This window comes from Chiloscyllium punctatum, chromosome 37 (assembly GCF_047496795.1).
Source record: "Chiloscyllium punctatum isolate Juve2018m chromosome 37, sChiPun1.3, whole genome shotgun sequence".
Classification (NCBI taxonomy): domain Eukaryota; kingdom Metazoa; phylum Chordata; class Chondrichthyes; order Orectolobiformes; family Hemiscylliidae; genus Chiloscyllium; species Chiloscyllium punctatum.
In genome coordinates, this window is record NC_092775.1 from 59542135 (window position 1) to 59677282 (window position 135148).

The 135148-nt window shown below is 41.9% G+C and overlaps 5 protein-coding genes across 8 annotated transcripts; 4 read left to right on the forward strand and 1 right to left on the reverse strand.

The window, feature by feature from the left end:
* Window positions 1-5539: 5539 nt before the first annotated feature.
* pdrg1 (p53 and DNA-damage regulated 1) lies at window positions 5540-27333 on the reverse strand. The gene is made up of 5 exons (XM_072556908.1): window positions 27209-27333; window positions 12730-12805; window positions 9126-9200; window positions 7545-7625; window positions 5540-5985 (listed from the first exon to the last, which is right to left on the reverse strand). Exons 1-5 carry the CDS (start codon window positions 27290-27292, stop codon window positions 5903-5905), a joined length of 399 nt encoding a protein of 132 aa, XP_072413009.1. The 5' UTR covers window positions 27293-27333; the 3' UTR covers window positions 5540-5902.
* Window positions 27334-29710: 2377 nt separating this feature from the next.
* Window positions 29711-41384, forward strand: LOC140463148 (tubulin beta chain-like). Its single transcript, XM_072556909.1, has 4 exons — window positions 29711-30024; window positions 31662-31770; window positions 33643-33753; window positions 39424-41384. Exons 1-4 carry the CDS (start codon window positions 29968-29970, stop codon window positions 40485-40487), a joined length of 1341 nt encoding a protein of 446 aa, XP_072413010.1. The 5' UTR covers window positions 29711-29967; the 3' UTR covers window positions 40488-41384.
* A 9619-nt stretch (window positions 41385-51003) lies between these two features.
* On the forward strand, window positions 51004-60358 carry LOC140463236 (acyl-coenzyme A diphosphatase NUDT19-like). Its single transcript, XM_072557019.1, has 3 exons — window positions 51004-51023; window positions 56003-56107; window positions 59160-60358. The coding sequence occupies exon 3, from the start codon at window positions 59165-59167 to the stop codon at window positions 60356-60358; it is 1194 nt and encodes a 397-aa protein (XP_072413120.1). The 5' UTR covers window positions 51004-51023; window positions 56003-56107; window positions 59160-59164.
* A 20943-nt stretch (window positions 60359-81301) lies between these two features.
* LOC140463150 (acyl-coenzyme A diphosphatase NUDT19-like) lies at window positions 81302-91252 on the forward strand. The gene is made up of 2 exons (XM_072556915.1): window positions 81302-81471; window positions 86535-91252. Exon 2 carries the CDS (start codon window positions 86540-86542, stop codon window positions 87725-87727), a length of 1188 nt encoding a protein of 395 aa, XP_072413016.1. The 5' UTR covers window positions 81302-81471; window positions 86535-86539; the 3' UTR covers window positions 87728-91252.
* Window positions 91253-95651: 4399 nt separating this feature from the next.
* On the forward strand, window positions 95652-125362 carry cstf1 (cleavage stimulation factor, 3' pre-RNA, subunit 1). Of its 4 annotated transcripts, XM_072556912.1 has the most exons (7): window positions 95652-95953; window positions 105190-105303; window positions 106110-106309; window positions 110507-110802; window positions 111350-111547; window positions 114644-115034; window positions 124375-125362. In XM_072556912.1, exons 3-7 carry the CDS (start codon window positions 106141-106143, stop codon window positions 124632-124634), a joined length of 1314 nt encoding a protein of 437 aa, XP_072413013.1. In that variant the 5' UTR covers window positions 95652-95953; window positions 105190-105303; window positions 106110-106140; the 3' UTR covers window positions 124635-125362. The 4 variants fall into 4 exon arrangements, with proteins under 4 accessions (XP_072413013.1, XP_072413014.1, XP_072413011.1 ...); XM_072556913.1 differs by lacking the exon at window positions 105190-105303 and having other exon boundaries at window positions 95652-95957; XM_072556910.1 differs by lacking the exon at window positions 105190-105303 and having other exon boundaries at window positions 95654-95953.
* Window positions 125363-135148: the final 9786 nt, after the last annotated feature.

Consider the following 135148-nt stretch of genomic DNA (forward strand, 5'->3'; position numbering starts at 1 on the left):
AGATGGCAGTATTGTTCTACTAATAATTGTTTTAGACAAACTGGATTTACATTCACCAGAGTTTACAAGAGTGAGATACAATCTCATTGAAACTTGTAAAATAATTTAAAGGATAGACAGTGTAGAAAAAATGTTCTCTCTGGTTGGAGAATCAAAACCAAGGGGAAAAAAATTAGAAAATAACAGATTTCCATTTAGGACAAAGTTAAGCAGAATTATTTTACTCAAGAGTGTTGTGAATCTTTGGAAACTATTTCCTGTTCTGGAGGGTCAGTAGTTAGGTATGTTTAGAGGTAGATAGATTTCAGGGTGCCAATGATGTAAAGGATTATGGGACAGTATGGGGAAGAGGCACTAAAGTTTTCAATCAGCACTGATTATATTAAATTGTGCAGCAGACTTGAAGAAAGGTTGAATGGCCTACTTCTGTTCTTATGAACCTATGGTGAGTGTTGGTGGATCTGCACTCAACAGGCTAACAGGGGTGTGTCCATCATGACTTGTGCCTTGTAGAGTGTAGTTAAAAATCATCTAACACCAGGTTATAGTCCAACAGGTTTATTTGGAAGCACTAGCTTTCGGAGCACTGCTCCATCATCAGATAGCTGTGGAACAGGATCATAAGATACAGAATTTATAGCAAAAGATTGCAATGTCATACAGCTGAAATGATATATTGAACAAACCTAGGTTGCTGTTAAGTCTTTCATCTTTTGGAACGGTTTGCAGGTTTCGATTCATTAATATTCAAATCGCAGAATTTCTTTTAAGTCACATTCTCGAAAAAACATAAGGTTTTATTAAAAAAAGTGACATCTCTGCTCAGACAATATGTTAAAGGTGTAAGGTTAGAGTCTGTCTGTATCTCAATCTCAAGTCAGACTGGTTCTATTTCCAAAATAGGAATTCATAAAATATTATGTGGATTGACTGCAGATTGTGTGCTTTTAAGCAGAATAAAACGTATCTGCAAATTCAAATTCACCCTATTGTATTATGTGTGTGTGCGTGCATGAGAGTGTGAGTGAGTGCATGTGAGAGAGTGTATGTTTGCATATGCATGCTTGCTAAAGTTTGTTGTGAGTGTGATGGAGTATAAGCCTGTGAGAGGGTGTGTGTGGGTGAGTGTGTGGTGTGTGTATGTGTGTGTGTATGAGAGTGGGTCTGCATGAGTGTGAGTATATGTGCTTGTCTGAGAGAAAGTATAGTGTAGTGGGGTCACCTGTAGTGTGACATGAACTCAAGGTCCCAGTTGAGGCCATCCTCATGAGTTCCAAACTTGGCTCTCAGCCTCTGCTCAGCCACTCTGTTGTTGCATATCCTGAAGTCCGCCTTGGAGAATGAACACGCGAAGATCCGAGGATGAAGGTCCCTGACCACTAAAGTGTTCCACTAACTTGTAGATTGTAGACAGACTTGGAATCATAGACTGATACAGCATGGAGACAGACCCTTCGGTCCAACTCATCCATGCTGACCAGATATCCTAAATTAATCTAGTCCCATTTACCAGCATTTGGCCCATATCCCTCTGAACCCTTCCTATTCATCTGTACCCATCTGGATGCCTTTTAAATGTTGTGCTTGTACCAGCTTCCACTGGCAACTCATTCCATACATTGGGGATTAGGAGGTAAATTATTCACTTCAGATTTCCAGAATCTAATTTGTTCTTGGAGCCATAGCATTTATGTAGCTAGTCCAGATCAGTTTCTGTATTTCTTTCAATTTTAAAACGCTCTAGAAAAATGCATTGAGAAATCATATTATATAAAAGCTGCTCTGTTTTATATAATCATATTATATAAAAGCAATCAGAGGTACTCATTGCGTGACATGTGTGTTGAAAGTGTTATTGCCAGACATCAAACAAAACTTATGTGTCATCCAGGTCTTGCTGCCTAAGGGCACACATTGCATCATTGTCTGAGGAGTTGTGAATGGGACTAAGTGCTAGAAATGTTCAGTCTTTGAATATTTTTGAGGTAAAAGTTATCGGATTTCTGATTACCAAATGCAGTAAGGAGTTATGGGGCTAAGTTTTCAATCAGCCATGATTGTATCAAGTGATGGAGAGGATTTAATGGGCTGAATAGCTCTACTCCTGTTCTTTTGTATGTTGAAGTTAATCAGATTTTAAGACAGAAAATAACAAGCTAATTGTACAGTAAAAACATACAACCACTACAAGAAAAGGACTGATCATTGACTTCAGAAAGAAAGTAGAACATGACCCCATCTACATCAAAGGAGCAAAGGTTGAGAGCGTCAAGTTCCTAGTAGTGATGATAATAGACAAACTGTCCTGGACTTCCCATGTAGGTGCAACAGTCAAGAAGGACAACAACCCTTTTCTTCCTCAGGCGGCTCAGGAAATTTGGCATGTTTATAAGGACCCTCACCAACCTTTACAGATGCACCACAAAAAGCATACAAGCCAGGTGCTTAAAGGCCTGGGCAACTGCTCTGCCCAGGATCATATGAAATTACCCAAGGTTGTGTGCACAGCCCAGACCATCACGGAAGCCAACCTCCCATCCTTGGACTCCATTTAGACATTTTGTTGCTGCTAAAAGGCTGCCAACATCATTAAAGACCCATCCCAACCTCTTCCATCAGGCAGAAGGTACAGAAGCTTGAACACACGAACAGGTTCAAGAGCAGCTTTTTTCTTGCTGTTATTAGACCGATGAATAGATTCTCAAACTTCAAATATTATTGATTGTTAACATTTATCTTGCCTCTTGCATTTCCTGTGCAATGTAACCTGTATGCCTCACTCTGTATCCAAGGCTTTTCCTACCCAATGATCTGTATGTCCTTGCTTACTATGATCTGTCTATATTGCTGAGAAACAAAGCTTTTCACTGTACTTAGGTACACGTGACAATAAATCAAATAAACAATAGTACTGGTCTAAATGGGTATGTACAAACAACTCTTCCTCTTTTTTTGAAATGTTGTCCAAACATTGCAAATTATCCAATTACAATAGCATGATGTTAGGTTCTTTTCATGAGGTTTCACACGAGAGACAATTCGCACACACCAACTTCTGCAAACAGTTAAAGTTTATTAAAGCCTGTACAGGCTAGGTGACTCGCTTTGACTCTCCTTGTAGGCATGTGAAGTCAGGTCAAAAGAGGCCCTGAACAAAGAAAACACATCACCTTCATACGGGTCAGTTGGTAATGCTCACAGATACTCTAGCCACCCCCCACCCCCCAACCAACCCATGCCCCCATAATTACGTTATCCCATTTACAATAATAGGATGAGGTCATCCCAGAGATAATAGCTAACGTAGATGCCCTAATCCTGGTAAATCATTATGCAAATAATTTCCTGACTCAGTGATTCCCCCAGATAATGCAGATGTGACATACCTAACTTCGGGGGATGGCTATGAAAGTATTTCTGAATGGAAGGGTCTGAGTGATAGTTTAATTTGAGAATATTAGGGGAGTAGTAGCAAATGACTGTCTAAATGGTGTGGGAGTCATCCACATTCCTGCATGAATGTTGTCCCATCCACTTCCAGGAAGTTCAGCTAGTGCAGTTTAACCCTTTAATATTAATGTCCAGAGAGATAGTCCAACTTAATCTTTTAACATTACAATGAGTGAACCCTCAGAAAATTTTCTCACTACTTCACGTGAGTCTCCCAAAGTCTCTTGCCTTATAAGTTGTCATGCTTCTATGATCTTTCAGTAATTTATTTATGAAACACTCTTATAAAACATTATAAAACTTTATAAAACTCTTATGAAACCTTTGTTAAAAAGCTTCACTTTTATAATGAGCTGTTATAATAACCATTATTAAGCAATGAATAATTCATGAACATTAAATTTCACTCTACTTTCACACACTAATGTAATTTCAGCAGCACCTTAATGAGATAACATAAGAAGTCCATAGCTTTGTAGTCTGTTTTTTTAATATCTACCATTCATATTTCCATACTTGCCAAGACCTAGTCTGACCACAGCCCCTTTCTGGTCTAGATGCAACTGTCATCACTTAGGAATTATAATTTCATTAGCTTTATTTCTAGAGAAACAAAACTTTAAGCAGTTTCCAGCAAAACAAATTTTGAAACAATCTTATTCCTTTATTCAAATGGAATAAAAACATGTGCACACACACACACACAAACCCAAACACTAGGCATCATGCTAAATTTTTAACAGAGTGCGGTCAGGGATCTTTGCTTTTGTTGTATCCAGTACACTCAGTTGTTTTTTTGATATAGTCAATCTCATTGGCTGAAGGCTGGTATCGATGTAGCTTGTGATCTCAAGAGGAGGCTAAAGTAGATTATCGATGTCATTTCTGGCTGAAGATCACGGTGAATGCTTTCGCCTTTTAATTTAAATTAATGGTGGGCCCTACAATCATTGAAAATGGGGGTACTCATGGAGATTCCTTTGTTCCCCCACCATTGATAACTGGATGTGAAAAAACTGCAATGCTTCGATTTGATCTGTTAGGAGTAAGAACCTAGGAGTTAGAATAATGACCTCTTTGCCCTGTCTATAAACATGTCATTTCCACTGTTTGATGCAGCTGCAACAGTACTGCATGTTAAGTTAGCATCTTGCTTTTAAGATATAATTGGTCCCACTTCCACATTCCTCATTGAACGATTAATCGTCTCCTAGCTTGATGGTAAAGTGAGGCATATTGCAGGTGAGATTGTTGTTGAATAGATTCTGATGCTCCCAATGACCTACATTGTCTCCAGGATATGCAGCTTAAAGCTGTTTGATCTATTCCGAACCTATCCCATTTAGGTCAATGGTATCGGATCGGAGGCTGGAACCACTTTTGAAGGAACAAGCTGGGTTCTGAGGATGGATGAGCCTGGGTTACTAAATGCTCTCAATCCTTTTAAAATACAAATGCCTTGAAGCATCATCCACCAACACCATATGGAGTTTGGATTCTCAAATCACTCTCAGATGAGTCCCAGTAAACTATTCAAGTCCTAATTACCCACCAGGTACATTTTGGCAACAAATGCTAGACTTGTCAGTGATGCCCATATTTTGGGAATAAATTTAAAATCTCTGTGCTGTCAGCCAAGATTGATAAGATATCACAATTTAAGGAGTGAAACTGGGAGGTTCCAGTTTTTTTGTCAAAGACTTTACTTCTTCCAGAACAATTAGGAAAACTAAAAGATAATAACAGAAACTGCTGGAAAAGCTCAGCTGGTCTGGCAATATCTGAATTCGGAGAGTCACTTGACCCGAAATGTTAACTCGGATTTCTCTCCTTAGGTACTTCTGAGCTTTTCCAGCAATTTCTACTTTTGTCTCCGATTTACAGCATCCGCAGTTCTTTCCATTTTTATTTCAGAAAACTGAAACACTGCCTTATTTTGCCATTCAGTCAGAATTGTAACTATAAGTGATCAAGTATTAATGTCACACATGGTTTATACAGTTGCAAATTATTATATAAAGCCACAAATACGACTCCACTTTCTGTAGACCAAGTGCATGTAAAAAAAAAGTTATGAAAAGGATCAGCATTTAATTCAGAAATCCAGCAATTTTATTCGTAAAGTACACTGGCCAAGTAGTCAGCTGTGGCAAGTTATTGTAACTGTTCAAGTCCCAGGTAAATTCTGGGAAGAAAGAAGAGGAAGTTGGCCACCAATAGACATGGATAAAATGACACTTCTTGAATAATTCAAGGATTAATGATTTCAGATATCATAATCCCACTGAAAGCGATCTGGTAAATCTTGGAACTTGAGCAATGTTGGAAAAAAAATCCCACATCTTTTATGGCCCAAGTTGCAAATACGCTGTCCATGTTTTCCAAAGTAGCTGTTCCTCCAATATATGGTGTGCTGCCCGGTTCTCACCAATTTACAAGTCATAAGCAACTTTCAGCTCTTCAGTGTCTTCTCAATGGCGCTCAATTCTTCTTGGGTTAAAGGGGAAAGATTGAATCCTTTAAGTTCAGGTTTTCCTGGAATACAAGTAGTAAGATAATCAGAATTGTCAGCAACAATTGACATCAGTATCCCCATCACCACAGACATTACAGAGGTACTTAGACATACCTTTGTAGTGAGTTGAAAAGTGTGGCACTGGCAAAGCACAGCAGGTCAGGCAGCATCCGAGGAGCAGGAAAATTGACATTTCGGGCACAAGCCCTTCATCAGGAATTCCCAAAACATCGATTCTCCTGTTCCTCTGATGCTACCTGACCTGCTGTGCCTTTCCAGTGCCACACTTTTTGACTCTGATCTCCAGCATCTGCAGTCATCATTTTCTCCATACCTTTCTAGGACTCAGATATGCGCTATCTTTACCAAGCAAGACCTCAAGTAAGCTCCCAAGCGAGTTATTTGATGTCAGCCATATTTAAAATATACAACTGTTTTAGCATAGCATCTTTACTAATATAAAGCATTCCAAGATACTTAACAGGAATATTATCGAACAAAATTTGACACCTTGCTATATGAAAGCCAATTGGACAAGTGACCAAAATTCTGGTCAAAGACAAAAGTTTTGAAGAAACATCATGGTCATTAATGGTATGGAAGGAAATTGAGGATATGTAAGAGACCAGAAATGGAGTGGTATAAATAAAATGTGTTAAAGATTTGAAGAAGATGAAGGAAAAAGAGGGGTGAGCCCACACAGGGATTGAAGACAAGGATAAAAATTCATTTTCTCTTCCTCTCAAAAGGCACATTGGCAGACCAGGTTCTGATGTAGGTAAGCAAGAACAGATCTCCAGAGATTATACTGTGAGTTTACCACACTCTTGGAACTGCTGAATAGCCTATGATTAAATAGTGGAAAGAACAGAGACAAGAAAGACTAGTCCCAACTGGAAAGAATTAAGACACAGTTATCCCAAGCTGTACAAATGTAAAGAGAATATATAAAAACCCATTTACCAAGTATTCAACTACAGTTAGTAAATAGAAGAAATTGGTTTAGAGGATTTTAATCGAGGAATAAAAATTCATGACAGTTTAGATACAATAAGCTTTGGACATTCATGCAAATTAAAGTAGGGAAGGATGTAAATTTAAAAGGAGATATTGAGAACTATTACTTTATTTCAGTAATTATTGAAATAATCTGTCTAGCAGAGAGTTTTAGAAACACATCTTGAAGAACAGCTACTTACAACAACATTTAGGGCACCAGAGGGGTCAGCTTCAATTGACTATCCTTATATCAAACAGTTTTATTTAAATTTTAGGCATTGTCTGACCTTACAAATGTGTGAGAAATTATATGGAGATGTAGGTGAACTAAGCAACTTTGAACGAAACAGGCCATTGTGGAAAATCTGTTCCTTGCTGAACACCTTCATGCATAAGTGTTAAAAGAGGAACAACAGGGTTCATTCCCTCTCTGCCGCACAGGACAATATCAATTACAGTGCCCCATCATTCCACAAAATCAATTAGATCAGAAAACAGGGTTGAAATGATCAAAGGCCATAGGCAATTGTAGGTATACATAACACATACACAGAGTTAAAGGAACAGGTTAAAAAGTCACCTTGAGCTTCATTCAAATGATTAACTTTCACTTTCAGCTGCTTATAAAGCTTATGTATCTCTTTATCCAATTGTTCTTGATCTGAAATATCAAAGTAATATTCATGTTAAACCAAGGTAAATACTCATTACTAAATTATCACTTAAACAAGTTGATAAAACTTCACTTATTGAGATCCATTATATAGTTCCCTAGTTCCATGTTATTTTTGCTTAGCTCAACCTGTTACAGCCATAAACTATGTATGCCAACTGATCCACGCAAAGACCTCTTCCCATTCTGTATGTACAGACTTCTCTTGGGTACTTGTGTCAAATCCCTTAAAGGCCTCTATCTGATTGTCTCAACTATTTCACTAATGACCCCAGTACTCTTTCAACAGGCAGAATTAAGGATTAGAATTTTGTTCTTTTAACCAAAAATAGGTTTAAAAACCCCAAAAATAAAAACCAATTATCAAACTAAACTGAAGCTGCTTTCAAGGGTTCTTGATCTCATCTTAGATAGTGGGGCAGAAAATAACGGAGACATAGGAAATAGGAGCCGAAGTAGGCTATTCGGTCCTTTGAGCTTGCTCTGCCTTTCAACATGATCATGATTGATCGTCCAACACAATATCCTTTAGCCCCAAGTGCTATATTCAATTCCTTCTTGAAATTGTATGCTTTTGCTGCAACTGCTTTTTGTGGCAATGAATTTTGCAACCTCACTACTCTTTGGGTGAAGAACTTCCTTCATATCCCAGTCCTACATGGTTTATGTGGATCCTTAGACTATAACCTCTGGTCTCCTCTGCCATCAGGAGCATCCTTCCTGCATCAACCCTGTCTAGTCTGTTAGAATTTTATAGGCTTCTAGAAGATCCTCCCTCATTCTTCACAGCACCAGCAAACACAATCCTAACCAATTCAACCTCTCTTCAAATGTCAATCCGACCATCCCAGGAATTCAGTCTGATGAACCTTTGCCGCACTCCCTTTATAGTGAAAGCATCCTTCCTCGGATAAGGCACCAAAACTGCATGCTGTATTCCAGATGTCGTCTGTTTGTTGCCTGCTGCACGTGCATGCTTACTTTCAGCAATTGGTGCAATAAATTGAAAAAGAGTAAAGTGGGTATCATATTTATCCACATTATACTTTGTCTTGCAATTGCCCACTCTTCCAAATTGTCCAAATCACACCAACGCATCTTTGTATTCTCCTCATAGTTCACCCAGCTTTGTCTCATCTGCAAACTTGGAGATATTACATCATCAAGTCAGTTAGAGAAAATAAAAAAAGTGAATGTTTGAACCACGTTTCTCAAAAACATAGAAAGAAAATAAAGTACTGAATGTCTGTTTCACTAAAGTTGATTGTTTTAGTAGTAATCCAAACACAAAGACTAATTTAACACATTGAATTTTCTGATGTGAAACTAATTTATCCTCCATTAAGGGCTCAGCTCCTCTTTCTCCCAAAGACAAGGATTTTTTAAACAATGCTGTCAGTTGGTTTAATATAATTTGGACTCCATCATTTAGCATAGTTGCCCCACTCAAATACAAACATGTTAAATAACTTGTACACCAACACATACCTTTCTGGATCATGTCTCTAGTTCTAGAATTGGGGAATTTGATAAACATGTTTCCAAAACAAACCATCACATTACCTGAGGAAGAACAAAAGACAGCAGTTAGCAATCTAAGTGGTCTTGAGCTTTGATGACCTAACATGTCTAAGTTTCACATGGTCAGAAAGGAGAGATCACGTCTGGTGTGAGACACAGCCCGAGTGAGTACATAATTTGGGGAATATGGAAGCAATGTGAGAATTTGAAGCAATGTGGAATTCAGTACAAATAGTAAAAGGTGCGTTTTGTTTGCTTTCTTTTGGCTCATAGTTTGTAAGATTTTTATTTTAAAAATCAGGATAAATTGAAGATCAGAATCAGGGACCCATTCAAAAGAATGACAGATGTAAACCATAGATTCCATTGGTTGGAGATAGTTACTAATTTGACTATTATAGGCTACTTTCGGATAGAAGGTAAATACAAGAATCGTTTAAACAGGCTACAAACTAAAAGACCAAGACAAATCTTTTAAAAAATAAATTCAGTTGCATGGAGAATTATGGAAAAGGTTAAAGTGGGGGAGGGTTCAGCAGAGGTTATTAAAATTTCCACAACAAGTAACAGGAGAGAGTGTGGAGAAGGTCAAGAATCTAACTTCAGGCACAGCAGATCAGGAAACAACTATGAGAAGTGGGAACAGTCAACACAGTACTGAGGGTGTTGTACTTAACACATACGCAGTATACAAAACAAATAGCAAGTAATGATATAGAGTCAGAAAGCATAGAATCTGTGTGGGCAGAATTGAGGACTACAAAGGAAAAGAGACAACCATGATGGGAGTTGTGTCCAGGTCTCCTAACAGTAGTGAGGGTGTGGTAAAGAAAGTAAATCAGGAGATATAAAAGCCATTTAAGAAAGGCACTGTTACAATAATATGGAGGACTTCAATAAGAAAGTGGACTGGAAAAGTCAGTCTACAAGAAGGTTTTCTACAGCAGCTTGTGGTATAGCTCACAAGGGAACAGGCAATTCTAGATTAGATTACTTACAGTGTGGAAACAGGCCCTTCGGCCCAACAAGTCCACACCGCCCCGCCGAAGCGTAACCCACCCATACCCCTAACCCTACATCTATATCTACCCCTTACCTAACACTACGGGCAATTTAGCATGGCCAATTCACCTGACCTGCACATCTTTGGACTGTGGGAGGAAACCGGAGCACCCGGAGGAAACCCACGCAGACACGGGGAGAACATGCAAACTCCACACAGTCAGTCGCCTGAGGCGGGAATTGAACCCGGGTCTCTGGCGCTGTGAGGCAGCAGTGCTAACCGTGGTGATGTGTATTGAAGCAGACTTGATTAGGGAGCTTAATGTGCAGGAACACCACAGGGGGCAGTGAGCATAATATGATTATAAAATTCACCCTGCAATTTGAGGGGAAGAAGTTAGAATCAAATGTAACAGTATCGTTACTGAATCAGAGAGTCTTCCAGCACGGAGACAGGCCCTTTGGCCCAAACTGGTCCATGGCAACCAAAATGTCCATCCATGCTAACCCCATTTCCCTGCACTTGGCCCATATCCTTCTAAATCTTTCCTATCCATGTATTCGTCCAAATACCTTTTAAATGCTCTTAATGTACACTCTTCAAACACTTCTGCTGGCAGCTCATTCCATGTGCATACCACCCTCTTGTGTAAAAAAAATTTGCCCCTCAGATTCCCTTTTATTCTTTCCCCTTTAAACTTAAACTGATGTCCTCTAGACCTTGATTCCCCAACCCTGGGAAAAGGGGGAAATTGAGTAAAGGTAGCTACAAAAAGACATGAGGGAGGAGCTGGCCCAGAGTTGATTAGAAGGGGAGCTTGGCAGGGAAAACAGTGGACCAGCAATGGCAAGAGTTACTGGAGATAATTTGGGAGGCACAGCAGAAATTCCTCCCAAGGCAGACAAAACTACAGGGGAGGATGAAGCAACCGTGGCTGACAAGGGAAGTCACAGAAACGTAAGAGCAAAAGAAAAAGCATACAATGTGGTGAAGATTAGTGGGAAGCCAGAGGATTGGGATGGCTTTAAAAAAAAAGAGGATAACTAAGAAAGCAGTAGGGTAGAGAAGATGAAATAGGAAAGTAAACGAGCTAGTAATATAAAAAAAAGCATGAGTTTTTTTAAGATATCTACAAATTGAAAGGGAGACAAGAATGGACATTGGGCCATTGGAAAATGAGAAAACAGAAGTAGTGATGGGGAACAAAGAAATGGTGGAGGAACTGAATGGTACTTTGCATCAGTTTTCACAGTGAAAAGTACCAGTAGCATACCAGAAACTTCAAGAAAGTTTTGGGGCAGAGGTGAGACTAGTGGCAATCATGAAGGAGAAGGTGCTGGGGGAACTAAAATGTCTGAAGGTAGAAGAATAACCCAGACCAGATGGACTACACATCAGGGTTATGAAGGAGAAACTTGAAGAGATTGTAGATGGATTGGTGGTGATTTTTCAGGAATCACTGGAAACAAGGAAGGTCCTGAGAACTGGAAACTGGCTAATGTAACACCCCTGCTTAAGAGGAGAGGAAGGCAGGAGACAGGAAACTACAGATGGTTTCATTGGTTTTAATATTATCAAAATACTAAATTCAAATTTGATTGGATTCTGGCATCTTGGGCATAATTTAAACTGAATGGCTGAATTTGAATTTGTTTTTGTGTTCCATAGCAACATACCTGTACTATTAATTTCGACCAAGTGTTACATTGTTACCTTGTTTAGAATATTGTGCGCTATATCAGGCAGTCCTTGCTAGCTTTTCAACTCTCAAAAGGTACAGTACCACCACACATTCAAAACAATAGTGGGAGATTAAGTGAATGTCAAGGGGTGGTGGTTAGATTATCTGTTATTGGAGATGGTCATTGCATTTGAGCAGGACATCTTTAGTGGAAGTGAAGTAGATAAATTGAGACAGGATAATAGTCAAGGGAGAGTCAAAAAAGCAATGGCAGCAAAATGTTTTAAAGGTCATCTGGTGCAGGTAGGATGATTCTAGGTTACTGAGGGAAGTTTAGGACTGGATATTGTGGAAGCTGTGGCCACAAGCTTCCAAACCTTTACTCTGTTGTCCCTACAAGCTTTTTAAGGTCAAGGAGAAAAGCTGATTTCATGAATTTTAATGCACAAAGAGTTTGGATGGAGTAAATAAAGGGAAACTGCTTCCAGCGGAAGAAGAAAATCTACACGATATTGAAAATTTGATAAATAGTTGTAGAGACAAAATAAAATTACAGGGCTCTGGGGAGTAAAACTAACTGGATAGTTTTTCCAAAGAACCAGCAAAAGAACAATGGGTTGTATGACCTCCTTTTATGTTGGATCATTTTATGGTATTTTGAGATGGAGTACCTCCACCTGGTCAAGAAGATGGCTCACCAACTTTGAGAGATCCAACTAGGAATGCACAATAAATGCTAGTCTTCCCACATTCAGAAATTTAAGAATATAGTTAAATAAGGCTTTTGTCATTAAATGGTGCTTTCCCACTCCCAAATCTGACAGACAAACCTCACTCCTACCATTCTTTCAGTCTTTAGTTTAGTGGATAGTAAAAGGTATTCGTACCAGACTTCTCGGTGTTCTTACATAGGGCTCTTAGTGCTTCACGGTTCTGATTTCTCTTCAAATCAAGGTCAACGATCTGAAAACCACCAGATGAAAATACAGAGGTTCAGGTACAATTCATTTTACCCATGTCCAATGTACCCCTTGATACCAACTTCAGAAAGCAAACTGATTTCTTTAACTTGATTATTTAATTGTCCAATTAAGTGTTTTAATATTGTACAAAGTTTGCTATATATGTGCACAAGAAAATATTTCACTGAACTGTAACCGGAATTGCTTAATGAACAAAAGGTCCACACTCCAAAATGGTCTATCCTCTGTCGTCTTCTTGGTCATACATACAATAAATTTAAGTGTTCATATGTTACAGCAGTCAGTCAATCTCTATCCACAACTATAAACTAGATTTTATCATACATCAATTTGATCTAAATAAATCTATTTCAGATCCAATTTGAGGATGGCTTAATACCTTAGGTGGATAGGAAGGCATGTGGCCTTCTTTAGCCAAGGTACAAGGTTATATTGAAACTGCATAAAACATTACTAATTCAACATCTTTATATTGCTTATGAGTGGTGTCAGCTTTGTTTCTGTTCTGTGTGCCACTTCAAGGTGGCATTCATAGGATACACTGTCTATGTAGGAAGGGATTGGGTAGGGCAGACAAACTCACTTCGAGGGTAACAAGGTTTTAAATCGCATCTGGAGTAATGACCAAAATATGCATTCCTAATGGTGACGATAAGGGTCTGTAAGACCAGCAGAAATCCCAAAACAACAAAGAAATGCTTGAACTGGAGGAGATCATTAAGACTAGATGAATCATGAGCAGGGCAATGGAATACAAGGGTAGCTTTAAAAAAAATGGAAAATAAGGACAGGGAATAAGAAACACTGTTGTGGTTCTGTTCGCCGAGCTGGGAATTTGTCTTGCAAACGTTTCGTCCCCTGTCTAGGTGACATCCTCAGTGCTTGGGAGCCTCCTGTGAAGCGCTTCTGTGCTGTTTCCTCCGGCATTTATAGTGGCCTGTCTCTGCCGCTTCCAGTGGTCAGTTCGAGCTGTCCGCTGTAGTGGCCGGTATATTGGGTCTAGGTCGATGTGTTTGTTGATAGCGCTTCACGGAGGCTCCCAAGCACTGAGGATGTCACCTTGACAGGGGACAAAACGTTTGCAAGACAAATTCCCAGCTCGGCGAACAGAACCACAACAACAAGCACCCGAGCTACAAATCTTCTCCCAAACTTTGAATAAGAAACACTCAACGAGAATGGATCTCACCTGAAAATCAAATGTCTGCAATCAACCTGTGGGTCTGAATCAGCTTTAATATCATTGTTTTTTGGGTGTGGGAAGGGGATAGAACAGCAAAAAAAGGATGATGGTTGGTTTACTTAGGACTTAGAGGACACAGGGGAGACTAGAACAATGGTCAAAGAGAATGAAATCACAGCAAACCCTTGAAATGGGTTAATGCATCAAGGTGGAACAATTTCAGGAGGAGGAAAGGTCACAAATCAGTTCCACAAAGAAGTCAAAAGGGGGCAGCATAAAGGAAAGTGTACATCAAAATGCCAGGTGTACTGGCCGGTCTGCCAGAAAGCTTCCTCCTACCAACAAGGAGCACCAAGCAATCTGAATCCAACTTGACAGATGGATCTCTCAGAGTTCTGCTATCTCTGCAGATTATAAATTCACAAGTTAGAAGAGCAAGATTAGGCGATTCGGCCGATTGAATGACTGAGCAAACTCTATCATAGCTGATATGCTCCTCACCCTATGTTCCTGCCTTCTCCACATAACCTTTGAACACTTTACAATTAAAATCTGTCTAACCCCTTAAAATTTACTTGCTGTCCCAGCATCCATCATACTTGGAGGTAGTGAATTCCACAGAATCACCTTTGGAAGAAGTAGTTTCCCCTCAACTCTGATTTAAATTTGCTACTCCTTATTCTAAGACTACGACCACTCGTCCTAGAATGCCCCACAGATGTCTGCTCTACATTTATTTTATCCATATCCATATGGATAGCACAGTGGCTTAGCGGTTAGCACTGCTGTCTCAGCACCAGGGTCTCGGGTTTGATTCCAGCCTCAGGCGACTGTCTGTGTGGAGTCTGCACATTCTCCCAGTGTCTGCATGGGTTTCCTCCAGGTGCTCCAGTTTTCTTCTACAGTCCAAAGATGTGCAGGTCAGGTGAATTGGCCATGCTAAATTACCCATAGTGTTAGGTGCATTAATCAGAGGGAAACCGGTCTGGGTGGGTTACTCTTTGGGGGATCAGAGTGGACTGGTTAGGCCAAAGGCCCTGTTTCCACACTGTAGGGAATCTAATCTTTTATTATTTTGAATCTCTCAATTTGACCTCCCCTCATTGTTCTAAATTCCAGGAGAGTATAGACCTAAATCATTCAATCTCTCTTCATAAGACAAACCTCATCTCTGGGATCAATCTGGTGAACCTCCTCTGAATCCAAGGTGGAGGATGGGAAAAATTTCTGGCTGTAACAGCGGTTCCTTTTTTGAGGTATTTTAGGTGTTGGAGGTGATTTCTTCAAATTCCAGGAGCAGCAATTACTATTTCATATGCTTTTACATTGTTTTGGAACTTTGGAAAAAAAAAAGTCAAAAAAAGTCAAAACAACAGCAGTTTTAAAAGGGAGAAGAACAGACAAAAGAAGCACATGGTGAGTTCAGTGCAGGAGAGACAGAAAGGAACTGACACCACAGTGAACCTGCACAGTTACTGCCTTTGCTGTTTGAATTCATGTATCGCTGGACATCGGAGTGCGTCTGGGAAAATCAACAGTGAAATTCACAACTGATCTTGGAGGAACTATTTGGGCCAAGGCACAGCACAGAAACAGATAAGTGAATAGTGATAACCTGGAGCAGTGTTTTGTAGAAGAATAAGATGGTGTTATTTTCTGGGTCTGTAAATTGTGAAGGAGCAAAAAAAAAAGGCCTTTAGTAGAGTGATATGCACTTCTTGTCAGATCTGGGAGTTTAAATGAGACTTTACAGGTTACTGTGGATTATATCTGTAATAATGCTGTTGGTTGCAAATGCTATCAGATCAAACAGACAGTTAGAGGCAATGAGGAATTTGCAACATCAACGATATGTGATGAATGGCAGTTGTAGGAAGGGGGAAAAGGAAAAAAAATCACAGATACAGTCATACAGGTGGGTTAACTCCAGAAAAGGTAAGAGAAGTAGGCAGCTAGCGCAGAAACCTTCTGTGGCTATACCCATTTCAAACAAGTATGCTGTTTTGGAAAATGTAGGGGGTGATGGATTCTCAGGGGAACATAGCATGAACAGCCAATTTCTGGTTCTGAGACTGGCTATAACGTAATGAGAGGTATGTTGGGTTCCAAGAGATCAACTGCGTTAGGGGACTCTCTAGTCCGAGGTACAGACGTTTCTGTGGCCAGCAGCGAAAAATCAGAATGGTGTGTTGCTTCCCTGGTGCCAAGATCAAGGATGTCTCAGAGAGGGTGCAGAATATTCTCACGGGGAGAGGGGCCAGCAAGAGGTCATTGTCCACATTGGAACCAACAACAAAGGAAGGGAAAAGGTTGAGATTCTGAAGACAGATTAGAGAGTTAGGCAGAAATTTTAAAAGGAGATCATTGAGAGTAGTAAGATATGGATTACTCCCGGTTTTACGAGCTAGTGAGGGCAGGAATAGGAGGATAGAGCAGATGAATGCATGGCGAAGGAGCTGGTGTACAGGAAAAGGATCCATATTTTTGGATCATTGGAATCTCTTTTGGGGTAGAAGTGACCTGTACAAGAAGGACGGATTGCACCTAAATTGGAAGGGGACTAATATACTGGTAGGGAGATTTGCTAGAGCTGCTCGGGAGGATTTAAACTACTAAGATGGGGGGGGGGGGGGGGGGGGTGGGACCCATGGAGATATAGTGAGGAAAGAGATCAATCTGAGACTGATACAGTTGAGAACAGAAGCGAGTCAGTCAGTCAGGGCAGGCAGGGACAAGGTAGGACTAATAAATTAAACTACATTTATTTCAATGCAAGAGGCCTAACAGGGAAGGCAGATGAACTCAGGGCATGGTTAGGAACATGGGAATGGGATATCATAGCAATTACAGAAACATGGCTCAGGGATGGGCAGGACTGGCTGCTTAATGTTCCAGGATACAAATGCTACAGGAAGGATAGAAAGGGAGGCAAGAGAGGAGGGGGAGTGGCATTTTTGTTAAGGGATAGCATTACAACTGTACTGAGGGAGGATATTCCTGGAAATACATCCAGGAAAGTTATTTGAGTGGAACTGAGAAATAAGAAAGGGATGAGCACCTTATTGGGATTGTATTATAGACCGCGTCATAGGGAAATTGAGAAACAAACTTGTAAGAAGATCTCAGCTATCTGTAAAAATAATAGGGTGGTTAAGGTAAGGGATTTTAACTTTCCAAACATAGACTGGGACTACCATAGTATTAAGGGTTTAGATGGACAGGAATTTGTTAAGTGTGTACAAGAAATTTTCTGAATCAATATGTGGATGTACCTACTGGAGAAGGTGCAAAACTTGACCTACCCTTGGGAAATAAGGCAGGGCAGGTGACTGAGGTGTCAGTGGGGGAGCACTTTGGGGCCAGCTACCATAATTCTATTAGATTTAAAATAATGATGGAAAAGGATAGACCAGATCTAAAAGTTGAAGTTCTAAACTGGAGAAAAGCCAATTTTGACGGTATTAGGCAAAAACTTCCAAAAACTGATCGAGGGCAGATATTCGCAGGTAAAAGGACAGCTGGAAAATGGGAAGCTTTTAGATACGAGATAACGAGAATCCAGAGAAAGCATATTTCTGAACGGAAAGGCTGGTAGGTAAAGGGAATGCTGGATGACTAAAAAAATTGAGCCCTTTCATGAAGAAGGACTCATGCCCGAAACGTCAATTCTCCTGCTCCTTGGATGCTGCCTGACCTGCTGCGCTTTTCCAGCAACACATTTTCAGCTCTGATCTCCAGCATCTGCAGTCCTCATTTTCTCATAGAATATCTTAACCTACTGCGAATCCTCTTACAAGGATGCCTTCCTTCAAGAAGCTGTCTTCCTCCCTCTACAAGGATTTCAGTGAGTCCCTCTCTCACTGCACACCCCAGGTCATCTCCTCTGCCCAGATTCCTGAAGAAGGGCTCATGCCCGAAACGTCGATTCTCCTGCTCCATGGATGCTGCCCGACCTGCTGCGCTTTTCCAGCAACACATTTTCAGCTCTGATCTCCAGCATCTGCATTCCTCACTTTTTTCCTAAAGAAATTGAGGGTTTGGTTAAGAACAAGAAGGAAGTAAATGTCAGGTATCCTTAGAAGAGTATAAGGATTCACTCTTCTAAGTGTGAAGAGTGAAGTGTAGGAGTACACTTAAGAGGGAAATCAGAAGGGCAAAAAGGGGACATGAGATAGCTTTGGCAAATAGAATTAAGGAGAATCCAAAGGGTTTTTTTAAAACCTTAAAGACAAAAGGGTAACTAGGGAGAGAATAGGGCCCCTCAAAGATCAGCAAGGCTGCCTTTGTGAGGACCCACAGAAAAGGGGAAGATACTAAATGAGTATTTTTCATCAGTATTTACTGTGGAAAAGGACGTGGAAGATACAGAATGTAGGGAAATAGATGGTGACATCTTGAAAAATGTCCAGATTAGAGGAGAAAGTGTTGGATGTCTTGAAACGCATAAAGGTGGATAAATCCCCAGAACCTGAACAGGTGTACCCTAGAACTCTGTGGGATGCCAGGGAAGTGATTGCTGGACCTCTTGCGGAGATATTTGTATTATCGATAGTCACAGGTGAGGTGCCGGAAGACTGGAGGTTGGCTAACGTGGTGCCACTGTTTGAGAAAGGTGGTAAGGACAAGTCAGGGAACTATAGACCAATGAGCCTGAGGGACAGGATGTACATGTATTTGGAAAGGCAAGGACTGATTAGGGATAGTCAACATGGCTTTCTGTGTGGGAAATCATATTTCACAAACTTGATTGAGTTTTTTTGAAGAAGTAACAAAGAGGATTGAGGGCAGAGCGGTAGATGTGATTTATATCGACTTCAGTAAGACGTTCAACAAGGTTCCCCATGAGAGACTGATTAGCAAGGAATACAGGGAGAACTGGCCATTTCGATACAGAACTGGCTCAAAAGGTAGAAGACAGAGGGTGGCGGTGGAGGGTTGTTTTTCAGACTGGAGGTCTGTGACCAGTGGAGTGCCACAAGGATCGGTGCTGGGTCCACTACTTTTCGTCATTTACATAAATGATTTGGATGTGAGCATAACAGGTATAATTTGTAAGTTTGCAGATGACTCCAAAATTTTAGGTGTAGTAGACAGCAAAGAAAGTTACCTCAGATTACAACAGGATCTTGATCAGATGGGCCAATGGGTTGAGAAGTGGCAGATGGAGTTTAATTCAGATAAATGAGAGGTGCTGCATTTTGGGAAAGCAAATCTTAGCAGGACTTATACACTTTATGGTAAGGTCCCAGCGTGTGCTGCTGAACAAAGAGATCTTGGAGTACAGGTTCACAGCTCCTTGGAAGTGGAGTCGCAGGTAGATAGGATAGTGAAGAAGGCATTTGGTATGTTTTCCTTTATTGGTCAGTGTATTGAGTACAGGAGTTGGGAGGTCATGTTGCGGGTGTACAGGACATTGGTTAGGCCACTGTTTGAATATTGTGTGCAATTCTGGTCTCTTTCCTATCGGAAAGATGTTGTGAAACTTGAAAGGGTTCAGAAAAGATCTACCAGGATGTTGCCAGGGTTGGAGGATTTGAGCTATAGGGAGAAGCTGAACAGGCTGGGGCTGTTTTCCTTGGAGCGTCAGAGGCTGAGGGCTGACCTTATAGAGGTTTACAAAATTATGAGGGGCATGGATAGGATAAATAGACAAAGTTTTTTTCCCTGGGTGGGGGGAGTCCAGAACTAGCAGGCATAGGTTTAGGGTGAGAGGGGAAAGATGTAAAAGAGATCTAAGGGGCAACTTTTTCACGCAGAGGGTGGTATGTGTATGGAATGAGCTGCCAGAGGAAGGTGGAGGCTGGTACTATTGCAACATTTAAAAGGCATTTGGATAGGTATGTGAATAGGAAGGGTTTGGAGGGATATGGGCCGGGTGCTGGCCGGTTGGACTAGATTGGGTTGGGATATCTGGTCGGCATGGACGGGTTGGACCAAAGGGTCTGTTTCCGTACTCTACACCTCTATGACTCCATGAACTACCTCCAATGCCACTATATCTTTCCTCAAATAAGGGGACCAAAACTGCAGAATACTCCAGGTGTGGTCTCACCAATGCCTTGCAATGTTGCAAAAATCCTTCCTTACCTATATATTTTATTCCTTTAGCTATAAAAACAACATTCTCTTTGTTTTCTTTATTATTTGCTGTACCTGCCTGCTAGTTTTCTGTGACTCGTGAACAAGAACACCCCAATCCCTCCGCACCGGAGCACCCTGAAGTCTCTCCCCATTTAGATAATAGGTCACCTTCACATTTTTCCAACCAAAATGCATGACCTCACACTTACCCACATTAAACTTCATCTACCACATTTTGGCACACTCTCCTAACCTGTATATATCCATGTGTAAGGTTATTTCCTCATTGCAATTTACAAACACGCCTATCTTATGTGTCACTGGCTGTCAGAGCAAACTTGGCTATAAAGCCTTCTATCCCTGTGTCCAAGTTGTTAATGTAGATCGTAAATAGATGGGGCCCAAAGACTGAGGCCTGTGGTATCCCACTAGTTACTTCTTGCCATCCAGAAAAAATAAACATTTATCCTGTCTGTCTTCTGTCCAACCAGTCACTGGTCCAAGCTCATAAATTACCCCCAATCCTATATGATCCAACATTGTGAATTTGTGTGGCACCTTATCAAATGCCTTCCAGAAGACTAGATATACTAAATCTCAGGATACGCTTTATCCACTTTGCTTGTTACATCTTCGAAGAATTCTAGCAAATTAGTCAAACATGATTTGCCCTTCATAAAACCATGCTGACTCTGATGGATAGCGTTTTGACTTTCTCGTGTCCTGATATTCCTATCTTGATAGTTCATTCTAACAATTTCCTAACAGATGTTAAACTAACTGGTCTGTAATTTCCCACTTGTTGCCTCCCTCCCTCTTTGAATAAGGGTGTTGCATTAACATTTTTCCAATCCACTGGAACTTTTCTCGTGTCCAGAGAATTTCGGAATATTGTAACCAATGGATCAACTACCTCTGCTGCCACTTCCTTTAATACCCAAGAATGTAGGTCATTAGGCCCGGGCGACTTGTCTGCTCTCAATTCTAATAGTTTGCCAAGCACCTTTTCTGAAAAGATTTCAATTAAATCAGGAAATGAAAACATACTAAAGTAAAACAGAGACCTGAAGATGCTGGAAAACTGAAAAAAAGAACTGAAATTGCTTGAGAAACTCAGCAAATCTGGCAGCAGCTCTGGAGAGAAAGTAGAGTTATCATTTCAAGTCCAAATGACCCTTCTTCAAAACACCACAAATGCTGCTAGGCCTGCTGAGTTTCTCCAGTAATTTAGGTTTCTGTAATGGAAACACACTCGCAGAAGTCTAAAGCATTACACTAAGTGCTCAATCATCGTTTTCAGCTCTGGTGAGAAGCTGGACAACATAATGTGTAAATAAAGTGTGGCTCAGAGATTTAATGTACAAATAACTACTAACTATATTTGAAATGGAAATTAAGGCTTAGCATGAAGGAATCCATTTATAACCCCTGAAATCAAAATTTTATTGAAGAAACATTTATCAGATTTTTCTCCTAAAATATAACTTGAACTAAATGTATTTGCAATTTCTTTAGATTATCTATAGTCTCCACAGTGTTTACACAATAACAAATATTAATATAATACCTTCACGGTAATAAGATGTCCCAAATCTCACCAGAGGCATTATGAAACAAATGTCACATTGGAAGATATTAGGGAAAATGACCAGATGTTTGAGAGGATTTAAAAGGAGGAAAATAAGGTAGAGAGGCATAGGAGGAAACTGAAAGCACAATAACCAAAGTGGAGCTATTAAAATTTAGAATGCTCAAGAGGTCAGAATGAGAACAATGCAGATATCTCATAGGATTGTATGGCTGGAAAAGATTCAAAAGTTAAGGAGGAGTGAGGCCATGGAAGAATTTATAGACAATTGACAATAGGTGCAGGAGTAGGCCATTCTGCCCTTCGAGCCTGCATTACCATTCAATATGATCATGGCTGATCATCCTTAATCCTGCCTTATCTCCATAACCCTTGATTCCACTATCCTTGAGAGCTCTATCCAACTCTTTCTTAAATGAATTCAGATACTGGGCCTCCACTGCCCTCTGGGGCAGAGCATTCCACACACCCACCACTCTCTGGGTGAAGAAGTTTCTCCTCATCTCTGTCCTAAATGGTCTACCCCGTATTTTTAAGCTGTGTCCTCTGGTTCGGCACTCCCCCATCAGCGGAAACATGTTTCCTGCCTCCAGAGTGTCCAATCCTTTAATAATCTTACATGTCTCAATCAGATCCTCTCTCAGTTTTCTAAACCCCAAAGGGTATACAAGCCCAGTTGCTCCAATCTTTCAGTGTAAGGTACTCCCACCATTCCAGGAATTGACCTTGTGAACCTAAGCTGCACTCCCTCAATAGCCAGGATGTCTTTCCTCAAATTTGGAGACCAGAACTGCACACAGTACTCCAGGTGTGGTCTCACCAGGGCCCTGTACAGCTGCATAAGAACCTCTTTGCTTCTATACTCAATCCCTCTTGTTATGAAGATCAGCATGCTATTAGCCTTCTTCACTACCTGCTGTACCTGAATGCTTACCTTCATTGACTGGTGTACAAGAACACTCTTTGTACTGCCCCTTTACCTAAATGGATTCCATTTAGGTAGTAATCTGCCTTCCTGTTCTTGCCACCAAAGTGGATAACCATACATTTATCCACATTAAACTGCATTTGCCATGCATCTGACCACTCACCTAACCTGTCCAGGTCATCCTGTAATCTCCTAACATCCTCATCACATTTCACCCTGCCACCCAGCTTAGTATCATCAGCAAATTTGCTAATATTATTACTAATACCATTTCTATATCATTAACATCTATTGTAAAAAGCTGCGTTCCCAGTACTTATCCCTGTGGTACCCCACTAGTCACTGCCTACCATTCCGAAATGGAGCTGTTTATCATTACTCTTTGTTTCCTGTCAGCCAACCAACTTTCAATCCACGTTAGTACTTTGCCCCCAATACCATGCACCCTAATTTTGCTCACTAACCTCCTATGTGGGATTTTATCAAAAGCTTTCTGAAAGTCCAGGTACACTACATCTACTGGATCTTCCTCGTCCATCTTCAGAGTTACATCCTCAAAATATTCCAGAAGATTAGTCAAGCATGATTTCCCCTTCGTAAATCCATGCTGACTCTGACCTATCCTGTTACTACTATCCAGATGTGTCGTAATTTCATCCTTTGTAATAGACTCCAGCATCTTTCCCACCACTGAGGTCAGACTAACTGGTTTATAATTTCCTGCTTTCTCTCTCCCACCTTTCTTAAAAAGTGGTATAACATTAGCCACTCTCCAATCTGCAGGAACTGATCCTGAATCTATCGAACTCTGGAAAATAATCACCAACGCATCCACGATTTCTCGAGCCACTTCCTTCAGTACCCTGGGATGTAGACCATCAGGCCCCGGGGACTTATCAACCTTCAGACCCAACAGTCTCTCCAACACCAATTCCTGGCAAATATAAATTCCCTTAAGTTCAGTTCCTTCAGCCACTGTTACCTCAGGGAGATTGTTTGTGTCTTCTCCAGTGAACACTGATCTGAAGTACCAATTCAATTCTTCTGCCATTTCTTTGTTCCCCATAATATATTCCCCTGTTTCTGTCTTCAAGGGCCCAATTTTAAGTCTTAACCATTTTTTTTGCCTTTCACATACCTAAAACAACTTTTACTATCCTCCTTTATATTATTGGCCAGTTTACCTTCATACCTCATTTTTTTTCTGCGTATTTCCTTCTTAGTAATGCTCTGTTGTTCTTTAAAAGCTTCCCAGTCCTCAGTTTTCCCACTTATAATCGAGGATGGATTTTTTTTTGTAAAAAAAATGCTTAACAAAGAAGCAATGCTGGTCAGCAAGCTCAGGGACGATGGGTGAATGGTGACAGTTAGATATCTGCAATGGAATTTTCCGTGACCTCAAGTTTACCAGAATATGGGAGGCTGACCAGGATGAGGATTTCAATAGCAGATGAGCTAAGATAGGAATGAAATTATTGAGATGGAAATAGACAGCCTTAATGATGAAATAGGTGTGTGGTTGAATACTCATAGCATGGCCAAATCAATTACACAGTCCTGTTCATTTGAAGGTAACAGGGACAGCTACGGGTATCACATCAAAGGAGCAGTTTATGTAAAGAACCAAAACCAATGATTTCAGTCTTCGCAGTATTTAATTGGGAAAAAATTTCAAGCAAGCATTCTGATTATTTAGCTGCAGCAGAAGCTTGAAGGAGATTGAAATGGAGGAAAGATTGACAATATATGTACGTGAAAGCTTATGAGGCCAAGTACGTAAATGAATAATAGGAGAAACTTAAGGACAGATCAAGCAGATTTGTCTTGGTGACGACAGATTTGAAAGACTGGACGTCAAGGGAGAACACTGTAAACAATCTTAGCTAACATGGGTAAGGAAGAAGGTGCAACAGTTCAGTTGGAATTGTTCAAGAAGAAGTTAGTCTCATGGACAAGTTGAGCTCGGAGAGGCCATGATGGGAGACAGGAGAAAAACTGGGAAGGAAAGCAAATTCAGGGCTTGAGAATAGGCTGCATATGTTGCAGTTTTTCCCAAAAGAGAAAAAAGTGGCAGGGGCAGGTAATCAAATGATCTCAATCTTAATGTTGAAAAATCCATAAAGTTGTCACAGTCATTGCAGTTGAAAGCTAAGGAAGCAGTTTACAGTAGAGAAAAGTAGCTGGGGGTTATCTATTAGCTCCAAGATTACCCTGGAGTAAGCAGCTTTCAGAAGACAGCAGAATGAGATATCTGGTCCAGCTCAATCTGGTGGTAAATGACTCAACAAGGTTTCTGCCATAGTACTCATGCCTCAGACCATAAGGTGCAGCAACCTGAGTCTGGTCCACCATTTGATCATGGCTGATAAGATTCCTGAAGAAGGGCTGATGCCCAAAACGTCGATTCTCCTGTTCCTTGGATGCTGCCTGACCTGCTGCGCTTTTCCAGCAACACATTTTCAGCTCTGATACGCTTCTCAACCCATTCTCCTGCTTTCTCTCTATAACTCTTGATCCCCTTACCAATCAAGAACTAATCTGTCTTAAATACACTCCATGATTTGGCCATCACAGCTTTTTGCAGCAATGAGTTCCACAGATTAATAAACGTTGGGTGCAGAAATTCCTCCTCATTTCAGTTATAAAGGCTTGTCCCTTCAATCCGAGATTGTGGCCTCAAATTCTAGTCTGTTCTTACTAGTGGAAACATCTTCTCCACATCCACTCTATCCAGACTTCTCAGCATCCTCTAAGTTTCAGTGAGCTCCACCCTTCATCCTTCTAAACTCCATTAAGTTCAGAGCAGTGTCCTCAACCACACCTCATAATAACACGCCCTTCATTCTTGGGATCACTCTCAGAAACTTCCTCCAGACACTTCTGATGTCAGCACATGCTTCCTTAGATAAGCGGCCCAAAACTGTTCACAATATTGCAAATATGGTCCGAGGCCTTATACAGCCTCAACAATGCATCTCTGCTCTTCTGGAAGTAGACAGACTTGCATCTACAATTATGAGCCCCTCATTTAGGGAAGAGTAGAAATTAATCAAGGCTCTTCCTGTTATCCAATGCATTATGCTTTTCTGGTGAGAAATATTTCTCAAAGTCCTGTTAATGGCCCTTTTATGCTGATACCTCCATTAGTGTAATAATCTAGAGACACGGTGCATCTTTGATTTGTCTTAATTATTTCTTTTGTGTATTTTCTATTGTATATTTTTTAAATTTGTAATTAAAATGGCATCAGAGTATGGCAAATTAAACACTTTTCACTATTTCCCTAAATACAAGTAATAATAAATTAGTATATACTATATTAAACGCTAGCATTGCATTAGCCTTCCTAACTGCAAATTGAATCTGCGTGATAACCTTCACAGAATCTTGAACTTGGACTCCTAAATCCCTTTGCACTTCAGATTAGGAAACAGAGATGAGAGCTGTGCCAAGCATGTGGCCAGACAGAGTAATGATTTTAATGGGGCCAAGGGCACAAAAGCTAGAGGTGAAGGGAGTGACTGAAGCATTATGGTGATCAGACACGCAAAGATAGATGTTTGGGGATTTAAGAGTTAATTTAATTGTGAGGATCTCTTTCCCCATGGCAAGATACGCATAGGTTAGTGTTAGGTTCTGTTTTCCATTGATTCTTACACACTTGATGCAACTGCAGTACGCCAATTTCTGTGAACAACCAAAATTTATTAGGCACAGTACAATACAAGCTTTCTGGAAAAACCCTTTAACGCATTTCGCAAGGCTTGCGAAGCCATGTCAAGTGATCTCTCTGAACAAAAGAACAGTCCTTCCTTCATACAAAATCTTTACATCATAGTCAGTAATGCCCACAAGACAACCCCACAGTTACATGCCATTCAAAACACAATGCAGTGACATCATTTCCAGAAACAATATAACATAAATCATCCCTTAATGGTCAAATCTGCTGTGAACCATTTTTCAAATGCAGTGAGTAATCAAAATTCCAACTGAAATTTTCTACTGATTTCTGCATCGGGATGATAATGTAAATTCATTCTGAATAACTTGGAAATGGCCATGTAAATGGCTCTGAATGGCAAGGGATGGCAATGTAAATTCCTTACATTCTACCTGTAAGACAGAGACATCCCAGCCAAGCCTGAACATCCAATTTCCTGCAGGTCAGCAGAGCAAATTGACCCTTTAATATATCATTAGGCTAGATAGAACAGCAAAGGTATTTCGACCCACATTATGACAGCTGGCTTTTGAAGTAATGAATAATAAGTGGTTCGTAGAATTTACAGCACAAGCCACCACTCGGTCTATTACTCCAATAACTCCCAAGGTAGTTGGTACTGAATAGAGCAATGTCACGCTGGTGCAAGTCGAAGCTACTGTCTGGAATTTGAAGACAACAATACTGGGATATTTCTGACCCTGCAGCTGACCCGGTCTATATCTATCCTGGGTAGACTGACATTGAACACAAACACATTTGGAGATGGCCCTGTGCCCAGTACAGATACTTGGTCCAGCAGTAAGCGCAGTATGGACATGGGCATCAAGGGCCTAGGATCCAAATCAGCCTAATCCGAAACGCAATCCAGCAGTGTACCTGCTGTTTATCGGCCAACAAACTCTCCGCCAGCTCTTCCACCTCAGTCAGGTAGTTCATCAACAGCTCCGGCTTCCGCGCCATATTCAGCCTGAACCAACTTCCAACCGTCTCCGCCTGGGCTGTCAATCAACCTCCCTCCTCCTGTTTCATTGGCCTGTTTTGCCCGGATATCCCAGTAGTGATTGGCGAATATGTTGCCAATCAACGGTATCCCCGCCTGCAGTTGTGACGATAACCCAACCGCGCATCATCCTGGGAGTTGTAGTCCTTTCTGGGCAGATGCCCTGACCATTCCTCCCAAATGATCCAGTCCAGCATTTATGTTCTTCAGGAGCCGTCCTATCTGTACTTTTCTCTCTTTCTAACTTATGTGTTTCTCTGGCTTCACCTTCGTCAAGGTTTTAGGCGAAGGTGTGGAAAGTGGAGGAGAATTTCAACTACAATATATGGCGGCACGTTCCTCGTTTTAGCCACTCAAAGGATGAAAGAGTTACTCCTGAAATCTTTGTTTTATTTAAACACGAGAATACTGAAAAAAACTGATTATCTACGGAGATGGAAAGCGTTAACGCTTCAAGTCCGGTACTGGAGGGTTTGAATTATAAGGAGAGGATGCATATGCTGGGATTTTTTTTTCCCGTGGAGTCTAAGAGGCTGAGGGGTGACCTTACAGAGGTTAATAAAATTGTAAGAGTCATAGGTTTGGTGAATAGCTAAGGTCTTTTCTTCAAGTTAGGGGAGTCCAAAACTAGAGGTGTGGAAGGGTTAACGGTGAGATGCAAAAGATTTAAAAAGGACCTGAGGGACAACTTTTCCTCACAAAAAATAGTGCATTTATGGAAACAGCTGCCAGAGAAAGTGGTAGAAGTATGCAGAATTACAAAATTTAAAAATTATTTGAATGGTACATGGATAGGAAAGTTTCTTTCAGAGGAATATGGGCCAAATGCATGCAAATTGGACTATTTCAGTTTAGGAAACCTGGTCAACATAGACGAATTGGGCCAAAGGATCTGTTTCTGTGCTGTATGACTACTCTTATTCGATTATTTACATGCTGCTTGCATAACATCCGAAAAGGTGTTATACTTATCAAGGTTCAGTATGGATTTCAAATAACTTTTCCAACTTTTCAAACTATACCTCTTGAAATAAAACCTGATGTTTGAATTTCTTATTTTATTGCCTTGCTGACCCATGGCACAACTTTAGCAATTTGTGTATTTGTACCTTGAGTAACCTACCCAGACTAGCGCCTTCAAAGTCATAACTGATCTCCCAATTCATCCTACCAAGCATTGGTAGGAGTGCATCTGGATTACGTGTAACGTTTTGGTCGCACTTAAGAAAAGTTATCATTATACTCGAAGCAATTCTGATAAAGTGCACTCGACTCAGACCTGGAATGAGGCTGTTATCATATGAGGAGAAGTTGAGCTGCATAGGCAGCATCCATTGGACTTTAGAAGAATGGGAGGTAATAATATAGATATGTAAGATCCTAAGGGAATTTGACAGGGTGGATTCTGAAAATGTATTTCTGCTTGTTGAAGAGAGCTAGGGGATGTGGTTTCAATACTAAGACAGAGGTGAATAGGACTATTTTTTAAACTCTTGAGCATTGTGGGTATGTGAAAGTCATCCTTATAGTATGGTAGAGGCTGGATCATTTGAACATTTTTAAGGGTAAGGTGGAAACATCCTTCAGTAACAAAAGGGTCAAACAATTTTGGGAAGCAAACAGGTAAGTGGAATTAGGGCAACAATCAGATCATCCATGTTCTTATAAAATATCAAATAGAGTTCAGGCTCTGCTCCTGACTAATTTGTATGTTCTTATTTATGCTCATATTGTATCACCTCACATTTTTCTGTGAGGACCCTCATTTGCCAATTCATTCTGCAAGTTCGTATATTTCACTGCAGTCCCCCTTTATTTTAACTACACTGCCTAATTTGGTGTAAATTGCAAATGTAAGGTATTATTTTTTGCCCTTTCATTCTGCAGTGACCACACCTTGAGTGACTTGAGGAGAGAGTGATTTGGTACATAATTGCTTATAATTTAGAAGAATGAGAAGTGATCTATTGAACATAATCCTAAAACTCAATTGAAATGCTAGTTGCTGGAATGATTTTACCCTGACTGGGTGAGTCTAGAGTAGTTTTAGAATTAGAGGTGGGAAATTTAAGACCGAGATTAGGAGAAGTGTATTCCTTCAATGGATTGTTAATCTTTGAAATCTTCACTTTATCAGCGCGCATGCTCAATCCACGAAGAATCAAATCAGAGATCCACTGATTACTGAATAGTCAAGAGATATTTGGAGAGCGTGGGGAGGTGGAACGTGGGCAAATAGTTCATCCATTTGATGGTAGTCAATGGCACAGTAGATTCGTGAAACTGATTTAATCTAGGTTTAGTTCATGATACTGCGAGGCAACTACATCTCCCAGACTGCACAGGGTTGGACACTTTATAAAAGCCGTGGCCGAAGGAGGCGCTTCGCTAATGTGAGCCGGGAGCTGTAGAGCAGTGTCTTAGCGGTAGTTGCAGAGCTCCATCCTAACGGCGAGCCCTCCGCAATATTGACACCCTTCTGCAGCAAACAAAAAAGCGAACTTTACAGCTATCCGCAAGCGCACCATTCCCTGCAGCATATGTTAAGCGATCAAACATCTGAGTTTTTCTTGTAATTGATCGTGGGGTATCTACCAAAAGAAACAAGAGTCCCCTAAAAAGAACAGGAGCAACAATGAGGGAAATTCTACACATCCAGGCTGGACAATGCGGGAACCAGATCGGAGCCAAGGTAAGAAATCCACCACTAACCATATTCAAATCATTTCTGTTCCTAAAAGAAAATGCAAATCATTTCTGTCAATCGAAATGATCTTATAAAATGCTACTCAGCTATGTCCCATCAAGGAAATGAAACCACGCCCTTTCTACACTGCTTTAAACCGTTAGGGTTTCATTCCATCTGACATAATCTGACAATTCGCATTGAGGCTGCATCATATGGTGTATTTTCCAGCTGGTGCAGCTGTTTTTTTTCCTTGGAGAAAGGGATTCTGCTTAAATTACTAGGTTTGTGTCTGCAAGTGGGGCTGTGTGTGAGGAGTAGGACATGCGCACAGACTGCTGCTGACAGGCTTGCTCGCCTCGCTCTCTATTCCTTTGTCTACTCCACAATTCGACAGAGCAGCGGCCGGTTCTCATTCCCATCTCAATCAAAGCCCCTCACTCTGGGAACCAAGCCTTGGCTCAATTTGAAGCAAACACGGGGACCGATCTTGGGTTTTTTTAAAATCAAAGTTTGGTTTTCCAGGAGACTCCCAAATTCCTTGGGTCCTGCAAACCTTTATTTCTCTCTCTTCCACCCCCCCCCCCCCCCCACCCGCATAAAGCAGGAGTTTCAAGGAAAAAAGGCTCAGCAGACCAACAATATTTCTTTACAAGTCAAATTGTTCCAGCGTTCATAAATGGTTTTTTTGTATGTTTGCGGCATTATATAATAATCAGCTACCCGAGGTCCCCTCCTCCCCCTTGAGCGGGTAGTTATGTTTTGTGGGGTAATCGGTTACATTCTTTCCCCCACCCGTGTTTGAATCTGTTCTGCTGCTGAGTCTGCAATATGCGAGGAATCACCTTCTGCATTCTCAGGCAGCTGGTCCTTTCCCAATCAGTCCCAGAAAGATGAAGTCTCTCGGGGTTACAAGAGGAAGCCGCTGGCTTTCCCCGGGGAAGGCACCCATACAGACAGGAAACTGCGAGAGTGGGGTATCCAGCTGTCACATGCGAATGAAGGGGTCACGGATTCCCAATCGAATGTTATATTGAGTGCTGTACGCCTAGGGGTTCGTGTGAGTTGACAAGGAAAACACTCTTATCGTCTCCCTGCTGGTGGAGCGAATCATTCCATTGTACCCCATTCACTGTCGGCTCTATTCTGTCGATGTGCAGCTAAAAAGGGTGTGGTTTATATAGACCGTCACAAACCCCTCGACTTCAATGGCCTGCGCCCTTCACCATATCTGCCTGTAATTGTTCCAGACCGCATCGCATGCGTGCAGACACGTCCAAGAATAAGGTAATAATTGTATCATTCAGTCTGTTGGGCTTTCATCATAAAGCTTTATCAATTAAAAAGCTGTATATTCGACCAATAATTTTTCACTTTTCGCAGAAGATCGGGGAGTTATTCCGGGTGTTTTGACCAATATTTATCCCTCCATCAACTTCAGGAAAGGAGATTAGATAATCATTTCACATTACCTTTGTAGGAGCTTTCAGTGGACAACTCGATTGCACTGTTCCTACTTAAGTGACCATACTTCAAAATCACTTCACTGGCACTTTTAAATGTGATTGTGAAAGAAGCGACATAAATGCGAGTATTTTCCTTACATTTGTGAACGAACTTGTGCTTGTTAATCCATTTCATAGTTTTGGGAGGTGATCAGCGACGAACATGGAATTGATCCTTCGGGAAGTGCCCGTGGTGAAAGTGGTATACAGCTGGATAGGATCAACGTCTATTACAATGAAGCAGCCGGTAAGGAATCCCGCCACCCAGAGGATTTGATGTTGTCTATGCAACTGTCCATTGCACTGACTGAAAGTTTGAGGGGGAGAGAACCCAAGCACAAGGGTGTTAATCTTTTTGGAGAGAATCATTACTCCTGTAGAACCTTTTGAGTAAGCTACAAATTATTAAAGATCTATGGGGTTAGTTGCTGTTCCATGCTAAAACAGCACACCACTTTTATTTCACTTTTAACTGTTTGCCTCTTAATTTCTCACTCTGACAGATGTGGTCTGCTGCACTGCTGCCTTTGATAGTCACCAGATTTCTACACTTGAAAGTTTCAGTCCCTGTTCTTTAAACTTCTAGGGTCTGAAGTATTGGTTTTAAAAAAATGCTATCTGATTGGAGTAAAATAGCTGCTGTTTCAATGGCAAAAAAAAATCCATCATTGAGGGACAGCCTTTTCTAAACCTTAAGACATGAGGACTTTTCAAAAAGCTAAGGCTAAAGGCTAATAATTCAGACAAGAATGCGAAGTAGAAATGAAATATCAAGCTAAGTAAAAAGAAATCACAAACAGGACCTTGGATACTCTTCACTTTTGCCATTTTCTGCTCACCCATTCATTTTAACAGGCATGGACAGATGATTGTGGGCTGCTGAGTGCATCAGAAGATTATGATCTTGCTTAGAAATGAAAATCAGAATTTAAAAGTAGATAGCAAAAGAGGGAAGAGAAACAGCTGACTAAGTAGTAAAACAAAATGGCAACTTAAAGGCAATAGATAGATTAGGAAGTAAGGGAAGAAAGTAGTTAATCAAATGTAATATTTGTATACAACTGCCAGATATATTCCAAGTAAAACTGAGGGATGAGAAGAATACATTTAGTTCAGTATATGATGGGTAATAGAAACAAAATGCTGGGAGTACTCCAATAAATTTGGATGTGTATGAAAGAAAGAGTTAATATTTGAAGCTGATGGCCTTTTTTCCAGAGTTTTCAAAAACAAACAGATGACCAGGAGATCCTGGATTTATGATACCAAAGAATTAATGATATTAAGAACACATCTTGAGGAAGTAGTATCCTTAAAATGAAGGAAAGGAGTATTACAAAGGGTTCTGATTTAAAACCACACCAACTTTTAAGGGAGAAGGAAGCAATTGGTAAGAATAGGATAGAGGAAATTATTTGTTGATACATCGGTCAACCAATAGCTGGATCTATTAATGGTATTGTGTTAACACTTCACACTGTCTCATCAAGAATCAGACATTTATGTCACAGGAGACTATTTAGCCCATTGTTTCTGTACTGGCTCTTTATTGCATCAATCCAAAATAAATACAATTGTATGCTCTCTCCCCATCTCTCCCTGCCTTGTAATATCTCTCGTCTGTCTTAAATATTTCATGGTCTCTTCCAGTATTTATTTAACATTATTGGAAGTTTAGGCTGGGTTTAATGGAAGCAATATGGGTCTAGTCTTCTGGCTCAAAGAGCTCTGAGTTTTCTCTGTTCAGGTAGGCCTTCCCCATTAAACAATAAGCACATAAGTGGTTGATAAGTTATTCTGGGATCATAGGAGAACGTCCTGACGGCAGCTGGCCACTGAGGCTAGAAACTCTTCATTGCTTGGCAGTATCCTGGGAAGTGATGGCACGATGTGTGTTGCTATGGTGAAGGATGGTGTTTGTTTGACATTAATTGCCTTATTATCGGCTTCAAATGGCAGTGTGAGGCTGTCCTTCATCAGAGAAGAGGCAGGAAGGCTGCTGGGTTTCCACCCATCTACCAGATTAAATTATCCTCACCATTAACTCACTATAGAAAACACCATTAAATTCCACTCTTCTTATTTTCTTTAATGTTGCTCTTGTATTTCTCTTTTCCAGGTGACAAGTATGTTCCTCGTGCGATTCTGGTGGATTTGGAACCTGGGACTATGGACTCTGTCAGATCTGGACCATTTGGACAAATATTTAGACCAGATAACTTTGTATTTGGTAGGAATATAGCAGTATAACCTTTTTATTGCATAAGCAAATGCTTCAATACAGCTGACTGGAATCTATAGATGAAGTAGCTCAATGTAATTGGATCAAAGATGGAGCCTTTTTTATTTAAGTACCATTCCCCCTTCAAAAATGAGAATTCAGTCCCAGGTTTAATGTGTGCAATCTTCTGTTACTTACCACTCAGAGGTGAATGAGGTGACTGACCCTCGAGCATGTCTCGTCCAGGGAAGGAAATTATGGGAATGGTACTCGAAAGATCATACAATGATTAGGTAGAGTCAATGTGGGTTTATGAAAGGATAATTGTATTTTCCAGAGCAGGTTTTGTTTTAAAGGTTAACTACAAGGGTGGATGATCAGGAAACAGTACCAAATAGTATATTTAGATTTTGGGTATTATTCACTTTGTTGAAGTACTGAGGCAATACATAGTTTTACTGATCATACAAGGCTAGTTGGAAAGTAGCTGTGTGGAGATCATAAAGAAGCTGAAGAGGGAGAAATGTAGCTTAAGATAGTAAACAAGGTGGTAGATGGAAGAATGCAAATGTATTCACTTTGGTAGGAAGAATAGAAAACTTTTTAAATACTGAGAAATATTAAATACTGTAATTAAGAAGAATTTGGGTATCCTTGTTGACAAAAGACAAATAATGCGAGTTGTAAGGGAGGATCGATTATATAAAGTAAAGAAACCATAATGCAACTGGACAGTGTCTGGGTGAGATCAAACCTGGAATACTGTGAACAACTTTGATCTCGATTAGCTAAGGGAGGATACACTTGCCTTAGTGCAATGAAGGTTTAGTCATTTGATTCCTGGAAGAACTTCACAGCTTCATTGACTTCAACCTCCATTTGAAGTCATAATGCCTCTATCCTCTAAATTCAGTGCACTATTATCCTTGCTTAATCCCTCCCTCCAAGAAAACACTCCAACTCAAACTCACATCCTTCCCTTGACTTTGTCATCTCACGTGGCTCTGCTATCCTCTTCATATCCATTGCAGAAAAGGGTCATCTCTGATCCATTTTATGTGCCATTCTCCATCCATATAATCCTCTGTTCAAATGCAACTTCTTCCTTCAGTGACCACCCTAGGGGGAAAAAACCTTAATGCAGTTACAACTGTACTTTCTAAATCCCAAAATGTTTAATCTTTGCCTTCCAATCACCTTTACAGTTCTGCAACTACTGATTTGTTCAACCTCACCTTCACTATTTAATCCCTTAGTCCCCAGTAAAACCATTATTCTCTCTCAATCTGGCCTAAAAAGGTTTTCCACTCTGCTTGCCTAAGTTCAAAGAATACAGTCATGAATATATACCACCAGACAACTAATTTAGCCCTTACTGTCAGATGGCCTCCTTCTCCAAGGACCACAATTTCCCCTCCCATGTGGTCAATGATGCCCTCCAGCACATCATCCATTTCCCGCACCTCTGCTGTTGAACCCCACCCTTTCAATCACAACAAGGACAGAACTCCCCTGGTCCTCACCTTCCACCCCATACAACACATCATTCTCTGCCATTTCCACCACGTACAAACAGATCTCACCACCAGAGATATAGTTCCCTCCCCACCCCTATCTGCATTCCACAGAGACCATTCTCTCTGCGACTTCCTTGTAAGGTTCATGCCTCCCATCAATCTACCTTCCACTCCTGGCACCTTCCCTTGCCACCACAAGAGGTGTAAAACCTCTGCCCACATCTCCCCCTCGCCTCCATGCAAGGCCTCGAAAGATCCTTCCATACCCAACAGATTTTCTTGCACCTCCACACTGTGTCCTTTCCTTGCGATGTGGTCTCCTGTATGCTGGGCAGACAGGACACCAACTTGCGGAACATTCAGAGAACATCTCAGGGACATATATGCTAAACAATCCTACTGCCCTGTGGCTGAAGACTTCAACCCCCGCTCCCACTCTGCCAAGGTCATGCAAATCCTGGGATGCCTCCACCACCAAATTCTAGCCACCCGACGCCTGAAGGAAGAACAACTTATCTTCTGCCTTGGGACCCTCCAACCACATGGGATCAATGTTGATTCCACCAGTTTCTCCCACCCCACCTTATTCCAGATCTAACCCTCCAACTCCGCACCGTCCTCTTGAACTATCCGCCTTCCCACCTATTCGCTCCACTGTCTGCTCTAACCTATCACCGTCAGACTTCATCTACCTATTGTTTTCCCAGCTACTTCCCCTTCCCCCTTCCATTTATATCTCAGCTCCCTTGCTCCCCTCCCCTCCCCAGACTGCAAACTGTCTTCTTAAACCCCTCTCCCAAATCTCCTTCATCTTTGCCTCCAACAGAAAATGTGAGGAGCTTATGGATGTCTTGTTAGTATCTTTCAAACACTTGCAATTCCCCAGTTCAACAGGCCATCTACCTCTAAGGCCCAAGCTTCATTCTTGATGTCATTTTACATCTTTCCCTAGTTTCTCTCTCCTCACACCTTCCTGATTTCATCATGTCCATAAGGCCCACCTCTTGCTCCCTCAACCCTATTTGATCAAATCTGCTAACCCCCACAACTTCCCTTGGATTTATCCTAAACAGTAGTGTGACCAATTTTCTTCTCTGGGTATTGTTCCTCCCTCATGAAATCTGTCGTCATTGCTCATCTGAATAAGTCAACCCTTGATCCCACCACCCTTTCAAACTAACTGTCCATCTCCAAGCTCCTGTTCCTGTTCACAGTTGTTTAACATAATGTTACCTCCAAAACCCATGTTCATATATACCAGAGTTTCATGCGTGAATTCTTCCAATCAAGTGCCTGGCCCTACTGTAGTATTGAATCATCTCCTATTATTCTTATAAATGAGTCAGAAACCTTTGTAACTCCTAATGTTTAAATAGTCACTTGTACTGCCATAGAGGCCAGCGCTATGAGACAAAAACTGGAGAATAGAATTAGGGCAGTGAGAGTATGTGGACATGGTGGGCCAAATGGTTTTCCTCTGTGTTACAACATCTGAGTCTATAAATGACATCTACGTGATTATAAGAATGTTAAACCTTCTTTCTTTATCCTTCTCTACCTATCTACAGCTTTTTACACCTTCAACACCTATTCACTGACCTGTAACTGCATTTGCTTAGTTCTGTACTTGTCTAAATCATACAGATTTTTAGTCAGAGTCACAGCATGGAAACGGACCCTTTGGTCTATGCCAAACGAAATCCTAAACAAAATTAGTTCCACCTGTTCCTGGCCCATATTCCTCCAAAACTTTCCTATTCATGTACTTATCCAAATGTCTTTTAAACGTTGTAATTGTACCCACATCCACCACTTCTTCAGGAAGTTCATTCCACCTGTGAGCAACCCTCTGTGTTTAAAAAGAATGCCTCTCATGTCTGTCTTCAAATCTCTCTTCTCTCTCCTCAAAAATGCGCCCATAGTTCTTGAAATCCCCCATCCTAGGGAAAAACAACCATCATTACCTCTATCTATATCTCTCATTATTTTATAAACTTTTATAGGTTGCGTCAACCTCCTATGCTTCAGTGGAAAAGGTCCAGGCTATTCAGCCTTTATTTATAATTCAAACCTTCTGTATCCGGCAACATCTTGGTAAATCTCTTCTGAACCCTCTCCAGCTTAATAATATCCTTCCTATAACTGGACAACCAAAACTGGACACAGTATTCCTGAAGAGGCCTCACCAATGTCCTGTACAACCTCAACATGATTTCCCAACTCCTTTACTCAAAGAACTGAGCAAGAAGGCGAACATGCCAAATATCTTTTTAACCACCCTATCTGTATGTGACGCAAACTTCAAAGAATTATGTACCTGCTATTCTACAACACGCAAAAGGTCCTACCATTAATTGTGTAGATTAGTGGTGCTGGAAAAGCACAGCAGGTCAGGCAGCATCCGAGGAGCACCACTCTAATCTAGACTCTGGTTTCCAGCATCTGCAGTCCTTGTTTTTAGCCATTAGTTGTGTAAGCCCTACCCTTGTTTGTACCAAAATGCAATACCTTGCTTTATCCAGATTGAACTCTATCTGCCATTTTTCAGCCCATTGACTCATCTGATAAAGATCCCTTTGTAATCTTGGAAAACCTCTTCACTGTCTATTATGCTACCCATTTTGGTGTCATCTGCAAACTTACTAACTATGCCTTCTATATTCTCATCCAAATCATTTATATAAATGACAGACAAAACAAGACCCAGAACTGATCTCTGTGGAATACCGCTAGTGGCAAGTCTCCAGTCTGAAAAACAACCCTCCACCACTTGTCTCCTGCTGTTAAAGTCAATTATGTATCCAACTGGCGAGCTTACCCTGAATCCCGTATGACCTAATGTTACTAATTAGTCTACCATGCGGAACCTTGTCGAAGGCTTTACTAAAATCCAAATGAACAACATCTACTGCTCTGCCATCATCAATCTTTTTGTTACTTTCCTCAAAAGACTCCAAGTATGAGAGACATGAACCTTTCCTTTTTTGCCTCTCTAAATGTCCATAAATCTTATCTTTTATAATCACCCCCAATAATGTACCCACATCCAAAGTCAGACTCAGGTCTATAGTTACCTGGTTTCTCCTTACAACCTTTTTTAAACAAAGGTACAACATGAACCACCCTCCAGTCATCAGGCACCTCACCTGTAGTTAAAGTTGAGTAAATATTTATGCAGCTCCTGTACACCCCAATGTTCCCCAGAGATCTCTTTTTGCCCCTGTAGTTCTCATGTCCTCAGCAACATCATCTTTTGACAGTTTGTTTTCATGTGTAAACAGATGACACTACTCTCCCCCACACCCTTCTCAGCTGCTGCACTAGTGCTAAATTATAAGACTGCTTGTCTCCGGTGAGCACAAACTTCCACCAATCGCTCATTGGGAGGAATTAGGTGAATGCCTTTTGGTTTCTGTTCTCAACTCCAACCTTCTGTATTTCAACAGCTGGGGCTGAATCAATCCTTAGTGATATTAGTTTTTGATCAAAAATGTATGATCATTAAGACTATTTTTACCTCTGCAACAGTGCCAAATTATACCCCTGACCCTTGCTCACCTGTTACTGAAACCCCCTCATCCATGTCCTTGATATCTTTAAACCTGGGGTTATTCAAAATTCTGCTGTCCTTCTCCTTGCACTAAGTTCCACTCACCCATCACTTCTACATTTGCATTAGCTTCTGGTCAAGTACTGCCTCAATTTAAAAATTGTTGTTCATTTCAAAGACCTCCTTGGCTGCCTTCATTTCTGTAATCTCTTGAAGAACACAATTTACAAAGCATCTGCCCTAATCCAATTCTGACTTCCTGAGCATCCCTGATTGGAATTTCTCCACCATCATTGGCTGTTCAACATCTCTCACTTTTTCTCCCCTCCAGATTCTCCTTTAAAGCCTATCTCTCCTGCTATTTGTATTTGCTGTTCATATCGCATATATGATAAGTAATCATTTGAGTCAGGCAAAAAGGACTGTTGGCTTCTGCGGAATTGTACTACCATGTGCAAGGAAGACCTGAAGAAAATCAACCCTTCAAACATAATATTTTCAACATAGTAGTAATCAGAAATAAAAATGATTGTATAAAAATTAGTTTCGGAGCAAAAAAAGCTTTGAATGGCATTGTAACACGTGCTTTTGCACGTACTGTCTTTCTTCTAGGTCAAAGTGGTGCTGGAAATAATTGGGCCAAAGGTCACTACACTGAGGGAGCTGAACTGGTGGATGCAGTGCTTGATGCGGTGAGGAAGGAGTCTGAAAGCTGTGACTGTTTACAGGGATTCCAGCTCACTCACTCTCTGGGTGGTGGTACTGGCTCTGGGATGGGCACCCTCCTCATCAGTAAGATCCGGGAAGAATACCCTGACCGTATCATGAACACATTCAGTGTGATGCCCTCACCTAAAGTTTCGGACACTGTGGTGGAGCCATACAATGCTACTCTGTCTGTCCATCAGCTGGTGGAGAACACAGACGAGACATACTGCATTGACAATGAAGCCCTTTATGATATCTGCTTTCGTACCATGAAGCTGACCACTCCCACATATGGAGACCTTAATCACTTGGTCTCTGCAACCATGAGCGGAGTTACCACATGCCTTCGCTTTCCTGGACAACTCAATGCTGACCTTCGCAAGCTGGCCGTGAACATGGTGCCCTTCCCTCGGCTGCACTTCTTCATGCCAGGCTTTGCCCCACTAACCAGCCGTGGCAGCCAGAATTACAGAGCACTCACTGTACCAGAGCTAACCCAGCAAATGTTTGATGCTAAAAATATGATGGCAGCTTGTGACCCACGGCATGGACGCTACTTGACCGTTGCTGCTATATTCCGAGGCCGGATGTCCATGAAAGAAGTAGATGAGCAGATGCTGAATGTCCAGAACAAGAACAGCAGTTACTTTGTGGAGTGGATTCCCAATAATGTTAAGACAGCGGTCTGTGACATTCCTCCCCGGGGCCTCAAAATGTCCTCTACCTTCATTGGCAACAGCACTGCCATTCAGGAGTTGTTCAAGCGAATCTCTGATCAGTTCACTGCCATGTTCCGTAGGAAGGCCTTCTTGCACTGGTACACTGGAGAGGGGATGGATGAGATGGAGTTCACTGAAGCTGAGAGCAACATGAATGACCTGGTATCAGAGTACCAACAGTACCAGGATGCCACTGCAGATGAACAGGAAGAGTTTGAAGAAGAGGAGGGAGATAATGATGAAGCATAGGTATGGTGGGATCATCAAGAAGCCTCTCTGTTGGAGAGAAAGTTGTTTTGGGTCAACTATTGAATTCTGCTGATTCTTCCAGCCAGTTAATTAAGAAGACATTGTGATGCTAATGGAAATGGAATTCCTTTTGAAGGTTTGTGTGTGTGGTTTAATATGATCTGTAGTTTTAAAACAATAGTGCCCACAGTAGGCTATGTTCTGAAATTCAACTTTATGAACTGGCCTGAAAAGTCTTATCCTGCAGCTGCTGAACCTGTCTGAGTAACTTGTTTCAGTTTGTTAGATTGGTAATTTGTGTGCTTCTAAATAAAGATACCTTGTCCATTCTGGTGTTGACATACAGCCTTTTAAACTCCTTTAATGATTGTTTTACAGGCTTTCAGGCAGTAAAACAATCTCTAAAATGGAAAGCAGATTGGCAACTGCAACAAGGGGGGCAGGGTGAGATTTGCCCTTCATTCATTAAAGTACTAGTATGATCCCTTTTGACTTGCAGACTATTTTGTTTATTTTCTCTCTTCAGCTGAGATAAAGTAAGGATACTTCTTAAAAAAAACTATTAAATGTAAGAATTGGGCACTATAGCTTTAGATGTAGTCAGTTGTTTTAAAAAGGAAACGTAATTAATAACAAAACCTTCCCTAGAAGAGTAGCATAAAGCACTGTTCAGTCATAACTGTTGAGATCTGATAGTGTTATGTTGATTTGAGATGCAGAGGTAGACCTTGGAACAGTGGTTTTCAACTCCATGAACTGCCAAAGAGCCCTCAACAGGTTCATACAGCTCTTTCTGGATCGGTGATTGTTCTCTATATTGCATGCCTATCTAAGTTTGTCTTTCTGCGATGTTTGTACTGTGAAAATCAAATCATTCAAATAAATCAATACAACTTCTTTCTTTGTTTTTTTTTCTTCTCCAGCTGATTTAAAGGGTACTTCCTGTAGCTACACTTGCTTTTACCAAAATTGAGTCAGAGTGGAGAAACATGGGGAATGGCAAAAGGTTCAATCAAATCAAAACCATGATTCCTTTCTGCTGATAAAAATCTGGATTTATACAGCACCTTGATACTGATCCAGAAATGAAATAAAAGGCCTTTTTTTTTAAAAAAAGTTATTTTAAGGTGCAATTATGTAGATAAATGCAGCAGCCATTTTGTATGCATTGAAATGCAGAGAATGACAATGAATTGAATGTCTGATTTATCTCCTTTTAGACATGGGTTCATCAATCAAATCTTGCATACTCAGGAGTCCATTTGGGCCATTGTGTCTGTGCTGGCTGTTTCAAAGAACTGTAATTTATTCACATGTCCCAATCTTTTCTCCATTTTTGTATAAATTACATGTTCAATCATCTTTTGAAAGATGATATGAAATCTTGTTCCACCATTCTTCTAGCCAATTATTTAATATTTATGACCTCTGGTTACCAAGTCTTTTATCACAGATGCAATGCCTGATATTCCAACAGAGGCCTAAATAGATTTATAAAGGTTTAGCATGACTTTTCTAAAAACATAGAACAGTGGAACACAGGTCTTTTGTATTCAGTGACACAAAAGTCAAGTCCCTGTAGACTTTCCTGAATGCTTTATTATCTTGCTCTGCCACAGTCAAAGATTCTTCTGCTCATAAATTGCTCATGTCTTGCCATCTTGTTTTTTCCATACACTTGCCACTGAACTGTATTAAAATGCATGGCCAAAGAGGGAAGTTGCTCTAAACACCATTAGAATCTCCTGTTCTGTTCCAAAAAGTAGACAGAATATTGGTAATTTTATGCTCAGAATGCACAAGAGCATTATTCATATTAGATTATTCTGTTCATGTTGCAAAACAGGACGAACCAACAAAAACTGCATGAATACTGTAATGACCCATGCCTTTATATGTATACAGGTATCTAAGAGATTAGAAGAGACCCCTGAAAAACTAGGGTCGACTTGTACATGAGGTATATGAAAAATAGCAGAATTTTTGGCTAAAAATAAGGGGTTTACTTATGTGAGATTGACCTACACATGAGTAAATATGGTAGTTTATTTTAGAAATTTCTAAACTGAACACACAGTAGACAGGTGACAACTAAGATGTTAAGGGTGACATTTTCTTCTTTGGTCCAACCATTGAGATTTAGCTTAATGTTGTTATATTGTTCATTAGACTTCAGATTCTGTAGCCTTATCTAGAACATTGATATTGATAGGGCAGTATGGTGGCTCAGTGGTTAGCAATGCTGCCTCACAGCACCAGGAACCCAGATTCAATTCCAGCCTTGAGCAACTGTCAGGGAGAATGTGCAAATTCCACCCAATGTCTGCATGGGTTTCCTCCCACAATCCAAAAATGTGCAGGTTAGGTGAATTGGCCATACTAAATTGCCCAGTGTTCAGGGATGTGTAGGTTAGGTGCATTTGTCGGGGGTAAACGTAGGGGAATGGATCTGGGTGGATTACTCTTCGGAGTGTCAGTGTGGAGTTGTTGCACCAAAGGGCCTGCTTCCACATTGTAGGGATTATATGATTCTATGATATCAGAAATACCTGATTGGAATTCATACCTAGAGCCAAAATCTAACTTGCTTCTTTGCTCCCTAACATAATGGTTATTTGGGTACCTACACATTTCAGTTAGACTAGGAGGAGCCCGGTTCAAACCCATTTCTGTTATCTAATCAATTACAGTGGCAATTGATCAGACATTAGAGAGGAGGAAAGTTAATACCTTGTAGTAACTGTGGATGTTGGGGATGAGGACTGCAGCAGATTGCAATCTGACCTGCCCTATGAAAAATGGTCAGTTGGGCAAAGAACAAAAAGATAGCAGCTCTAACCAAATATGTCTAATCCTTCAAGAAATGCAAAATAAAGTTAATTCAAAAACTAATTCAAAGCTTGCATTAAAGTTCTGATGAAAGGTCATTGACCTGGAACAGATTTTCTCTTTCCACAGGTATTGCTGGACCTGCAGTGTATTTCCAGCATTGTGTGTTTCTATTTGGTTTCCAGGATCTGCAAGTTTTTGCTTTTTGAATGGAAGAATTCATAATGGACTTGGTGTTAAAATGCATTTCTTTATCAGAAGGCAATTCACATACCATGAAGTCATCAAGTAATTCTACTGAGTCTGTGACTATAAGTGAATTGCTGGTTTCATGCAGAAAATACTAGTTGCAATTTCAAAATGAAAACTTCTTTGTGGAGCTGATCTCCTTTATCGATGCAGTTTGAAAGTATTTACATTGCAGTGGCTTTTCAATATTGCAATTTACTGTTCTTGTTATTGATCCCTTCACTGCTCACCTCCCCATGGGAATGGAAGAGAATAAACACCAGCTCTCCCGATCTGTCTAATTTCCTTAGATTCACCCAGCAGAAATTGGACTTATTCCATTGAATGTGCAGTGACTGTTGGTGTTGGGACTGTCAGGATGTGTATTTATTGATATATACAGTATACACATATATAAGTACAAAGGGAGTGGAGTTGGCACAGCTAAGTGGCTCTTTCAGAGTCACAATAGGTTTTCTGCACCTCCTGTGTTGTGACAACTCTGACTCAATTGTATATGTTGTAGTGCATCACCACCATGCCTCTGATTTTGATTTGATTATAAATTAATTTGTTCTCACCTTCACAAAATGGAGCTGCAGAAACTCATCGTTCACAATTTAAATTTGTTTGTGAATAGGACAGACAGGAAAGGCTATTAATCCAGTCATGTCAGTACAGCTATATCAAATTTCAACAGGCTTAAACCAGTAATAATAGAACTTGAGAAGCAAACTGAGATCTTGAGTTGTGACAGCTGTTACCCCAGCTGCCAAGTCAGTTACTGCAGTGTATAGATTTCCCAAATTATGGAAATGTCAGAAAAACATTCGACACCTCTCTACACCAATTATAGCAGCCAAAATACTGCACTTGCTCAGACTGGCCAATGGACAAGGGATGGAACCTAGACTGATCTGTAGTTTCATGGACAGCTGACTGTTTCCACTAGCTCCAATGTTAATAGTTAGGAAACTCTCACAATTCTGAAATGTCTAATGTACTTCAGGTAAGGAAAACTGTCATTTTTACCTGCACTGGTCTACATGTGACACCAGACCCATCAGAAATGTGTTGACTCATAACTGCTCTGTGAAATGACCTAACAAGCTATTCAGTTGTGTCAACTGCTAAAATGTCTCAAAAAAAGGAATGAAACTGGATGGGCCACCTGATACTGACCAACGCACTGGAAATGACACGAGCAGACTCCAGCTTGCAAAGTCTTGCTTACTAACCTGTGGGGTCCAGTACCAAAATTGGAATAACTACTTCATAGGTGAGTCACGCAACATTCTGGCACAGTCATACTCGCCATGTTATAATTCTCCCGCAAGGGGACAAAACTTTTTTTCATCTACCCTGTCAAGTCCTATAATAATCTTTTATTTTTCAATAAGGTCATCTCCGATTCTTCTATATTCCAACAAGTACAGCTCCAAACTATTCAACCTCTCCTCAGAAGACAGTTCCTGGTATCAGCCTAGTGAACCTCTTCTGGGCTTGCTGCAATGCTAGTATATCTTTTCTTAAATAAGAAGCCCAAAACAGTTCACAGTATTCCAGCTGTAGTCAGACTACTACCTTTGTGCAAAACTTCCCTATCTTTGTACTTCATTCCCTTTGAAATAAAGGGCAACATTTCATTTGCCTTTCCTAATACCCACTGAATTTTGATATTCTCTTTTTGTGATTCATGGACAAGAACTCCCAAATCCCTCTCCTCAGTATTCAGCTTCTCTGTTCCTCCAACCAAACTGCATAATTTCACATTACTCCACATTATATTCCATTTGCAAAAATTTGCCCACTCAATTAACCTGTCTATAGCCCTCTGTAGACTGTGGTGGCATCCTCGCTGCTTGTCTTCCCACCTATTTTTATGTCACCTGCAAACTTGATTTAGTTCATTCATTTTCTTCATACAAGTCATTAATACATATTGTATATAATTGAGGGTCCAGCACTGATCCCTGTGGCCCACCACTAATTACAGATTGCCACCCTGAAAATGCCCCATATCCCAACTGTCTTCTATCAGTTCATCAATCCTCTACACTTACTAAATAGAGTACTTATTAAGTAGACTAATGTACAGAACCAGATCAAATGTCTTCTGAATATTGTATCCACTGATTCCTCTATATTTATCCTGTGTGTTAACTCTTCAAAGAATTCTATGAATTCGTAAGGCACTATTTCCCCTTCATGAAGCCATACTGACAGTGCTTGATCATACTATGTATTTAAGTGTTCTGCAATTACATTCTTTATATTAGATTGTAACATTTTCCCAACAATAGATATTAACTTGTCTGTGCTGACCAGATACTTAATTTAATCAGTCCAATTTGCCTGCATTTGGCCCATATCTGTCTAATCCTCTACTCTTCATAAACCCCATCCAGATACCTTTTTAAATGTCATAATTGTGCCAGCCTCCACCACTTCCTCTGGTAGCCCACTCCGTACATAAACCACCCTCTGCATGAAAAAACTGCCTCTTAGGTCACTTTTAAATCTTTCCCCTCTCACCTTATAACTATGCCCTCTTGTTTTGGACTCCCCTTCCCTGTGAAGATGACTTTGGCAATTCACCTTATCCACGTCCCTCATGATTTTATAAACCTCTAAGGTCATCCCTCAACCTTTGACGCTCCAGGGAAAATAGCCCTAGCTTATTCAGTCTCTCCATATAGCTCAAATGTTTCATATACTTGTAAATCTTTTCTGCACCCTTTCAAGTTTAACAACATCTTTCCTATTTAAATACAGGTGCTATGTTCTAAGTTTTCCAATCCTATGGCAGTTTTCTAGAATGTAAGATTACTACCAGTGCATCTACTATCTCTGGAGCTCCTTACATCAAATATTCATTGGACTTTAGCCCCACGAAATTTCCTAGAACGTTTTAGCTATTGATAGTTATTATATTTATTTCCTCTCCACCTTTTGCCCTGCAATATTTAGTAATTTTGGAATGCTGTTTGTGTCTTCTGTATGAAGACTGAGCAAAATATTTGTTCAACCTTTCTGAGGGTGTTCAGTCTAATTTTCCAAAACTATAAGTCAATCCTGTGATCAGCATGCTGCTCTGTGCAGAACTTTGGAGCAGGTGCACATATACGCAACTTAGAGGGAACTTTGTTCACCATTATTACTTCCCTAGCCTTATTCTCAAAAGGGCCCACATTCACTTCAGCTTCTCTCTTCCTTCTTTACAGAAGCTCTTGGTAACCTTAACTTCCCTAGTTAACCATGATTGGCTATCTGCTTCCTGGAACCTTCTTCCTGACTGGAATATGTCTTTGTTGTGGCCATGCACTATTTTCTGCTATTGTTCCTCAACCAACTTTGCTGTTTAACTCCTTTCCCAGTCCACTGTAGTCAGCTTGTAACCATGTCACTGTAATGCCTGTAAGATCATCGAGGAGAAAGTGAGGACTGCAGATGCTGGAGATCAGAGCTGAAAATGTGATGCCGGAAAAGCACAGCAGGTCAGGCAGCATCCAAAGAACAGGAGAATCGACGTTTCGGGCATGAGCCCTTCTTCAGGAATGAGGAAAGTATGTCCAGCAGACTAAGATAAAAGGTAGGGAGGAGGGACTTGGGGGAGTGGCGTTGGAAATGTGATAGGTGGAAGGAGGTCAAGGTGAGGGTGATAGGCCAGGGTGGGGTTGGGGGGCGGAGAGGTCAGGAAGAAGATTGCAGGTTAGGAAGGCAGTGCTGAGTTCAAGGGATTTGAGTGAGACAAGGTGGGGGAATGGGGAAATGAGGAAACTGGAGAAATCTGAGTTCATCCCTTGTGGTTGGAGGGTTCCTGGGCGGAAGATGAGGCACTCTTCCTCCAGCAGTCGTCTTGCTATGGTCTGGCGATGGAGGAGTCCAAGGACCTGCATGTCCTTGGTGGAGTGGGAGGGGGAGTTGAAGTGCTGAGCCACAGGGTGGTTGGGTTGGTTGGACTTTTCCGGAGGAAGGTCTGTTGCTGGAGGCTTCGGATTTGTTGTCGGTACTGGTTGTCCTGGTTGGATCCAAATTTTGTTGGTCTGAACGTAGTCCGGAGTCCGTGCGGGGTCAGTCGGTTCCATAGGCAGTTTTCCGGAGGGAGGTCTGTCCCGGACCAACCAAACCAACCCAACCATCCCGTGGCTCAACACTTCAACTCCCCCTCCCACTCCAACATGCAGGTCCTTGGATTCCTCCATCGCCAGACCATAGCAAGACGATGGCTAGAGGAAGAGCACCTCATCTTCTGCCTGGGAAACCTCCAACCACAAGGGATGAACTCAGATTTCTCCAGTTTCCTCATTTCCCCTCCCCCCACCTTGTCTCAGTCAAATCCCTCGAACTCAGCACCGCCTTCCCAACCTGCAATCTTCTTCCTGACCTCTCCGCGCCACACCCCCACTCCAGCCTATCAAGCTCACCTTGACCTCCTTCCACCTATCACATTTCCAATGCCCCTCCCCCAAGTCCCTCCTCCCTACCTTTTATCTTAGCCTGCTGGACGCACTTTCCTCATTCCAGAAGAAGGGCTCATGCCCGAAACGTCAATTCTCCTGCACCTTGGATGCTGCCAGACCTGCTGTGCTTTTCCAGCAACACATTTTCAGCTCTGCCTGTAAGATCATACCTGTTAACCTGTATTTGTGCGGTTAATTTATTCTAAGTTTTACATGTGTTCAAGATCCATTAATTTTGCTTTCTTGTCATTTTCCCTTTGACCCTATTTACTGCTGTTTTTGTGTTTGTATCTTCTGTCCCTTTCTGTGTATCATTTGTTCCTTGCTCTAGTCCTACTCTTGTGGGCTACCTCATCTCTTTTATTCCAGTATATTTATGATTTTATCTGTGCTATTTCACAGACTAATCTTAAACTGAAAACTTCATAATCTTTCTTCCAATTTCCATCCTTCTCTCACCTTTATGATTAGATTAGATTACCTACAGTGTGGAAACAAGCCCTTCGGCCCAACAAGTCCACACTGACCCTCTGAAGAGCAACCCACCCAGACCCATTCCCCTGAGTAATGCACCTAACACTACGGGCAATTTAGCATGGCCAATTCACATAACCTGCACATCTTTGGACTGTGGGAGGAAACCGGAGCTCCCGGAGGAAACCTATGCAGACACGGGAAGAATGTGCAAACTTCACACAGACAATTGTCTGAGGTGGGAATTGAACCCGGGATATTGTCTATCACTGACTCTTCCTTTCATAGAGGCAGAGTCATACAGTTCAGAAACAAACCTTTGGTCCAACCAGTACATGCTGACCATAATCCCAAACTAAACTAGTCCCACCTGCCTGTGCTTGGCCCGTATCCTTCCAAACATTTCGTATTCATGTACCTACATCATTGTCTTTTAAGCATTGTAACTACCCACATCATCTGGAAGTTCATTCCACACATGAACCAGTCTGTGCAAAATAAAAAATATACCCCTCATGTCTTATTTAAACCTTTAGCCTTTCACTTAAAAATATGGCCCCTTGTTTTGAAATCCCTTCTTCAACTTCTCTATTTTCATTTCTGGAAATGGATTATCAAAATATTCATTGCAAGTCCACTGGTACTAGTAACTATTTTGAACACACTTCCTCTTACCCTAACCAGTGCTTCAGATACGTCTTTCATTATTCTTAATCAAGGTATTATCTCTCCCCACCAATGTTGACAGGATCCACTACCATGTCCAATCTATTTCTTGCACTTTAAACTTTCCCTTTCCTTCCTAGAACTGATAGGAATCCCCAGTCAAAACCGAAAGAACTGCAGATGCTGTAAATTAGAGACAAAAATAGAAATTGCTGGAAAAGCTCAGCAGATCTGGCAGCATCTGTGGAGAGAATCAAGAGTTAATGTCTTGGGTCAAGTGACCCTTCCTCAGAACTGAATAAGCTCTGGCAGCATCTGTGTAGAGAAATCACAGTTTATTCAATTCTAAGGAAGGGCCACTCAACCCAAAACGTTAACTCTTGATTCTCTCCGCAGATGCTGCCAGAGCTGCTGAGCATTTCCAGCAATTTCTATTTTTGTCTCGGAATCAGCTTTCACCCACTAGTCTCTGCAATCAATGCATCATCCCTCATTTCCATTACCTCTATCATAATGTCACCGCCAAACACAAAATGCACTGTTCCCTCTGCTGCTCTATAGTCCACTCTTCAAACAGCTCCAAAACACGACATTCTCTTGCAGTACTGTTCCATGCAATTGTAGATTTAACACTTGCTCTTTTTCCTTCCACCTTTCACTCTTGTAAAATCTCTCTTCAGTTATTACTGCACTGAGTGCTCACAATGTGGTTTGCTCTACAATCAAACAGACTAGGTGATTGGTTCAAGGAACACTTCTATTTGACTACCATTTTAATTTTCCACCTTGTTCTTACTCTAACGTGCAACAGTGAAGTGAATTAATGCAAGTGTGAAGAACAGCATCAAATTTTTAAATAGCGCTTTAGTATGTTGGACTCAACTTCAAGTTTAATAATTCTAGACAAAAATCTTTGGCCTTTTTAATTCATTTCATTTGGATATTTTGTTTTTAATCTTCTTTCCACTTTTGGACGACAGTTTGTTCATCTTTCTGCCATCCTATCTCCTCTAGTCACTGCTTCTGTTTCTATGATTGACCCATTATCACTCAAGAGTATTCACTCTGCCCCACCATCTCTTTTGTCGTTTAATGTGCCCTGTCATCCATTCTATTACAGGGATTCCCTATTGTACTTTTACCATATCCCACTTTTTTTTTGTTTCATACCTAGTATGCTTCTAATTTCCCACAGCTGAAAGCCCAAGCTGTTTTACTGCAAATGCTGCCTGAATTTTCTCTGGGAGATTACAGTGCACAACTGGCTACTGCGTCTTCTACATTACAGCAGTTCAGAAAGTATTTCATTTTAATGCACAGAAATTGATACTGACATTGTGAACATCGTAAATTAAGTTCTATTTTTGGATACGGTTATGCCATTGATAGTAATTAAGATTTAGGATATTCGGATATTTTGGGTCTGTAGGGAGGGACAACTGGAATTGTGGGTTATCTCAGATCCCATAGATTAGAAGCAAGTCATCCTACAGAAGGGACTGACCCAGAACAATGATTAAGATTGAGGCTTAGGTTTAGAGACGTAGTCAAAAACTCACTTTTAAAGTGATTGATAGACAAACAACTAAACAAAGTGAAACATCAAATATATGTGGCGTCCCCCACACACACACACATCACAAACCATTTTCACCCTCCCTGAGGGTGACTGAACCTGCAATCGTCCGAAGTACTTCATCCTTGAGCGCGAGAACACGGACTAAACGTTGAAAAAGTCAACACGCGCCAGTCGGCGCAAGCGCAGATGATGATTTTAGAGCGCGCATGCGGGTCGGTGCAAGCGCAGATGGTGGGATTGGTGCGCGCGGGTGGGTTGGCGCAAGCGCAGACTGTGAAAAAGGCGAGGCGCGGGCAGGTGAGACGTGATAGTTGTGGGTGTGAGTTGATGCTTTTAGCAGATAGGAGCATAAGAACAAGGAGCAGGGGTAGGCCACCTGGTCCCTCGAGCCTGCTTCGCCATTTAATAAGGTCATGGTTGATCTTTTTGTGGACTTAGCACCATTTACCCGGCTCTCACCATATCTCTTAATTCCTTTATTCAAAAAAAATCTCTTAGCTTTAAAAACGTCAACTTCTTCACTGAGCAGGGAATTCCATAGATTTACACCATTCTGGGTGAAGAAGTTCCTTCTCAATTTAGTCCTAAATCTGCTCCCTTTAGTCTTGAGGCTATGCCCTCTTGTGTGAGTTTCACCTGTCAGTGAAAACATTCTATTTTTATCTTATCTATTCCCTTCATAATATTATATGTTTCTATAAGATCATCCTTCATTCTTCTGAATTCCAATGACTATAACTCCAGTCGACTCAGCGTCTCCTTATAAGCCAACCCCCTCAACATAATCAACATAGTGAACCTCCTCTAGTGCTAGTACATCCTTTCTCAAGTAAGGAGATCCCAAACTGCACACAGTACTCCAAATGTGGCCTCACCAGCATCTTGTACATCTGCAACATAATCTCCCTGCTTTTAAACTCAATCCCTTTAGCAATGAAGGACAAAATTCCATTTGCCCTCCTAATTACATGTAGTAGACTAACTCTGTGATTCTTTATGAAATATGGTCTAAATAAACTGGTTTCGTCATGCCAAGCATAATTAATGTGTTTTTTTTAAACCTATTCCAGTATTTTTGTCATATGCTGCACCCGTCAATATTTGCTATATCAAATTCTTGAAGTGCCCCCTACCTCACTACTGAAACCCTTCCAGTTAAATACTTGTTTGACAACAAATACCTGTACTGTGTGTCTAGAAATTTCCTCTAATTAAAAATTGAGATAACTAAAGCTCTTGTTTTTGGCCCCCTGCCACAAAATCCGTTCCCAGGCAACTGACCCCCACTCCCTCTCCCTGAAAACTCTGAGGCTCATCCAAGCCATTTTAGATTTAGTATTTTTACATCAAATTGTTGTTGGAAGCTGAAATGTTTATTTGGCCATTGGAAGAGTGATCATGGTTCTGTGGTCCATTCCGAGAAGGTAGGCAAGTTTAGCTTAGATATCCATGTGGAAGTGTGATAAAGAACAAAGAAAATTTACAGCCCAGGAACAGGCCCTTTGGTCCTTCAAGCCTGAGTCTGTGATGTTATGGAGAAAACAGAGGCTTAACTCTTAGGTGTGGGGCTGATTAATAAATATTCTTGGATGCAGAGGATTTAGAAAAAAAAACGAGGAAGGAAAGAAAGAGAGGGGGAAGTAGTGATAATAAGAAAACTGTTAGAATGCTGGAGAGAGAGGATATGCCTGAGAGCCCCAAGACAAATTTATTTGGAAAGAGTTAAGAAATAGATATACCCTGATATTTTTCTATGTATTCTATAAGCTGCCAACTGTGGAAAAGATGTAGATGAACAGATTTGCAAGAATATTACAGAGAAGTGCAAGATTTAGTCAGTCATTAAAATATGGGGATTTTAATTATCCTAAAGTAGACTGGATAGTAATAATGTAAGGATGGGAATGAACAAGAGATTATAGTGCCTGATCAGGAGAATTTTCTACATCTGTATGTTTGCAACCTAAGAATAAAGTAAGCAATCCTTGACTGTTCCTTGGAAATGAGGTACACCATTTAGATAAAGTGTCACAAGGAGATCATTTAGGAGACAGTGATCATTGTATCATGAGGCTGCAGAACAGGACAAGGAGCAATCCAGAGTAAGAATAAATGGGGAAGGTCAATATGGGAGAGGATGGATTGGCCTAGATAAGATTTACAGTCAAAATAATAACTCTACTTTTAAAAAAAAGACCATTCAGATATAGTAAAGGTATATTCCCAAAAGGGGAGAAGGAAGAATAAACAAACTTAAAGCTCAGTAAATGATGAAAGAGATAGTAAGATGAAACAAAAAGGGGCTCTAATATACTAGATGGTAGTTGGACAATATATTGAGATTCAAGTTTGATATATATATATGGTTCAGAGGGAATTTTAAAAACAAGAGCAGCAAAGAGAGTGTATGAAGAGATTGACAGCTAACATAACTCAGAATCCAAAGTCTTCTGTAGACATATAAATTGCAAAAGGGTGGTAAAAATGGGAGTAGGGCTGATTATGAACTAAGAGGATTTATGCATCAATATAGAGAGCTTAGCTGATGTACTTAGTGAGTACTTTGCATATATTTTTATCCAAAAAGATGTGTCTTAAGTTATGGTGAAACAGGAAATAATTGGGAGACTTGATGAATTGAAAATTGATGAAGACGAGACGATAGTTAGGCTGTGCAAACCGAACCAAGGAAAACTTTCCCAAGAGATTTGATTTCAGTTCTGGTGTGCAGTTTCCCAGGAGGCTAGCCACATGATCCTGGAACAAGAGAGAAGCTATTGCCATTGCAGATGCTTCCACATAGTATACTGTGTGGTTGATTTAATAAAATAAATTAATAAAACAACACCAAAATGAGGTTTCAATGCCTATTGTTCTCTGTCCATCCCATATACATTGCCTCTTCCTCCTCATGGTAAACCATAACCCCGTGCATCTCATTTTATCCTTCTACCCCTCCCTATGCCAACTTATTCCCTCAATGTCACCTTGTGTTCCTGTACCCTCCCTCATAGCCCAACAAATCCTTCAGGTCACTGAATGCTCTGTACTTAACCCCCACAACATTACTGCCAGCTTATGCCCCTGTACCCACCCCTTGCTAACATATGCACCTTTACCATTCCCACATTCTTCCATATCATAGATGCCAACCAATCTATCCATTCATCCCCATAGCACTTTATTTTCCTTATCACAGCTTAGTGCTAACATGCCAACCCATTTGTACTGCTCTCTGTGGCCAAACATTAGGAACCGTGCTGACATAAAATAAAATTGTCTGTTGATGACATCATTGTTTGAAAGCAAAACTCTTGTTGAGTAAAAAAATACTCAATACATTGAAATTCCTTCAATAAATCTTTCATGAAAATAAATGTTTCACTCTTACTAAATTACTTAAAGAAACAAACATTTGTATTTTACAACCACTTGAGCTGTCAATCAGACTATTCACTTAATGAACATCCAACTGTGAAATTAGTCATGAAGCACTAATCCTATATTTGTAACTGTTGGGCTATGTCGACAGATAAAGGGAAAGTACACCAATTTTTAAAAAAAACTATAGACTTTTCATTAACTGTAAAGCTCAGGAGTTAAATAACTTGACAGTTCCTTTGGGATTATGCACGCTTAGGCATCTTCATCTACAATTTTAACAGTCCCAAAAGGGGACCTGCTCCACTCCAGTACCTGATCTGTGCAGTACCCAAAAGATATCTGACCCCTCTCGAAAGTACCTGCTATTCCTTGACCCTAAAGGTATTTGCTACCATATCCAAAGGTGCATTCTGGTTATTCAAACAAATCCACAAACTTCAGAGCAACTCTTTAACAGTTGCGCACATTCTAAGTTCCATGCTACTGGAATATCAAAACTCCATTTCAGTAGAGATAGCCGATGATTTAAGTAGCCAGTGTCTCCTTAAAATTTGCCGTATGTCAAATCAGATTTGACCCAAGTTGGATCCTGCAAAAATGGGAAGTGCAGTGTTTGGTGGTGGGACTTACAATTGCAGGCCATCTCTGCTGTTTATTGTGGTGAAAATCTTGCCCTGATTCTTCATAATTTAAGATCTCACAGAATTACTAACTAATTCACCTTGTGCTAGCTGCTTCAGCTCACCTCTCCCAATTCATTGCCTCCTCTGACTTTCTGCCGATTCTCTCACATGCCATTTCCCTTTATATAGTTTGTGCGCAGAAATGATTGAAGAGGATGGGGCAGTTTGGCCTCAGCTGGAGTATTCTGTCCAGTCTGGATCTCACACTTTTGAAAGAAAGTGAAGGCATTAGTTTGCAGAAAAATATCATGGAATTGTTCTAACTTCAATTATGTAGCTAGATTGGAGAAGCTGCGATTATTCTTGGAGAAGAGAAAATTGAGAGGAGATTGAATGGAGATGTTTGAGGTGAAAAGTGGTTTGGACAAGTAGATAGGGAGAAATTGTTCCCATTGGACGGATGGAAAAACAGCGATTGGCAAAAAAAAAGGAACAACAATGTGATGAATATCTTTACAGTGAATCATTCTGATCTGGAATGCACCTGAGATTGTGATGAGGACCAATTCAATTGTGGCCTTCCAAAGGAATTAGGATCATTATCTGAAAAGGGAAAATTTGCAGGACTAAAGGAAACAGATCAGGCGAGTTCCAATAGGTGCATTATTCTTCCAGAGAACTGGCGCAAATCCAGCCAGCCTAATGGCATCCTGTAACAATTCAATTAGTCTATGAACTCTGACCCTGCATCAATTTATCTGCTCCAGAAACCTGCACTTGAGTCTTTGTTACCTTTGGCCTTGGCTCTTTTCCCACATTCCTGTCCTCCGTATTCTCCCCACTTTGAATTAGAGATAATCCAAACATTTGCTGCTTGTGTCCTAACTCCTCCCAAATCCCATTCACCCACAGAGCTGTGCTGCTCATGTATAATGGCTCCAGGTGAAGTAAATCTTAAGTTTAAAGTTCTCATCCTTGTTTTCAAATTTTTTCATAGCTTCTTGCCTCCCTGTTTTTGTAATTTTATTTTGAGATATCTAATTCTGACCACTTGAACACCCCCTTAGCTCCATCATTTCTGGCTGTACCTTTAGTTTCCTGGGAGGTCTGGAAATCTCTTCCTTCCATGAAGCTCCACTTAACTTTTCAGTTAGCTACCTCTTTGATCAAGCTTTGAGTGATCTGACCTACTGACTTGGTGTCTCATTTTGCTTTATAATGCTCATGTGAGATAACTTCGGGTATTTGTTTTCATTTATTCTTTCATAGGATCTGGCAAATCCAGCATTTGTTGCCCTTTCCTAATTGCCCTTGAACTGAGTGCTTGGCTATTCCAGAAAGCAGTTGACTGGAGTCACAAGTAGGCCAGACAAGGTAGGTCAACAGATTTCCTTCTCTATAGAGAAGCAGTGAACTAGATGGGATTTCTTTCAATAATTTCATGGTGACCACTATAGGGACTAGCTTTTTAAGTCCAGATAAGATTGATTGAATTTAAATTTCATCAGCATTAGCTACTGTGTGTTACTGAACAATTTGTTGTTATAACAAACTTGTCATAAATTTAATTATACTGCCACTAATTCAATGTCCTCAGTTCGTGGCAGACTCTGCTGTCTACATCCAGTCCCAATAGAAATCCTGTGCATGTAGCTTTGCTAACCTACATTGGCTTCTGATGCCTCAACATCTAAAATTAAAAATTGTCTTATTCAATTGACTTAATCTCCCCTATCTCATTAACTCCTCTAATGCTACAACCTGCACCACACTATTGTATACCCTTACCAATCTCATCACCTGTGATTAATGGTTGTTTTTTTCAGCTGAGGGATTGATTCTGCTGCTTGAGGAATCTAAAACACAGGGACACAGCCTAAGGATAAGAAAGTGTTGATTATTTAAGATAGCGATGATGCGAAAATACTTCACTCACAATTCTCTACTCCAGAGGATTGTGGATTCATTTTTTTTATTAGATTTAAGGCTGGAACAGACAGATTGTTTTCTCTCAGGGAAGCATTGGAGTTAGAGATAGTTTGAGAAAGTTGAGAACAAGTCCAAAGTCATCAATGATCATACTGAATGGCAGCACAGACTTGATGGGTCATATTTGTCTGCTCCAGCTCCTGTTTTTGCATGAATTTTGAAGCAGGCATTGAACCCAGATTCCTGGTATCTTATCAGGCAAGATTTATTTGCAGATGTTCTGCCAAAGCTCCATCCCATCATGTAAAGAAAATACTGGAAATAACATTTAGGAAGAGAGAAACAGGGTTGATATGTATACTGATGACATATCATCAGAAAGTTTCATGGGCAGCACGGTGGCACAGTGGTTAGCACTGCTGCCTCACAGCGTCAGAGACCCGGGTTCAGTTCCCGCCTCAGGCGACTGACTGTGTGGAGTTTGCACGTTCTTCCCGTGTCTGCGTGGGTTTCCTCCGGGTGCTCCGGTTTCCTCCCACAGTCCAAAGATGTGCAGGGTCAGGTGAATTGGCCATGCTAAATTGCCCATAGTGTTAGTTAAGTGGTAAATGTAGGGGAATGGGTGGGCTGCGCTTCGGCGGGTCGGTTTCCACACTGTAAATCTAATCTAATCTAATGTATGAAATTTTAGCTCAAATTGCTCACAGAGAGGAACTGGAAAGTGGTAGTAGTGCAACTGAGAACCTCTGAAGAGGTTCTTGATAGGCAGGGATGGGTAACCAAATCAAGTCTAGGGCAAGGAAGACCAAGGCTCCATCCTGAGACAATTTGCATATTTTTTCTGTGTCTTTAATTTAAAAAAAAGAGCTCAGTTTTCTAAGATTAAAATTCTCTACACTTTAACTAATAGTTTCACAACTTGTGAGCAACAATTGTCAGTTTTTGACAGCTTAGAGATATACACACCAGATCAGGTAGCATAACAAAAGCTGACAGATTTAAAAAGCTATGGCAATAAGACCTGTAAGTGCTGCCCTCCTCGGCCCACAACTAAACCAATATTAATTATTTATAAACTTACCTGACTAGGTTTCTACTTTCTTATAGATTAATCCTCACAGGAAAACTCAGTTACTCAGACTACTGACTAATACTGCATCAAAAAATGGGACAAGATATGGTCATGGAGAAAATGAAGCAGGATTGTAAAACTATTTTACTACTCTTGTTTTAACTGCTGCATTGCCTGGTTTCACTAATCGGAGTTAACACATGAGCGACAAAAGTGACAAAACATTCATGGCACGTAAACATGTCATCTCTAGGTTGGGATTGTACATAGGCGACATATTGGAACTCTTGATGATTTTTCATTTTTTAAAATTGTTTTTGATTTGGAACTATGAGTTGACAGCTGAAGGTGACCTTTGCACTGTAAGCATCAGCATTGTATTTTAAAAACAAATAAACAAACTTATATTAGTTTATAAACCCAAACCTAAAAGTTAATTGCAGGTTGTTACTTGTTCAAAGAATAGTCTAGACATTTCGTTCCAAAGATGCATTATGCCCAAACAGATATTGAACGTTAACTGCAGAGAGAGCTAACCAATCTAACAAAGGGAAACCAAAGCTTGAATTGGTCTTGAATTGTGTGTTTCAGAGGATTGTGTTAGCCAAAGCTATGGGAGAGAGTTTGCTTGCTCCCTAGTTATCCTCTCAATATACTGAAAGTTCAGAGAATAGAATCCCAGATGTAAATATTAAGTAAATATTCCTTGGAGACCATGGGAAACTATTTGTATGCACGGGTGACTTTGTAAACTAAGTAAGATACAATTCCATGTACCTGTTATGTTATGGATCATACAGTCTGCTTATCCGAACTGTCCAGTTACATATTATTTAATTTTTCTTTTGATTTATCCCTTAACTGTGTCTCTTTGTCTATCTTTGTGTGACTGGGGCTAGAATCAAAGAAGATTGGGTTTCAATCATAGATAATGATTAGATTATCTTGTTGCTTAACTTTCAACTGGAAAGATTGTTTAATCTTTTGTTTAGCCTGTGTACTTAGTGTCTGATATTAGTTACTCATGAAGTCTGGTTCTGGTTGTTCAAAACGTCTGGTTAAGAACAATTGGTGTCAATTTTGATGGTCATTGAAGGTTTTCATTTTACTACATTGTAAATACAGGGATAAGGAGGCTGATTTGATTTGGCTGCTGTCTTCGTGTTGGAGCTGATGTTGCTGAAGATTAAAATGTTGAATGAAAACACTTTAGTAGGGCTAATGGGTTCCCACTTACAATGTCTACTCTGCATGTTTCCAAATTTGGTGTATTTGCAAGGTCTTAAGCACTAGATTGCTAGTTCAAGCAGAGGGTAAAAGGTTTACTAATTTGAGCAAGAGGACAGTGGTGTCGCTGATGAACTGTAAGAGTTCTCCAGTTCCAGCAACAACTATTAAGGTAATAAATTGTCCTTTTTTTTGCAGCAAAGATGAATCGAGACTTGAAGTATTGGAAGGAAGCAGCTACTGTCATCTTGGCTTCAGGTGTACGAAATTGCTTTGGGAATAAAGATTCCCAAATAACCAGCACACAGGCTAGTGGGCCTCCAAGTTCGGTACTTAAACAAGAGAGAAATGTAATTCATTCGTTGGTGGAGAAGCCTGTCTTTGATTATGCTGTACTTACGTTACAGCGGAGTGCAAAATGCAGTTTCTTGCCTCATGCTCAGGTATTCCCTGGAGGTACGGTCAATCCATCTGATTTTTCCAGTGAGTGGATTCAGATATTTCAGTCCTTTTGCAAGCCACCTAACTTTAAACTTGGTACAGTCAAGCAAACCTCCAAAAGAGCTCCAATGTTTGCAACGGACAGGAGAAAGCTAGGATCTGAAATTCCTGGAGAGGTGGCTTTCCGTATTTGCGCTGTTAGAGAAACCTTTGAAGAATCAGGGATTCTACTTATGAAGCCAAATGCCCCTGAAACATGTTCGAGCAGCCAAGGAGCCATAAAGCTCACACAGTACGACCAAAAGGAACTTGCAAATTGGAGGCTGCTTGTGCAGAAAAATGCAGCAAATTTTATAAAGCTTTGCAAAGAGCTGGACTGTATACCAAATATTTGGGCATTGAAGGAGTGGAGTAATTGGTTAACTCCCACTTACTTGGAGAGAAAACGTTTTGATACTGCATTCTTCATCTGTTGTTTGCAAGAGATTCCTTTCACATTGCAAGATGGTTATGAAACTGTTTTCTACAATTGGATGTCCCCACCTGATTTTATTAAAGGCCACAATTCAGAGAAATTCTACATCCCTCCCCCACAATGGTATGAACTGAGCAGACTCTGCCAAATACCCCATTTCCAAGATCTGCAGCAGTTTAGCCAGCAGCGGGCATTGGAAGGCTGTGAGCGATGGCTTCCAGTCCGTTTCCTTGCTTCTGATGGTTATGCAATTTTGTACCCTGGGGATGACCTTTATCCAGAGGATCCTGATTACACAGGAGAAAAGAAGATGAACGTCAGTTCCTCAAAAACTCTGGAACAATTGAGGTTAGAGGCTACCAAACTAAATCGCGCAGAGCTGAGAGGACTGCATGGCATAACACTGTACGTGAATATTGAGCCCCAGTATAAACATCTCCATCCACTAAATATGGGATCATGTCAAAACTGTCACCTGTAAATTGTCTCTAATATAGAAAAAGTTATTTTGAAATAAATATTAGTGAGTATTCTTGAAAATGATCAAAATTTATGTGATGTTTTTATATAGTACCGGTGAAGGTAGAAATATTTTCTTAAAAAAGGCAAATTTGACAAGGCTAAAGTAATAGCAGTTCCAAAAATTTGCACCTATTAATCCTGCCAAAACCTGGTAAACTCTGGGTAGGCACATGAAACGTGGATCATATAGTACGTGGCAGAATGAGAAAGTTAAAAAACCAGCCATGAATCATAGAGGATGCTCTTCACCATGTAGGATTAGCCATAGAGCATGCTTTCACGAGACATGAGCAACCCGATGATATCCAAAGGATAGCTTGTCTATGTCGAGATTAAATGGAAAAAAATCTGACTGATAATTCTTCACAGATCACTAATCCCATGCCAAATGTTTGACTAACTTAACCCAGCAGTTTCATCAATACCCTTTATAAGAAAGCAATACTGCTTATCCAGTTCATGTGGACCCAGAAAGCCAAGTTGCCCGAGCTGTGGGATTGGCATCTACCACTCAGTTCCTTCAGCTTCTAGGGGCTGTGTCCTGCCTGTCTGTGGTGCCCAGAGCTCTGTGGCATCATCCAGCCAGATTCCTGAACAGGGAGGGACTTCCTACTGCCTCCTCGACCATGACCCCACCCCCATCACCAAACCATCATCTCCCAGACCATACAGAACCTCATCACCTCAGGAGATCTCCCACCCACAGCTTCCAACCTCATAGTCCTGGAACCCCACACTGCCCGGTTCTACCTCCTTCCCAAGATCCACAAGCCTGACCACCCTGGCTGACCCATTGACTCAGCATGCTCCTGCCCCACTGAACTCATCTCTACCTACCTCGACACTGTCCTATCCTCCCTAGTCCAGGAACTCCCCACATACATTCGAGACACCACCCACACCCTCCACCTCCTCCAAGACTTCCGTTTCCCCGGCCCCCAACGCCTCATCTTCACCATGGATATCCAATCCCTCTACACCTCCATCCGCCATGACCAGGGCCTCCAAGCCCTCTGTTTTTTCCTCTCCAAACGTCCCCAACAGTACCCTTCCACCGACACTCTCATTCGTTTGGCCGAACTGGTCCTCACCCTTAACAATTTCTCCTTTGAATCCTCCCACTTCCTCCAGACCAAAGGGGCAGCTATGGGCACATGTATGGGCCCCAGCTATGCCTGTATCTTTGTTGGCTATGTAGAGCAGTTGATCTTCCGTAATTACACCGGCACCACTCCCCACCTCTTCCTCCGCTACATTGATGACTGCATTGGCGCCACCTCGTGCTCCAGCGAGGAGGTTGAGCAATTCATCAACTTCACCAACACATTCCACCCTGACCTTAAATTTACCTGGACCATCTCTGACACCTCCCTCCCCTTCCTGGACCTTTCCATCTACATTAATAACGACCGACTTGACACTGACATTTTTTACAAACCCACCGACTCCCACAGCTGCCTGGATTACACCTCTTCCCACCCTACCTCTTGCAAAAATGCCATCCCGTATTCCCAATTCCTCCGCCTCCGCCGTATCTGCTCCCAGGAGGACCAGTTCCACCACAGAACACACCAGATGGCCGCCTCCTTTAGAGACCGCAATTTCCCTTCCCACGTGGTTAAAGATGCCCTCCAACGCATCTTGTCCACATCCCGTACATCTGCCCTCAGACCCCACCCCTCCAACCATAACAAGGACAGAATGCCCCTGGTGCTCACCTTCCACCCTACCAACCTTCGCATAAACCAAATCATCCGCTGACCCCACCACCAGGGGGATATATTTCCCTCCCCACCCTTTTCCGCCTTCCGCAAAGACCGTTCCCTTCGTCACTACCTGGTCAGGTCCACTCCCCCCTACAACCCACCCTCCCATCCTGGCACTTTCCCCTTGCCACCACAGGAACTGTAAAACCTGCGCCCACACCTCCCTCACCTTTATCCAAGGCCCTAAAGGAGCCTTCCACATCCATCAAAGTTTTACTTGCACATCCACCAATATAATTTATTGTATCCGTTGCTCCCGATTCGATCTCCTCTACATTGGGGAGACTGGGCGCCTCCTAGCAGAGCGCTTTAGGGAACATCTCCGGGACACCTGCACCAATCAACCACACCGCCCCATGGCCCAACATTTCAACTCCCCCTCCCACTCTGCCGAGGACATGGAGGTCCTGGATCTCCTTCACCGCCACTCCCTCACCACAAGACGCCTGGAGAAAGAACGCCACATCTTCTGCCTCAGAACACTTCAACCCCAGGGCATCAATGTGAACTTCCAACAGTTTCCTCATTTCCCTTTCCCCTCCTCACCCTCGTTCCAAACTTCCAGCTCAGCACTGTCCCCATGACTTGTCTGGACTTGTCCTACCTGCCTATCTCCTTTTCCACCTATCCACGCCACCCTCTCCTCCCTGTCCTATCACCTTCATCCCCTCCCCCACTCATCCATTGTACTCTATGCTACTTTCTCCCCACCCCCACCCTCCATAGCTTATCTCTCCATGCTTCAGGCTCACTGCCTTTATTCCTGATGAAGGGCTTTTGCCCGAAACGTCGATTTCACTGCTCCTTGGATGCTGCCTGAACTGCTTTTGCTCTTCCAGCAGCACTAATCCAGAATTTTATTTATTGTTCAGCTCACTTATGACCAGAAGCAGCAATTCCTGGAGATGTGTACCCGATATCCAGGAAATGTTACAGCATTTACATTCTGCACAACTCTCAAGTTCCTCAAATGTTCATTATCTTTAGAACTGGCTATTGGGTGACAGGGCATACCACAGATGACATGACTAATTGCCACAGTAGAAAACTCTCAGAATTGCATCACTATAGTGCTGTTCATGCATACACTAGGCCATTATTATACAAAAAAAAATCTTTTGAAGATGTGCTTCCATTGTCTAAACTGGTTGGGAGGAGCACTATTTGCTGTTCCCCATACAACCTTACTCTTTGATGGGGTGAAATATTAAAGAGGAGTGAAATATTAAAGAGGGGAGATGGCTGGTTGTGGGACGGTCACAGTCGTGCTTGGAGATGTTCTGCAAAGCGGTCATCTAGTCTGTGTTTGGTTTCTCCAATGTAGAGTAGGCCACATTTGGTGCAGTGAATACAATACACAAGATTGAAGGAGGTACAGGTTAAATCCTGCTTCAACTGGAAAGACTGTTTAGGCCCTTGGGTTGTGAGCAGGGAGGAGGTAAAAGGGCAGGTGTTGCACCTTCTTCATTTTTGTGGAAAGGTGTCATGGGAAAAGGGGTGGTGCTGGTGGTTATGGAATGGATTGGGGCTTAGATTACTTACAGTATGGAAACAGGCCCTTCAGCCCAACAAGACCACACCGACCCTCCAAAGAGCAACCCACCCAGACTCATTCCCCTACATTAACCCCTTCACCAAACATTACGGGCAATTTAGCATGGCCAATTCACCTATCCTACACATTTTTGGACTGTGGGAGGAAACCAGAGCACGCGGGGAGAATGTGCAAACTCCACATAGACAGTTGCCTGAGGCGGGAATTGAACCTGCGTCTCTAGCACTGTGAGGCAGCAGTTCTAGCCACCATGCCACCCACAAAATCTTTATATAGGTTTACAAACAAGCAATCAGGTTGGAGGCTGTGTTTAATTCTAGCTGATGTTTTATTCAGCTATTTGTACAATCCTTGTAGGGTGGAAGCAAGCTGTTCAGCCTATCAAGTCCACACTATCCCTCCGAAGAGCTTCTACCCATACTCACCTCATCCTGGAGAGGATGATCCCTGCGAAATGCAGAAGGGGGAGTGAGAAGAAGGTGTGTTTAGTGGTGGCATTCTGTTGGAATTGTCTGAAATGGCTGAGAATGGCCCTTTGAATGTGGAGGCTGGTGGGATGAAAAGTGAGGGCAAGGAGGACCTGATCACACTGTCGTGAGTGATGGGAAGGAGCAAGTCAGAAGCACAGGTGATAGATCGGATGTGGTTGAAGGCCGTGTCAACCACATTGAGTGGGAAACCATGGTCATAGAAGAAGCAAGCCATGTCAACAGCACTGTTTTGGAAGGTGTCATCATCGGAACAGATGTGACAAAGGTGAAGGAACTGGGAGCATGGGATGGAGTCCTTGCAGGACGTGGGGTGTGAGGAGCTGTAGTGAAGGTATCTGTGGGAGTCAGTGGTTTTATAGTGGATGGCAATAGACAGTTTATTCCCTGAAACGGAGACAGGGAAATCAAGCAAAGGAAGGGGAGTGTCGAAAATGGATAATGCACAAGTTATAGAGGAGTGGAAATTTGAGGCAAAATGAACAAACTTTTCAGGGTCCTGGTGAGAGCATGAAGCATTACTGAAGCAGTCGTAGATGGAGCAAAAGAAGAGCTGTGGGAGGGGACTAGAATAGAACTAGAACAAGGATTGTTCCACATACCCCATAAAGAGACAGGTATAACTGGGACCCATGTGGGTGCCCAAAGCCACTCCTTTAAATTGGCAGAAGTGAGATGAGTTAAAGGAGAAATTGTTCAGTGAGAAAACAAGTTCAGCCAGGCAGAAGAGATTGGCAAAAGATGGAGAGTGTCCAGGCCTCTTGTCGAAGAAGAAGCCAAGAGTTCACAGACTGTCCTAGTAGGGGATGGAGTGTAAAGGGATTGGACATCTGTGGTGAACAGGAGGCAGTTAGGGCCAGGGAAATATTCATGCAGAAGATGGTGTGTGTATGGAATTAGCCACCAGAGGATGTGGTGGAGGTTGGTACAATTACAACATTTAAATGGTACCTGAATGGGTTTAGAAGGATATGAGCCAAATGCTGGCAAATGAGTTTAGATTTATGTAGGATATCTTGTCCGCATGGATGAGGTAGACTGAAGGGTCTGTTTCTGTGCTATATATCTCTATAACTCTATGACTCTAACTGGAAATTGTCAATATGGTGGAGAGAATGAGACGAATTGCGGAACTAGGTGTGCAGGATTTGGACAAGCGGAGAGAGGAAATGTGCTTGGTGGGGCAGGAACAGACTGTTACGATGGGCCTACGGGAGCAGTCTGGCTTGTAGATTTTAGGAAGGAGGGAGAAGCGAACTGACTGGGATTGAGCGACTACAAAGTTGGAGGAAGTGGGAGGAAGATCTCGGGAGGTAAAGAGGTTGGTGACAGTCCTGGCAACAATGGCTTGATGTTTGGATGTGAGGAAGTATCCGAGAGTTGCCTTTAAGTCTCTGCAAAGTAAAGATCAGTGCACCAGATTACACCAGCACCATGTCTTTTGGCGGGTTTGTTAAGAAAGTTAAGGTTGGGCCTGAGAGAGAATAGTGTAGCAATTTCAGAAGGAGACAGGTTAGAGTGGGTGAGAGAAGCAGAGAAATTGAGACAGCTGAGGTCATGTCAGTAGTTTGCAATGAAGAGATTGAGGGCAGGTAAGAGATCAGGAGAAGGGTTCCAAGTGGAGGGTAAATACTTGAGGTGGGTGAAAGGGATCACTGGAATGAGGGTGGGGGTTGTGGGTTGGAAGGCCCCTGCCCAATAAAGTGAAAACGGAGATGAAAGGACTGGGACAAACAGTTCAACATCATGGTGAGCTGGAAATTCGTTAAGGTAGAGGTATAGAGGTGTGAAGCCTAGTCCTTTTCTGGGAATGACCTTGTGACTGTCAACAGATGTTAATACAATTATGAGCCAATTATGTCACAGAAGCATTCCACCCTTCAATGGAATGCTTGCTTTCTATCTTTAAAAAGATTAAAGTACACTGTTTTCATTATAAGGAGAAAGTGAGGACTGCAGATGCTGGAAATCAGAGTCGAGAGTGTGGTGCTGAAAAGCAGAGCAGGTCAGGCAGCATCTGAGGAGCAAGAGAATCGATGTTTCAGGCAAGAGCCCATCCACCCGGAAACGTTGATTCTCTTGCTCCTCAGATGCTGCCTGACCTACTGTGCTCTTCCAGCATTACACTCTCGACTGTGTTTTCATTGTAAGTTAATTCATCCCCCTTGCACCAATAAATTCCTGCTCTGCATCCTGTCCACAGCATCATAATGGAGCTTTGCAGGATTACGTGCAGGCTGTGCTTATCTGAATCAAATTTCAATTTGCAAGGGGCATTGATCTTTTAGAGAAGTAGAGGGACTATACTTTGTTGATTGACTCCTGAAACCTATCCAGCTTAAGTTCCTGCTTTCTAGACGTTGTGTTCTTCTCAGAGGGTGGCAAATAGGTTCAGTGCTATTTACACTGCTCCATACAATCCATGCTTGACTGTGTATGGAAATCACTGCCCATCAAGGTAGTCTACAAGAAAAACATAACCAGAAGCCATATACAATTGAAAGAGACCACAGGACTATTGAACGATGTGCTATATTTGTGCCAAGTTTTAGCTTGTACAGAAGTTTGACATTTATGCATCAAAAATGCCTTTGCCTTGGTGCCACCTTCGCAGCCACACCTGAGTTTGAAGAGGTCTGCTGACTGTTTTGTGGGTTTGCCTCAGATGACTTTGGTGGGCATACACTGGAGCCTAGAGGTCTGTTGCTTAGGTGCAGTTATAGCCTTCTTGGCCTGATCTAATAGAAGAGTTTGGGTTCCTGGCCGAGGTGAGATAGTGTAGCAGACCACCTCTGGATTGTCCTAAAATGACAGTCCCTAAATGCCTGTCTTTTGCTCCTTTTACCTGCTGGAGCACTATGGCATTTTCTTACCCTTCAAGGAGGTGGTTACCTGGAGGGAGGTCAAGATCCCTCAGCCCGCTGTTGTCTAGCCAGTCAATGAATGCATGCATAGCTCTAGCAATACTGTGAAGGTCCTTGCACATATCCACCAAATACTGATTGTTCTGCTAGACCGATCTCTGCATGGTGGCCATCACTATTCCACGGAGGCAGCCCAAAGCCACAATAAGACAAAACCTGAGCCGGCTCCTTGGCCCTTCACTGTAGTCTGTGCATGATTTCTATCACTGCTGCCAGATGTTCACCTCCTTGCCCATACATATCCATCAGCTCAGTAATTGCTGAGTTCGGGGGCTCTTATCCTGTGCTGTACTCCAGTAGTTTTCTGAGTGTCCGAAACCTCACCTGTCTCTTCGTTCTCAGTTTACAGGCCCATATCAGTGCTGTGCTCACCACAATGTGACTCCAAGCTTTGTTACGTAGATTACCCACTGAAGTGAATGTTTTTGCACTGGTGGAGGTTGGTGGCATCCTGTTGGAGATGGCAAAAATGACAGTGTATGATGCTTTGAATGCAGAGCCAGGTAAATGGGGGGGTGGGGGGCATTCTCCCAGTTCTCTGTCCATCTCATCTGTTCTGATGATCCTATTTCTTTTACATTAGATGGGCACAATCAGGCAAATAAACTACCCTAGTGATTAAATTGATCGTATTTCAGACTTGTAATAACTTGTGGAACAGTGAGGCTTGATTTGCAGTACTGGATTAGTGGTGCTGGAAGAGCACAGCAGTTCAGGCAGCATCCAACGAGCAGCGAAATCGACGTTTCGGGCAAAAGCCCTTCATCAGGAATGAAGGCAGTGAGCCTGAAGCGTGGAGAGATAAGCTAGAGGAGGGTGGGGGTGGGGAGAGAGTAGCATAGAGTACAATGGGTGAGTGGGGGAGGAGATGAAGTTGATAGGTTAAGGAGGAGAGGGTGGAGTGGATAGGTGGAAAAGAAGATAGGCAGGTCGGACAAGTCAAGGAGACAGTAACTGAGCTGGAAGTTTGAAACTAGGATGAGGTGGGGGAAGGGGAAATGAGGAAGCTGTTGAAGTCCACATTGATGCCCTGGGGTTGAAGTGTTCCGAGGCGGAAGATGAGGCGTTCTTCCTCCAGGCGTCTGGTGGTGAGGGAGCGGCGGTGAAGGAGGCCCAGGACCTCCATGTCCTCGGCAGAGTGGGAGGGGGAGTTGAAATGTTGGGCCACGGGGCGGTTTGGTTGATTGGTGCGGGTGTCTCGGAGATGTTTCCTAAAGCGTTCTGCTAGGAGGCGCCCAGTCTCCCCAGTGTAGAGGAGACCACATCGGGAGCAACGGATACAATAAATGATATTGGTGGATGTGCAGGTAAAACTTTGATGGATGTGGAAGGCTCCTTTAGGGCCTTGGATAGAGGTGAGGGAGGAGGTGTGGGCACAGGTTTTACAGTTCCTGCGGTGGCAGGGGAAAGTGCCAGAATGGGAGGGTGGGTCGTAGGGGGGTGTGGACCTGACCAGGTAGTCACGGAGGGAACAGTCTTTGCGGAAGGCGGAAAGGGGTGGGGAGGGAAATATATCCCTGGTGGTGGGGTCTTTTTGGAGGTGGCGGAAATGTCGGTGGATGATTTGGTTGATGCGAAGGTTTGTAGGGTGGAAGGTGAGAACCAGGGGCGTTCTGTCCTTGTTACGGTTGGAGGGGTGGGGTCTGAGGGCGGAGGTGTGGAATGTGGACGAGATGCGTTGGAGGGCATCTTTAACCACGTGGGAAGGGAAATTGCGGTCTCTAAAGAAGGAGGCCATCTGGTGTGTCCTATGGTGGAACTGGTTCTCCTGGGAGCAGATACGGCGGAGGCGGAGAAATTGGGAATACGGGATGGCATTTTTGCAAGAGATAGGGTGGGAAGAGGTGTAATCCAGGTAGCTGTGGGAGTCGGTGGGTTTGTAAAAAATGTCAGTGTCAAGTCGGTCGTCACTAATGGAGATGGAGAGGTCCAGGAAGGGGAGCGAGGTGTCAGAGATAGTCCAGGTAAATTTAAGGTCAGGGTGGTCCTCAGTCTAGCCGAGGTCTTGCACAAACATAAGGGTTGGAGTCCAGAACAAAATCTGTTACTAGTTCTGCAATCACTGAAACGGCCACACCAGCATCAATCTCCATTAGAACCGGATGACCATTTAACCAGACATTTATTTTGATTGGTTCTGATTTGGATGTTGGTAAGCAATCTAATTGTTCCAAGCCAGATATAGGTCAACTTTCCAGCGTGTGCAGTCTCCCAGATACTGCCTGAAGAAAATTTTAACTGTTTGGCTGAGGCTTGGCTTTGGTTTGGGGTTTTGCTTGGGCTGACCTAGTATCCCTTCATTCAGGATATTTCCTGAGTGAGGCTATGCACTTACATCGGAATACCCTTAAACTTATAAGCTCCACTTGCTGCATTTTCTAGTGACAAAGTCACTTGTAGTGCCTGTTTGAAGTCCAGTTGGGCTTCAGCTAGTTAGCACTTTTGTATGGTCACATCATTAATCCAAGACACAAAACGGTCTCTCAACATCTCATTAAGGGTTAGACCAAGTCATATGCCTCTGCCAATTGTCTTAACCTAGTCAAAAATTCCAATATGTATCCCCTGGTTTTTGTATTATCGAGTAATACAGAATTAAAGGAGGCTTGGGTCCTAATATTCTTTAACTAAATCCATCAATATTTGAAAGGTTTTAGCATCTGGTGCCTCAGGGAAAGTCAGGCTCCTAATAACCAAAAAGGTTGCGGGTCCACAAGCTGTAAGGAGAATAATCTGTTGTTTTTCATCTGTTCCAATGTCATTTGCCAGGAAAAAATAACTTTCCACATACTGGACCCAGTCTTCAACAGCAGGATCAAATGAGTCAAGCTTCCCAAATAATTGCACAATGCCAGAAATGCTCCAAGAAGGCTGTTAGGAGCGAATTTCATCAGGAGCATGCTTTTCTCTTGTTACTGCTAAAATAACTCCAGAGGCCAATATCCTGTCACCAAGTCTCCCTTTATTTACACTTGGAAAATCCTTGATACTCATCCAGCTCCCTCAGAGCGAAGTCTGACACTCCTTTTCTTTTGTTTTTTTACGGTGAAGAACAACAAGTGCATAAACCTTTATTTATATCCCACCACCAGGAAGAAACACCAGAGCTGCCAATGACAAGGGCAATGCTTCTTGACAAAGGGCAATGCTGCATGATCAAAAAGTGAAGGGGAGTGCAGGGATTAAATCAAAATAAAGTTGGAGGGGGAAATAAAACACGCCACTCCCCATGGTGCTGACCACTCCCTGAACAGCTCAAAGGTGTTGGTGGACACTGTGTGCTCCTTCTCCAGAAACACCCAGGCTTGAATGTAACCACGAAACAGGGGTAGGCAATCAGCCCTAACAACCCCCTCCATGGCCCGCTGCCTGGACCTATTTATGGCCTGTTTGGCAAGACCCAGGAGCAGACCCACAAGGAGGTCCTCTGACCTACCCTCCACCCTCCACACCAGGTGCCCAAAGATCAGGAGTGTGGAGCTGAAGTGCAACCAAAAACAGAGGAGAGGGTTTTTAAGAAAATCAAAAAAAGAAGTGCAAATGCCCACATCCAATATATACATGGTCCACAGACTCCACAGTACCATAGAACAAGCAGTTGGGCTGGGAGTCCGTGAACCACTGCAATCTGTGGTTGTGGGGGAGACACTCCATATCTGTCAGCCAAGGCTCCTTGATTGGATCAGGTTAACTGGGCTTTCCCCAATCAGACTATTCATATTCTTTGAGATCCACCTGGCTGATGTCATTACAAACACTACACTGCACAATGTCCACCACCAAGTTAAAGCCAGACTCTTCCATGCTCCTTGGCGATGACAGGAAGCTGTATGGCAGACCAGCCAATACACCCAGCAATTCAGTGGCATGCATTAGTGCTCTTCCGTGTTGAGATCCTCACCTGCATTGTCTGCAGCAAAACCGGTTAGTGACTTCACCATCTGGTGGTTTGATACAAGAGTCATTATTTACTCCTGATATGATTGTAGCTCAATAATTAACCATTGAGTCATAGTCATAGAGATGTACAGCATGGAAACAGACCCATCGGTCTAACTTGTCCATGCCAACCACATATCCTAATCTAATGTAGTCCCATTTGCCTGCACTTGGCCTATATCCTTCCAAACCCTTCATATTCATATATCCATCCAGATGCCTCTTAAATGCTGTAATTGTACTAGCCCCCACCACTTCCTCTGGCAGCTCATTCCATACATGCACTACCCTCTGCATGAAAACGATGCCCCTTAGGTCCTATTTATATCTTTCGCCTCTCACCCTAAACCTATGCTCTCTACTTCTGGACTCTCCCATCCCAGGGAAAAGACCTTGTCTATTTAACCTATCCATGCCCCTCACGATTTTATTAACCTATATAAGGTCATCCCTCAGCCTCCAATGCTCCAGGGAAAACAGCCCCAGCCTATTCAGCCTCTCCCTATAGCTCAAATCCTCCAACCCTGGCAACATCCTTGTAAATCTTTTCTGAACCCTGTCAAGTTCCACAACATCCATGCTATCGGAAGGAGACCAGAATTGTATGCAATATCCAAAAGTGGCCTAACCAATGTCCTGTACAGTTGCAATATGACCTCCCAACTCCTATATTCAATGCTCTGACCAATAAAGGAAAGCATACCAAATGCTGCCTTCACTATCCTGTCCACCTGTGACTCTACTTTCACTTGCCTATAGTTCCCTGGCTTTTCCTTACCACCTTTCCTAAATATGGCACCACGTTAGCCAACTTCCAATCTTCTAGCACCTCGTCTGTGACTATTTATGATACAAATATCTCAGCAAGGGGCCCAGCAATCACTTCCCTAGCTTCTCACGGAGTTCGAGGGTAAGTCTGAACAGGTCCCGGGGATTTATCCACTTTTATGTGTTTCAAGACATCCAGCAACTCCTCCTTTTTTCAAGATTCACCGTCTATTTCCTCACATTCTATATCTTCCATGTCCTTCTCCACAGTACACTGCCTTGCTGATCTTTGAGGGGCCCTATTCTCTCCCTGGTTACCCTTTTGTCCTTACTGTATTTATACTTTGGATTCTCCTTAACCCTATTTGCCAAAGCTATCTCATGTCCCTTTTTTGCCCTCCTGATTTCCCTCTTAAGTGTACTCCCAGTGACTTTATACTCTTCTAAGGATTCGCTTAAGCGCTCTTGTCTGTACCTGACATATGCTTCCTTCTTTTTCTCAACCAAAACCTCAATTTCTGTAGTCATCCAGCATTCCCGTCACCTACCAGCCTTTCCTTTCACCCTAACAGGAATATACTGTCTCTGGACTCTTGTTATCTCATTTTTGAAGGTTTCCCATTTTCCAGCTGTCCTTTTACCTGCGAACATCTGTCCCCAATTAGCTGTTCATTATCAGTATCTGAGCTGCTGACTGCTGAGTGTCAGGTTGGATTGGAAAGGTGGATGAAGGGCAGGGACATTAAATAGATATGGGAATAGGTTTGGTAAGTTTAATTAGATCAGTTTGAATACACCCTGTAAGCAATGTTCCTTGACTATTTGGGCTGAATGGCTTCTTCCATGTTTTACATATATGTCCCATACATTTGTCATAAATATTTCAATAAGGAACCACCATTATACATAAAAAAACCATTTATAGGGGGTTATGAGGGGAATAGAGCTCCTCAAAGATCAGCAAGGCAGCATATGTGTGGAGCTGCAGGAAATGGGGGAGATACTAAATGAGTATTTTGCATCAGTGTTTACTGTGGAGAAGGATATGGAAGATATGGGATGTGAGGAAATAGATGGTGACATCTTAAAAAAATGTTCCTTTTCTGACTGATGCTGACATACAGATACAGCCTGCCTTCTGGTATTTTTTCTCAACATGTTGTTCCTTATTTGTCAGCAGGTTTTATAATTGCAGAAGGTAGGATTAGGGTAAGAACTTGGTTTGGACCTAAGTCACCAATATAGCTTTATGACCCACTCAAAGAAGCCAGTCTCGATAGGTTTGAACTCTAGTTTGTTTCGTGATTTTCACTGAGGAAATCTCAGCCTTTGTTGTGCATTCATATTTATTACATACAGGACACCCTCAGCATTCTGTGAGGGGTAACTGCCAGCTTAGACCAATCAATCCCTTCTTCCAACCTTGATTGAATTCACATCAAGAGCTTTTGACTTTTCCCTGACATGGAGAGAACTTAGGACTATCATGTTGTCAAAGCTAAAAATAGTCAACCTCGGCTGGAAGTTGACATGAAAACTTTCTGGGTCTTTAGGACGCATGATTCACATTGTGTTGTTCACCTATGCACTGATGTTCTCAATGTTTACAGAAAAATATGTACTATCTTTACAAATTGCTCCCTTTGCAGTTTTGCTGTGGAAATAACTGCTGCTTAAATAATCAATTCTTTGACATTGCTGTTCCACTTTCCCAGCACATACCCATGCATATGGCATGCCGGGATGACCCAGCAGCAGCTTGAAAATTATGTGTTAATTGGACATAAAAACAATCCTGTAGATTTTATTTGCCCCCTGAGTGGTTCTGTAAATTTATAGAGAGCCTGGGGGATTGCTGCCAGTGTCAGTCCCTTAAGGAAAGAAAATAATTGTATGTGGGGAGAGGTTGTGGTGAACTTGCCAAAAAGCAAAAGTATGACAATAGATGTCCCTTCTTCCTCATCTTGCTTTAACTATTTGCCTTTGGGTTCCTCCCATACATCAGAGTTTGAGACATTCATGCTATATTATCAGAATGTGATCATCTATGTTCACTCGTTCTTGACTTCTCAATCAATCTACCCTACCCATTCTTTTATAATTACAAATAACTCTTAATTCTTCACAGTTCTTAAAAAAAGTACACAGCTCAGATCCTTGAAAACTTTGTTTATATTTTTACACAACAGCAACTTCATGACCATGTACCATGCTCTCTATTGCCTCAAATCTTTAATATAATGCAGAGCCTGAATTTGCACATACTGGTCGATGTGAATCTGAATAGATTTGTTTGAAAACTCACCATTAATTCTTAAATTACATTCTAGAAGTTTTGCCATAACATCCATTTCCCCACTAACTTTTATTGCCGAGTCAGGAAGGTGTATGGCTTGGAATGGATCTATCAGGTACTGGTGTTACCTCACATTTGCTGTCCTTGTCTTTTTAGGTAGGAGAAGTCAGGGTTTGGAAGATACTCTTTAAGGAGTTTGGATGAGTTGTTACAGTGCATCTTTTGGATGGTACACACTGGTGCCTCTGTATCTTGGAGCAAGTGAATGCTGAAGGTGGTAGATGTAGTGCAAGTGGGCTGCTTTGCTTAGGATGGTGCTGAGCTTCTTAAGTGTTGTTGGAACTGCATTAATCCAGTCACACTCCTGACTTGTGCCTTTTAGATTATGGGCAGGCTTTGAGGAACTAGGAGGTGAGTGATCCACTGCAGACTTCCCAGTCTTTGACGTTGTCTTGCAGCTTTAGTATTTATATCACTGGTCCAGTTCAGTTTCTAGTCAGTGATAACCTCCAGGAGGATAGTGTCATTGAAAGTCAATGATAATGGTTGGATGCACTTTAAGAATCTTAGAATCCCTACAGTGTGGAATCAGGCCCTTTGGCCCAACAAGTCCACACCGACCCTCCAAAGAGTATCCCGCCTCGACTAATTCCCCTACCCTATTACTCTACATTTACCTCTGACTAATGCACCTAACCTACACCTCCTTGAACACTACGGGCAATGTAGCATGGCTAATTCACCTAACCTGCACATCTTTGAATGTTGGGAGGAAACCGGAGCACCCAGGAGGAAACCCACGCAGATACCGGAAAATGGACGAACTCTGCACAGACAGTCGCCTGAGGCTGGAATAGAACCCAGGTCCCTGGTGCTGTGAGGCAGCAGTGCTAACCACTGAGCCACCTTGCTGCCATGATGAGGTTGGAGACGGTTAGAGATGGTCATTACCTGGCACTTGTTTTGCAGCAATGTTACTTGCCACTTATCAGTTCAAGTCTAAACATTGTCCAAATCTTTCTGTATGTGGATGTAGACTGCTTCAGTATCTGAGGATCCAGTGAAGTGTGTGCAATCATCAGTGAACGTTCCCAATTCTGACCTCATGACAGAAGGAAGATCATTGATGAAGCAGCTGAAGATGGTCAGGCCAAGGACATTATGCTTAGGAAGTATTGTAGTGATGTACTGTGGCTGAGGTGACTGACCTCCAACAACTAAAACCATTTTCATAGGTATGAATCCAACCAGTGGAGAGTTTCCCGCAATTCCCACTGACTATGGTTTTTGTAAGAGCACCTTGATGCCACACTCAGTAATGCCAAGGGCACTTATCCTCACTACCAGCTTCGAGTTTTGAACTTTTGAACATGTTTAGAAAAAGGCTGAAACAAGGCCAGGACCTGACTGGACCTGGTGGAACCCAAACTGAGCATCAGTAAGCAGGTTGTTGTTGAGTAAGTGCCATTTGATAGCACTGTCGACAACATCTTCCATCACTTTGCTGATGTTGCAGAGTAGACTGATGGGGTGGGAATTGGTGATGTTCAGAGTAGACTTATGGGAAAGGAATTGATGGGGTTAGATATGACCTGCATTTTATTTAAAGCGCATACTCGGGCAATTTTCCACTTTGTCAAGTCAATGCTGGTTGTTGTAACTGGACTGGAATGGCTTGGCAAGGAATGTGGCTGGTTTTGGAGCATAAATCTTCAATAGTATTGCATGTTGTTAGGCCCCGTATCTTTTTCAGTATTCAGTGCCTTCACCTGCTTCTTGATATCACTTGGAGTGAACTGAATGGGTTGAAGGCTGTCATCCAGATTCTGGAGACCTCAGGAGGAGACCAAGATAGACACTTCTGGCTGAAGATACTTGCAAGGTCTTCAGCATTGTCTTTTTCTTTCAATGTTAATGTGTTGGGTTCTTCCCTTATTGAAGATAAGGATATTTGTGGAGTTTGCTCCTTGAGTGAACTGATTGAATTTCCACCACCATTCACTAATATTGGAGGACTGCAGAGCTTAGATTTGATCCACTGGTTGTGGGATCATTCAACTCTATGTATCTCATGTGCTTATACTGCTTGACATGTACAAAGTCCTGAGTAGTAGTTCCCCAGGTTGAATCTGCATTTTTAGGTATGCCTAGTGCTGCTCCTGGCTTGGCCTCCTGCACTCTCATTAATCCAAGGTTGATCTTCTGTCTTCGTGGCAATGGCGAGTAATATGCTGGGCCATAAGTTTATAAATTGTGGTTTAATACAGTTCTGTGCTGCTGATGGTCCTCAGCACTTTGTGGATGTCCAGTCTTGAATTTCTAAATCTTTTCAACATCTATTCCATTCTGTACAGTGGTAGTGCCAAACACTATGGATATAATACTTAGTGTGATGGCATGATCTCATCTCTAAAGGAGTATGCAAGCACCATTTCTTTTCGCGCGAGGGAAAGAGTGTCTCTCCAACTTGATTCAGTTTTTGAAGAAGTAACCAAAAAGATTGATGAGACCAGAGTGGTAGATGTTGTTTACTTGGACTTTAATAAAGCCTTTGATAAGGTTTGTCATGGTATACTAATTAGTAATGTTGAATCACATGAGATTCAAAGTGAACTTGCCAGTTGGATACAAAATTGGCTTTATGGTAGGAGACAGTTGGTGGTGGTGGAGGGTTGTTTTCAGACTAGAGGCCTGTGACCAGCAGTGTTCTGCAGAAACCCATATTGAGTCAACTTTTGTCATTTATATAAATGATATGAATGAAAATATAGGCAGCCTGGTTAGTAAGTTTGCAAATGACTCCAAAATTGACAGTATAGCGGGCAGTGAGGAAGGTTATCTAAGATTACAAAGAACTCTTGATTAATTGGGTTCATGGTCTGAGGAGCGGTAGCTCAAGTTTACTTTGTATAAATGCAAGGTATTACATTTTGATAAAACAAAGGCAAGACTTATACAATTGATTGTAGGGACCTGGGTAGTGGTGTAGCACAGAGAGACTTAGGGGTTCAGGTACATAATTCTTTGAAATTTGCATCACAGGTGGAAAGGATGGTTAAGAAGGTATTTATCTTGCTTGCCTTCATTGCTCAGACCTTTGAGTATAGGAATTCAGGTGTCATGTTCAGGTTATACAGCACATGGCAGAGGCCTCCTCTGGAGTACTGTGTGAGTTCTGGTCGCCCTGTTATAGGAAGGATATTATTAAATTGGAGTGGTTTCAGAAAAGATTTACCAGGATGTTGCCAGGTTTGAGTTAGAGGAAAGGTTGGATAGGCTGGGACCTTTTTCACTGAAGTGTAGGAGATTGAGGGGTGACCTTATAGAGGTTTATAAAATCATGAAGGGCATAGGTAATGTGAACAGCAAAGGCCTTTTTTCTAAGGTGGGGTAGTTTGAAACTAGGGGGCATATTTTTAAAGTAAGAGGACAAAGTATTAAAACAGCCACAAGAGACAATTTCTTTATACAGTGAGTTGATGGAATGTGGAATGAACTGCCAGAGTAAGCAGTGGCTGGAGGTACAATTACAATGTTTAGAAGACATTTGGACAAATATATGAATAAGAGATGTTTGCAGGGATATGGGCCATTCACAGGCAGGTGGGACTGATTTAATTTTGGAACATGGTTGGTGTAGACGAGGTGAATCAAAGGGTCTGTTTCCACACTGTATGCCTCTATAACAGATGTATCTGCTGCAGGTGGAGAAATGACTTCTCTCAAAGGATTGTGAATCTGTGAAATTCACGACCCCCAGAGAGTGGTGGATGCCAGTACATTGAGCAAATGTCAGGAGGAGATACATTGATTTTTAATTAGCAATTGGTCGAAGGGTTATAGAGAATAAGCAGGAGAGTGAAGTTGAGACCTAAATGAGATCAGCCAATGTATTAAAAGAGCAGGTTCAAGGGCAGAGTTGTCTACTCCTGCTCCTAGTTCTTATAATCAATGAGGTCAAAGTACATCTTTTCCTCTTATTTGTCCCCTCACCAACTGATACAGGCTGGTGATCAATACAGACTATGATCTTTAGGTATGGGTCAGTATTGGTGCTACTGATTCACACTTATTGATGGATATTGAAATCTCCTATCATTCTATTATCCTGACACCCTCAGTGCCTCCTCCAAGTGGTGTCCAACATGGCAAACTCATTCACCGTTTTTTTTGCGTGCAGAGGGGGCTGGATGAGCGGGTGGCATTGTGGGTGATAAACACTAGATTACTTTTATATGTTTGATGTGATGTCGTAAGACTACTTGAATTTTGGCATCAACGCTGAAGACTCCAAGGGCAACTCCCTCCTGACTGTGCCACAGCCTATGGTGGATTTGTCCTATCAGTGCGTATTTGGGACATTGTCATGAGCATGGTAATGTCAGGCTGTTGCTTGAGTATTTTGTGTTCATCCGTTACTTTGTGGGACTGCTCCAGCCCTACAACCTCTCCTCTATCCTTCTGATTCCAGTGATTTGGGTTGGCTCTTCAATTAATGCTGTGCCTTCAGCTGCTTACCTTCTGCTCTTCCAGCTTCCTCTCCTTTGAGTCCCCCCTTGAACCCCACCTTTTGGGAATCAGCTATTAGTCACCCTTCCTTTTCCCAGATTTTGTCAAGGTACCTGGATATTATAATGTCAAAAAACATTTTGGAATTTCTAAAGATTGTAAATTGTTATTGCTTGCATGGAACTTCACAGAGATAAAATGGAACGTGAAACAGGGAGAATTCCAATTTCATATGTACATTTTTTTTATTTCAAAAATATACTTTATTCATAAAATGATTTGATGGTCTGTACATTTGGTCATGCCATACATATGTCAACATTTACATACACAGATCAGAATTTATCATTGTTATATACAGGTCTGTGCATTTCTCAATCTTATGCACATATATTTAGCTGAGGCATCAGCAGAGCCCAAAAACGTCCGCATGGGCCCCCTGTTCTTCTTTAGGCAGGCAGATGTTACACGGTGATCTTTCCCCACCGCGCCTTGGCGGCAGCTGCCCCAAGCTTCAGCGCGTCCCTCAACACGTAGTCCTGGACCTTGGAATGTGCCAGTCTGCAACACTCAGTCAGGGTCAACTCCTTCACCTGGAAGATCAACAGATTTCGGACCGCCCAGAGAGCGTCCTTCACCGAGTAGATGATCCTCCAGGCGCAGTTAATGTTTGTCTCGGTGTGAGTCCCGGGGGACAGGCCGCAGACCACGGAGTCCCGCGTCATGGCGCTGCTCGGGACGAACCTCGACAAGCACCACTGCATTCCTCTCCAGACTTCCTCTGCGTAGGCACATTCCAGAAGGAGGTGTGTGACAGTCTCGTCCCTCCCACAGCCTCTTCGAGGGCGGTGTGCGGTGCGGCAGAGAGTTCGGGCATGCATAAAGGATCTCACAGGCAGAGCCCTTCTCACCACCAGCCAAATCATGTCTTGGTGCTTGTTGGAAAGTTCTGGCGATGAGGCATTCTGCCAAATGGCTTTGACAGTATGCTCAGGGAACCGCTCGACAGGATCCGCCCTCTCCTTTTCCCGAAGGGTCTCAAGGACACTACGTGCTGACCACTTCCTGATGGATTTATGGTCAAAGATGTTTTTTCTTCATAAATTTCTCCAGGAAGGACAGGTGGTACGGAACGGTCATATGTACATTTAAGGCAACTGATGGTAAATTTAATTCTATTATTATAAAAGTGGTCCTGTTGCAATGCCAGCTGCAACTCTTTCTGTTCTCGCTGTATGGTCATCCTGACCCATAGATGGAGTAATGTTTGGTAGTGTGTAACATGCCAGCTCAGAGATAGGCTTTTTTTTTAATTTATTCATTTGTGGGATGTGGGCATTACCAACTGGCCAATGTTTATTTCCTGTCCCTAGTTGTGCTTGAGAAGGTAGTGGTGTGCTGCCTTCTTCAACCACTGCAATCCACCCACTGTGTGTGTTAGGGAGGGAATTCCAGGATTTTGATCCTGCAACAATGAAGGAATGGCAATATATTTTCAAGTCAGAATGGTGAATGGCTTAGGAGAACTTGAAGGTAGTGATGTTCTCATGTATCCATTGGCTCTCTCCTTCTAGATGGAAGTTGTCGTGGGTTACAAAGGTGCTGTCTGAGGATTTCCGGTGAATTTCTGTAGTGCGTCTTGTAGATCATATATATTGCTATTACTGAGGTCAGTATTGGAGAAAGTGGATGTAGTGCCAATCAAGTGGACTGCTTTTTGCTGGATAGTGTGTTCATGGCTGCACCTACCCAGGCAAATGGGGAGTGTTCCATCACATTCCTGACTTGTAGATGATGGACATGCTTTGGGAGTCAGGAGGTGACTTACTCACTGTAGTATTCCTAGCCTCTGACCTGCTCTTGTAGCCAATTTGTTTATGTGACGAGTCCAGTTGAGTTTCTGGTCAATGGCAACCCCCAGGATATTAATAGTGGGGGATTCCACACTGAATGTGAAGGGCAGTGGTTAGATTCTCTTCTTGGTATGGTCATAGCTTGGCATTTTTGTTGCACAAATATTACTTGCCACTTGTCAGCCCAAGCTGGGATATTGTCCAGATCTTGTTTCATTTGAACATGGACTATTCAGTATCTGAGAAGTCATGAATGGTTGCTGAACGTTGTGCAATCGTTGGTGAACTTCCCCACTTAAAACCTTATGATAGAGGGAATGTCATAGATGAAGCAGCTGAAGATGTTTTGGTCTTGGCCACTACTATTTCTGAGGAACTCCTGCAGAAATGAACTGGAGCTGACATGATGACCTCCAATGACCACAACCTCTTTCTATGTGCCAACTATAACTCCAATCAGTAGCGAGTTTGCCCCCTGTTACGCATTGATTCCAGTTTTGCCAGGGCTCCTTGATGCCACACTTGGTTGAATGCAGCGTTGGTGTCAAGAGTTGTTCTTCTCACTTCTCCACCAGGGCTGCATATTCTTTATATCCATATATATTCTTTGTATTGAACTCCTTAACCCAAATTCCTGAGTTGTGAAGAAGAGTCAAATGGACCCAAAATCTTAACTCTGCGTTTTCCCAGCAGCTACTGATTCGCAATTTTTGTTGCACTGTCACGTCCTCTCTGTGCACATGCCTGGGAAATGCAGACTTTAAACACGCAGACGTGGCGTTCCTGGGACCGTGCGCAGGCGCGGCTCTGAAGCTAGTGCGCAGCCCTCGGTGAGCTCCGCTTCTAAGTGTCCAATTTTGGACATGGAGTTGTGTTTGTGTTAATGTTCCGGACTGTGCACAGCTGGTAAAGACACGCTGTCAGTTTTTGACACTTCGGAAACTTAACGACACTGTGATCTGGAACAAACCTCGGTAAGAAAACTCTGTCATACAGTAACGAACTCGGAGTTAGAGTCAGTACCTAGACTTCAGCCGAGAGGTATTGCCCAACATTATACAACGCGTTTATTTTACAACAGGGAAGGGTGGGCACTCTCGGGTAAAACCCCGAAACTGCCGCCCGATCCAGAGGAAAGGAAAGGCCCAGGTGCATTTCAGCTTATCCAGGCTGGAGGAGTGTGAACCTCAACTGGCCTGCCACTGCACATGGGGAAGTGGTGGTAAGAGGCTGGGCAGTCACAGTGTTTGGAGGGAGGCATTGAGGAGGGAAACAGGAATCTGGGGCAGAAGGAATGGGATTTTGAGGACAAAAAGCCTGATTTTAGTAATGGGTTCAGGGGTGAAATGGCTTGAGTGGGTTGGTTGCGGGAGTTTGAGGCAGTGGGTAGAGGAGTGGTGGCTTGGGGTTTGAGTTGAAGTTGAGAATTGAGGTAGGGTTTCTGGGAGCAGAGAGGTGGGTTGGATTGAGGAAGAGTGTTTTCACTGAGTGAGAGAGGTATTTGAGATGAATCGTTTGACGAAACTCAAGGCCTGTCCAGAAGCCCAGAGGAACTATCCTTGTGGTTTGCAAAGAAAAAAGATTTTTCAAATATTATGTATTTAGCTGGGCCTTGACTGGCCTGTAACTCAATTCCTGGTAACTTTGTGACAGGTAAACCAGTGGTTCTTCTTTCCTCAGGTTTCCACGTATCTAATCTAATCTGATACTGTAATGAAGTTGCAACAACATGAAGTGAGAAAGACTGAGATATAGCAGAACATTCTTGGAATTATAGAGGATGATTTACAATCCTCATAGAACATACCACAACACGATACAGGCCCTTCAGCAGTTGATGTTGTACTGACCTTTTATCTTCCTCTAAGATCAAACTAACCAACATACCCTTCATTGTCCTATCTTCCATTTGCCTATACAAGAGTTGCTTAAATGTCCCAATGTATCTGACTCTACTACCACCACTGGCAGTGCATTCCATGTACCCACCACTCTGTGTCAAGAACCTACCTCTGACATCTCCCCTAAACCTTCCTCCAATCACCTTAAAATTATACCCTCTCGTTATAGCCATTTCCACGCTGGGAAAAAAAGTCTCTGGCTATCCATTCTATCTATGCTTCTCATCATCATGTACACCTCTATCAAGTCACTTCTCATCCTTCTTCGCTTCAATGAGAAAAGCCCTAGTTCCTTCAACCTTGCTTCATAAGATATGCCCTCCAGTCCAGGCAGCATCTTGGTAAATCTCGTCTGCACTCTCTCTAAGGCTTCCACATTCCTTCTTATAATGAGGCAACCAGAACTTAACACAATATTCCAAGTGTAGTCTAACCAGGGCTGTACAGAGCTGCAGCATAACCTTGTGGCTCTTAAACTCAATCCTCCCCTGCTAATGAAAGCCAATACACTATATGCCTTCTTAACAACCCTATCAACTTGGGTGGCACCTTTTAAGGGATCTATGGACATGGACCCACGGTTCCTCTTTTCCTCTGCACTGCCAAGAATCCTGCCTTTACCCTTATATTCTGCATTCAAATTCAACCTTCCAAAATAAATCACCACTCTTTTCCAGGTTGAACTCCATCTTCCGCTTATCAGCCCTGCTGTGCATCCTGTCAATGTCCCGTTGCAACCTACAACAGATTTCCACGCTATCCACCACTCCACCAACCTTTGTGTCATCAGCAAACTTACTAATCCAATCTTCCACTTCCTCATTGCAAGTCATTTATAAAAATCACAAAGAGCCAAGGTCCCAGAACTGATCCCTGGGGAACAGCACTGGTCACCAAATACTATGGGTCAACAATTATGTATCCAGACAGCCAGATTTCCCTGTATCCCATTCCTCCTTGCTTTTTGAATGAGCCTACAAGGGGAACCTTATCAAGCGCCTTGTTAAAATCCATGAACATCACATCCACTGCTCTACTGTTATTAATGTGTTTTGTCACATCCTCAAAGAATTTAGTAAGGTTTGTGAGGCGTGACCTTCCACTCTCAAAGCCATGCTGACTTTCTAATCAAGCTGTGGTTTTCCAAATAATCATAAATTCTGTCTCTCAAAGTTCTCTCCATAAGTTTTCCCACCATAGACATAAGACTGGTCTGTAGTTATCAGCATTATCCCGACTCTATTTCTTGAACAAGGGACTAACATTTGCTGCCCTCCAATCATCTGGCAATACTCCAGTGGATAGTGAAGATGCAAAGATGGAACAATCTTTTCGCTCACTTCCTGTAGGAACCTTGGGTATATCCCGTCTGGCCCAGGGGACTTATCTCTCCTTATGCTTTTCAAAACTTTCAGCACAACTTTCTAGGCACTGACCCGAATGTAAGTTTGCTCACTGAACTGGAAGTTTCTTTTACAGATGTTTCATCACTATGCTGGTTAACATAATCAGAGAGCCTTGGCGAAGCACTGGCGTTAGTGACCACTTTCTATTTATGTATTTAGGTTTCCTTAGGTTGATGATGTCATTTGCTGTGATGATGTCATTTCCTGTTCTTTTTCTCAGAATGTGGTAAATGGGGTCCAAATTGATATGTTTGTTGATTAGAGTTCAGGTTGGAATGCCATGCTTCTAGAAATTCTCGTGCATGTCTCTGTTTGACTTGTCCTAGGATAGATGTGTTGACCCAGTTAAAGTGGTGTCCTTCCTCATCTGTGTAAGGATACAAGTGAGAGTGGGTCATGTCTTCTTGTGGCTAGTTTTCTGCCTGTTTGCCCAACGTAGTGTTCGTTACAGTTCTTGCAAGCTACTTTGTACATGACAATAGTTTTGCTTGTTGTTTGTATGGAGTCTTTCGAGTTCATTAGCTGCTGGTTTAGTGTATTGGTGGGTTTGTGGGCTACCATGAGACCAAGAGGTCTGAATAGTCTGGCAGTCATTTCCAAGATGTCTTTGTAGGGGAAAGTGGCTAGGGTTTCTGGACAGTTTGTCTGCATTTTTGGATTTGTTGCTGAGAAGTCAGTAGACTGTGTTCATTGGGTACCCATTCTTTTTGAATATGCTGTACAGGTGATTTTCCTCTGCTGTTTGTAGTTCCTCTGTGATGCAGTGTGTGGTGGCTCATTGAAATAATGTTCTAATGCAGTGTTGTTTGTGGGCGTTGGGATGATTGCTTCTATAGTTCAGTATTTGGTCTGTTTATATTGTTTTCCTGTAGACGCTGGTTTGAAGTCCCTAACCTCACTCTGGTCATCTTCTTGTTCCTCACAGAAGTGTAGAATGCCTTAGGGTTTTCTAAAGCTTTTTCATGCCTCCTTCTTGTTGTCCTAAGTCCATTCTTCGGTTCCTTCCTAACTACCTTGTAACCTTCTAGAGCCCTGTCTGATCCTTGCCTCCTCAACCAAGACAAGTCAGCTTCCTTTCTCTTGACTAGATGTTCAACATTCGTTGTCACCCACAGTTCTTTCAACCTATCATCCTTTTCTTGCCTCAGTTGGACAAACCTGTCCAGCACCGTCAGCAAGTGCTCCCTAAACAACCTTCACATTTCTCATGTGCATTTCCCTGAGAACATCTGTTCCCAATTTAGGTGCCCCAGTTCCTGCCTAATAGCATTGTAATTCCCCTCCCCCATTAAATATTTCCCCATACCATCTGCGCCTATCCATCTCCAGGAGTATAGTAAAGGTCAGAGAGTTGTGATCACTTTCACTGAAATGCTGTCCCACCAAGAGGTCAGACACCTGTCATGGTTTGCCAAGCACCAAATCCAATATGGCCTCCTTTTTAAATTGGTCTCTCCACATATTGAGTCAGAATCCTTCCTGGATTCACCTGAAAAAAAACTGCTCCATCCAAACTATTTGAACTAAGGAGGTTCCAATCATTATTAGGGAAGTTAAAATCACCATGAAAACAACCCTGTTACTTCTGCACCTTTCCAAAATTTGCCTCAATCAGCTCCTCTGTGTCTCTGTTGCTCTGTAGAAATCTCCCAATAAGATGACTGCTCCTTTGCTGTTTCTGACTTCAACCCATATTGACTCTGTAGACAAACCCTCTGCGATAACCTCCCTTTCTTCAGCTGTGATACTATCCCTGATTAGCAATGCCACTCCTCCACCTCTTTTACCCCACCCCAACCCCACCATTCCTTTTGAAACATCCAACAACTATTCCTGTCCCTGTGATATCCAAGTCTCCATGATGGACACAACACCATAGTACCAAGTACTGATCCATGCTCTAAGTTCGTCACCCTTATTCCTGACCCTTCTTGCGTTAAAATCGATGCACTTCACCCCATCTCACTGACTGCACCTTTGCCCTATCAATCGTCTGTCCTTCCTCACAGACTCTCTGTATGCTGTATCTGGCTTCTCACAACCTACTCCATCATCTGATCCATAACTCTGGTTCCCAGCCCCTACCAATCTAGTTTAAACCCTCCCAATCAGTTCCAGCAAACCGCCCACCCAGGATATTGGTGCTTCTCCAATTCAGGTGCAACCTGTCCTTCTTGTACAGGTCCCATCTTCTCCAGAAGGTATCCCAATGATCTACATATCTGAAGCCCTCCCTCCTACACCAGTGCTGTAGCCATGTGTTCATCTGTACTCACTGTCTGTTTCTAGCATCACTAGCCTGTGGCATTAATAGCAATTCTGAGATTCCTACACTGCTTGTCCTGCCTTCTAGCTTCCAACCTAACTCCAATGTTACACAATGCACTGCCCAATTTGACTGTTCAGGAGTTGAAATCCAGATCAGTGATCAAATTTCCACAAGACAATTGTTGTGTATTATTTTGATTGAGATTGGGGAATCTTGTAGAGTTGACCAGATCGGATTATGGAGAGTTGTTGGGCGGGGGTTGAGGGCGTGGGGGGCAGTACGTAAGCTTTCTAGTAAATCTGCTGTTTTTGAGAGTTCCTTATGAAAGATTTGAGCCCTCCATGTTAGAAAGTGTTGGGGTTGTTGGTCTGAGCAAGAAGACATTAGGATTGCTGATGAGCTGTAAGAGCTCTACAGTTCCAGCAACAAGTAATAAATTAATAGATTGTACCTTGTTGCAGCAAAGATGAATCGAGACTTAAAGTATTGGAAGGAAGCAGCCACTGTCATCTTGACTTCAGGTGTTCGAAATTGCTTTGTGAATAAAGATCCCACCAGTACACAGACTTGTCAGCCTCCACGTTCAGTGCCGAAACAAAAGAGAAATGCAATTCACTCATGGTTGGAGAAACCTGTCTTTGATTATGCTGTACTTATGTTACAGCGGAGCGCAAAAAGCAGTTTCTTGCCTCATGCTCAGGTATTCCCTGGAGGTACGGTCAGTCCGTCTGATTTTTCCAATGAGTGGATTCAGATGTTTCGGTCCTTTTGCAAGCCACCTAACTTTAAACTAGGTATAGTCAGGCAAACCTCCAAGAGAGCTCCAATCCTTGCAACGGACAGGAGAAAGCTAGGATCTGAAGTCCCTGGAGAGGTGGCTTTTCGTATTTGTGCTATTAGGGAAACTTTTGAAGAATCAGGGATTCTACTTGTGAAGCCGAATACCCCTGAAACATGTTCGAGCAGCCAAGGAGCCATAAAGCTCACACAGTACGACCAAAAAGAACTTGCAAATTGGAGGCTGCTTGTGCAGAGAAATGCAGCAAATTTTATAAAGCTTTGCAAAGAGCTAGACTGTATACCAAATATTTGGGCATTGAAGGAGTGGAGTAATTGGTTAACTCCCACTCACTTGGAGAGAAAACGTTTTGATACTGCATTCTTCATCTGTTGTTTGCAAGAGATTCCTTTCACACTGCAAGATGGTTATGAAACTGTTTCCTACAACTGGATGTCCCCACCTGATTTTGCTGAAGGCTACATTTCTGGGAAATTCTACATCCCTCCCCCGCAGTGGTATGAACTGAGCAGACTCTGCCAAATACCCCATTTCCAAGATCTGCAGCAGTTTAGCCAGCAGCGGGCATTGGAAGGCTGTGAGCGATGGCTTCCAATTCGTCTTCTTGCTTCTGATGGCTCTGCGATTTTGTATCCTGGCGATGACCTTTATCCAGAGGATCCAGATTACACAGGAGAAAAGCAGGTGAACATCACTTCCTCAAAAACTCTGGAACAATTGAGGTTAGAGGTTACCAAACTAAATCGCGCGGAACTGAGAGATTTGCATGTTATAATACTGTACGTGAATATTGAGCCCCCATATAAACATATCAACCCACTAATGGTGAACCCAATACTTTCCAGTTATCTGTAAATTCTTCCAATGAATCAACAAAAATATCTGTCAAAAATGTTCTTAAATGATCAAAGTTTATTTTTGAATGTTTTCAAATAGAACACTGGTAACAATATCAAAAAAGAATTAGAACATTACAGCGCAGCACAGACCCTTCGGCCCTTGATGTTGCACCTACCTGTGGAACCAATCTGAAGCCCAACCAACCTACACTGTTCTATTCTTGTCCATATGCCTGTCCAATGACCATTTAATAGCCCTTAAAGTTGGTGAGTCTACTTCTGTTGGAGGCAGTGCGTTCCATACCCCTAATATTCTGAGTACAGAAACTAGCTCTGACATCTGCCCTATATCTATCGCCCCTCAATTGAAAGCTGTATCCACTTGTGCTAGCCATTGCCATCAGAGGAAAATGGCTCTCACTGTCCAACCTATCTAACCCTCTGATTATCTTATGTCTCAATTAAGTCACCTCTCCACCTTCTCTCTAACGAAAACAGCTTCACATCCCTCAGCCTTTCCTCGTAAGACCTTCATTCCATTCCAGGCAACATCCCTAGTAAATCTTCTCTGAATCCTTTCCAAAGCTTCCACGTCCTTCCTATATTGCGAAGACCAGAACTGTACACAATACTCCAAATGTGGCCGCAGCAGAGTTTTGTACAGCTGCAGGATGATCTCATGGTTCCAAATCTCAATCCCTCTACTAATAAAAGCTAACGCACCGTATACCTTCTTAACAACCCTATCAAGCTGGGTGGCAACTTTTAAGGATCTGTGTACTTGGACACAGAGATCTTTCTGCTCATCTACACTACCAAGAATCTTACCATTAGCCCAGTAATCTGTATTCCTGTTACTCCTTCCAAAGTGAATCACCTCACATTATTCTGCATTAAACTCCATTTGCCACCTCTCAGCCCAGCTCTGAAGCTTATCTATGTCTCTTTGTAATCGATAACATCCTTCATTACTATCCACAACTCTACCGACCTTAGTGTCATTTGCAAATTTACTAACCCATCCTTCTATGCCCTCATCCAGGTCATTTATATAAATGACAAACAACAGTGGCCCCCAAAACAGATCCTTGCGGTACCCTACTGAACTCCAGGATGAATATTTCCCATCAACCATCACCCTCTCTTTTCTGATCCAAACCATTAAATTACCCTCAATCCCATGCCTCTGTATTTTGTGCAATAGCCTACAGTGGGGGAACCTTATCAAATGCCTTACTGAAATCCATATACACTACATCAACCCACTTTTCCCTCATCTACATTTGGTCACCTTCTCAAAGAATTCAATAAAGGTTGTGAGGCATGACCTACCCTTCACAAAACCATGTTGGCTATTCCTAATTAACTTATTCATCTCTAGATGATGATAAATCCTATCTCTTGTAACCCTTTCCAACACTTTTACCCACAACCGAAGTAAGGCTTCCCGGTCTATAATTTCCAGGGTTGTCTCTACTCCCCCTCTTGAACTAGGGGACAACATTTGCTATCCTCCAGTCTTCTGGCACTATTCCTGTAGACAATGATGACATAAAGGTCAAAGCCAAAGGCTCGCAATGTCATCCCTGGCTTCCCAGTGAATCCTAGGATAAATCCCATCGGGACCAGGGGATTTATCTACTTTTATACTTTTTAGAATTGCTAAAAAATCTTCCTTATGCACCTCAATCCCACCTATTCTAGTAGCTATATCAAAGTATTCTCCTCTAGTGTGAATACTGAAGAAAGGTATTCATTTAGTGCTACCCCTATCTCCCCTGACTCCATGCACAACTTCTCACCACCATGCTTGATTGGCCCTAAGCTTACTCTAGTCATTATTTTATTCCTGATATAGCTGCAGAAAGCCTTAGGGTTTTCCTTGATCGTATCCACCAATGACTTCTCATGCCCCCACCTGGCCCTTCTTAGCTCTCTCTAGGTCCTTCCTGGCTAATTTGAAACTCTCAAGCGCCCTAACTGATCCATCACATCTCATCCTAACATAAACCACCTTCTTCCTCTTCGTTAGTAAACCACGGCTCCCATGCTCGACAACTTCATTCCTGCCTGACCAGTACGTACTTGTCAATGACCCGCAGTAGCTGGTCCTTGAATAAGCTCCACATTTCAATCGTGCCCATCCCCTTCAGTTTCCTTCCCCATCCTATGCATCCTAAATCTTGCCTAATTGCAACATAATTGCCTTTCGTCCAGCTATAACACTTGCCCTGTGGTATATACCTATCCCTTTCCATCTAACCAAATTGTGGTCACTATCACCAAAGTGCTCAGCTATCTCCCAAATCTATTGTGGCCTCGCCCCTTGTTGGCCTGTCTACATACTGTGTCAGGAAACCCTCCTGCACACATTGGACAAAAACTGACCCATCTAAAGTACTTGAACTACAGTATTCCAGTCAATATTGGGAAAGTTGAAGGCCCCCATAACATCTACCCTGTCACTCTTGCCTCTAATGAGGATCATCTTTGCTATCCTATCCTCTACATCTCTGAAACTATTTGGAGGCCTATAGAAAACTCCCAACAGGGTAACTTCTCCTCTCCTGTTTCTAACCTCAGCCCATACTACCTCTAGTAGATGAGTCCTCAAATGTCCTTTCTGCAACTGTAATACTGTCCTTTACTAACAATGCCATACCTCTTTTACCATTTTCTCTGTTCTTACTGAAACATCTAAATCCTGGAAGCTGCAATAACCATTCCTGTTCCTATTCTACCCATGTCTCTGAAATGGCTGCAACATCAATCCCAGGTACCAACCCATTCTGCAAGTTCATCCACCTTATTCCATATGCTCCTGACGTTGAAGTAGACACACCTCAAACCAACTTCTTGCCTGCCTGTGCCTTCTTGTGATCTTGAAATTTTAGTTCTGACTTCACTACTCTCATCCTCCCATATACTCTAACTACAATTTCGATTCCCACCCCCTGCTGAATTAGTTTAAACCCACCCAAACAGCATAAGCAAATTTCCCCTCCAGGCAAATTTCACCTCTGGTTCAGGTGAAGACCATCCTGTTTGTCGAGGTCCCACCTCCCCCCAAAAAGAGCCCCAATTATCTAGAAATCCAAAATCCTCCCTCCCTGCACCATCCCTGTAGACACATGTTCAACTCCTCCCTCTCCCTATTCCTCCAGTTAGGGTTTTTGTTATGTGTACTCATGTACGTGTACTCAAAGATACCTCGGTACGAAATAGAAAAATAAAGCAAAAGTACCATAAATTAGCAACTATTAATCATTCCAAATGATTGGAAGAGACAGATGGCATTTTAGGAAAAGATTAAGATATATGTGGCACAATGTTTGAGTGGAGAAAGTTAGTCTTGAACAAGATCCCAGTGGAGACTAATGTGACATACCTGACTCCTAATATTTGTAATTGTGCCTAACTGGTTAATGTTAATTGTACCTATTTCTATCACACAATAAATGACAGCTTACTTCAGACAAGTATTTCTTATTGCTAAGACTCAACATAGGTCTATCCTCTACCATTGATAAATAGACTAGCTCTTCAGCTCCACACTCCTGATCTAAGGTACACCATGCAGGGAGGGGCAGACAAGTGACAGGGCCTTCTCATTGGTCTGCTCCTAGGCCTGGCCAAGGTGGCCTTTAACAGGCCCAAACAGCAATTTGTGGAGAGGCTTATTGTTTCCTCACTGTCTGCGCCTCTTTCACAGTTATATCTGTGCTTGTGCTTTCCTGGAGAGGGAGCATGTAATGCTCACCAGTATGATAGACGCCTGTAGACTGTGGGCATCACAAAGATTAGGGTGGAGGGAGCTTTATGTTCCGTTCAAATGAGTAGAGAGGGCTTTACCCTCAATTTAGAAGAGTAGAGGGAGCTACATCTAATCCCATATTGCACCTATCCTTGGAGTGTTGGATGGGAACAGTATGGAAGGAGCTTTACTTGCACTTTAAATAAGAAGAGGGAGTTTTGTTTTCAGTTTAAGAGTATCTATCTAACCTCACGCTGTACTTGATCTGGAATGTTTGACAGGTACAGTGTAGAAAGAGCTTTATTTTCAGAGTAAAAAATAAAATTGTACAGGTCTCTATGATCGGTGAAATCCACTGAGGATGAGGCGCATCATCACATTTTGAAAATTATGTTTTAACTTAAAACTAAGTTTTTGTTGGCTTTTTGATTTTTCTTGTTATAATGATCCATCAGAGGATGTCTAAACCATATTGTTTATTTATTAAAAGAATAAAAAAGAAAATTGATGGCGGCCAGAACCACAACCACAAATTGTCAATTAAACAGTCACCTCCCATACTATTACTTCTGGTGTCACATGATCCGGAGGGCTGCAGGGTCCCCATGCGGAAAATGAGCTGTTGTTCTTCCAGCTTGCGCTGAGCTTTGCAACAACCCAGGGAACAGGGTGGTGTGTTAAAGTGACAGGCAACTAGAATCTGTCTTTCTTGCAGTCAGAATGTAGATGTTCTGCAAAGCAATCACCCAGTCGACAATTCGTTCCCCAATGTTGAGGAATTTTGAGCAGTGAATGCAGTGGACTAGTTTGTGAGAAGTGCAGGTAAAGTGCTGATTCACCTGGAAGGTATGTTTGGGCTCTTGGATATTGAGGAAGAGACAGGTCAATGGGCAGATGTTACACCTTCAGCAGTTGCAGGAGAAGGTGCTGTGGGGTAGAGGGATGTGTTGAGAGTGAAAGAAGAGTGGATCAGGGTGTTCCAGAGGGAACAGTCCCTACGGAAGTTTCCAATGAGGCTTTACGCCTGTTTTGGAATTTCCAGTTTGCAGACTCCGGCCGTTCCCTCTTTACCATGGAAATGCAATCTCTTTACATGTCCATCCCCCAACAGGATGGTCTCGGGGCTCTTCGCTTCTTCCTGGAGCAAATGCCTAAATCATCCCCACCCACCACCACCCTCCTCAACTTGACCAACCACATCCTCAACCTGAACAACTTCTCTTTTAACTCCTCATTTTCTTCAGGTCAGAGGGGTGGCCAATGGTACGTGCATGGGCTCCAGTTATGCCTGTCTCTTCATGGGGTATGTGAAATATTCCTTGTTCCAGTCCTATTCCAGCCCCCATCCACAACTCTTTTTCTTCAATATATAATGATATCATCGGTGTTGCTTCCCTGTCACATCCAGAATTATAAGAGTTAATGATTTTTGCTTCCAGTTTCCACCACACCCTCACTTTCACCTGGTCTGTCTGTTCCCTTGCTCGACATGTCTGTTTCCATTTCGGTTTTCAGTTCCTCCATCTCTGTCGCAGGTGTTCTGACGAGGCCAACTTTGACAAGGAAGCTACTGAAATGTCCACCTTCTTCTTCAACCGAGGATGTTCCAGCATCGTTGTCAATAGGCGGATCCGACCAATCTCCCCCACTTTGGTCCTTACCTCCTCTCTTCCCATTCAGAACAGTAATAGGATGCTCCTTGTCCTTATCTATCATCCCACCAGTGTCCACATCCAGACGATCATCAGCCGCCATCTCCAGTGAGATGCCAACACCAGACACACATTCGTCTCCCTTGACCATCTTCCACAGGGACTGTTCCCTCTGGGACACCCTGGTCCACTTCTACACTCCCAACACAATCCCGTACATGCCCCCCCCCCAGTAGCATCTTCCCCTGCAACCACCTAAGGTGTAACACCTGCCCATTTACCTACTCCTACCTACTCCCTCAACATCCATGGCCCTAAACATACCTTCCAGGTGAAGCAGCACTTTACCTACACTTTTCACAATCTAGTCTACTGCATTCGCTGCTCACAGTGTGGTCTCCTCTACATTGGGGAAATGAAGCGCAGACTGAATGACTGCTTCGCAGAACATCTACATTCTGTCTGCAAAAATGTTCTGAGCTTCCAGTTTCCTGCCACTTCAACACACCACCCTGTTCCCTGGCCAACATCTATCTCCAGTTTGCTGCAGTGCTCCAGCAAAGCTCACCACAAGCTGGTAGAACAGCAACTCCTTTTCCACTTGCCAACTCCGGAGTCAATATTGAGTTTTACAGTTTTGGGGCCTGATTTCCCCCATGTCCTAGTTCCCCTACCCCACACACCAGGCCTTACAGTCATAGAGATGTACAGCAACAAAAACAGATTGTTTGGTCCAACTCGTCCATGCATTGGCTCCTCCGGTCCTCACCTTCCACCCCACCAACCTCCATATACATCGCAGCATCCTCTAACATTTCTGCCACCTACAAACGGAAAACCACATGGTTGATGATGCCCTTCAGTGCATTTCATCCACTTCTCGCACCTCTGCCCTCTAACCCCACCCCTCCAACTGCAACAAGGACAGAAACCCTCCTGGTCCTCACCTTCCACCCCACCAACCTTTGTATACATCGCATCATTTCCATCACATACAAATGGACCCCACTACCAGAGATATATTTTTATTCCCACCCTTACCCGCTTTCCATAAAGACCATTCCCTCGACGACTGCCTTGTCAGGTCCATGCCGCGCCACACCCCCCCTCCCCGAACAACCCACCCTCTCCTCCTGGCACCTTCCCCTGCCACCTTGGGATTGCAAAACCTGCACCCACACCTCCCCCCTCACCTCCATCCAAGGTCCTAAAGGAGCCTTCTACATCCAAAATTTCACCTGGCACTTCCACATGTGTCATTTACTGTATCTGTTGCTCCCCTCTACACTAGGGAGACAGGATGTCTACTTGCAGAGCGCTTCAGAGAACATCTCCGGGACACCCACACCAACCAACCCCACCGCCCTGTGGCCATTCACCAACTCCCCTTCCACTCCTCCAAGGACATGCAGGTCCTGAGCCTCCTTAATCGCCACTCCCTAACTACTTGACACCTGGAGGAAGAACACCTCATCTTCCACCTCCAGACCCTCCAACTCAAAGGCATCAACGTGGATTTTACCAGTTTCCTCATTTTCCCTCCCCACCTTATCCTAGATCCAACCTTCCAGCTCAGCACCCTCCTCATAACCTGTCCATCTTCCTTCCCATCTATCTGCTACACCCTCCTCTCCAACATAATACCTTTACCCTCACCTCCATCTACTTATACCACTCTCAGGTACCTTCTCCCCACCCCCGAGGATCCCAGTCTCATTCCTGATGTAGGGCTTTTGCCCGACATCGATTCTCCTACTCCTCAGATGCTGCTTTTCCACATTCTCGAGTCTGATCTCCAACACCTGCAGTCCTCACTTTCGTCCCATTATTATCACATAGTCTGCCATTACACGCTACCCAGTGTTAGCCACTAACAGTCTCCATTAACCCTCTTAACTAAATCTTTATGGAGTCCTTTGTCTATACAACTGTTCTTCTCTCTCTTTGGGCTTTGTCCCCACCTACCGTTTACTCTCTAACCCCTTCTATCTTCTGCATACAAACCCACATTTTCCAAGGTACCATCGGTTCTGAGGAAGGGTCACTGGAACCGAAACGATAATTCTGATTTCACGGATGCTGAGCTTTTCCAGCAATTTCTGTTTTTGTTTCTCATTTACAGCAGCCGCAGTTATTTTGTTTATTTTTAAATATAAGTTGTAGTTGAGCGAGGCCCAGTTACCAGGCAACAGGCAGACAGCTGATTGGCTGGGAGCAGCTCCCTACGTGTTGATGTAATGTACTGCTCACTGGCGACGCGGGATCGAGCACCGCCATGACCGAGATCTCGTCGCGGGATCGAGCACCGCCATGACCGAGATCTCGTCGCGGGTGCGAGCACCGCCATGACAGAGTGACCGCCGCGGGTGCGAGCACCGCCATGACCGAGATCCCGTCGCGGGAGCGAGCACCGCCATGACAGTGACCGCCGCGGGTGCGAGCACCGCCATGACCGAGATTCCGCCGCGGGAGCGACCACCGCCATGACTGAGATCCCGCCGCGGGGGCGAGCACCGCCATGACTGAAATCCCGCCGCGGGGGCGAGCACCGCCATGACTGAGATCCCGCCGCGGGGGCGAGCACCGCCATTACTGAGATCCCGCCGCGGGGGCGAGCACCGCCATTACTGAGATCCCGTCGCGGGAGCGAGCACCGCCATTACTGAGATCCCGCCGCGGGGGCGAGCACCGCCATTACTGAGATCCCGTCGCGGGGGCGAGCACCGCCATTACTGAGATCCCGTCGCGGGGTCGAGCACCGCCATTACCGAGAGCCTGTTCCGTGAGGTCGAGTCGCGGTTACCCGGACCTGGCTCCAGGCCGATCTGTCCGATCAGTGAGTTAGTGAGGGTCTGTGTTTTGGGGTTGGGGTGGTGACCGGTCACTGGGGGAAGGCATGGCCCTTTTACAGGCCCTGTGAGGTAAAGGTGAACCGACAAGGTGGTATCCCAGACCTTGGGGTGCTCAGGCTGGGGTCTGTTGGAAAACCACAGGCCTTTGATTGTCTAGATTCAGGGAATTGGTCCCGGTGCTGAGAAAGAAAATCCCCCTTACATGGGTGGGTCAGCGTTTTACCCCCAATTCTATCCTGGGATTGTCTGTAATATGGAGTGTGGTCAGCTCAGCAACAAAACAAAATCGCACTTTGCAGCTGCTGGGAGAAAGCCACTCTGTAGAAAGCTGGGGCCTTTTTAAAATTGTAAATCACATGTTATCACTACTTCCGATTGCCATTGGTTCTCTCCAGTTTTGCCTTGTGTTGCTGCTGGCACAACGAAACACAATACATTTTCTTCTCCCTCTCTGAAGGCTGATGTAATGGCATGAAGGAGCAAAAGCGAAGTTGATATAGACCAACCAGACCGTGGGCCGCTGTCCCATTGGAGAGAGATGACTGATGGTGGTTTAATTTAAAGGCCACCCACTATGCCGCGGATGAGGGAAGAGGTTGAGAAGGAGAGTCTTTCATAGTAACTTTAGTTAAAAATCACACAACACCAGGTTATAGTCCAACAGGTTTAATTGGAAGTGCTTCCAATTAAACCTGTTGGACTATAATCTGGTGTTGTGATTTTTAACTTTGTACACCCCAGTCCAACACCGTCCTCTCCAAATCATAGTAACTGTAGTCAGTGTGGGGATTGAACCCATATTGTTGGTATCACAATGCATGCAACTTCTCATCCTGTGCCTTGCTGCACAAAAGTTGTGAATGGTCAACTAAATCTACACTAGGCAGCAACAATGTGACCACCACCTCCAAAGGTGGAAAGTGTAAGGTGACCATGATGCCCAGATTGTAGACCATTTCATACCTGTCTGCCAGCTAGCATCTCTAAAGACCGTTGAATGAATAGCAAAACTAGAAATCCCATTATGTTTTTCTCATCGTAAGGAAATAGCAGTGATGTACTGTGATTGCAGCAACAACTGGGAAAGCAAATTGTACGCTGGCCTTTATGCAAGAGGATTTGAGTACAGAAGGATTGAAACTGTTGCTGCAATTATATAGAACTTGGGATCACATCTGGAGTATTGCACGGATTTGATCTGTATCTATGGAAGGGTATACTTGCCATAGGAATGCACTGAAAGTTTGATAAGATCCTAGATTAAAGGATCGTCCTTTGAGGAGATTAGGCTTACATTCTCAAGAGATTAGAAGAATAAGAGGTGATCCATTTAAAGCATACATGTTCCTACAGGACTTGGCAGGATAAATGTAGGAGGGATAATTCTCCTGGCTGGGGTTTCCAGAACCAGGGGACTCAATCTCAGAATAAGAGGGGGGCCATATAGTATTGAAATGAGGATGGTGAATGTTTGCAACACTCTGCTGCAGGAGAGTAGAGACTCATTCATTTTGTGTATTTGAGACAAAGACTTCTAAATATTTAAGAAACAAGGGATAAGGAGGTAGCATAGGAAAATGGTGTTAACATTTAAAGTAATCCAAAATAACTGCACTGCTGATGAGCTGAGCTTTTTCATGAGTAGCTGAACCAAGTAGTTGAGGGATTGTCAAAAAGATCTGATTCTACATTAGTTACCATCAAGTGACATCCTAAAGTAAATGCATATTTGTGCGGGCTGACTTTAAAATAAAACAAGTACACTAACTCTGGCTGATGAATAGCACATACACTGCACATACTCCCCTCTTTGATCACAGATGGGTGATGGTATTTTGAGATACACATTTGATGCAGCTATCTAATTTGAAAGTTCTCCCTGTGGCATTACCTGATATGGGGTTGATTAACATTCAATACTAAGGCTAATATGTCACACCTGGCAAACAACAGTCCTGTCACCCATTTTTCAAGTAATGATCTCACTACCTAGTACAAAAAAGGTGATTAAGGATATTGAAGGATCCTAGATGCAGCCATCTTGAGCTGCTTAATCAGTGACTTTTCCTCCAACATAAGGTCAGAAGTGAGGCTGTTTGCTGATGATTTCATTGTTAAGCACTTTTAGCTAAAAAATGTTAGGGCTCATTTTAAGTAAGTTAAAAATGAAAGTGGGAAAAATTCTGAAGAATGGTACAAACTATGCAAGTAAGTTAGTTCGCTGAGCTTGAAAGTTTGTTTTCAGACGTTTTGTCACCATACCAGGGAACATCATCAGTGCGCATCTCCAGTGAAGCGCTGGTGGTATGTCCTGACTCGTCTCTTTATAGGTCTTTGTTTCTTAAAGTGGGTGACGTCATTTCTAGTATTAATTTTCATGGTAAGGTGGATAGGATCTAAATTGATGTGTTTATTGGTGGAGTTCTGGTTAGAATGTCATGCCTCTAAGCATTCTCGTGCGTGTTTTTGTTTCACCTGTCCTAGGATGGTGCAAAGTACTCAGAAATATAACCGGTGCTCATAAAGTATTTGGCACTGGCTTAAATCAAAATGACACCAAAATTATTATTTTTTTTGTATTTTGGAAAGGGAAGTATAAATATTTTTGGAATGTATTGTTCTCAAATTGCATAAAAGGAATGTAATATTTCTGGCTGTTTTGAACACACACACAAGTAAATACTGGATTAATAACATAGTGAAACAATAATGACAAAGTGCTAGTGATCTTTGATTCTTTTGGAATGGAAGGCACTAGAATATAGAACAGTGTGGAAACAGGCTCTTTGGCCCAACAAGTCCACACTGACCTTCTGAAGAGTAACCCACCCAGACCCATTCCCCTACCTTTTTTACTCTACATTTACCCCTGACTAATGCAACTAACCTACGCATCCCTGAACACTATGGGCAATTTAGCATAGTCAATCCACCTAACCTGCACACCTTTGGACTGTGGGAGGAAACCCATGTAGACAAGGGGACCCATGTAGGGAAACCCATGTAGACAACCCATGTGCAAACTCCACACAAGGAAAATGATGGGTTTTATGCTGTTGCAAAAAAGGGTAGAATGAGCAAATGAAACAGATGGTGAAGGTGCTCTGCAACAATTGGCAAGGGGAGTGCTAATCAAAGTGGAGGACAGATTTCATGCTCTGAAATTGTTGAGCTCAACGTTGAGTCATAGAATCCCTACAGTGTGGAAGTAGGCCATTCAGCCCATCAAATCTACACTTACCCTCTGAAGGACATCCCACCCAGACACACCCTCACCCCTGTCCCCATAATCTACCTCGCCTGCACATCTTTGGACTATGGGAGGAAGTTGGAGCACCTGGTAGAAACCCATGCAGACAGTGGGAAAATGTACATACTCTACACAGACAGTGTCCAAAGAGTAGAATTGAACCCAGGTCCCTGGTGCTATGAGGTCAAGGTGCTAACCACTGAGCCCCTGTGTTGCCTGTATGCATAGAGTCATATAGCATGGAAACAGACCAGACGTCCCAATCTGACCTAGTCTCATTTGCCAGCATTTGGCCCATATCCTTCTAAGCCCTTCCAATTTGGTTGTAGTATATTGAATAAACTTGAGATTGTGCAGTTTGTTTACAAACTAAAAATTTCAGGCAACAGCTGCTGTTCATGAAAGCACACCTCAAACCATGATATCCAAAGCTATCGCTGATTCCTTGATAATAGAAATGCAGTTCAATGTCAATATTGGGTATTCTGCTTCAGTTTATGCACATTTTTGTTAAAGTATTGAAGTGGCTAGCACAACTGGTCAGAGATCAAAGGATTTTAAAACGAAATTCCACTCTGAATTGTTATTCTATAAGATTGGTGGAAATGCTTATGTGTGTGTTGATTGCATAGGATGATGATACCATGGTCATATTCATTGTTTGGGTTTGTATATCAACTGCCACAAGCAAGTGTTTGTCATGAAGGCTACAATGTGCCTAAGTAGAAACTGAGGTACTATTCCTCCAACTTGTATTGGGCTTAGCTGAAGCACTGCAGCAGGCCTGACAGAAATGTTAGTATGAGGGCAAGATGGTGTATTGAAATGGCAAGTTCCTAGAAGGTGAGAGTTATTGATTGAGTGAAAGTGTTCTGCAAAGTGGTCACCTAGATTGCATTTGGTCTTGCTAGTGTTGAGGAGTCTGCAGTGTGACCAATGAGTATAGTGAGCATGTTTGAAAGAAGTACAAGTGCTGTTTTGCCTGGAAGCTGTGCTTGGGTCTTTGGACAATGAGGAGAAAGGAAGATATTTTGGGAGTGAAGAAATGTTGTGAATGACAAAGATCATGGTGTTGCAAAGTAATCAGTTCCTGCTTAATGCTGACAGGAAAGGGCAGAGGAAGGGAAGATGTATTTAGTGATGACATCTTATTTGAAAGTGTGGTAAAAGCAAAGGATGTGGAACTGGTAAAGTGAGAAGGAGAGGTGTTTCTTGACATTGGTCTGGGAAGGAGGAAGGGCACGGGAAATGGGTCAGACATGGCTAAGGATGTTTTCCTGTCAACCATGGTGGGAATGTGGGGAATTGTCAGTTATGGATAAAGGAGGCCTGTCATAAGCACTCTGTATCATTGGAAAAGATGTGTTGGAGAAACTGAGAATGGAATACACTCCTACAGGAAATGAGGTGTGAGGAAGTGTAATCAAAGTAGTCAGATATTAGCCTATCCCCAGAAATGGAAACCAAGAAGTCAAGGAGGGGAAGATTTAGAGATGGACCAGGTAAAATTGAGAGAAGGGAGGAAATTGAAAGCAAAATTGATGAGCGTTTCTAATCGCAATTTGAGAGCAGGAAACAGCACTGATACATTCATCAATGTTTTAGAGAAGGAGATGTGGGGCGACACCCAACTAGGACTGAAACAAGGAATGTTTGATGTACCCCACAAAGAACAGGCATTCCCACAGCAGCTTCCCATAGTCACACTTTTTATTGGAGCGAGTGAGATGTGTTGAAGGAGAAATTGTTCAAAAAGAGAACAAGCTCAGCCAGGCCGAAGAGGCTGATGTAGATTGCTCAGGGGAATATTCAGGCCTCCTATCAAGAAAGAAGTGGAGACTCCTGAGACCATCCTGATGAAGAATGGAGATGGAGAGAGATGCAGGTTCATGGAGAAAAGGAGTTGTCCGGATCCAGGAAACTGGAAATTGTGGCAAGTGTCAGAAGAGCCACACATGTAGGTTGGAGGAGAGGAGAGACATTGAATCAAGTTAAGAAGATGGCAGCCGTCTGAACAATCTGCTGTGTTAGGCTCCCTTGGGTCCAATGGAACAGCAGCATCTACTCACGGAGTTTACAAAACTCTGTGAAAAGATTGAGGGAGTGCTGGAACCAATCACTGCCCTGCTGGCAAAGCAAGACCATGAGATCTGGACCTTGGATCAATACATTGGAGCTGTGGAACAGAGGCCCGCCATGGAGGCCGCCACAGAGAGTCAGAGTCTTGGAGGTGTACAGCATGGAAACAGAGCTGAGAGCTCAGAAGGGCAGGTCTGAACCCTGGAAGGCCAGGTTTGGGCCATGCAGGAACAGGTAGATGACCTCAAAAATTGAGGTCGGAGAAATAAATTTATAAAATTTGGGCTTACTTGAGCAGGAGGAAAGAGAAAATCTTGCTGAATTCCTCGAGGGTTGGCTTCTAGAGCGCCATTACCTTAGAGACTGTGTTAACTAAAAATTTGAGAGGGTGTGCCAGGGGACAATAAACTTTTGGAATGCCATGCTCTTCTCCACGCCTTAAGAATCATGAACCGTCCATACTCATCTTTGATTTGATCTGTCACCTGAAACAGAAGGTTTTCTCACATTAGTATGGCCACCCCTCTGCTTTTGGAGTTAAAGGAGGAAATGAATACCCTAACATAGCTCCAGAGAGATATGAGATTGAGTCAGGCCGCAGAGGTATGGAGTGTGCCTACCGGATCGCGTTGCACAGGTCCAGGCCAGCTCAGTGCCCCCGCCCGGTCCTAGTGCAACTCCAATGGTACAAGGAAAAGCATACAATAATTGAAACAGCCAGAAAACTGGGAAAGGATCCACAGGCTTTGGCTTTTAATGGCTTGAAAATAATGTTTTTTCATGACTTCTCTGGGGCTGTTATTGAGAAAAGGAAGGCCTTTGATGAGGTGAAGAAAAAACTAAGAGATTTAAGTATTCGGTACTCCTTGAGGTATCCGGCAGTGCTACATTTCAACTATAGGGGAACCGTCTACAGCTGTGACTAGGTGGAAAAAGTAAAAGAATTTTTGGATTGGCAAAATGATACACTGGCAGAGGAGGACGGAAGGGAAGGAGCGTATGGACAAGGGCATCATATGTTTTTTTTGTATCTTCTTTCTGTTTGTGTATTTTCCCTTTTTGGAGTCTCGGGTTTTATAGGTTTGACATTGCATTGTTGTACAATCCAGTGTGTTTTATTTTGTGTGTTTGGAGGTTATTAGCTATTCTGTTCTGTTTTGCGGGGTGAGGACTGGGTACTTCATGGATGTTAAGATGTGTGGGGCTGAGATGGGGGGGTGGGGTGGGGGGTTGGAGGGTGGGGGGGGGGGCGTCCATTGTTAACTGGTAAGAACGTAAATAATGTGTTTGTTTTTCTCGCTTGGGTCTGGGGCGCAGCCTTAACTGGAAAGTGCTGGGATGGTTGAGGTCGGGAGTGAATGTCCCCTATGGGCAAGGTGGGGATCTCTGGAAACTTGTGCTTTTTGTGTTCAGCTGTTTAAGTTAGCAGTAGAGGTTAGTTTTTTAATCTTAGTGTTTGTAGGAATAGTCGTTAGATTTGATAAAGTTCATTTTTTTTCCCCGCTTGTCGCACATTGATTGGGCTTCTTCCCAGGGTGCTCTAGGCTATAGTCTGCAGTCATGGCTAACGATCTGTTCAGGTGGTGCACCTGGGATATAAAGGGTAGTCACTTCCCCCCCATTAAAAGGAAAAAGGTACTCTCAAATCTCAAGAAGGAAAGGATTGACATTGCAATGTTGCAAGAGACACATTTGACTGATAGGAACACCTGAAGTTATAGCAGTGGAGATATGTTAGGGTATTCATTTCCTCCTTTAACTCCAAAAGCAGAGGGGTGGCCATACTAGTATGAGAAAACCTTCTGTTTCAGGTGACAGATCAAATCAAAGATGAGTATGGACGGTTCATGATTCTTAAGGCGCGGAGAAGAGTATGGCATTCCAAAAGGTTATTGTCCCCTGGCGCACCCTCTCAAATTTTTAGTTAACGCAGTAATGGCACTTAGGGTACGTCGTATGATTATAGGAGGAGACTTTAATTGTCTCATGGACGCTGGGGTGCTAAGAGGGCTGTCTGATACACCTCAGCAGTCTAGGCATTTGGTGGACTTGTGTGAGGAGCTGGGGGTAGTGGATGTGTGGAGGTGCCTCCAACTAAGCAGGAGGGACTTCACCTTCTACTCCAACCCACAAGTGCCACACAAGAATCAACATGTTTTTTGTTCTGTCAGTTTTCCTGGACTGGGTGTTAGCCTGCAGAATTGGGAATATAACTATTTCGGACCATGCGGCAGTATATTTAGATGTTAAGGCCAAAGGTAATGGAGTAGGCCCGTGGCAATGGCACATGGATCCCTTTCTGTTGAAAGACGACAACTTTGTACAGTATATCACAAGGGAGTTCAGGGTCAGGGTACGACCAGTAATCCATCAGTGCTCTGGGAGACCACTGAAGCATTCTTAAGGGGTGTGATTATTTCATACTCAGCAACGAGAAGGAGATAGAAGGGTGAGCAGCAGCAGATGCTTGAGGCCAGGTTGAAGGCAACCGAATTGACATAATACACCAGCCTATCCGTGGTTAAATTGCAGTGGACCTCGGCTGTCTGGGCTGCTCTTGACTCCGTGCTCACACAAGTAGCAAAGCAAAGTCTGTTTGAATATGAGGATAAACCAGATAGATACCTCACCTACTTAGCTCGGAGGGAAAGTGCCCCGCAGTCCATTGACTCTGACGGGGAGAGGGCTGGTAATGTTACTCATAACCTGAGGAAGATTGGTGGCGGGAGGGGTTGGAGGGTGGATGGAGGTTGGGGGGATGGAGAGGGGGGTGGGCGGAGGTGGGGAGGGGGTGTGGAGAGGGCGGGGGGGGGTGGAGGCCCAGTAAATACAGGTATAATTACTGTTGTCCCCATGGAACGGAGCCTTGATGGAAGAGCGGCGAGTGGAGTAATGTAATATAGTACAATGTAGTGTAATTTAGTTGTGGTTGATTGTAATCTAGTTTAGTTTGAGTTTGTGCTAGTTTGGATTAAGTTAAGAAAATAAGAGTCAACAACAATCTGGAGAATAGTAGGCAATTTCTTGTTAACATTATTGTAATATAACATAATAGTGCGATATTATTCCTACTTTTCTGTACTTTGGTACTTTTATAACTGTTTTTCTTTTTTCTTTTGGTTTGTGTTTTTTTTAAAAAAGAAAAACATTTAATAAATATATATACATTTTTTAAAAAATGTTGAATGGGACAGGAGCAGGTTTAAATGATGAGTTTGCCATGCCAGTCCTATTTGTAGATTTTGGGAAGAGAATAGGTTGTGTGAGGTTGGAGGACTAGGTCTCCTGAGGAAATAAGGTCAGTGAATCATGTCTACATTGAAGAGGATGCAGGAAGAAATGATCTCTCCAAACAAAATGGAATGGCACTGAAAAGATGATAATGGGATTTTAAAATCCGTTGAACACAAATTAAATCTGTCAAGAAGTGCAGCCAGAATAAAGTTGATATGGAGTAAGCCATTTCACCAGTCACTAACGACTATGATATGGGGAAGTACTGGTGAACTATCGACTGAAAAAGAGATGATTCAATGGTGAACCTGGAATGTGACATAAGACAGCAACAGTATGGAATAATAAAATATTTTAAACTAATTCATAGGAAAGGACAATGGATCATGAATTCTAATTATGGAAACTTAAGACTAATGTTAGGAAGTTTCTGTGGGCAGTTATTTAAAAATCCAGATTATCCTATGATTTGAGCTGTGAAAATGATGCACCTTCTTTAGGTAACTGAAATTTTCGGTGCATGGTTTTTTTTGGTGTTTTATGTTGAACATGCAGAAAATACATCCATTCAAAAAGCCTTGTAGACAAGCACACACAGCTGTAAACTCATGCAAATATAATGGAGTCCTTTTATTAAAGGTTTTTTTTCATTCACAGGATGTGGTTATTGCTGGCTAGGCCAGTATTTATTGCCCATCCATAATTGCCCAGAGAGCAGTTAAAAGTCAACAACATTGCTTTGGGACTGGAGTTACAAGTAGGCCAGACCTGGTAAGGATGATAGTTTCTTTCCATAAATAAAAGATGTTAGTGAAACACATGGGTTTTTAATAGAATCATAGAGTCTTACACCATGGAAACAGACCCTTTGGTCCAACTTGCTCATACCGAACACGTTTCCTAAACTAAACTAGTTCCACTTTCCTGTGTTTGGCCTTTATCCCCTAAACCTTTCCTATTCATATACTTGTCCAAATGTCTTTTAAATGTTGTAATTTAGCTGCATCTACTGCTTGCTGTAGCAGTTCATTCCACATACAAAGTTGCCTCTCAGCACCTTTTTTAAATCTTTTGCCTCTCCCCTTAAAAAATATGTCCCCTAGTTTTGAACTCCTCCACCCTAGGGAAAATCTTTTGATATTCACCTCATGATTTTATAAACCTCTACAAGGTCACAGTTGACAATGGTGTTATGATCATAATTAGACTCTTAATTTCAGATTTTTGTTGACTTCAAATTCTGCCAGCTGCCATAGTAGGATTTGAACCCAAATCTCCAGAACATTTACTTGGGTCTCTGGATTAATAATTTCACAATAATGCCATTCAATGATTGCCTCCCTTTGAAAGATCCTTCACAGCACTGGAAGTTCTGCAGTAGGGCTTCTCAAGAGTAGGGAGAGAAATCTTAGCTAGAATTCCTGCTTTAACACTGCATGTATGGTCAGGGTTTTAAGATGAGCAGCACATAATTAAAAGTGTGTCAGGAATGGAAGTGTTTTGATTTGATGATCACATCATGCGTGGTTACATTATCTGCTGATAACTCATTTTAATGTCTGTTTTTAATCCTCCAGAATAATTACACAAAAGAGAAATCCTTGAGAAATGTTTCGACCTAAAGTTACTCTAAAAGATCGGCAACACCTTTACCGACTCATTATTGGCCAGCTGCTATATGATGGATACATGAATATTGCATCAAACCTGATCAATGAGATCAAGCCACCCTCCGTTTGCTCTCCCTCTGAGCAACTATTGCATCTCGCAAAGCTTGGTAAGTAGTTTGTGTTACTAGCCCACTTGCAGTGGAGCTTTAAAGTATTTTGTGATCTCTCCTATTGGCTGCTCACTGAATACTGTCACATAACTTCCAGATGACTTGCCTAGGTAACTAACCTTGGAGTGTAAGCTTAAATGGTGAAAATCAGTAAGCTACTCAGTAACTGGAGGGCACTTTAGTTAAGCCTGATCCTATCTTTGTCTAAAGTCAGGACAACACCTTAAATGGCCAGTTTAATGCTTGAAAGCTTTATTTCTGTTGGGTTGCATGATCATGGTCATGAATATAGTTCATAAAGTACTGTGCTTGCCATGTTTCAAAATTTGATTTATTTATTAAATGATTGAAGAGTCGAGTTTGCAATAATCAAACTTAGCAATACATTCAAAGTCACAATGCGATAATTTGAAAAAATGTGCACTTTTGTTTGGCCATCCCTAGGATATGGGCACCACTGTAAAGATGACAGTTAGTTATTTACCAAGCCTGGTTTCTGTTCTTGAGATTTTTTACTTTCAGAAACTCCCTTCGGCCTACGACTGAGATATGCTTTTAATCATATTCTGATAATCTTACCTCAAACTTTGCTTGGATTTGGGGAAAAAAGACTTGCAATGATGTTGTGATTTACATGACCACTGGATGTCTCAAAAAGCATTACAGGCAATATAGTTAAAACTCCATTTTGATGCATTAAAATCTTTTCATAAATAAAAGTTGCTGATAAAGAAAGAGTCTTAAGAAAGTGTGTCCTGAAGACTCTGTTGACTATTTGGTGCCAAGGTTTAGGATATCTCTTATTAGCTGGAGAGGAATTTAGAGTGGGAGGCAGAGGATACAGTTATCATTGTACACATAGGTATCAAAGACATAGGTAAAGTAGCAAAGAGATTTAACTGAAGGATTATGAACAGCTCATGGCTAAATTAAAAGGCAGAACCATAAAAGTAATAATCTCAGGATTACTACCTGAGCCTTGTGTAGATTGGCAGAGGATAAATAAAAGTAGTGATGCACATCCGTGGCTTAAAGACTGGTATGGCAGAAATGGATTCCATTTAGGGCACTGACATCAGTACTAAGAATTGAATCATAAAATCCCTACTGTGTGGAAACAGGCCATTTGGCCCAACAAGTCCACACCAACCCTCTGAAGCGTAACCCACCCAGACCCCTTACCCTACTACTCTACATTTACTGCTGACTCATGCACCTAACCTACACATCCCTGAACGCCCTTGGGCAATTTATCATGGCCAATTGACCTAACTTGCACATCTTTGGATTGTGGGAGGACACCGTAGCACCCAGAGGAAACCCACGCAGACAGGCTTCATTTGAATGATGCTGGGATTGGTGTCTTGACGAATCCTACAACTAGGGTTTGGCAGGAAAGGACAGAAAGTGTAAACAGAAGAGCGAAGCTGGGATTAGAACCAGAATAAGTAATGATGGTTAAAATGTCAAAGCGTAAGGTTCCTTACAAATTGTCATAGGTGATTTTAATGTGCATATTGTTTGGACAGATCAGATGCCCAGGAGTGACTGACTGACATGACTGACCCAGGAACAGGCTATTTTAGATCTAGTAATGTATAATGAGATAGAATTCTAAGGGTTAACAATTACAGCAGAGTAGAATTTCATAACTTTTGAGGGAAAACAACTCCTGTCTCAGTTACAGAGGAATGAAGAAAATGTTGTCCAAAGCTGCCTGGGAAAACAGAGTAAGGAGCTAATCAGTAGATGAGTTTTGGCAGGCATTTGAGCAGATATTTCATGTCATTCAGCAAAATTTTATATTAATTAAAAAGAACAACTCAATGACATTTTCGGTTAATAAAGGCATTTAAGGAGAGTATCCAATCAAACACTAGATTGTACAAAGCAGTGAAAACTAGTGGTAGGCCAGGGAATTGGGATTTTAGTTTGGAACCAAAGGCAGGTTACTAAAAAGCTTTAAAAAATGGAAGAAATTGCTTATGAAAGAAATTTGGCAAGAAATGTATAAAGCAACAGCAAGAGCTTCTGCTGGTATATAATAAGGAAAGTAGTTAAACTGAAGGTAGGACCCTGGAGGATGGGACTGTGGAGAATTGATATTGGTGAACAGGGAAATAGTATATAATTTAAACTAGTATTGTGTGTGAGTCTCCAGGATATCCATGGTGAAGGACACTATAAACAACCCAAATATATCAGATAATTAATAAAGAAAAGTTTTGTAACAGTCTTATCACGACTGGCAAATTGTTTGACAAATTAATGAGACAGAAGGCTAACAAGTTGCAAGTACCTGATGACCTGCAGCAAAGATATTGGAGGCATTGATCAAAATATTCCAGAACTCCGTGGATTCCAGGAGTATTCCAGCAAATTGGAACATTGTTAGTGTGATGCCATTGTTCAAGAAGGGAGAGAGAAATAAAGCAGAAAACTATATGTCAATTAGGCCAATATGTGTTTGGAAAAATGTTTGAATCGATTCTTAAGGAATAAATAGCAGGATGTTTAGAGAAAGTTAAATATATGCAGACAGATTCAGCGTGGTTTTATACAAGGGAAATCATGTTTGACAAATTATTCACATGATAAAACAACCAAAGTTGGTAAAGGGGAACATGTAGATATAGTGTATTTGGATTTCCAGAAGGCATTTAATAAGGTGCCCCACAAAAGGCTATAGCCGAAAATAGGAGCTCTCAATGTTTGGGTTAACGTATTAGCATGGACTGCGGATTAGTTAGGGTGCACAGAAAACAGCAAATTGGTATTAATGGGTCTTTTCCAGGTTGGAAAGATGTAAACTGAAATGCCATAAAGATTGGTCTTAGGCCCTCAATTATTTACGTATCCATGTTAATAATTTGGAGATTATGGCAACATGTAATGCATGGAAATTGACTTGAGGATACTAAAATGGGTTGGACGGCATGTCTTAATGGGAACTTAAGGAATCAGCTGCAAAATATAGTTGGGTTGAGTGAATGAGCAAAAACTTGGAAGATGTATTTTAGATTAGATTAGATTCCCTACAGTGTGGAAACAGGCCCTTCGGCCCAACCAGTCCACAACGACCCTCTGAAGAGTAACTCACCCAGACCCATTTCCCTCTAAGTAATGCACCAAGCACAATGGGGAATTTAGCATGGCCAATTCACCTGACCTGCACATCTTTGGACTGTGGGAGGAAACCAGAGGAAACCCACGCAGACTCTGGGAGAATGTGCAAACTCCACACAGACAGTCGCCCAAGGCTGGAATCGAACCTGGGACCTTGGGCTGTGAGACAGCAGTGCTAACCACTAAGCCACCGTGATTATGATATTTTAAATGGCACTGTAGGCTTGAGGGGCTGATTGGTCTATTGCTGCTCCTCTCGCAATTGTTCTTCTGTATGATTTAGTTACTTACTGAACTACTCATATGACAGACATATAATGGAAGAATTAAAGATTTGGTTTCAAAAAAGCTTGGTTTCAAATGTTCCATGGCTATATTCCTGCAATTCTATAATCTCTTCCTCATCTTCAACTCTTCTCCAGTTTTAGTCTCATGTACATTCCAGATTTTAATTGTCATGCCTTTGGGATGCCATTATCTGGCTTGTAATCTCTGCAATTCCCTCCCCAAGCCTCTCAGCTTCTATACCCATATACCCCTCTCTTGCATCCTTTAGAATACTACTTCATATTTTACTATTTGAAGTTTGTGGTCACCCATTCCTGTATTTCAGCATGGTTTTGTGGCAGTTTTGAAAATTGAGTTATTTAATTTTTGTAAATATTTTTTAGATAGGCACCAAGTTAGCGCAGGTTTTGGAGCATGAAGTTATGTTTATACCAGAAGGGCTGTTGTAGCGCAGTGGCAGTGCCCCTACCTCCCAACCAAGAGCCCCGGGTTTGAGTTGCACCTGCTGCAGAGGTGTGTCATAACATCTCTGAGCAAGTTGATTGGAAAATATCCACACTTATTCTAGGGCAAATCAATGATATGTGGCTAAACTCTCAGCAGAAGTGCTAGAGATTAGGAAAGAGAAGAGGACTGAATGGATCTTTTATGAGAGTTCAGAAAGTTCTAAGTTGTAGTTCTGAAACACCTTATTGACATTCTAAATTCACACTGTAAATTTTACTTTGCTTTAGTTCTAAGCCAACTTTGATTAAATTTCCTTTGACTCTTTTATTCAAGAATGGTTGTTACTTACAGGGATGGAAAATGACGACAACACTGTACAGTATGCTATTGGAAGGTCAGACACTGTGGCTCCTGGTACAGGTATTGACATGGAATTTGATGCTGATGTTCAGACTATGTCCCCAGAGGCTGCTGAGTACGAGACATGCTACGTGACATCACATAAAGGGCCATGCCGTGTTGCCACCTATAGCCGAGATGGACAGCTGATTGCTACAGGCTCTGCTGATGCATCTATCAAGATTCTGGATACAGAGAGGATGTTAGCAAAGAGTGCCATGCCCATTGAGGTACAGCAGTAATGTGATCATGGATGTTTTGCAGGAATTCAATTCAATTATGAAGTATGACATTTTTTTTTCTCCTAACGCAGTTAACTTTCAACTCCTTGGCATTGGTAGGTCTCTGATAGCGTTAGAAATAATTAAAGCAATCTTATTGACAAACAGATGTTTGCATCTTTCAAATTAAATAATCATTTAAGAAATAGTTATTGTACTTCTGCAAGCCATATGCTATTGTGAAACTCTATGTACTGCACTTCAAAAGCAGCAAGGGGGCACTCTGACCAAAAGCAGTGTGCAGAAATGAAGTTTGTCCTGTTAAAAACGAAATTCATTTGCACAGACTCTGATGTATTCACTGTCCATGACTGTCCCGTCTACTCCCTGGCCTCAGTGTGATGCTGAATGATGTCATTTTGTCCAGTTTTAATTTGTATTATACTACCGAGACAGGGACTACAACTAGTGAAGTAGCTGTAGCTAACATGGGTTGGTTGACTTCAATAGAAAAGTCAAATTGTTTGTAATAAATTTTTATTACTGTTTTACACAGGTAATGATGAATGAGACAGCTCAACAGAATATGGAAAACCATCCTGTAATTCGCACCCTGTATGATCATGTAGATGAGGTCACCTGCCTTGCTTTCCATCCTACAGAACAGATACTGGCATCAGGGTCAAAGGATTACACACTGAAACTTTTTGACTATTCCAAGCCTTCTGCCAAAAGAGCATTCAAGTATCTTCAGGTTAGAGATAAAAATGATGCGTTATTGACTTAAACTAAAAGTATGTGTTCAAGCCCCACTGTGGACTTAAACATGTATTCTAGAGTCCCACATCATTGCCGCATTACATTGTTTAAAACTCTGTCTTTTGTTAAATTGAGGTCCTGTCTGCTTATTTAGGCAAATGTTAAAGGTCCCATGGCATGGGCTTTTTCCCATTCTTCTGACCGATCTTTCTTCCTTAACCTACAGTGCAAAAAGCAGACTATCTGGCCACTTAATTGCATTCTATTTGTAATGCATTAACGTACCCAAACTAGCTTATATATTTGTCTATCTGAAGCAGTGACTGTGCTTCAAATGTAATAGTTCAAATTTCTGACGCCATACAAATGCATTTTTTTCTTAACACCCAGATAGTGATCTTATTGACATTTCCACGCTCTTATTAAATTTCATTTTGTCACTCAGTTCACAGAATCTCAATTATTATGGTGCAGAAGGAGGCTATTTGGACCATTGTGCCTGCACCAGCTCTTCATTAAGCATCATTATCTTGTACCAATCTTCTGCTTTTTCTCTAGTCCTTTCCACCCTGTTTCTATCCATGTAACCTTTTCAGAGGAAGCAAAGGAGGTGGGTACAATTACAACATCTAAAAGGCTGGATGGGTATATGAACAGGCAGGGTTTAGAGGGGTAAGGGCTGAATGCTGGGAAATGGGACTAGGTCAGATTGGGATGTCTGGCCAGTGCGGATGGGTTGGGTGGAAGGGTCTGTTTCCTGTATGACTCTATAAGTAATTGTCCAATTAATATCTCCATTATACCTTGTTCCTCCACAATTCCATACAGGTCATTTCATATCTTTCCTACTCATTGTTAGAAATTTTTTTCCCTTGCTTCACATTTGCTTCACATCACTAAGTCTACACCCTCTCGTTCTTGTTCCTTTTATGAGTGGGAGCAACATCTCCCTATCTACTCAATCCAACCAATGGAAAACTTCCATCAAATCTCCTCTCAGCCTTCTCTTCAAGTTCTTTAAGGACATGACTAGAAAAGTTGATGAGGGTCGAGCTGTGGATGTGGTGTATATGGACTTCAGCAAGGCATTTGATAAGGTTCCTCATGGTAGGCTCATTTAGAAGGTCAGGAGGAATGGGATACAGGGGAACTTAGCTGTCTGGATACAGAATTGGCTGGCCAACAGAAGACAGTGAGTGGTAGTAGAAGGAAAATATTCTGCCTGGACATCAGTGGTGAGTGGTGTTCCACAGGGCTCTGTCCTTGGGCCTCTACTGTTTGTAATTTTTATTAATTGACAGGATGCAGAGATGGGCTGAGAGGTGGCAGATGGAGTTCAACCTGGATAAATGCGAGGTGATGCATTTTGGAAGGTCGAATTTGAAACTGAGTACAGGATTAAGGATAGGATTCTTGGCAGTGTGGAAGAACAGAGGGATCTTGGTGTGCAGGTACATAGATCCCTTAAAATGGCCACCCAAGTGGGCAGGGTTGTTAAGAAAGCATATGGTGTTTTGGCTTTCATTAATAGGGGGATTGAGTTTAAGAGTCGTGAGATCTTATTGTAGCTCTATGAAACTTTGGTTAGACTGCACTTGGAATACTGCGTCCAGTTCTGGTCGCCCTATTATTTTTTAACTGAACTCAAATTTCAGCATCTGTCATAGGAGGATTTGAACTTGTGTCCCTACAGCATTAGTCTGGATTACTATTCCAGTGACATTACCACTATGTCATTGCCTTCTCAAAATTCCTATTGGACTCTATGCTGCTATTAATAAAGCTGATGCTTTATTAACTGCTGTCTCCACTTGACTTAGCACCCTTGATGATCTGCACATATACATCTAGGTCCCACTGCTCCTGCACTCCCTTTAGGATTCTGCTCCCTAATTTATATTATCATTCAACGTTCTCATAGTTCTTTGCATTGAACTCAACTGCCACTATCCAGCCTTTCCACCACCTGTCAATGTCCTTTAGGAGGTCCACACTGTCGTCCTCCACGGTTTACATCGATTTTAATTTTTGTATCTTCTGTAAACATGATTTTCCCTTGAAATCCATACTGACTGTTCCTAATTAATCCACATTTTTCCTTGTGACTAATTCAATGCTGAATACACAGGAACCTTGATTATCCAAATACCAATTATCCAAAAATTGGATTATCCAAAGGAGATGGATAATCTCCTTTGGGGGTGGCGTGGGGGTGGGGGTGGCGGGGGAGTGGGGTGGAGGGGTGCTGGGGTGGGGGTGGGGGTGGGGTGGGGTGGCGGGGGATTGGGGTGGAGGGGTGCTGGGGTGGGGGGGAGTGGAGGGGTGCTGGGGTGGGGGTGGTGGCGGGGGAGTGGGGTGGAGGGGTGCTGGGGTGGGGGGGGAGTGGAGGGGTGCTGGGGTGGGTGGGGGTGGCAGGGGAGTGGGGTGGAGGGGTGCTGGGGTGGCGGGGGGCTGCTGAGGTGGGGTGGCAAGGAGGTGGGGTGGGGGGCGCGGAGAGGTGGGGGGTGGGAGCCTGGGGGGGGGGGGGGGGGGGGGGAGTCGGGGTGTGCAGGGGTGTTGTGCAGGGGTATTGCACAGGGTTGGCTGGGGGCAGGGTCTCGTACACAGTGTGCTGCTGCAGTCTCCTGAATGGGGAGCAGACTTTAAAAGCTCTGAGCCCCAGAGGAAAGGCAATTAATCGATTAAGCGAATAATCGATTATCCAAGCGAAATAGTGCCCGCCCATCATACTTGGATAATCAAGGTTCCCCTGTAATTGTTTCTGGAAGCTTTCCCATCATTGAAATTAGATTGATAGTTATCTCCTTTCACTTCCCACACCATTGAATTTTTGAAGTTTAGTTTCCCAGAGGATTGCAGCATTCCAGTACCTGCCCAAATGGTCAATTCCAATGTTTGACCCTCTCGTCTGATGAACTGTAAGCATTACAACCAAACCCGCCCTATCCACAGTTATGTACACTTTTCTAGCAGAGTTACCGATAATGAATCAGAGAAGGTATTATGACTAAATTTTCCCTGTGGCATTGGCAGGAAACAAAGGAGGAAATTAATTATCATTATTTACAACTTTTTTTTAATATGTTTTTAGGAAGCAGAAATGCTCCGCTCCATCTCCTTTCATCCTTCCGGAGACTACATTCTAGTGGGAACACAGCACCCCACTCTGCGATTGTATGACGTCAATACCTTCCAGTGTTTTGTGTCAAGCAATCCCCGTGATCAGCACACAGATGCTGTCTGTGCTGTAAGCTATAATCCCAGTGCCAACATGTACGTGACATGCAGTAAAGATGGCAACATCAAGCTGTGGGATGGAGTATCAAATCGCTGCATCACAACCTATGAAAAAGCACATGATGGTGCAGAGGTGTGCTCGATTATGTTCTCACGAAATTCGAAGTATGTTTTGTCAAGCGGAAAGGATTCTATTGTGAAACTGTGGGAAATATCAACTGGCCGCACAATGGTTAAATACACAGGTAAGAAAAGCTAATTAATATTCAGCTGTGGACTGAAATTTAACTATGGCTCGGTCACCTTGAATACATAATGCCTTTGAGGACAGAAGGCAATCTTCTTTGTATGTTTTTCTTTTGTGTACCAGTATGTGTAATTGAATTTAGTCATACTGCTTTTTGTAACCTGAGGCTGAAAAGAGGAAAAGAGAAGACAGTAAACTGGAAATAGCTAATACTAGGCATGATTCCAAAATTTGAACTTGAGTGGGAGGAGAGGAAGACATATTAAGAATGGTCTAACAAACACACTAGAATTCTAGAACATCCTTACAACTTGGAGGTGCTGGTGTTGGACTGGGGTGTACAAAGTTAAAAATCACACAACACCAGGTTATGATCCAACAAGTTTATTTCGAAGCACTAGCTTTCAGAGCACTGCTCCTTCACCACCTGAGTTTTAACTTGGAACATCCTTACGGGACTTGGTGTCTGAGAAGCCAATGCACGATGAATATTAGTTTGTTAACTAAAATACAGCATGGTTATTAGTTTGATCATATGGATCGTTTGTTACCAAAATAACTCAAATCATTTTTATCCTTGCTGTACCAAACTTGACAACAGTTCTTCAGTGGTTCCTATTCAAAAGGTCCACATACTGCATATATAGCTACCTGAAAAATTAAGAACTATTCATGAATAATCAAAGTTCTTAAGTTATTTTCTCTGATGTTCTTAAAACTATGTAACTCTTTGTTAGAGTGCAAAGAATTGAAACGTTGGGAGTTTTGGGAGGGGGGGGGCTAAAATATAATTAATATGTTTCTGATATTAAAGTAACAGTTAATTGGAATGCAAATGTATGTACAAGGCTGTCAGCATAATGTATAAAATATTTCTATTTATGTCAACTATGTAATATTTTGTTTGAATAAATTTACAGCTCCCTGATAGCATTTATGCTATGGAAAAAACACATTCTGTATCTCTCCTTATCTGTTAGCAGTGCATTGTGAGGCCTAATATAGAGTTTTATTCAGTATTTTCAGGAAAAGGCAGTAAGCAGACAGCTTTAAGAGATTATACATAAAATTGTTACTTTGTTCTACTCTGACTTTACCAATTTTCTGTTTATCCCAATGTATGTCGAGTCAATTATAGTTTCATAGATGAGAATGTAATGAACAAGTGTATATACATTATACACCTACAGCTTTAAAATGCTATTTTTCTGTAAATTCAGCTGAAAAGTTTTAAGAGGCTGTAAACATTACAGAAGAGATGTTCTTTGGTCCTAGAAGGCATAAATGTAGATAAATCTCTGGGACCAGATTATTTATATCCTAGGACATTGTGGGAAACTGGGGAAGAAATTGTGGGACCCTACAGAGATATTTGTATCATCTACAGCCACGGCTAAGATGCTGGAAGACTTGAGGGTGTCTAATGTTGTGCCTTTCTTTAAGAAAGACTGCAGTGAGAAGCCTGGGAACTGTAGACCAGTAAGTCTGACATCGGTGGTGGGTCAATTATTGGATGAGATTCTGAGGCAAAATTTACATGAATTCGGAGAGGCAGGGACTGATTAAGAATACTCAGCATGGCTTTGTGTGTGGGATCTCGTATCTCACAAACCTGATTGTATTTTTTGAGGATGTGACCAAGAAGATGATTGAGGGCTGAGTGGTAGACACTATCAACATGGTCTTTAGTAAAGCCTTTGACAAGGTTCTACGTGGTAGACTGCCTATTAAAGTTAGATCATATGGGATTCAGGAAGAACTTGCCAACTGGATACAAAAATGGCTTGATAATAGAGACAAAGGGTAGTAGAGGGTAGTTTTTTGGACTGGAGGCCTATACCAGTGACGTTCTGCAGGGATTGGTGCTGGGTCCAATGTGTTTGTCTTTTATGTAAACTATTTGGATGAGACTATAGGAAGAAGCATGGTTGGTAAATTTGTGGATGACACCAAAATTGGTGGTATAGTAGACAGTGAGGAAGGTAATCTAAGAATACAATGGGACCTTGATCAATTGGGCCAATGGGCCGAGGAGTGGCAGATAGAATTTATTTTAGAATAATGCGAGCTGTTGCATTTTGGTAAGACGGACAAGGGCAGGACTTACACAGTTAATGGTGTGGCTCTGGGGCTTGTTGTAGAACAGAGAGACTTAGGGGTTCAGGTATGTAATTCTGAGATTTGCATCACAGGGTGGTTAGGAAGGCCTTTAGCACCCTTTCCATCATTCTCAGAGTTTGGAGTATAAGAGTTGGGATGCCATGTAGTAGCTGTACAGAAGATTGATGAAGACATTGTACAGTTTTGGTTGCTCTGCTACAGGAACAATATTACTACATTTGGAGAGGGTGCAGAAATATTTACGAAGTTGTTAATACGACTGGAGGGTTTGAATTACAAGGCTAGGCTGGGACTTGTTTCACTGAAATGTAAGAGGTTGAGGGACCTTATAGAGGTTTATAAAATTAAAGATAAGTGAATACCAAAAGACTTTTCCTTAGGGTTGGGGAGTTCAAAACTAGAGACCATAATTTTAAGGTGTGAGGAGAAAGATTTAAAAGGGATGTAAGGGGCAACTTTATCACACAGATTGTGGTTTGTATGTAGAATGAACTGCCAGAGGAAATGGTAGATGCAAGTACCGTTACAATATTTTTTAAAAATTTGGACAGGTTTATGAATAGGAAAGGTTTAGAGGGATTTGGGCCAGATGCAGGCAAATGAGAATAGTTTAGTATGGAAAACTTGGTCAGCATGGTCAAGTCGGATCAAAGGGCCTGTTTCCTTGCTGTATAACTGTGTAACCTGTGTGCTGAAAGAAGCTGTTTCATTGAAGCCTGGTGTTAGGACTTTTCCCAAATTCTTGAATGTGAGCACATGATGCTTTTACAATATTTTAAAATCACTATGGTTTTGAACTTTAGAATCTTTACTGTGTCACTACATGGCATATTTGTTTTTGTTTTGGAGACCATAAGATGTGAGTTTATTTAATTCTGTTGCACTAAACAAATGGGCAAAAAAAAATATTAGATTCCATTCTTTTGTGTTCATTTTCAGAATTTGAATGTGGGCTGTCATTATTTTTGTATTGGTGCTGTTGGTTGGTTTCTGCAGTGGTATTTGAGCAATAGATCATTAATATTATGTATCTTAAATAGTCATGTGCTCATTGATTCTGTTAAATGACTGCAAGCTAGACATCTTTTTTCATGTGAGGAAAATTAAAAATATAGCTCTAGGACATCTGCAGCCAACCAATCATAGGGAATCTTGTTCATGAAATCTAAATGCAATTCTGTTTATCCTTGTATTTCTTAGTTGCTATTTTGTACTGTATTAATTCTGCAAGTTTTGAGATTTGGAGAAACTGCCTTTGATGTGTTTACCATATTTGTTGATAAACTGGAAACCACAGTGCTAAAAGTTTCCAGTATTAGAGAATTTAGAACTTTTTTTAGCGAGAAACATTGTCAGTTTTGTTTTGAGCTTATTTAATTTCATAGCAGAATCATGTTATTTCCTAATAATTTCTTGATCGTCACTCCTAACTTGAATTGATTGCACCATAACAATTCATCATTCAGTTAGAATGTCACCAAAGGGCCCAGCCTCCAGCATTTAACTTGAAAACTGCTGTTAGCAAACTAATTCTAGGATGAAATAAAGCTACCCTGACCAACTGCAAACACAAAATGTCAAAAAGCTTTGCACTGTCCTTAACTGTCTTCATTGGTCACAGCCTCAAAAAACACAACCAAGTTAAAAATCACACAACACCAGATTATAGTCCAACAGGTTCAATTGGAAGCACTAGCTTTCGGAGTGCTGCTCCTTCATCAGGTGGTTCAAGCTGGTGCTTAGACTTAAACCTTAGACTATAACCTGGTGTTGTGTGATTTTTAACTTTGTGCACCCCAGTCCAACGCCAGCATCTCCATATCATGACAACGAAGTTTGAGAGACATGAGTTCCCACACAAAAAAAAGAGTAACAAAAATGTGACACAAAACATAGTGTTAGCTCACTAGCTAACTGATGCCTTATTGTTACACTGCAATTTCCGGTATGGTTCTGAGCCATAAAGATCAGGAAGATACTGATATCAGCCAGGAAGAGAATCAATTGTGTTTGAAATGGTCTCATCACCAGAAGGAGTAATGCCAGGCACTACTTTACTGTTGATCACTGGAGAGTTTCCACTGCTGGAAGTTCTGTGCATGTTATTGTCACAGGAATTAGCTCGGCTGTGCAGTTTAATACACTTGAAAAGTTACAAATAATCCAGAAGTATTCTTGGGAATCTTAAGCTAACATGAATATTTCCTTTGAATGAGGAAGATAGAAAAACTTTGGAAATGGAAAGTTCAAATTTAGTGACAAATGAGCATAAATATTTCTGTCAGTTTGTCCTGACTGACTTTAGTGATTAGCAATATTGTGCAGATCTAGGTAAAGCAGTAAAGACGTTTTTCTGTTGGCACTTGCTGATTGGGAAACTGTGCAGGTTGCTCCGCTAATGTTTCAGCTTCTTCACATTGTAAATTAGCTGGTGTTTGGTGTTTGAGGAAGACCACCTTTACACTACAGCAACTCATGTCAATATGTAGCCAATGTCTTTCCAAGGAATTTTCAAGAATCTGCCACGCTTATCGGATTATAATGAAAAGTGGCAACCTGAAGGATGAATATACAAAGATATAGAATTTATAAAAATGATCAGAAAAGTTGGAAAGAAAACAGAAAATGAGGAAGGAAATTGTGACAAGTAGGAACGGGAAAAGGAGAAGGAAATGAATTTTAACAAAAATACAACTTAACAAAAAGGGAAATTAATTCAACAATAGTCAATAGTAAAGATACAATAGCAAATGAATGAACTGTAGGCAATCCCCTTCCACCGCTAGGGAATTTTATGTTGTGGTAGAAAATATGGGGATTGCAATGTGTCAATGTCTAGATGCATTTAATTATTAGTAATGCAGCTTGCATTTGTGTAATGTCTTTTAATATAGTTAAAAAAACCCAATGTTTTTCACAAATATACTCTGGAAATTGACATTCAATTTAAGGAGAGGTAATGATGTGTGTCCAAATGTCTGTTTAAGATATGGTTTTTAAGAATAATTTAAGAAGATGAGGGGATTTAAGAGGCAAAAAGGTTCTACAGGAGCAGCTGAATGCACTGCCAGCAGTAATTGGATAAAGGACTGAAGGGATACACTGGTCTTAGAGTCAAAGGAATTCAGCAGGATTAGGACTCAAGATTTACCAAAATGAAGCAGAACAGCATGATGAAGGAAATTAAAAATTCATTTTTATATTTAAATTTTGATTCCAGGCAATTAAGCCAGTGTTGTTCAGAGAGAACAGAAGTCATTGGTAGGTGGTGTTATTTGCTATAGAATACAATAGACCAGGAGAGTGATGAAGGAGATTAAACATAAAGTGAACTTTTAAATTTTGACTTCAGGGAATTAAGTTAATGAAGGTCAGAGGGAACAGAAGTCAATGATGGGTGCTTTTATTTGCTATAAAAGAAGATATGGACATTATAGTTTGGGCCATTTGAAATGTTGAAGGTTGTAGTTGTGATACAAGATATTTGTGCCCTTTGGAGATGTCTGGATCCTCAAAGCCGAGTACAGACATTGCGTAACAAGCAAATCATGTATTTTCTGTCACTGGAGCACGGGTTCAAGAGACACTGTAGAGACATAATCCAGGTGTTGCTTTTCATAAGAGATTTTAAACCAGCATGATGTGACCCCTTACAGCTGGATATAGAAGATTTTGTGGCATTGTGAAAATGAGCAAGAAGTTCTTCTGGTGTCCTGCCGAATATTTATCCCTTAATAATAATAATGCTAAAAACAAACTAGTTATGCATTCCACTGTAGTTTCTAAAATTTTGCATACAAATTGGTTTCTGCATTTCACTACAATGCATTAATGACTACAAAAATGAATTGATTGGGTATAAAGCTCCCAAGGACAATTTGCACTCTAGAAAGGCACTAAATCAAATGCAAGTCTTTCCTTTACTTAAGTGTGACTGAATATTATTACATGGGAAACCAGGAACTTTGCCAGCATTTTAAGAAAATGCATGCTGAAATTTCATCATACTTTCTGATTTCAAGAAAAATTATTTTCTTATTTGCACAATATAAAGAGGAATGTAGCCAAATAGTTGATTAAAATTTTCATTATGTGGAATACTGGAATTTAAAGGGTTTTTCCTAGAAAATACTGTCCAGTTTTATCTACTTTTCCATCAACAGTGAAAATCAGTAGCTTTGAACTTTTCACTTTTCACAATTCCACACTTAGTGTCGTTGAGCTTTCAGATACTGAGGAGCTCTTGGACTGCTGACAGATTGCAAATTTTTGAATTTATGAAGAAAATTTACAAATTGTAAGCTCTACAAAAGAAAGAAGCCCAAATGATGTGTATCAGTGTCAATAAGATGAAGTCATACTTTTGCACTTTGTGTTCTGCCCACATTTGCACAGGATGTGCATTTTCTATGCAGTTTGAGTTTCTTCAGTTTAAACAAGTCAGCCTGCCCTTCAGTGAGGCAGTGAAAAGTTTCCTCTTGCGCCGGACACCTAGTTTCTAGTGGTCATACCAATGCGATGCAAGAATTAAGCTTTGCTTTTTCTTTCTGCTGTCATCACAGACACTTTGGACTGGAGCATAAGGAAAATCTAGTATAAGTCTTGGTTGATTCAGATTAATTGTTCTTACTCACAGTAAACCAAGAAACAAATGTTTTGCATATTCACATTTTCCTGCTGTCTTGACTTTACATCTATCCTCTACTCTCCCATTCCTGAAATCGTTTGCTGGGCTATGCTCATAGACGCCAGTCACATCCTAGCACTTTGTCTAATTGACTGTTCTTCATCTAAAAGCCTTAACACTGAGTTTACGGAAAGAAGCTTCACGCCAAAACCTGATACCATTCTCAGCAAATGTCAGTAGATATTTACTTTGAGCAAGGATCACTGGATCAGAAGTTAGGATCACTAGCTAATGTCATCATCCATAGACCGGGGCACTGAAATTAATTGAAGTGCTTACTGGTTGTAGTTCCGTTCTAATTTAATTCCACAACTTAAAAGCTGTAATCAACTAACTTGGTGCAAACTAGAACAGTGTGTTCTGTGTGGTGAATTGCACACTGGAGAAGTGTATTGAGTCAATCTTGGGATGTGAGACATCAAACTAGAAACATTGAATTAGAATTATTAGCTACCAAATTAAAATTGTTTTTAAATTCTTTTCTACCGTGTTACCCAGCCAGTACCGTCATCCTGTTTTTCAATGGTAATGTTAAAAGTTCTGGTTTTTCAGAACTCACCAAATGATCAAGAAGTTTATTTTTGTCACCAGTTTTCCCCTATCCACGTCTAAGTTACAGTTTCATAGAAACTGAAGTTCCTCAGTGTCAGCTTTTATTTTGGTAGGCCACATAGTATTGGGGAATATTTGCAAATATGAATTTCATTTAGATTAGATTAGATTAGATTATTTACAGTGTGGAAACAGGCCCTTCGGCCCAACAAGTCCACACCGCCCCGCCGAAGCGCAACCCACTCATACCCCTACATCTACCCCTTACCTAACACTACGGGCAATTTAGCATGGCCAATTCACCTGACCTGCACATCTTTGGACTGTGGGAGGAAACCGGAGCACCCGGAGGAAACCCACGCAGACACGGGAGAACGTGCAAACTCCACACAGTCAGTCGCCTGAGCGGGAATTGAACCCGGGTCTCTGGCGCTGTGAGGCAGCAGTGCTAACCACTGTGCCACCGTGCCCCCCACCATTTGAACTATGGTTTAACTAGGGACTTAGCTGTCACAGGTGCAGAACTCCTAAAGGCAATCTTCTAAATGTTTCTAGCCCTGTGAAATTAAAACTAGACAATTCAGTGAATAAGAAATATGCACTTTAGGGATCAAATGTTACTGAATTTTCTGGGCTTCAAGCACCAGATTAGTAGATTCTTTGGGGTTGCATGTGGCTCTGGAGCTACCTGTTAGACAATGCCTTCTTCATGTGCAATTCTGGACAGGGACTGTTGAATGTCCATTGAACTTTTCAAAAGAACTGAAGAAACTACAGTTGAAGTTAACCTTGACTTCACCCCTTGTTCAAAACAGCAGTTCCTGGAATGCAGTTGAAAATGGACCAGTTTTCCCTTAATTTACCTTATTTGTAACAACTACATTTATCCCACTAACTAACATACCACAGACCAGGAATTCAACTTGGAACTTTTTGGTCCACCTGCTCCATATTGAGTCATTAGAAAAGCTTAGGAGGGAAAGGAAGGAAGAAGTTCCATACAGTTATTCATCAATGTCACCAAAATAGTCTGAATATTTGAATCTGATTTACTTTAGGCTAAAACAATATGTGGACATTTAAGAAACGTTCAGACAGGCTGGCTGGAGTTAGTTGTACAAAGGGTAGCGTTAGATGATTTCCACTAAGCTGTTAATATTTAAATGTCCAGCATTTTCCTGGTCAATTACATTTATAATTGTCCTTTCCCAGGATTGGCTATCAATTTAATACTGTTAAGGGGAACCAAATCATTTAATTTGGATCTTTAGTTTGGGCATCTTTGTAGAAATGGACCCGTGTCACTTCGTACAGGTCAAATAACCAAATTCATTCTGGAATAATGGTTAGTTGTAGAATGTTAAGTTCACACCGACTTAGGATTGAACTTGGAATCCTATATCCTGAATAGTCAGTTCTACTTGAGAAACACATTTACTGCATTCCTTATTCTTTATATTGAATATGTTGAGTTTCTTTCAACCAAATTGCCTTTATTTTAAATTGCTTGTTCTGTGCAATTTGGTGAGGGAAGTCTAAATGTTGTTGTATTCACAAATAAAGACGATGAATGACTGACAGTATGTTAGGAGAAAGTGAGGACTACAGATGCTGGAGATCAGAGTCAAAAGGTGTGGTGCTGGAAAAGCACAGTAGGTCAGGCAACATCCAAGGAGCAGGAGAGTCAACGTTTTGGGTTAAGCCCTTCATCAGAATGTAGTACAGAGAAACCTCAATTATCCAGCATTTAGTTATCTGAATTTCGGATTATCCAGCAAGCTCACAAGACCCCGATGCTTGGCTAAACTATGTTATCAACATTCGATTATCCAGCATTTGGTTAACAGAACAAAATATTTCTCCCCAGTGTCCTTCGAATAATTAAGGTTCCTCTGCATATTAGTTACAGCTAAAGGAAATGAGTAGAAATAAAAGATTGACAAATCTTTGAATTTATGTTTTCTTTCCTCCCATTTAGGAGCAGGGTTGAGTGGCAGACAGACGCATCGCACCCAGGCTGTCTTTAACCATACTGAAGATTATGTGCTTCTCCCCGATGAAAGAACAATAAGTCTTTGCTGCTGGGACTCACGTACAGCTGAACGCAAGAACCTCCTGTCTCTTGGACACAACAATATTGTTCGTTGTATTGTGCACTCTCCTACCAATCCTGGTTTCATGACCTGCAGTGATGACTACAGGGCCAGGTTTTGGTATAGAAGATCCAGCACTGATTGATTCATACAACTTAAGTATGAGGAGGTGGAGAAATGAATCCTGGTCACAGTACACTGAGAAGAAGATGGGAAGCCTTGTAGGAAATGAAGTTCTTTCATCTAGCTCTATAAACTGCCTTCTTGTCATTCTCCAAATTTTTGACCTGAGAGGGGTAACAGAATTAATTCTGAAGTATTGATTTGCTGTTGCTAAAACAGTACATTGTTTGTATGAAGGTTCCCAGCTTGTTGACCTCCGTACATTTGTAATTGTTTGAAATCCATTTGGTTTTGTTCACCTTTTATTCCTTGATTATGACAACATAAACATTTTGTCGTAAGGGAAACTTCAGCATTGTTTTGTGTATTTTCAACACTGTCCCACAATTGCAATTCAAAAAATGTTATTCTTGCTTTTCACTGTCATAGATCCACTAAAAGCCATTTTTAGCCTCCTAAGTCAAACATATGTCTCCATCATTTACAAGGGGCTTTAAAATGGGGGCTGGTGTTGGAAAAGATCACCAATTATAACTTACAGTCCTTTTCATATTTTTGTCTCAAGCTGAACTTTTGTATTTCTAATGACAAATTTCATTGAGATAACTTATGATCAATGGATTCTTATTCCAAAAGGATCAAACAATCAACTCCAGCATCTACCCTGTCTATGTAAGCCATAAGATGAATGTTGGCACCCTATTCATTCAAGGGGCATCACAGCAGAAATAAAATTCTGTTCTCATTCTGTATCTGTTTTCTGCTTTGTGTTGTAGCATGAAACCTCTGAAAAGACTGGCATATTACGTAGCTATAACTTGTATAAGTGCTTCTGTGCAGGTCCTAATTGTTATAAGTCCACTGCACAAAAGTGCCTCCAGTTCAGTGCAATGTTAATAGTTTCAGTTCATGACTTTATTAGTCAACTAGTGTAACATTTGGAGAAATGTTACAGGGGTATAGGATATGAGGTCCTCTTGGTTTTCTGATATGAGTCAAGTTTGTTCAGTTTTGATAGGAGCATTGTACTTAACAAAAGAAAAAAGACAATTGGGTAGGGCTCTCCAACCTGATTCTGTCTGGTGACTATTACTGGAAAGTTACAAATTGTGAGGCTAAGGTAGTGCCACGTATGATATATGTCCCTCCTAATGTGGTGAAATACAGCTGTGACATTCATTGTGCGATACTGCTTAAATTTAATGACAAGGTTTCGGAGACCAAGGGGCCTGTGTAGAACTTTATATCATGATGATATTTTTGCCTGCACTGAATAGCAAATTGGTGAAGAAAAATATTGTGTTCCATATTGCATTACACCTTTTAATAGCTGAACAATAAGTAGCTTAAAGGTGACTCTACACTTGCTTTCAGTTAATGACCAGTGTTGCTTGTTCAATCAGTATTCATGTGCAATGTCTACACCCCATTTAGTTGTTGGCAGCTATAATTTTGAGATGTTTATATCACTTAATATCTTAGTCTAAATTGGACATTGTTTTCATCTTAACTAAAGTCTTACATTATTAGTGATATGCAATCTCATTGAATCCTATCCATTTTTCTTAGTAACCCATTAGTCATTTTAAGAAGCTATTAGTAGTTATGTTGCTAGTTTAATGGTAAGTAAATAGAAATTGAAACTGCTATGCACCTTTTATTCTTCTGTCTCTTTCTTTTTCTGCATTCAACTAGCCTCTGACTGTGATTCTACAGTTACATATGGCCCTTTTCTACATGTTTCTATTTTTAGTGAGTGGATCCAGACACACTGTTGAGAGAGTAGCCAAACAGTGAGCAAGGGTTTCTGAATTCCGACACTCTATCTAATTTTCAATTTATGCACCCACTCTTTCCTTATCCAGGATGCTGCAGAAGATTGTGGCATCTTTACAGTATCGTATCAGTGAACTAGTTGGTATTGCCACAAATATCACTTTCCAGGGTTTAGGCACTTAATTTACTATGATATTTCATAGAATCCCTACAGTGTGGAAACAGGCCATTCGGCCCTACAAGTCCACACCGACTCTCCGAAGAATAACCCAACCAGAACCATTCCCAGACTACTCTACATTTACCCCTAACTAATACGCCTAACGTACACCTCTCTGAATACTACGCGCAATTTTAGGTTGGCCGATTCACCTGACCTGCACATCTTTGGATCGTGGGAGGAAGCTAGAGCACCCAGAGGAAACCCACTCAGACACGGGGAGGATGTACAAACTCCACCCAGAAAGCCACCCGAGGCTGGAATCGAACCCGAGTCCCTGACACTGAGGTCAAATACTAACCACTGAGCCACAGTGATGCCCCTTTAAAAATTTGCATATAAATTCTAAGCCTGTTTGGAACTTAGATTTGCCTGGTGCACTGCCCAAGTAGTTGATGGCCAAGCCTTAGCAGCATGTCCAAACCCAACCCTATTATCCTGGTACTGTGTAATGTCAGCTACTTTGACTCTCAACTGTGTTTTTGCTGTGTCCCATTCAAGCCATGCAAGTTGGAGAAGCTCAGATAAATTGGTGAGAACAAAACAAAGTACATTAAAAACACAGATTTTCATATTTACATAGTGTATTCCATGCACTCAAGTCCCTCTATTTCTGCATACCCTTTGGAGTTGTACCCTTTATAGTGCATCTCCATGATCTCTCTACGAAGACAAATTGCTTCACGTTCCTCCACATTGAACTTCACCTGTCTCCTGTCTGCCCATTGCACCATCATCAGTGTGTGCAGTGTTTCCAAGTTTCTTAACCTCCTCAAATTTATAAATTGTTCTCTGTATGCCAATAGGCCTAAGTGATCAAAACATATCAGGAAATGCAAGGGTCCCAATGCCCGCTCCAAACCTTGGATAGCAAAGGTACACTGATGGTTGTTGGATCTACTTTACAGAGACTGATTAGCATTATACTTCACAGCAAAAACCTGGAGTGAACCTGAAACTTATAAGGAGTAGAAGACCGAAAAGATGGCAGATGCTGGATGCCAGAGTCAATAGATATGAAGCTGGAAAAGCACAGCAGGTCAGACAGCATCTGAGGGCAGGAAAGTCCATGTTTCAGGCCGAAACCCTTCGCCAGCACTTTTTAACATTGGTCATTCAATAACTTGACATTTTGAGTTCTTTGGTAATTTTTTTCTTTCCTGAAGAAGGGCTTATGCCCAAAACGTCGATTCTCCTGCTCCTTGGATGCTGCCTGACCTGCTGCACTTTTCCAGCAACACATTTTTCAGCTTTTTTCCCTAAATTTTTTCAAAGGCAGTTTATTGATTGCAAAACCCTTTGAGATCCTAAGAAAGTAAATTGGTCCTAATGCATACAAGATGCTTTTGGTTTTGTGTCCCTCTAAAAGTTCTTTATTTGACATGGCTAGAGTTTTTCTGTTTAAAATCCACTTCCTTTTGTAATGACCTTTTTAAAATGATTTTTTTAGTGCACAATAAATCTGAATTGAAACAATAGGGTCATGTATTTGACCCAGATAAATATTTTGTTGAAGATTTTTTATGCAGGGCCAATGTGTGGAGTGAGATGGCTGTGACCCTGGGCTCCATATTGAAACAATGATTGCTTTATGTTGCCATCATTTTAATATGTCTTTTTCTCCTTTTTTCAGAGTTCTTGGCAGAAACCCACATCTCACAGTCTGCTCTTACACAGTGAAGTTGTATGCTCTATAAATTAAGTTATACTCATGCAGCCCATGTAAACAATTGAAGCTTCTATTTTATCAGGAGAGGAACCTCTGACTGTGAGAAATTGCTTCAATGCTGCATAATATTTATTTCCTTTTGTATCTATCTATCCAAAGTCCCTAACCTCTTATCAGGTTTGTGTTTTGAGATACATTGAAGTTAAATTGACTACTTTGAGGAGTTTTCCTACCATTTGATTTGGAATGTGAAGCAAATTGAAACCTTCAGGTTTGTCAACCATATTACTGGTTAGTGACCAAAAGCTCTGCATGCTAGCCTTCCTTTCCCCACTGCACAGATAGAAAACTAACTGTGATACCCTCTCTGTGCATACAGGATATCTGTTACGTACTGCATACTTCACAGGGATATGGTAAACCAATATTTGACTTGCAGTTGCATAAGATGAGATAGGGCAAAAAACCCAAATGCTTGGTTAAAGTGGTAGATGTTAAATAGTTCCTTAAAGGAGGAAAATGGAGTGGAAAGGTCTGGAATTCCAAAACTTGGCAGCTGAAAGCACAGCCTCTAATAGGTTACTTGAAATCAGTTCCTGAAAAGGCTATAAGTGAACGTGTGTAGAAAAGAGATTACCAAGATATGGAGGGTATGACTATGGGGTGAGGAATTTTAAAATTTAAGGTGCTGTTTAACTAGATGAGTACAGAATTGATGCAAGTTAGATGTGGGCAATCGTTTTTGTCATTCTCCAGTGTGCAGAGGGTAGAATGTGGGAAACCACAGATGAGCCAAAGGAGGGCTGCAAAGTCAAGGCAGGGTTATGGAAGTGGCAATAAGTAGTCCCAGTGATTGTACAAATGTGTGTTTGGAAGCTCATCTCTGTTCAGGAAGTCATAACTGTACTTCAAAGGTAATCCTGAAGTCATAAATGAAAACCATTTCTTTATAAAATACCAAGGGGACGCAGTGGTGTAGCGGTATCGTAATTGGACAGAGATACAAGTTAGTGCTCTAAGAATGTATGTTTAAATCCCTCGATGGCTGATGATGAAATGAAATCTGGAATTAAAAGCTGATCTAATGGTGACCACATTACCACTGTCAATTATCATGAGAACTCATTTAGTTCACTAAAATCCTTTGGGAGATTTTCATTTCCTAATGTCCCCTATGTATGACAATGTGTAATAATAGAGCATTTAGAAATGCATATAATGATCAAGCACAGTCTGGATGGCTTCATAAAGGGGAAATCATGCCTAACAAATTTATTCAAATTTCTTGAAGTTAGCAGGATAGATAAATTGGCTGTGCTAAATTGCCCATAGTGTTAGGTGCACTAGTCAGAGGGAAATGGGTCTGAATGAGTTACTCTTCAGAGGATCGGTGTGGACTGGTTGGGTTGAAGGGCCTGTTTCCACACTAGGGAATCTATAATAAAGCACAATCAGTGGATGTAACACACAGTTGGTTCTGCTATAACATGGTAGTTCTGTTCTCATGCAATCCCATGTTATAAGAAAATCATGTACTGTAATAGCAGCACCATTTAAACTAATGGGTCTAGAATCACATGGTAACCCATGCAAAAGTTCATGCTTTAGAAAATTTGTCAACTCCATTATCACAAATTCATATTAATAAAATGCGCATGATAGCAGAACAACCTGTATTTGGATTTTCAAAGGCTATTTGATTGGGTACTGTATTCACTATGCATCTTGGTGATGGTCATTGAAGTCCCCCACCCACAGTACATTCTATGCTTTTAGCACCCTCACCATGTATTAAGAACTCATGGTGTTCAAAGTAGAGTATTAGCATGGATAGAGGATTGGTTAACAAATAGAGTTGAGATAAAGAGGGCATTTACTACACCGATCCATACTGGGGTTACAATTATTTGCAATGTATATTAATTCCAGCATCTGTAGTAACTTGCTCAACCAAGAATGGAGGGACTGTCTTATGAAGAGAGGTTGAATAGATTGGGTCTGTACTCGATACAATAAATGAGAATGAGAGGCAACCTTTTTGCAATATGCAGGTTCTTTGGTAACTTGACAAGATCAGTGTGGAATGGTTTCCCCTTGTGGGAGAGTCTATGACCAGAGCCATAATCTCGGAGTAAGAGGTTACATATTTAAGACAGAGATAAGGACCAAATCACTCAGAGGGTAGTGAATCTGGGGAATTCTTTATCACAAACAGCTGTTAAGGCTGGTTTATCAACTATATTCAAGGTTGAGATAGACATCAGTAAAGGATTGTGGGGAGAAAGCAAGAAAGTAGAGTTAAGGATTACCTTTCAGCCATGATCTCGTGGTAGAGTAAACTTGATGGACTAAATGGCCTTGTTTTTCTCTTATGCCTATGATCTTATTCTTGAGGATTCTTATCTTACAAAGGATGTCAGATACACCATCACTAGTTATGTCCTTTGCATTGATGAGGCTGGTGTCTCAGTGGTAGATATTCAGAAGGAAGTTACCCTGGCACCTCATCAATGATTCTGGATGCCATGAAATTTCAGATTGAACATGGGGAAGGAAGACTCTTCATTACCACCTACCACTCCTCCTTGGCAGATCGGTCAGTACCCACAATAAATATTATGTGGAGGATATGCTGAGGGTACCAAAAGCATAGAATGTACTGTGGGTGGGAGACTTCAATGACCATCACCAAGATGCATAGTGAATCCATCACTGACTGACTTGGCATATTCTTTGGCCTGTAGTAGGTGACAAAGAACCAACTGGAGGGAAAGGTGTACTGGGTACTGTCTTTATCAACCTACCTGTCACAGATACATCTATCAGTGACAGTATCAGTAGGACTATAGGTCAATATTTGTTAGACCATCACACCGTAGTTGAGTGGAACATTTCAGCTTTTACATTAAGTATATCTTCTCATCATTTTGGATGCTAACACCCATACTGAATGAAATATATTGTGAGCATGTCTGTCCGTTAGTAAAGTAGAATTGTACTCAACCTAATCCATAACTGCATGGTTTGGCATATCCCACTCTACCATTGCTACCAGGTCAAGAGATCAGCCCTGTTCAATAAACAGTGCAGAAGGATATGGCAGAGCCATCACAGGCAAATGTAAAGTGTCAACCTGGTAGAATTATAAAATGCACCACTTACATGGCAAACAGTAGAGGCAGCCAGCAATAGACAGGGCTGAGCGATCACACAACCAGAAGATCACATATAAGCTCTGTAGTCCTGCAGCAGCCCATTGTGAATGGTAGACAATTACACAACTCAGTGGAGGAGGCAGCTTCACAAATATCACCACCCTGAATGATGAGGCATCTTAGTGCATCAGAGATAAGCATCTGCAACCAAAAGTATAAAATGGATAAACTATGTCAATCTTATCTGGAAGTCCCAGCATTTGATCTGGTAATCATTAAGGAGGCATAGCTTCAAAATGACAAGGATTGGCTCCTAAATGTTGCAGAGTATATAACATTCAAGAAAAATACGCTAGAATAAAATGGAAGTGTAGCACAGTTAATCAAGGATGGTGTTTGTGCGATAGTCAGAAATTAAGTTGTTCAGGACATCTGGATGTGGGAACAGTTTGGGTGGAGATGAAGAATGATAAAGGAAGGAAGTCATTCTTGGGAGTGGTCTACAGGCTCCCTAACAATAATCTCGATGTGGGACAATAAAGAAATATTGGGTGCTTCTTTTAAAGGGAAGGCAATAATCATAGGTGACTTTAATCTTTATCTAAACTAGAAAAATAAGATTGGCACTACTAGTTTGGATGAAGAGTTCATGGAATCCTTTAGAAATAGTCTCTGAGAGCAGTACATTTTGGAACTGACTAGAGAGATGAGATTGTGTAACATGACAAGACTAATTAATTTCCTCATAGTTAAGGCAGCACTGGGCAGTAATGAGTACGATATGGTATCTACCCAGCAATGTGGAAAATTGCTCAGCTTTGTCCTGTCACCAATAAGCAGGGCAACTCCAAAACAGCCAATTATTGCTTCATTAGATAAAAACTGAAAGATCTGCAGATGCTGGAAATCAGAAACATAAACAAAAATTGCTGTAAAAACTCAGCAAGTGTAGCTGCATGTGAAGAGGAATCAGAGTTAATGTTTCATGTTCAGTGACCCTTCCTCAGAACTGATGGCAGCTAGGAAAAAGTTGTTTTTTATGCAGAAGATAGGGTGCAGAGAGGGGGTAAGGAGTAAACATTAGGTACCATTAGAGCCAAAAGGGACAGAAGAACAGTTGGACAGACAAAGGAATGGATAACGATTAGACTAGGAGGGTGAATAGCTATTGATTGGGACTGATAATCGCCAACAATGTGTTGTTTGTAATAGCAGACCATGTGATAACATGACTTGGTGTGTGGGGATTGGTGTAAGGACATGAGAGAGTTTGAATTGAATTTATTGTTACATGTACCGAGGCACAATGAAAATCTTTGTCTTGTGAGCAATCCAGGTAGATCACATAATTATATAGCATAGATAGGTAAGTAATAGGTAAACAGTAGCAAAACAAAAACACAGTTACAGGTGAATGCTTAGAGATTGTGAGTCCATTCAGTGTTCTAATAACAGGGCAGAAACTGTTTGAAACCGCTGATGTTTGTGTTCAGGCTTCTGTACCTTCTCCCCGATGGTAAAGGTTATAGAAAAACATTGCAAGGGTGAGATGGATCTTTGGGAATGCTGGCAGCCTTTTCTTGACAGCGGGCCTGGTAAATGGATTCTATAGATGGAAGGCTGGCCTTTGTGATTGTCCGGGCCGAGTTCACCACCCTCTGTAACCATCTCCAATCTTGAATGGTACAGTTGCCGTACCAGGTAGTGATACATCCAGACAGAATGCTCTCGATGGCACACCTATTAAAAGTTGGCAAGGGTATTCGCTGTCATGCCAAATTTTCTTCGCTGCCTGAAGAAGAGATTCCAGCATCCGCAGTAATTTGCTTTCATCATGAGGTGTTGTTGGGTCTTTGTAACCAGTGCATCCACATGAAGAGTCCAAGAAAGCTTATTGTGGATGACCACTTCCAGGAGCTTGACCCTCTCCACTCATTCCGCCTCTGTGCTGTTAATGAGTAACATCCTGCCGAAAGTCAATAGTGACTTCTTTGGTTTTGCCAGCATTGAGAGCTAGGTTGTTCTCAATGCACCATTTTTCCGGGTCTTCCACATCCTGTCTGTAGTCTGTTTCATCATCCTCTGAGATTCCACCGACTGTGATGGTGTCATCAGCGAACTTGTAAATGGCATTAGGCTGGTATTTGGTGACGCAGTCATGGGTATACAGTGAGTACAGTAGGGGGCTCCAGTGTTGAGTGCTAATGAGGATGAAATATTGTCCCCAGTCTTCACTGATTGCGGCCTGTGGGTCAGGAAACTGAGGATCCAGTTGCAGAGAGTGGGGTTTAGTCCAAGATCACTAAGTTCAGTAATTAGTCTTGAGGGGATAATAAGTGTTGAAGGCTGAACTGTGGTCAATGAGTAGGATTTTATGTAGCTGTTCTTGGTGTCAAGATGTTCTAGGGAGGAGTGAAGGGCAAGTGACATGGCATCTGATGTGGATCTCTTTGTCCGATAGGCAAATTGGAGTGGGTCAAGAGTAGTGAGAAGGCTGGAGTTGATTAATGCCATGACCAGCCTTTCAAAGCACTTCATAACCACCGAAGTTAGGGCCACTGGGCGGTAGTCATTGAGACACGCTGCATGAGCCTTGTTAGGCACAGGAATGATGTTGACCCTCTTGAAACAGGTAGGGACAGTGGCCTGTTGCAGGGAGAAGTTGAAGATATCCAAGAAGACCTCTGCCAGTTGATCTGCTCGTGCTCTGAGTGCACGGCATTGTACTCCATCTGGTCCCATCGCTTTTCTTGGATTCACACGAAGGAAAACTAATCTGACCTCTGATGCGGTGACTGTTGGGATAGGTTTGTCAGGACTTGTCAGAATAGGTGTTACCTCTCCGCCGAAATTCTGCTCAAAGCAAGCATTGAAGGGGTTGAGACGATCTGGGAGGGATGTGTCATCATCTGCTATCTTGCACTGTCTCTTTTTAGAACCTGTGATGTCATTCAGTCCTTGCCACAGTCGCCGGGTGTCTGTCTGGGTCTCTAGTTTGGATCGGTATTGGTCCTTGGCTGTCTTAACGGCTCTGTAAAGGTCATACTTGGATTCCTCATATTTGAGTGGGCTTCCTGATTTGAAGGCCTCATACCTGGTTTTTAGCAGGTTCTGTACATCCTGATTCATCCATGGTTTCCTGTTGTTCAAACCCTGAAGTTGTTGAATATTGAGTCCAGAAGGCTGTAGAGTTCCCAAGCAGAAAATGAGATGTTGTTGTCCCAGCTTGCATTGAGCTTTGCTGGAGCACTGCAACAAACCTGAGAATGAGATGTTGGCCAGGATTGTGTGTTGATATGGCTTTTCGTTCTTGTTTGTATTGCCTCATCAATCATCAACAAAGTGATAAAAGCTGTCATTAATAGTGCTGTCAAATTGCGCTTAGCAATAACAAGCTCACTGGAATTCAGTTTGCATTCTGTCAGACATGCTCAGTTCCTGACCTCATTATGGCCTTGGTCAAAACATGAACAAAAGAGCTGAATGCCCGATTGGATGCGCATGGGGAGATGGGGGTAGGAGTGGATGTCACTGCTGTTCATATCAACTTAGTGGGATATTAAAGAATAAAACAGCGGTCAGTGGGAATGAGGGGATTATCCTTGACCAGAAAAACTGAACCTGTCTCGCCATATAAACAATGACTACAAGAGCAGATCAGAGACTGAGAATTCTGCAGTGAGTAACTCATGTCTTAATTCCCCAAAGCCTGTCCA

Excerpts from the sequence above, each read along its gene's own strand:
- LOC140463236 (XM_072557019.1), top strand. The coding sequence starts at position 59,165 with ATGAATCGAGACTTGAAGTATTGGAAGGAAGCAGCTACTGTCATCTTG.
- pdrg1 (XM_072556908.1), bottom strand. The coding sequence starts at position 27,292 with ATGGCGCGGAAGCCGGAGCTGTTGATGAACTACCTGACTGAGGTGGAA. Across the intron at positions 9,201-12,729 it reads TAAGAACACCGAGAAGTCTG|GTAATGTGATGGTTTGTTTT; the intron begins GTACGAATACCT and ends GTTCTTCCTCAG. Across the intron at positions 7,626-9,125 it reads TAGAGACATGATCCAGAAAG|ATCAAGAACAATTGGATAAA; the intron begins GTATGTGTTGGT and ends TTGATATTTCAG.
- cstf1 (XM_072556913.1), top strand. The coding sequence starts at position 106,141 with ATGTTTCGACCTAAAGTTACTCTAAAAGATCGGCAACACCTTTACCGA. Across the intron at positions 106,310-110,506 it reads ATTGCATCTCGCAAAGCTTG|AATGGTTGTTACTTACAGGG; the intron begins GTAAGTAGTTTG and ends CTTTTATTCAAG. Across the intron at positions 111,548-114,643 it reads GAGCATTCAAGTATCTTCAG|GAAGCAGAAATGCTCCGCTC; the intron begins GTTAGAGATAAA and ends ATATGTTTTTAG.
- LOC140463150 (XM_072556915.1), top strand. The coding sequence starts at position 86,540 with ATGAATCGAGACTTAAAGTATTGGAAGGAAGCAGCCACTGTCATCTTG.
- LOC140463148 (XM_072556909.1), top strand. The coding sequence starts at position 29,968 with ATGAGGGAAATTCTACACATCCAGGCTGGACAATGCGGGAACCAGATC. Across the intron at positions 30,025-31,661 it reads GGAACCAGATCGGAGCCAAG|TTTTGGGAGGTGATCAGCGA; the intron begins GTAAGAAATCCA and ends TCCATTTCATAG. Across the intron at positions 33,754-39,423 it reads ACCAGATAACTTTGTATTTG|GTCAAAGTGGTGCTGGAAAT; the intron begins GTAGGAATATAG and ends TCTTTCTTCTAG.